General features: G+C 54.4%; 15 protein-coding genes and 1 long non-coding RNA gene across 19 annotated transcripts in view; 4 read left to right on the forward strand and 12 right to left on the reverse strand.

Annotated features, from left to right (window-relative positions):
* The first annotated feature begins 3,389 nt into the window (after positions 1-3,389).
* On the forward strand, positions 3,390-5,802 carry Clec11a (C-type lectin domain family 11, member A). Of its 2 annotated transcripts, none has more exons than XM_013027707.1 (4): positions 3,390-3,694; positions 3,843-4,032; positions 4,240-4,431; positions 4,874-5,802. In XM_013027707.1, the coding sequence occupies exons 1-4, from the start codon at positions 3,548-3,550 to the stop codon at positions 5,317-5,319; spliced, it is 975 nt and encodes a 324-aa protein (XP_012883161.1). In that variant the 5' UTR covers positions 3,390-3,547; the 3' UTR covers positions 5,320-5,802. The 2 variants fall into 2 exon arrangements, with proteins under 2 accessions (XP_012883161.1, XP_012883162.1); XM_013027708.1 differs by having other exon boundaries at positions 3,852-4,032.
* A 6,442-nt stretch (positions 5,803-12,244) lies between these two features.
* Positions 12,245-15,880, forward strand: LOC105994166 (formyl peptide receptor 2-like). Its single transcript, XM_013027595.1, has 2 exons — positions 12,245-13,052; positions 15,750-15,880. Exons 1-2 carry the CDS (start codon positions 12,245-12,247, stop codon positions 15,878-15,880), a joined length of 939 nt encoding a protein of 312 aa, XP_012883049.1.
* A 2,076-nt stretch (positions 15,881-17,956) lies between these two features.
* Acpt (acid phosphatase, testicular) lies at positions 17,957-21,405 on the forward strand. Its single transcript, XM_013027596.1, has 11 exons — positions 17,957-18,064; positions 18,132-18,236; positions 18,318-18,404; positions 18,979-19,125; positions 19,317-19,415; positions 19,490-19,585; positions 20,349-20,481; positions 20,558-20,640; positions 20,813-20,943; positions 21,033-21,211; positions 21,290-21,405. The coding sequence occupies exons 1-11, from the start codon at positions 17,957-17,959 to the stop codon at positions 21,403-21,405; spliced, it is 1,284 nt and encodes a 427-aa protein (XP_012883050.1).
* An 819-nt stretch (positions 21,406-22,224) lies between these two features.
* LOC105994304 lies at positions 22,225-25,525 on the reverse strand. 2 transcript variants are annotated; one of them, XR_001175494.1, is made up of 5 exons: positions 25,335-25,525; positions 24,740-24,821; positions 24,342-24,383; positions 23,181-23,513; positions 22,225-22,447 (listed from the first exon to the last, which is right to left on the reverse strand). It is a non-coding gene; the product is annotated as an uncharacterized LOC105994304 (long non-coding RNA). The 2 variants fall into 2 exon arrangements; XR_001175493.1 differs by having other exon boundaries at positions 23,181-23,216; positions 25,335-25,519.
* Positions 25,526-28,590: 3,065 nt separating this feature from the next.
* On the reverse strand, positions 28,591-30,340 carry LOC105994301 (transmembrane protein 202-like). Its single transcript, XM_013027749.1, has 4 exons — positions 30,311-30,340; positions 29,942-30,088; positions 29,068-29,199; positions 28,591-28,727 (listed from the first exon to the last, which is right to left on the reverse strand). The coding sequence occupies exons 1-4, from the start codon at positions 30,333-30,335 to the stop codon at positions 28,660-28,662; spliced, it is 372 nt and encodes a 123-aa protein (XP_012883203.1). The 5' UTR covers positions 30,336-30,340; the 3' UTR covers positions 28,591-28,659.
* Positions 30,341-36,240: 5,900 nt separating this feature from the next.
* Klk1 (kallikrein 1) lies at positions 36,241-40,177 on the reverse strand. Its single transcript, XM_013027722.1, has 5 exons — positions 40,074-40,177; positions 38,696-38,855; positions 37,368-37,654; positions 37,138-37,274; positions 36,241-36,441 (listed from the first exon to the last, which is right to left on the reverse strand). The coding sequence occupies exons 1-5, from the start codon at positions 40,117-40,119 to the stop codon at positions 36,286-36,288; spliced, it is 786 nt and encodes a 261-aa protein (XP_012883176.1). The 5' UTR covers positions 40,120-40,177; the 3' UTR covers positions 36,241-36,285.
* Positions 40,178-42,194: 2,017 nt separating this feature from the next.
* Positions 42,195-46,608, reverse strand: Klk15 (kallikrein-related peptidase 15). Its single transcript, XM_013027733.1, has 5 exons — positions 46,553-46,608; positions 43,669-43,819; positions 43,137-43,420; positions 42,742-42,878; positions 42,195-42,379 (listed from the first exon to the last, which is right to left on the reverse strand). Exons 1-5 carry the CDS (start codon positions 46,587-46,589, stop codon positions 42,227-42,229), a joined length of 762 nt encoding a protein of 253 aa, XP_012883187.1. The 5' UTR covers positions 46,590-46,608; the 3' UTR covers positions 42,195-42,226.
* A 5,477-nt stretch (positions 46,609-52,085) lies between these two features.
* On the reverse strand, positions 52,086-56,450 carry LOC105994292 (kallikrein-2-like). The gene is made up of 5 exons (XM_013027732.1): positions 56,405-56,450; positions 54,886-55,045; positions 53,293-53,579; positions 52,634-52,770; positions 52,086-52,241 (listed from the first exon to the last, which is right to left on the reverse strand). The coding sequence occupies exons 1-5, from the start codon at positions 56,448-56,450 to the stop codon at positions 52,086-52,088; spliced, it is 786 nt and encodes a 261-aa protein (XP_012883186.1).
* Positions 56,451-58,078: 1,628 nt separating this feature from the next.
* LOC105994168 (kallikrein-2-like) lies at positions 58,079-61,434 on the reverse strand. Its single transcript, XM_013027597.1, has 5 exons — positions 61,389-61,434; positions 60,613-60,772; positions 59,343-59,647; positions 59,102-59,241; positions 58,079-58,234 (listed from the first exon to the last, which is right to left on the reverse strand). The coding sequence occupies exons 1-5, from the start codon at positions 61,432-61,434 to the stop codon at positions 58,079-58,081; spliced, it is 807 nt and encodes a 268-aa protein (XP_012883051.1).
* A 6,779-nt stretch (positions 61,435-68,213) lies between these two features.
* LOC105994289 (kallikrein-1-like) lies at positions 68,214-71,793 on the forward strand. Of its 2 annotated transcripts, none has more exons than XM_013027727.1 (5): positions 68,214-68,259; positions 69,491-69,650; positions 70,639-70,946; positions 71,029-71,165; positions 71,593-71,793. In XM_013027727.1, exons 1-5 carry the CDS (start codon positions 68,214-68,216, stop codon positions 71,746-71,748), a joined length of 807 nt encoding a protein of 268 aa, XP_012883181.1. In that variant the 3' UTR covers positions 71,749-71,793. The 2 variants fall into 2 exon arrangements, with proteins under 2 accessions (XP_012883181.1, XP_012883182.1); XM_013027728.1 differs by having other exon boundaries at positions 70,639-70,925.
* Positions 71,794-80,186: 8,393 nt separating this feature from the next.
* Klk4 (kallikrein-related peptidase 4) lies at positions 80,187-82,603 on the reverse strand. The gene is made up of 5 exons (XM_013027734.1): positions 82,540-82,603; positions 81,602-81,770; positions 81,020-81,270; positions 80,781-80,917; positions 80,187-80,339 (listed from the first exon to the last, which is right to left on the reverse strand). The coding sequence occupies exons 1-5, from the start codon at positions 82,601-82,603 to the stop codon at positions 80,187-80,189; spliced, it is 774 nt and encodes a 257-aa protein (XP_012883188.1).
* A 6,696-nt stretch (positions 82,604-89,299) lies between these two features.
* Klk5 (kallikrein-related peptidase 5) lies at positions 89,300-93,424 on the reverse strand. The gene is made up of 5 exons (XM_013027720.1): positions 93,352-93,424; positions 92,136-92,394; positions 91,228-91,488; positions 91,019-91,148; positions 89,300-89,452 (listed from the first exon to the last, which is right to left on the reverse strand). Exons 1-5 carry the CDS (start codon positions 93,422-93,424, stop codon positions 89,300-89,302), a joined length of 876 nt encoding a protein of 291 aa, XP_012883174.1.
* Positions 93,425-96,711: 3,287 nt separating this feature from the next.
* On the reverse strand, positions 96,712-101,556 carry Klk6 (kallikrein-related peptidase 6). The gene is made up of 5 exons (XM_013027599.1): positions 101,517-101,556; positions 100,547-100,703; positions 99,494-99,774; positions 98,253-98,389; positions 96,712-96,876 (listed from the first exon to the last, which is right to left on the reverse strand). The coding sequence occupies exons 1-5, from the start codon at positions 101,554-101,556 to the stop codon at positions 96,712-96,714; spliced, it is 780 nt and encodes a 259-aa protein (XP_012883053.1).
* A 5,690-nt stretch (positions 101,557-107,246) lies between these two features.
* Klk7 (kallikrein-related peptidase 7) lies at positions 107,247-110,782 on the reverse strand. Its single transcript, XM_013027600.1, has 5 exons — positions 110,710-110,782; positions 110,233-110,392; positions 109,718-109,965; positions 109,240-109,376; positions 107,247-107,402 (listed from the first exon to the last, which is right to left on the reverse strand). Exons 1-5 carry the CDS (start codon positions 110,780-110,782, stop codon positions 107,247-107,249), a joined length of 774 nt encoding a protein of 257 aa, XP_012883054.1.
* Positions 110,783-116,514: 5,732 nt separating this feature from the next.
* On the reverse strand, positions 116,515-119,588 carry Klk8 (kallikrein-related peptidase 8). Its single transcript, XM_013027724.1, is given in 5 exon segments — positions 116,515-116,670; positions 117,882-118,015; positions 118,813-119,075; positions 119,313-119,506; positions 119,508-119,588. Coding segments are annotated over 5 exon segments (828 nt in total).
* Positions 119,589-121,625: 2,037 nt separating this feature from the next.
* Klk9 (kallikrein-related peptidase 9) overlaps positions 121,626-126,244 on the reverse strand; it is a 5,572-nt gene continuing 953 nt past the window's right edge. Inside the window, exons 3-5 of the mRNA XM_013027601.1 lie at positions 124,039-124,304; positions 122,083-122,219; positions 121,626-121,781 (exon numbers count right to left, since the gene is read on the reverse strand). Of these exons, the coding sequence (XP_012883055.1) occupies positions 121,626-121,781; positions 122,083-122,219; positions 124,039-124,304 (559 nt within the window). The remainder of the gene's footprint in view (positions 121,782-122,082; positions 122,220-124,038; positions 124,305-126,244) is intronic.

The following is a 126,244-nucleotide window of genomic DNA, read 5'->3' on the forward strand; positions in this document are numbered from 1 at the left end:
CTCGGCCCCACCCGCTCCGCCCCGCCCCGCCCCCGCCCCGCCCCCACCCCAGCACCGGGGGTCCTCACTCACCTCAGGACCGCCCCTTCCCGGGGGCTCCCCCATTGTGGGGGCCGGGGAGGGGGGCCCTCTCCTCCCCCCCTCTCTTCTCCTCCCCTCCCCTCGAAGGCCACCTCAGCCCAGGGCCCGGCGCACATGGACCCACCTGAGCCAGGCTCAGGGTCCCCCCAGACAGGAGCAGAGCCCGCAGATGTGCCTTGTCTCCGGGGCATGGCTGCCCTGCCTGCCAGTGCCCCCCAGGGTACACCGCCACAAACGCGCCCAGCTACACGTGCGCTCAGCCCTCCTGCACCAGCCAGCACACGCAGCAACGTGGCGCCAGGCTTGGCCACCACCCACCTGGGCTGTGCATGCCTGTGTGCCCGGCCCTCACAGAGCAGAAGGCTAGGCGCGTGTCAGGGAGATGGGGCTGCCACCACGCACACCTCACCCGGCACCCCACACCTGCCCAGCAGCCCAGCTCTCATCCTAGCTCCCCTCCTGGGTAGGAGCGAGTATGGCTTCTATGTGGTAGAATGTTGGCCATCTCTGTGTTCCCGAGGGAGAAACTGAGGCACAGAGAACTTGCCCCAAGTCACCCAGTTGTAGAAATCGCAGAGGCTTAGAGACAGCAGGCTCCCCTCTCTCTTCATTGTATGCCCCTGGCATGCACAGGCATCTGTGCCCAACCATCTCCACAGAGCTCACACAGCTGGGTGCCAGTGGCTACCGCCTGTAATCCCAGCTACTCAGGAAGCTGAGATTTGAGGATCATGGTTCTAAACCAGCCCAAGCAGTAAAATCCACAAGACTCTTGTATCCCATGAACTACCAAAAAGCCAGAAGTGCAGCTGTGGCTCAAGAGACAGAGAGGACAAAAACACTAAAGGTTGCACAGGCACCTTGAGAAGGCAGTTCTGGGTTTCTGGGCAACCTGTGGGGTTCCCAACCCCCCAGCTGCAGGCTCTCTGCAGCACCCTACAATGCCTGAGCAAAGGAGCAGGTGCCTGGGTTTGGGAGAGGCCCTTGTAGATGCACCCCCATCCACCCAGGTGGGGAGCAGCTGGGCTCTGGAAAACAGCTGTGTGTTGGCACCAGCTGTGAGGTTGCGCACCCCTCTACAGTTTGCAAGGATGTTGCAGCCTTGCACATGACCTAGGGAGGACCGCAGCCGGGAGTGAAAGCCCAGTGGGCCCAGGCAGGCACCTGAGAGGTCCAAGCTCTGAGGCAGAGCACACCCCGCCCAAGGTCACACAGGCCTCCACCGGGCACTGTGCTTTCTTGGAAGACAAGGTCGAATGCATTGATTTCCAAGGTCCATTTGGGGCTCCCAGACACCCCAGGGCAGATATCCCAGGACAGACCCCTTTCCCATGCTGGGAGCCAGAGCCTGGGCTGGCTACCTGCACACTGGTGACCTCCAAAAAGGGCTGTGCCCCCCAGTCTGAGGCTCAATTTCCTTCTTTCAAGAGCTGGCCCTTTGCAGCCTGGCTAATATGCTTGGTGCTGGCTGGCACAAGTGGCCAGGCCAAAGTTGGGAAAGCCCTGTGTGACTCACGGGCCTGGCATGGAGTGTGCCAAGTATGGCCTCCTGCTTCCCCAGCCCCAAGGGGCTTGCCCATCATCTCCATCCTCACTGCAGCCTCCAAATGGGGAATGCAGGTGCGAACAGACCTCCAGGCCTCTGACCAAGCCATTACCACACTTGGAAAGGCTATGGCCAGACTCACAGCTTGAGCGAGCACCTACTATGTGCAGGGAAGGGTCTGATCTCCTGCTTCATGGGTAGGGCACTGCGCAAATCTCTGCTTTCGTTGGCAAGAGATAGACATAAAGCCACAAGCAGATCTTGTCAGTCCCAATGATACCTGGAAGATAAAAGGGGGGCACTTCAAATAAAAACAGCTTGTATACCAGAAGCTTTTTTAGCTAAAGGTGATTAGGGAAGGCCTCTTAGAGATGAGCAGCTGGGGAGAGAGGCTTCTAGAAGGAAAGAGAATGCAAAAGCTCTGGGGTAGGGAGGAGCAGGGAGGCTGCAGCCTGAGCGGTACCATGGAAGTGGGGGGACATGGGGAGTAGGGGTGATGAGGTCACACAGCTACAAAGGGTTCCTCTTTTCCCCAGCCCCTAGGCAGCAGGCTGGGCTGAGGGCTGTGTCCGGGTTTGGCTCTCCTCCTGCTTCTGATGGGAAGGTAGGGGAGTGGGAATGATGTGATTTGATTTATGGTTTGGAAGGATTGCTCTGGCTGCGGCAAGCAGGCAGCCGGGATTGGAGGGGCTCCGAGGAAGGAGGAGGAGGAGGGCAGGGAGGAGGGGACTGCAGTGGTCCAGGCTGGGAGGAAGCAGCTCCTGGATGGTTTAGAGCTCTCTCTGTACCCAGCCCCATGTCTTTCTGCTCTATCTCCTACAGAAATTTTCTCTGACAGCTCACTGCACCCCCTGGTACCCCCCCATCCCCCCTCTGCACAGCCCTGCATCCTGGGAGCTTATCTGCTGCACTGTAGTGGAGCGTGTGTGTGTGTGTGTGTGTGTGTGTGTGTGTGTGTGTGTGTGTTGGTACTGGGGTTTGAACTCTGGGCCTAGGCACTGTCCCTTAGCTTTTTCACTCAAGGATGATGTTCTACCATTTGAACTACACCTCTACGTGCAGCGTTTTGGTGATTCATTGGAGATGTCTCATGGACTTTCCTGCCCGAGCTGGCTTGGAACCAGGATCCTCAGATCTCAACCTCCTGAGTAGCTAGGATTCTAGGCATGAGCCACTGACACACACACACACACACTCACACACACACACACATATATATATATATGTAAGTATATATATCTGTGTTCCCACAGATATGCACATATACTTTATTTTCTCACTGGATAAGGGCTGGGTGGGGATGGCCCATGTGGGTGGACAGGAGGCAGGGAGGGAGTACCCTGGAGCCTGTGAATGGTTTGTGGAAGATGGTGGCCACTGGGTAATAACAACCTTCGCAGCTCCTGAAGTCTGCCCCCTCCTCAGGAATGGCCAAGAGAGAGAGGAAGGAGGGTTGTGCGGGTGAAGGTCCCATCACCCCACCTCAACCCCTTTGTCCTGAGGGGTTCCTAAAAAGGTCTGAGGCCTGCTGTCCCCAGGATCCTTTGGAGAGCAAGGTTCTATTCCTGATTTGCTGAGCTCTTGGCCAGGCAGAAGGAAAGAACCCTGCAGAAGCCAGCTCTGGAAAGTTGAAGGGGGGTTGGGGGGGCAAGGCGGGATCTTGGCTTTGGAACGTTGGAGGTTTCCGGCCACAAAGGCAGGGCCTCAGGGGAGCCAAGAAGGGCGGGGAGACACACACACACCAAGAAGCCAAGAAGACAGGCCCTCTGGGATCAGAAGAGAGGAGAGGCACCAGAAAGCAACTGGGATAAGTGGGGATCTGGGGCTAGCAATTGGCACCCACGACAAGGGTGCAGTCTTCAGGGAACCCAGCCTCAGCCCTGACATCCAACACCTCTGACCTTGGGTGCCAAGGTCCTGATGCAGGCATACTGGTTCTTCGGGGCCTTGGTGGTCCTCCAGCTCTTGGGCTTTGGCCATGGGGCTCGAGGAGCTGCGAGGGAGTGGGAAGGAGGCTGGGGAGGAGCCTTGGAGGAGGAGCGGGAGCGGGAAGCCTTGATGCTGAAGGTGAGTGGTGGAAGGGAACCCCCTGGGCTTGGGGGTGAGGACATCCCAGAGTTTGGGAAATGAGGATTTGACAGAATGGGAAGCAGGCCATGGAGGGGGGTGGGGAGTGGGGAGGAGAGACGGGACTGATGGCTGCTGCTTGGCCCAGCATTTACAGGAGGCCCTGGGGTTGCCGGATAGGAGGAGGGAGGAGAATCCTGCCTCAACTGCGGAAGGCCAAGGTACTGAGGTGACAGAGGAGGATCAAGGGGATGAAGAAGAGGAGGAAGCAACACAGGCTCCCCCCACCCCCAGCTCCAGCCCCTCTCCTACCCCTGAGGACACCATCACTTATATCCGTGAGTAACCAAAAGCAGAAGCCGGGTGGTCTTTCAATTGCTTACAGACCAAGGGTGTGACCTCCCAAGAGGCCACTTTCGGAAGTTCCAGAACCCCTTTCCTTCCCTCACTCCTGACCTCCGGAGTCCTAGGGCCCCGTAGCACCCCATCCCCGGTGGCGCCCGCCAGAACCCCCTCCTGTGAGCACCCTGTCCGTCCGTCCTCAGTGGGCCGCCTGGCGGGCCTGGACGCAGGCCTGCATCAGCTGCACGTCCGTCTGCATGCGCTGGACACCCGCGTGGTCGAGTTGACCCAGGGGCTGCGGCAGCTGCGGGAGACGACTGGCAACACCCGGGACACCGTGGAAACCCTGCAAGAAGCGCAGGCCCGCGCCGAGCGCGAGCACGGCCGCTTGGAGGGTGAGTTCGCGCCCCGCGTGGTGACGAAGGTCGGGGGGTCCGGGCCAGGTGGGGGAGCCATGGGGACATGAGGAAGTCATGGAAGCAAAAGAGTCCCCAGAAAATTAGAATGTGTTGGCAGATCTGGGGCCAGAATGACTGGGTTGGGCAGAGGGAGAGACGCTTCTTCCAAGAAGCCAACCCGGCCCTACTTGAATTGCACCACGCCCCCACCGTCCTTGCCCTGAAGTCCCGCCCCCAACGGATGACCACGCCCACACTCTGACCACGCCCCGGAGCCCCTGGCTCCCCCTCATTGGTTGCTGTAGTTCTGACCCAGCCTCCTCGCTGCCCTCTAGCCCAGGCCCTCGCCCCTCCCACCACCACTATGAACACGCCCCCTTTCTCCGCCCGCCTATGAACACTCTGGTCACGCCCTCTTCCCTCCCCGCCCTGCCCGCAGGCTGCCTGAAGGGGCTGCGCCTGGGCCACAAGTGCTTCTTTCTCTCGCGTGACTTCGAGACGCAGCCGGCGGCGCAGGCGCGGTGCGCAGCTCGGGGCGGAAGCTTGGCGCAGCCGGCGGACCGCCAGCAGATGGACGCGTTGGCGCGGTACCTGCGCGCTGCGCTCGCGCCTTACAACTGGCCGGTGTGGCTGGGCGTGCACGACCGGCGCGCCGAAGGTCTCTACCTCTTCGAGAACGGCCAGCGCGTGTCCTTCTTCGCTTGGCACCGTGCACCCAGCCCCGAGCCGGGCGCCCGGCCCAGCGCCGCTCCGCACCCGCTCAGTCCCGACCAACCTAACGGCGGCGTGCTGGAGAACTGCGTGGCCCAGGCCTCGGACGACGGGTCCTGGTGGGATCACGACTGCGATCGGCGCCTCTACTTCGTCTGCGAGTTCCCCTTCTAGCGGGCCGGTTCCCGCCCTTGTGCTCCACCCCACTCCCCTCTCTCCCTGGGCCCCCAAGTGTCCCCCACCTCGGCTGGCCAGGCGCACGTGGAGGGCGGGGGGGGTCGGGGAGGGGGAGCAGGACTCCCCTGGAGTTCAGTAATGGAGATATAAAGTCTCTGCCCCTTCCCTCCCTCTGCCACACCCACACTCCATCTGATCTGGGAAGGAGGGAAGGAGACACCCTGCCATCCCCTAAAGGGGGAGTGCCTTTAATCTTACCCTTACCCTTACTCTCTCTGGAGTCATAGAACGGAGCCAGATGTGGAGGCTTAAACCTGTAATCTTAGCTACTTGGGAGGGAGTAATTGGGAAGGTCAAAGGCCAACCTGGGCAAACCGCTCTCAAGGCCGCATCTCAGTCAATAAAAACTGGAGACATGGTATACGTCTGTCATCCCAGCTACTCAGGAAGCATAACTAGGAGATTCACTGTCCCAGGCCAGAGCCTGAGCAAAACAACAGCAACAACAAACACCAAGCCTCTACTAAAAAAACAAAGCAAAAAAGGTTTGGGGACCTGGCTCAAGTGGTAGAGTGCCTGTCTACAGCAAGCACAAGGCCTTGAGCTTAAAATCTAGTACAGAGAGGGAGAGGGAGAGAGGGAAATACGACAGGACTGCACATGTGGGCAGGACTGCTTCTATCAGAGGGACTGTGACATTGCTCTAGGGGCCTCCTTTGGTGTTCAAAACCACTGGCACCTCTCAAACTGGTGCTGCTCTGCCAGCTGGGGAACACTCCTTGTCCTTATAGTAGGCAAGACTGGGTAGCACCAACTTGGTGTATTTAGGGTCACTGGGCACAAGGGAACTGATGGAATGGAGACAGCGTGTGGCATTTTGTTGTGGGGCCTGAGTAGGATCAGCTCTTTTCCTCCCTGGCCTTCCAGGCCTGGGTCAGGAACCGGCTTTGGACACCCCACAGGGTCTGGGGTTCTGAGATCCTTATATGTATAAGTCTCTGTCTTCTTGTTTGGGCCAGGACCACCCATACCAGCTAAGGGACAGAGTTGTGGGCACAAAAAGAAGGCAGAGGCAAGAAGCAGAGAACCCATTTACGAGAGCTGTTTATGCATCCAGCGAACCCGGGTATTTGTAGCATTAGGGGTTAATTTCTAACTGTGGTCACCTACTGAGAAACCCACCCCCTCCACCAGGCTGGCCCTCCTAATTCTCTGAAGGGTCTTTGGGGGGCGGAGGGGAAAGACCCATTTTCTGAACTACAAATCCCAGGAGGACCAGGAGGCAGATTGTCATTTCCCAGCAGCCAGGGAGAGTGTTTTGTAAGTCCCACCTCTCTCTTTCCTCGTGGTGTTCGCCTACATTTCCCAGCAATCTTAAGGGCCATGCCCCCGATAATGTCAGAACTATGCTGTCTCCAATCAGAGCTCATAGTTCTCTTCCCATCCCTTGGCCTCGCCCACGAGCATTTTGGGAAATGTAGTCCGGCTCCGAGCCCCAAGCGTAGGACCTCAGAAGCCACACAGGTTAATGCACCTGACTTCCCAGTAAGTTTTTCAGAACACAGTTATGATCTGTGTGCAGATTGTAACTATTTTTTTTTGTCTGTCCTGGGCCTGGGCGCTGTCCCTCAGCTCTTTAGCCCAAGGCTAGCACTGTACCACTTGAGCCACAGCGCCCTTCCAGTTTTCTGGTGGTTAATTGAAGATCAGAGTCCCAAGAACTTTCCTGCCCGGCCTGGCTTTGAACCATGATCCTCAGATCTCAGCCTCCTGAGTAGCTAGGATGACAGGTGTGAGCCACTGGTGCCCGGCTTCATAGTTTTGTTTTGTCTTTTGTTTTAATTTTTATTTATTTATTTTTTGTCTGAACTCTGCGCCTGGGCACTGTCCCTCAGCTCTTCAGTTCAAGGCGAGCGCTCTACCACTTGAGCCACAGCGCCACTTCCAGCTTTTTCTGAGGAGTCGAACCCAGGGCCTCATGCATGCAAGGCAAGCAACTGTACCACTGAACCACCTTCCCAGCCCTTTCATAGCTATTTTTTTTATTTTTTTTTTAATTAAAAAAATTGTTTGGGGTCCGGTCATGGGGCCTGAACTATGGGCCTGGGCGCTGTCCTTCAGCTCTTCAGCTTAAGGCTAACGCTCTACCACTTGAGCCACAGCGCCACTTCCGGCTTTTTTCTTTTTGTTTATGTGGTGCTGAGGAATCGAACCCAGGGCCTCATGCATGCAAGGCAAGCACTATACCACTGAGCCACCTTCCCAGCCCCCTTCATAGCTATTTTTAAATGAAATACATTCATATGAAATCTCAGTGGGCATAGAAATTGGTAAGAAATGCTTCTCAGCATTGGAGGCATGGCTCAGTTAACTAGAGCACCAGCCAATGAGTGAAAGCACCTAGTTCCAGGTTCCAGTCCCAGTCTGAGACTTAAGAAAAAAAAAGAAATGTTTCTCAAATTTTGAGTGACTGAATTATGTATTGAATTATAATATGAAATTTCTTCCTGTACTTGAAAAATGTGTGCTAGGCACTGGTCCGCCCAAACTTTAAAAAATACAAATCTGGGCTGGGAAGGTGGCTTAATGGTAGGGTGCTTGCCTAGCATGCATGAAGCCTTGTGTTCAATTCCTCAGCACCACACACACAGAAAAACCTGGAAGTGGTGCTGTAGCTCAAGTGGTAAAGCGCTATCCTTGAGCACGAGTAGCTCAGGGACAGTGCCCAGGCCGAGTTCAAGCCCCAGGACTGGCAAAAACAAAAGAAAATCTTTTTATTTGGAGATAATTTCAAATATACAGAATACCTGCACAAATACGAATCGTAGAGGCACACGAGAACTTTTTACTCAGGTTACTTAATGGTTCACGGCGTTGTTTGAGCCACTCTCCGTGCCTCAGTTCCCCTCCCGCAACCTCCCACAGAAGGATGTGTGATGTCTGTGAGGCTGGCTGTTGGTGTGGGCGAGGCTCCTCCGCCGGGTGCCTGCTCTGATGGCGGTGCCACCTGGCAGGCTGGCTTCCTGCCGGGCCACCGCGCGGGCCCAGGGCGGGCCGCGTGTCGCAGCGCATGGCTGCACACCTGCTCGCCCTCCTCCGGGCGGCTTCCCAGCGCTTCGCCAACGCGGACTGGATGGAGTGGGATCCCGGGAGGGGTTCATCCGCATTGATTTCTTAATGAATGCGGCTACGCCTTCTGACATCCTGCGGTTTTCCCAGCACTGCAAGCTTCTCCCGCGGGAGGCCGCGGTCTTTGGTTGGGTTCTAAGCCCAAAGCAAGGCGCTCCTCCATTGATCCTGTCTGGACCCCTGAGACCAGCGCTCAGCCCGGGAGGACGGCACTGCGATCCTGTCCCTTGCACAGACGAGGACACTCGAGGCCCAGAGAGGTGAAGTGACTTTTATGAGGTCACCCAGCAAGCAAGTGGTGGAGTCAAGATTTGACTGGTCTGACTCCATGAATCTATTCAATTACATAGAGCACCTTTCAAGGTAAACGGCAGTCACGCGAAGAATCGGGATTGGAAAGACCGACAAACCAGTGGGAGGTACACTCATTCTGGGGGAGTGGGGCAATTTAACATTCCAGAGGAGGGGCTGACACGCAGGGGAGGAACTGACATCTGGGGGCGCGGCTAATATCGCAGGGAGGGGCTAACGTTTAGGGGCAGGGCTAACAACGTGAGGGAGGAGCTAACATTTAGGGGCGGGTCTAATATCTTGGGGGGAAGGAGCTGAAGCCTCAGGGGAGGGACTAACAGAGGAAGGGCGAACATCTTGGGGTAGGAGATGATGTTTCAGTGGAAGGACTAACGCTTGGGGTCGGGGCTACCCCTTGGAGGAGGAGCTGAAGCCTCAGGGGAGGGACTAACACTTAGGGGTGGGGCTACCTCTTGGGGGAGGAGCTGAAGCCTCAGGGGAGGGACTAACACTTAGGGGTGGGGCTACTTCTTGGGGGAGGAGCTGAAGCCTCAGGGGAGGGACTAACACTTAGGGGTGGGGCTACCTCTTGGGGGAGGAGCTGAAGCCTCAGGGGAGGGACTAACACTTAGGGGTGGGGCTACTTCTTGGGGGAGGAGCTGAAGCCTCAGGGGAGGGACTAACAGTTAGGGGTGGGGCTACATCTTGGGGGAGGAGCTGAAAGCCTCAGGGGAGGGACTAACAGGGGTGGGGCTACTTCTTGGGGGAGGAGCTGAAGCCTCAGGGGAGGGACTAACACTTAGGGGTGGGGCTACATCTTGGGGGAGGAGCTGAAAGCCTCAGGGGAGGGACTAACACTTAAGGGCAGGGCAAACTGTAGAAGCTAAGGTTCCAGGGGGAGGAGCTAGATTGAGAGGCGGAGCCAACGCCCCAGGGCGGGTCCGACAGCGCAGGCTGTGGGGCGCGGAGCTCATAGTAAGAGGCGACCCTGCTGGCGCTGAGCGCTGGGAGTAGAGAGCGAGACAGCCAGGGGAGCAGCCCCACGGCAGGATTTGCCTCCCAGGCGGGCGGGCGGGAGGGAGGGAGGTAATTATGCCATCTTAATCACTACCTCTGTTTCTCCCAGGCGAAGAGGGAGGGGAGGCGGCGCCCCCGGCGTGGCCTGGTTTGAGATGTTCCCTGCCGCAGGAGACACTCTGTCATCAGATGTCGGGAAATAGCTGTCGGGAGACTTCACCTCCTGACACCTGCAGCCCCGCCCCGCAGGTTGTAGGCTCTGCTCCCCGGGATGGGAACTTCACTCATTGGAGCCAGGATGGGCTGCCGAGACCGGATTCGAACTTAGGACCCAGGAAGTCCCCAGCCACAACCCGGAGGTATGCAGGGGGGTGGGGGGGGGATGGGGTGCACAGGCGAAGGACAGGGCTGGGAAAAGCTGACAGAAACCCAAATCCAGGCCCGGCCTCCGGTCCCTCGCTTTCCCTCCTCCACTCCACGTCTGGGCTACTTGGAGGCCCACATTAGCCCCAGGACAAGGTCTAGCCGGGCCTGCACCCACTTCCTCTCCCTGTACCCTTTCTTTTCCACCGCCAGCCCTGCCCCTCACACCACAGCCTCCTCTTTGGCCAGCCTGGGTTGGGAGCGTCCCTCCTGCAGACTGTCCCTAACTCCCTGCCTCCTCCTCACCCCAGAGGCACAACCAACAATCAGCTGACTATGAGACACCCCCCCCAGACTCTATGTGCCAGTCCATAAAATGGGTGCACCCACTTCCTGTTGTTCTAACAAATCGCCAGGAATCTGGGGGCTTTACACCAGACAAATTCATTATCTTACAAGTTCTAGTTGAGGATAAGACTCACATGGACTTTCCTGCCTGGGCTGGCTTCGAGCCACAATCCTCAGACCTTAGTGCCCTGAGTGGCTGGGATTACACGCATGAGCCACTGGCACCCAGCTGGTGGATGAAGCTCTCATAGAGGGGCCCATGTAAAGCATTTGGGGTGATCAGGCAATGCAGAAATTAAGAACAATGCATCATCACCAGAACCGGGAAAAGGAGGAAGAGGACCACGGAGAGCCTTCTTGGAAGAGGTGGCCCTTGAGCAGAGCTCTGGATGGGCAGAGAACCCAGGATGCATGAGGCTTAGCATGAGTCCAACCCATGCTCCAGATCCTGCATATGAAGAAGGTAATTCTCAGCCCCCTTGATGGGGTGAATGGTGGACAGGTCAGGGATTCCAGAGGAGATGACACCTGATTGGAGTTTGAAGGATGAATAAGAGTTTGTTGTGTGCATCAATGGGACAAAACAATGGGTACCAGGGCGAAGAGACAGGACAAATGCTGGTGTATGCACATTTGGGTGCACTTGTGAAGGTGTGTGGTTTACTCCAGGAACTGAAAAGGAGGAGGAAGAGGAGGAGAAGGGGGGGGGGAAAGGAGGAAGGGAAGTGGGAGCTGGCAGGTTGGTGAGGTGGGTAGAGCTACAAGAAGAAACGCTGCAAATGCCAGGCTGAGGGGCTTCTTACCCTGGGGTGCCCTGGGGAGCAGGCCAGAGCCTCCATTCAAGAAGGAGGAAACTGAGGCCCAGGCCCAGACAGCACTTAACAGTCTCTGGTTTTCAGGCAGACCCCAGCTTCTACTTCCTCTTCTGTCTATTGGTGAGCTACTTCCAGTTCTTACTTCTGCTCAGACACCTGGAGGGCTTCTGACTCCCACTTCTGGTGAGGTGAGACATGAGGGGACTGGGGGAGGGTGAACTGAGGTTCACAGACAGCAGAGCCCCGTTGACAAGCCAGGCCTCTGAATATGATGAGTTCATCTGCCTTGCTATGGGATTTGATTTTTTCCTCTGGGCCTCAGTTTCCCCACATGAAGGGCAGGCTGTCTTGAAGGTCAGCTCCCTGGCAGCTCTCAGGCCTTGAACTTGAGGATACTGGGTTTCTCATATCAGGAGCTAACAGGCCCATGGGGCAGGAGCTGGTTCCTGGAGTGTGTGTGTGGTTGGGGTTTGGCGGGAGGCTGAGGGGCTGGGACTTTGTCCAAAGGCACTGGGGAGCAAAGAGGGTCAGAGGTCGGCTACAGGCTGGAAGCAGGGAGGCTGGGGAATGGGGGGAAGCCCTAGCTGTGCTGGCTGGATGGGGGTGAGGTTGTCAGGCAGGATAGGAAGGTTGCGTGTTGGTGCTCAGGCCTGTCATCCTAGCTACTCGGGAAGCTGAGATTGGAGGATTGTGGTTTGAAGCCAGCCTGCCTGGGCAGGAAAGGCCATGAGACGCTTATCTTCAAAAAGTCAGAAAGTGGGGTTATGGCTCAAGTGGTAGAGTACCAGCTTTGAGTAGAAAAATATATGAGACAGTGACCAGGAAGTGAATTTAAGGCCCAGGAGACCAGGAAGGCCAAGGGGTGAAGAGGGGGGGAAGTCAGCCGTGGCTGGGTGGCTGGTGGAGTTGCTCTTGGGGTATAGGATGGAGATTTGGGGGGAAGAACTGGGGTGACTAACATGGAGGCTCTGGGTCCCCACAGCCTCGTCTGGCCCATGGAGAACCCTTCGGAGCCTTGGCTGCCGGCACCCCCTGCAGTACTGGGCCCGCCCTGGGCCGCCCTGGTCCTTCTCTACTCCCTGGTGATGGTCACCTCCTATGTCCTGGAGGTGGCCAGCCATGGCCTGCTGGCCCGGGCCGCTGGGCCCCTCCTGCCGCGCCATTTGTCCACCGCCTGGTTTGGCCACCAAGTCACCGTTGACTTCACCTTCACGGCACTCCTGCCCCTGAGCCTCACCTGCACGCGCTCCTGCTGGCCGCTGGGTGGCGCCTTCTGCCGTGCGGACCCCAGCCTGTCCTTCTTCACCTGCTGGGCCAGCGGCCGCCTGCTGGCCCGGGGGGCTGCCGACAGCTATACCTCGCTGTGCCAGCCTGCCTGGGCCCTGGGCCACCACACAGCTCGGCAGATGGTTTTCTGGGCTGGCGGATTCTGGATCTTTCTGCTGGGTCTGGGGGGGCCGGCCCTGCAAGCCAGGAGGGACCAGGCCAGCCTGGCTGTCCCTTCTAACGGGACTCCGGCTGTAGAAGTCTCCAGCCATGGCCAGGGCTTCGGGGCCTGGAGCCCTGTGTTAGACCAGCTGGCATTCGGGTTTGGGGTGCCCCTGGGGGTCATGGCTTTCTCTCGCAGCCTCTTGGGGGCCCAGCTGCAGCTGGCCCGGCTGACTGGGCGCCCCCCACTGCTGGGGCTGCCTTGGGCCACCGCGGCCATGCTCTTCCTTTGCTGGCTCCCTTTCCACCTGTTGCTTTTGCTCAAGTTGTTGGGGGCACGTGAGGCTGGGCTGGACTTGGGGGAGGTCTGGGTGCTGCTCAGACCCCTGGGGTTCAGCCTCGCAGGGGCCAGCAGCTGGCTCCACCCTCTGCTCTGTGTGTGTGGGGGCCAGGCCTTCAGGAGAAGGCTGTGCCAGGTTCTGGGGTCCTGCCAAGGTGCCGGGTGTGGGGAGGAGGTAGAGAGTGCCCAGGCCTGGGCTTGGAGGCTGAGCCATCCAGTGGGAACCTGAGGACACAGTAGGGTGGGGGGGGTCCCCATCTCCTCGATCTCCAAAGCATGTAGGGCTGGGTTGAACACAGCCAGACAGGCTGAGTGGGGTCCAGAGAAGAGAGACAGAAAGGCCGACTGCAACAGATCCAGAGAGGAAGAGAGGAACAGAAGAGAGGGGACGGGGTCCCAGAGAGGGGGAAGAAGAGATCTAGAGAGAGGAAGCCGGGAGAGGTAACTCAGCGAGAACCCGTCCCTCAGGCTGCCTGTCTGTCTGTCGAGGAGTCACAGGGTCTTGGCTGCAGACGGAAGTTGAGGCAGGGCCCAGGTGTGAAGCAGGCTAGGCCAGGGTGCAGAAACAGAACTGGAGCTCTAGAGGAGAAGTAGTGGGGGGAGGGCGGGGGGAGCGACAGAGGTGGACAGACAGAAGAACATGGTGAGAGGTCTGGATCTGGATGGGAAGCTAGGAGGGCAGCCATGGCCCAGGACCGGGCCGATGGGACCAGGGTCCCCGTGATTCCTGCTTGTATTAGGCCATTCTGGAGCTACAGAGGAGAGGAGTCCTGCTGCTTGTCAATCAGAACTGATCCCCTCTTTCACCACGCCCCCCCCCCTCAACTCCCGGCCTCTGAGTAGCTGGGTTACAGTCATGCACCACAATTGGCTGTGTCTTGTCAAGGTTGGAAATCCACAGGTCCCTTCTGTCTGTCCCTGGCCCAAGAAACTACATTTGCCTTTCTTCATTTTAAAGCTGGCTAATTTTTATTTTATGTCCTGAATCTTTTATGTGATTGGGGAAAATCCATCTCCTTTTTCTTTTCCTTTTTGGTGGCGTGGGATTTCCAATGCAGAGCCTCACACTTGCTAGTTTGACACTTTTTTTTCTTTTGTCGGTCATGGGACTTGAACTCTGGGCCTGGGCGCTGTCCCTCAGCTCTTCAGCTCAAGGTGAGCACTCCACCAATTGAGCCACAGTGCCACTCCCGGTTTTCTGGTGGCTCCACCATGGACTTTCCTGCCAGGGCTGGCTTTGAATCATAATCCTCAGATCTCAGCCTCCTGATTAGTTAGGATTCCAGGTATGAGCCACCAGTGCCTGGCCTTACTTTTTTTCTATATGTTTTGGGGTTCTTGTCTGGCAGGACTGGCCTGGGCCGATCTATATTGTCTTATCTCTGCCTTACAGCTGGGATTCTAGGCAAGGGCCCTCCCTTGCTTGTTTATGGAGATGGTGGCCTCTGTAACTTTGTGCCCAGGTTGATCCTAGAGCCTCAGTCCTAATCTCTGCCTCCTGAGTAGCTGGAATTACAGGAGTGAGCCACTGTACTAAACCTCTCTTCGGAAAAGGCATTGGAGTGCTCTCTTAACCTTGGCTGTACATTAGGGTCTCTGAGGGTAGTTTTCAACCTCAATGTACTGTACAGTCATGTTACAGCATCCCCAAGTCCAGTTTACTCATTAAAAAAAGGGGGGGCTGGGAAGGTGGCTCAGTGGTAGAGCACTTGCCTTGCATGCATGAGGCCCTGGGTTCGATTCCTCAGCACCACATAAGCAAAAAGAAAAAAGCCGGAAGTGGCGCTGTGGCTCAAGTGGTAGAGCGCTAGCCTTGAGCTGAAGAGCTGAGGGACAGTGCCCAGGCCCAGAGTTCAGGTCCCATAACCGGACCCGAAAAAAAAGAAAAAAAAGGAAAAAAAAAAAAGGAAACCCTGACAGGCAAGCCCACGCTGGGAAGGTAAGAGGAAGCCGCTGGATCCCCCCAGGACTTAGAAGCTGCACTGTGGTTTTGTGGAAATCAAGTTCCTTGGGCTGAGGTCAACCACAGCTGGGACCGCATGGGCCTGGGAAAATGGTCCGACTCCGCCCTCGTGTGGTGACTTGTGGAACCACACCCAGGACTCTTCAATACAGGATCCAATCAAACCAGACTGCGCTAAGCTGAAGTTGTGCTAAGAATAACAGATCTGTTTGTAATTGGGGGTTTCTAGTCCTTTCTCTGTAAAACCAGCATGCAGTCCATTCAGGATCCATGTGATCACATAATTGGGTTAAGATGAAATTGCTCCTTTTCAGAGAAAGTAGGTGAACCTCAAGAAAAGGCTGGGGTGACTTCGTCAATGCATTCCCAGGATGAGCTCAGGGAGTGGAAAGGGGAAGTAATGAAAGGGACTGTTCACAGGAAATAAAACAAACTGTCAGCAGACTGTCTTTGGAGGTTCTGGATATTTCTCTGTCTAGAGGAATGTCAAAAGTTGAACAGGAGTTTGCTAAAATTCTTTTTAAAAACTGGGGGGGCGGGGAGTGGAAAAGTTGGGTGTGGTGGCATGCACCTGTAGTTCCAGTGGGAGGAGGCAGGAGGATCCAGGCCTTGTGTGAGAGACCCTCAGAAAAACTAAAGCACAAAGGGCCGGGGACAAGGCTCACATGGTAGAGCACTTGCCTAGCGAGCGATGCCCTGTGTTCAAACCCCAGTTTCTTCCCCTTCCCCCAAGTAAAAGAGGTGTTGACACCAGAAATAGTGACAGCTGTCACACAATCTGTGACTTTCCAGGGCTGCCAGGGAAAGATGTGCAGCTCTAACGGGAACAGGAAGGTTCAGACCCAGGTAGCGGGTGAAGAGTAAGGCAGGCGGCTGAGGCTCGGTGGACGCCTGGCTTCTCCCTTCCTCCTGGCCTGCATTCCTGCAAGACTCTACCCATCAGGCCTGAGGAGCTTCCCTAATTACCCTCCCCTTTCAGATCCAGGGGTCCAGGCCCCAGCCCTCCTCCCGCCCCCCTCATCCAAGGATGCAGCCCCTCCCTCAGAGAGACGGAGCCAGGCATGCTGTGGCGTTGCGTTTATTTGGTCTCAGAGGCCGAGGGCATGGTCAGACGGGTGGGGATCCTGCTCCAGGGCTGGGGAGCTGGGGTGTCTTCACTGCTGGGCCTGAGGAAGAAGAGCCACAGAAACAGAGAAAGGTGAGGGGGCAGAAGACGGAGGGGGGCAGACTGGGCCCAACTGCCCTCCCCTCCCTCACCTTGTTGAAGAAGTAGATGGAGGCGATGATGGTCAACACTGCCATGGCCAGAGTCACATTCTGGGGAGGAGTTGAGAGGTCAGCACCCTTCCCTGCCCTCCCCAGCCCTGCTCCCCCTCCCCTCCCTCCTCTCCCCTCCGCTCACTTCCTGGAAGTTCATGGCCATCTACTCCTTCAAGCCACACACTCCTTGACCTCTGTCTCCCTTCCCAGGCCTCTGAGCCAGAGAGGGAAGAAGCCACTGGAACCAAGAGGGGGTTGTCGGGGAAACCAGAATGGTGGCCATGGAGACCAGAGAAGAGCATTCTGGGTATGAGGCAGGATAGATGGGACTAGGTAACAGAATCAGAAAACACCTGGAAAGCCAGACACCTGCCACCCTAGTTACTCAGGAAGCTGAGCTCTGGAGGGTCATGGTTCAGAGTCAGTCTGGTCTCCCTAAAATAACCAGCAAAAAAGCAGGTCTAGAGATAGGGTTCAAATAGTAAAGCAGCAGCCATGAGTGAAAAAGTTGAACAAGAGACCCTCAGGGTGCCCGTAGCTCACACCTGTAATTCCAGCTACTCAGGAGGCTGAGAGCTGAGGATCATGGTTTGAAGTCAGATTGGGCAGGAAAGTCCATGAGACTCATTTCTAATTAATAGCCAAAAAGTCACAAATGGAGCTTTGGCTTAAGTGGTACAACACCAGCTGTACTGCACCAGCCTTGAGCAAGAAAACTCAGGGACAGCACCCAGTCCCCCCCCAAATTCAAGCCCCCACAAAAAGAGGGAGAGAACTTGAGTTCAAATTTTGGTAATTGGGGCTGGGAAGGTGGCTCAGTGGTATAGTGCTTGCCTTGCATGCATGAGGTCCTGCGTTCGATTCCTCAGTACCACATAAGCAAAAAAGAAAAAAATCAGAAGTGGCGCTGTGGCTCAAGTGGTAGAGCGCTAGCCTTGAGCTGAAGAGCTGAGGGACAGTGCCCAGGCCCAGAGTTTAGGCCCCATGACCGGACCCAAAAACAAACAAACAAAAAATGTTGGTAATTGTGCACGCACGCACATGCTCACACACACAAACAGTAAAACGCTGAGCTGGAGGTGTGGCTCAAGTGACAGCTGAAAGGGATCTAGGAGAGGGAGGATATGATCAGAGGATACTGCCAGTGACTTGTGATTGGGAGGCTGGGAATGGGAGAATTGTGGTTTGAGGCCAGCCTTGGCAGATGTAAGACTCGCCTTTCTACCTATAGCTGGGCCAAGTGGCATATTTACATCATTCCAGCTATACCTCTACGACAGGAAGCCTAGAACCGACAGATCGCAGTCTGGGTGTTTGACAGGCCCCGAGTGAGCTCCCATCTCAAAAAATAACCAAACTGAGAAGGGACAGAGGCAAGGCTCAAGTGGTAAAGCACCTGGCAAGCAAGTGCAAAGTCCTGAATTCAAACCCCAAAGCCCTAAAAAATAGAAAATCAAATAAAAGGAGAACAAGGCAGACGCCGGCGATGGTGGCAGGTGTCAACAGCTGCTCGGGCTTGGTGGAGATGAAATGGGTTAAGCTCGGTCTGCGGGGAGGCCCCGGGCGGTGCGGGGGGCATGCTGGGGCCTGCGCTGGCTCGAGGGGGGCCCAGGCAGAGGCTAATGAGCAGGTGAGGTGGTGGCAGACTGCGGCTGAGCTCAGCGTCTGAGCTGTGCGGACATGGCTGGGCCAGGGTTTCGGGGCCACACCGGTGGACCGCTCCTGGTTCTGCTGCTCCTGCTCCCATCCCAGGCCCTGCCCGAGGGACCCCTGGTGTTCGTGGCTCTGGTGAGCTGCCCCTGCCCTGCCTGGCCCCTGCCTCCCCCCAGCCAGCCCTGACTCTGTCTGTCTCCAGGTGTTCCGCCATGGCGACCGCGCCCCGCTGGCTTCCTACCCTACAGACCCGCACAAGGAAGCCGTCTCCAGCCTGTGGCCCCGAGGCCTGGGCCAGCTGACCCGGGTGAGGAGCCAGCCAAGGAGCAGGGGTGGGGCAGGGGCAGGGGAGGGGAGGAGGGTCCACTGAGGCCTGCTGTGTCCCCAGGAGGGGATCCGCCAGCAGCTGGAGCTGGGCCGGTTCCTGAGGCGGCGCTACAAGGCCTTTCTGAGTCCGGAGTACCGGCGGGAGGAGGTACTACCATGCCTCACCTTTGACCCCTGTGCCTGATGAGCATTTGCAGCTCTGGCCTTTGACCTCTGTCAACCCAACTGACCTCTGTTGAAACTGACCTCTGACCTCATCTTAACCTGAGCCACATTCCCCGAATTTTTCTCTGCTGATGCGTTCACTCTCCTCAGTGCCAGACTTCTTCCCTTACCTCCTCTTCTCGTGGTCGGGGGGTGGGGGGGTGGGGTACTGACTGCTAACATCTGTTCTTCATGGAAGCTACCCTCCCTCTTCTGGCATCCTCTAATTCACTTTGGGATCAATTCTTTCTCCTGACCTCAGGTGCTGATTCCTGAGGACAGTCTACCCAACCTCTGACCTCCAGTCCCCAACTCCTGTCCACCTGACCCCTGGTCTTGTCTCACCCAACACTGCTAACATTGACATCTGACCCTTGATCCCAACTTCCGACATTAAAGCCACCTTGAATTTTGACTTCCAATGACGCCTTCATGCCCTTCAGCCTATGGCAAGGTGAAACTGAGGCTTCTGATTGGCTGCCTCCGCTGACCTCTGACCTCTGCTCTGCCCGTCCCAGGTGTACATCCGCAGCACCGACTTTGACCGCACGTTGGAGAGCGCGCAGGCCAACCTGGCGGGGTTGTTCCCCGAGGCTGCCCCGGGGAACCCCGAGGCCGACTGGAAGCCCATCCCGGTGCACACGGTGCCCGTCAGTGAGGACAAGGTCAGCAGCCGGACTGGGCAAAAGGGCCAGAGAAAAGGACAGGGATGAGATGGGAGGGACAGGGCAGGTCACCTGGGAGCCTCTGGCAGTCAATATCACTGCTCAGAGACTTAAGGGAGAACCATGGCTGGATGATCTCTCCCCCTCCCCGCCCCATGCTGCTGGCCTCTCTGAGCCTCACTTTCCCCCAGCTGCTGAGGTTTCCCATGCGTAGCTGTCCCCGATACCATGAACTGCTGCGGGAGTCCACGGAGGCTGCAGAGTACCAGGAGGCTCTGGAGGGCTGGACGGTGAGTGGGGGCCTACTGGAGAGGGGTGTTGGGATGGACTATCTGTTGGGGCTCACCCAGCTCTGTGCCCCCAGGACTTCCTGACTCGCCTGAGCAACTTCACGGGGCTGACACTGGTCGGAGAGCCCCTCCGCAAGGCGTGGAAAATTCTGGATACACTCATCTGCCAGGTGAGCCCCTGCTTCTCCCCTGCCAAGGGTCACTTAGGTCTCCTCAGGCAAAGTGATTTAGCCTGCTGGGACTCAGTTTCCCGGCAGGGAAGGCCACAAGCCCCCCACATGTGGGTGTTTGCCACCCCGTATGCTGGCCACACCTCTGGGTTTGAGGTCAGGCCATGCAGTTCTTCCTGCAAGAAAAGCTCAGAAAGGCTGAGCAGCAGCTGACCTCAAAACCTAAAGAGGGGCTGGGAATGTGGTTCAGTGGTAGAGAGTTTGCTAGCATGCATGAAACCCTGGGTTCCATTTTTCAGTACCACATACACGGAAAAGGCTGGAAGCGGTGCTGTGGCTTAAGTGATAGAGTGCTAGCCTTGAGCAAAAGCAGCTCAGGGAACCCAGAGGCAGTGCCCAGGCCCCAAGTTCAAGGCCCAGGACTGGCAAAAACAAAAAACCTAAAGAGGATGCTTTCAGTTTGCTTATCTTTTTTTTTTTTTTTGGGGTACGGATACTGGCATTGAATTTGGGAGCCTGGGTGCTATCCCTTAGCCTTTCCAATCAAGGCTGGCGCATGCTTTTTTGGTAGTTCACTAGAGATATGTCCCATGGATTTCCCTACCCAGGCTTGTTTTGAATGGGGACCCTCAGGTCTCAGCCTACTGAGCAAGCAGGACAACAGCAGTGCCCAGCCTCCCTGCCCTGTTCTTAAATTGCACAGCTGCTCAGCTCATCTGGGTGCTGCAGACCTGCCTAAAAGCCTGCGCCCCTCTTCCTGCAGCGGGCACACGGACTCACCCTTCCGGCATGGGCCTCCCCAGATGTCCTGCGGACACTGACACAGATCTCAGCTCTGGATATCGGGGCCCATGTGGGCCCACCCCGGGCAGCAGAGAAGGCCCAGCTGACAGGGGGTGAGGTGTGGACTGGGAGGCTGCCACACCCTCCTGGGCACAGGGGCATGGTCTGAGCCCTCTGCTCTGCCCCCAGGGATCCTGCTCGATGCCATCCTCAGCAACTTCTCGCGGGCCCAGCGCCTGGGCCTGCCCCTCAAGATGGTGATGTATTCAGCTGTGAGTGTGCAGGGCAGAGGGAGGGGAAGCTAAGCCGAGGGTGGTGGCCCTGGAGGAAGCTCAGGGCCACAGCACTGCAGCAGTTTGGAGGGACAGGACAGCCCCTCACAGAGGGCCTAAGGAAGTTGGGAGCCCCTGGAAGAGCTGAGTTCAGCCCTCCGCATGCCTGCAGCATGACAGCACTATCCTGGCACTCCTGGGGGCCCTGGGACTTTATGATGGGAAGACCCCGCCACCGCCCTATGCCGCCTGCTTGGCCTTTGAGTTCCGGAGGTGCCTCAGGGACCCAGAAGATGATGGAGGGTGAGACGCGGGTGGGCGGGTGTCACAGCTTACCTCCTGATGGCAATCCATGGCAGGGGCAAATGCCACCATCTCCTCTCCCCTGGCAGGAACATCACGGTGTCCCTCTTCTACCGCAATGACACCACCCGCCCACCGCTGCCCCTCAGCCTCCCTGGGTGCCCAGCGCCCTGCCCCCTGGGGCGTTTCCATCGGCTGACTGCGCCTGCGCGGCCTCCAGTGCAGGGGGCCCGCTGCCAAGGCTCCTCTGACCCTGCCACCCCCCCAGGTGACAGCCCCTTGCGCTTGGGTGGGAGTGGGGAACCCCCAAGCCTTGACACCAACCCCCATGTTCTTCCGGCAGCAGCCGCGGCGGTACCCCTGCTGGCTGGAGCTGTGGCCGTGCTGGCAGTGCTCAGCCTGGGCCTTGGCCTCCTTGCTTGGAGGCCTAGCTGTCTGCGGGCTTTGGGGGGAGCAGTGTGAGTGGGGCAGTCCCTCCTCCCCAGCTGCCCCTGGACCCCAACAAGTGTGCTCATCTGCTGCTCTGGCTTGTCACTTACTGCGCGTGGGGAGGGAGGATAGGGTGGGGTCCCTGCGGATGAGGCCATACTTGTTTATGGGTTGGGACATGCACACATGCCTCCAGCGTGGATAGTATTTAGTGTCACTGACTATGGGGGCCATGTCCCATCCTGGCAGGAGCACCATTCCTCATGGGGGGGACAACTCTGGCCTGCATGTTAACACTAGCAGACCCAAAACCAAGGGGGGGAATCCATCCACCACTGCTGGCCACTTGGGGAGCCCCACCCTGCTGTCTTGTTATTAGTCACTTCCAAAGGGCCAGACACCAGTGCCTCCAATGTGGACCACTGTTGGTGTTTTCTGGCTCTAGGAGGCTGGGATTTATTCTGGCTCCCACAAATCCTTTGGTGGGCAAGCCCAGGCACACCCTGTCTGCCAGGCCCCGCTCAATACCCCAAGACCACAGCAGGACAAAGTCAAGACCCACAGCTCAAAGGGTGATGCACCTGCTATTTAATGGACACCTGTGCAGTATTGTTTTCCCAGAACCCCTAAACCCACACCCAACTCATGCTGGGGCTCCTCAGGCACCCCAGCCAAGCAAGCTTCCAAAGGGAAGGTACAAAGCAAAGCAGAGGGACAGTGGGCTGAGGACAAGGGAGGACTGGGATGGGGCCTCTCCTGATCCAAAGTCACACGGGCTTAACAGCAGCATCATGGCAGACCAGCAGGCTGACTCCTGAGGGTGCTGTTCTGAGTGGGCACTGCTGTGGGCAGCACGGCACACAGGAACGATTCCTTGCTGACACCCAAGTGCAGTGTCTTGGTGGTAAATGAAGACGGTGCCTTGGCATGGGCAGGCTCTGGGGGGGTTGGCCAGCTCCAAGGTCACTGGGGCTCTGCTGGAAGGGCTGCACGATGGCCAGCAGTTTGGTGCCCCTGTGGATGGACACCCATGGCCCCAGTTGCTTTAGGGCAGGATCAAGAGGTCCAGGAAGGGCTGTGTGAAGGGAGGTAGTGGGAAAGCAGGAAGAGACCTACCCCACTCCTCGCCTCTCCTAAGTGGGACCCCTCAGACCTCTGGGTGTCAAAGTTCCCAGGGGGCACCATGTCCTCAGGGTGGTCAGAGCCCAGTGCTGGACATCATGGGGGTCCCTAAGTGTAGCCCTGAAACCCCTACCCGCCCCACAGCCCATGGCACACTGAGCCCACAGCATTTTCACTCTTTTTGGTTGGCTTTAAGAGACAAGGTCTCACAAGACCAGCCTTGAACCCACCCCACCCCCTCCAGCCCAGCTTCAGGGATGTTACTGCAGGTAGGTGTCACCACACTGGGGTTTATACAAGCATCATTACTGACTCCCGTCCTTTTAAATTTTCTTCTATCTAGGTCGTCGTGAAACAAGGAAGTGGATTTTCCTGTCTAAACACTGAAACAGTCCCATTATTTCTATCATCACCTCTGTTTGAATGGAAAAATATTTAATATTCAGCTTCCAGAATACAGAAACATCTCAGAGAAACTGTGTGATGCTAGTTTATATATGTTTGAGGTAATACAGGAAACAATGCTTTTCTGGATGCAATACATTCAAAGGAACTGTAAAAACATTCCAATATGTAAGTTTCTGTAAATAGATGTAAGGTCTTTACTACCAGGTAAACTTGAAGCAGAATAAGTGTTACTAAAGCCAATGTGACTCTCATCTTTTAAGAGCCCCAGCAGCTCTTACCTGGCAGGTTGTGGGGCCTGGCCCTCTGGAGCACACCTGTAGGCAGGAAGAAGGGGAGTTAAGAGGTTGGTGGGAGGCAGGAAAGCTCAGCATCCTGACTTTTCCCTGCCTCAGAGCCTGGGTGTCAAAGGTCCCAGGAAGTATGTCCTCAGCCTTCCATCGGAGCCCAGTGCTGGACATCATAGGGGCCCCAGTGCTCTCCACAAATCTGAGCCACTTGTAGTCTTGAAGGACACAGGGCAGACAGGCACTCAAGAGATCTGGGAAGTAAATGGCAGCCATTTTCTTGACTCCTTGGGGTTAGCAAGGGACCAGCCCTCCAAGGTTGCTTTTCTGGAAGGTAGCAGTGAACTTTAGGAGAGGGAGAGCCATGAAGCAAGGTCTAGCCTCTGTAGCACTCAGCCCCAACTCTGTCCCTGTCTTTTAAAGGCTAATGAAAATATCCTTGATGGCTTTTGCCCACACCCCAGGCCTGGTCTCCCCACACCCAATGCTTCCAACCTTCCCTGGGTGCAAGGCTGGCATTGCCAGCCACTCCTCTAACTTGGTCAAGCAGCTAACTCTCCCAAGTGCAAGGCCTTCTGAGGATGGGATGCCTGCCTTCTGCCAGGACCCTGCTGGGTAGATCTGGGAGTTCATTTTCAGTCACTACCGTTTAGCAACTAGGAACAGTTAAGATCTTGTGCAGAAAAGTGCCATTGTGTGCTATGTCATACTAGCCAGCTGAGGTGCTCAAGAGCACCTGGCAGGCGATGAGGAGCAGGGCATTTCTGTTAGGATGGACTTGGGTGGGAGGGACACCTGTTTGAGGTTTCCCTGTCCTGCTTTCCTCTTCTTCTCTTACTTTCTCTGCCCAAGTGGAAAGTTTCCCAGAGCTTGAAGACATGCTCTAACAGGCACACGCCCACAGTATCATTTAGCTCTTTTCAACCATTTACTTAACAATCTCCAGGGAAATCCTGCCACTTTGGCCTTGCACAAAGGTGCAGCGTGACAGGAGGCAGTGCTGTTCTGTATATTGTTCAATGAGCATCTCCAAACCTATGCACAGCAGAGCTTAAGATCTGGACCCAGGCCCAACTGATTATGTCTCAGAAACACCTGCTGTGCAGTCACCCAAGTTTGACCTGATGGATGAGGGACTAGGGCAAGGATTCTCACCTTGAATATGCGGATGATCTCTTTAAGCAGCTAATGCCATACCTGTAACACAGGAAAGACTCAGTGAGGGTACTACACCACAACCCATTGGTCCAAGAGAACATGACTGGGGCCCCTCAGACCCCCAGGTGTCAAAGGTCCTGGGGGGGCACTATGTCCTCAGGGATGCTCAGAGCCCAGTGCTGGACATCATGGGAGCCCTAGTCCCTCTCTTTGCAGCCAGGTGAAGGCCAGCTGCCTTCAGGAAGGGGGAGCCAAACTAATAGAATGTAGGAATGGATAAATGCAAAATCCTCAGCTGCCCCAGCTTTCCCAGTGTCATGGGTCCACTGGGAGTTCTCCAGGTTTGGACAGCCAAACCCACCACATAAACAAAACCCTGGTGCACCCCACAGTACCTGCTAGTAACCGTCAACAGTTGAAGCTTTCATGATTAAGTTCCTTCCAATGAAACTCATGAGAATGGGTCAACAGAAGCTTCTGGGAAAAAAGGATATGGAAATCAGTCCTATCAAAGGCTACAAGGGCCCTGTCAGGGATAGAAATTCCAAGCACAACTACCGTAAAATGCTACAACTGTTAGGACCTCAGGAGGGCGATGGTATGGTAGCCCATGCCAGCAATCCTGGCTAGATCTCGGGATCAGGGTTGAAAGCCAGCGGAGGCAGGAAAGTCCTTGAGCCTCTTCTCGCCAATTATCCACCACAAAGCCGGAAGTGATGCTGTGGTAGAACGCTAGCCTTGAGCAAAATAGCTCAGCGAGTGCCCAGGCCTCCTAGTTCAAGCCTCATCGCTGACAAATAAAAAAGGAAACCGGCGTGATAGAAACCTATCGTTTTCTTTTTGGGTGCTTCTTGAAGTAAAGTCAGTTAGCTCTCTACCGGCCAGAGGATTTTTGTCCCTCAAAATCAGATATCCCAGAAGGGTGTAAACCCAGGCCTATTCTATAGGTGGAAATCATTCTCCTACTCCTTTTCCCAGGTCTTTTCCTACCTGACTCACGAGACTCATGTCTCCTTAGGCGCTTGGTCTTCTGACTCCGCCAGGGCGGGAACCTCAGAACCTTTTCTTCTTCCATCCGTTTCAGTCCTGGGTCTAGGTCGCACAGAAATACCTGCTTCTAGGACCGAAAGAGCGAAAAGGTTCGATCGTCTAGGGAGGCGGGCGGCGTGCACACAAGGCGCAGGGTTCTCCCGAGCTGGCAGTCACCACCTCCCTGCACAGGCCAAGATGGAGGAGCCGGGAGACTTGGGGGCGACACGCACAGCCCGCAGGGAAGCCTGGCTGGCCGAGAAGCGCCCCCCCCACCCCCGCACCACAAGGCAGGAGTCGCCAATCCTGCTTCTGCGTGGAGTACCCCCAGGCTCCACCCTGAGGGCCGCTCGCTGAGGCCCTGAAGGACCCCGACACCGTCCGTCCTGCATAGGGCTTTTCTGTGCAGCCACGGACGCGGGAACCTCTTGCCAAGTGAGTCTATCCCCAAGTTGCCCCTCAAAATACGAAGGCCCTAAGAAATCCTAAAAGGGAGACACTCACCAAGCTTTCCTCTTCGAAAAGGCGCAGAGAAGGCCCCCAGACCTCTTTATATAGTACCCGCCAACCATCAGGCTCCGCCCCTAGCTGTCCGACGTATTCGCCTGCATCAGAACCGCGCTTTGACGTTGGCAAAAGAAAGAATTCGCGTTTCTCTGGGATATTCTTGAGAAGGATAGACAAAACTTGTTTCTAAATGAGGCTACAAGTGAGTCATAACATATCTGGAACGCTTGTCTATCAGGTGTATCAGGCAATTTCCAGGCCGCGCTTAATGAGGACCGCGGAGAGTGAGTGAGGGCGGGACCAGAGTGAGAGCTTCCGCGCCGGAGGCGAGGCCAAAATAGAAAGACCCAAACAGAGATCCAGCCGCAGTGAGGGGGCGGGGCCATGAGAGATTGACAGAGACTGTCCCGGGTAGGCACCGCGTGGCGGAGTTACAGACTGAGCATGCGCTGTGAGATGCCGCTCGCCTTTGCGTCTGTGGGGCTGTGCAGGGAGAGCTGCCTGGTCTCAGAACCCTGGGTCTGGGAGGAGGCTGGAGCCTGGATCCCCTCGGGTCTGAGGAAGAAGGCTTGGGTCTGGATTCCTGGGTCTGAGGGAGGAAACTGGGGCCTGAGTGGGGAGACTGGGTCTTAGGGCTTTGTGTCCACCCTGGGTTTTGATGACTTAAAAGTCAGGGCTTCTGGCTTTTTGGTACTGTTGGAGATCTGAGAACTTTCTTTCAACGGTTAGGATTTCCAAATTAAACAGAAACTTTTCTACTGTAATTCACCTGCGGTCACCAAGCTGTGTCACACTTCTGATTGCTAAGGACACATTAGGGGAAATACAATTTTTTTGTTTGTCTCACTCTGTGTCAGTGTATAGGCAATCCATTTATTCATTAATCAAAGAGTGCCTACTTTGTTTAGCTCATGCCTGGGTCATTTGGGTTCTTTTCTTCCTGTTAGTGGGGATATTCCTTGCATGAACCCAGTAGTCTGAGGGGAAAGGAAAAAAAGGCCTAGATTTTTTTTTCTCATAAGGACAACAGACATTCCATCACTGGCTCCTATTGTACTTCCAAGGAAAGGCAATGCATGGTCTGACCAAGGCCCACCACGCCTCTACTGATGTCTGTTTTTCTCTGCCTTGGCTTTCTTTGTTTCTGGAACCCGCTAGTGTCTGTGTGCTTCAGCACCTTTGCACGTCCTGTGTTCTCCTCAGAACTCTTCTCCCAATCCATGTGGCTCTATTCTGTCCATCAGATCATCTGACTATAATAGAGTTACCCCACCCAGCCCTCTTATTTTTATTTCATTGTTTATGGACAGCATTTTCTGCCTCTGCTGAAACAATTGCTCCAGCATCTGGCACATAGTTGTGGCTCCACTTATATTTAAAAATGAACACAAGGGGCTGGGAAAGTGGCTTAGTGGTAGAGTGCTTGCCTAGCATGCATGAAATTCTGGGTTCGATTCCTCAGTACCACATAAATAGACGTCAGAAGTGGCTCAGTGGCTCCAGCGGTAGAGTGCTAGCTCTAGCAAAAGAAGCTTAGGGACAGTGCTCAGGCCCTGAGTTCAAGTCCCAGAACTGGCAAAAAAAAAAAAAAAAGAACAGCCTTTTGCTGGAGAGAAGAGCAAGGATTAGTATGAGCAACACTGCTAACTTCCATACTGTAGGACAGGCATTTGGGTTAAACTCAGTGTAGATTAAAACACCACCATCACTCACTTCACAGATGAGAGAACTGGGACGCTATGGGTCACAAGCCAGGAAGTGGCAGAGCTGAGACTCCAAGCGTGGCAGCTTTAACCACAGTGAGAAGGAGACGGAGAGGTGCCCTCAGCCAAGGCCCTTTGGGGGGACCTGGGCAATGATAGAATTTTGTAACTGAGTTTTAACACAACCCTGTTAACAAGGGGCTGTTAGCTTCAAACCGTATTCAAAAAGCTGCTGCACATGTTGGGAGTGGTGGCTCATGCCTACAATCTCAGCTACTTGGGAGGTAGAGATGTGAGGATCTTGGTTTGAGGCCAGCCTGGGCAAGAATATTATTTTGTAAAACAAAAAACTGGAAGTGGTGTGTATGGTGTTTTATCCCTGTAATTCTAGTTACTTGGGTGGCTGGGCCTTAATCTAAAGATGGGACCATTTGACAAAAAAAAAAAAAAATAGCTTTGACGCTGAAAATGAAAAAAGGCTAGAGTGTGGCTCATGTGGTAGAGTCCTTGCCTAGCAAGCTCAGAGCTCTGAGTTCAATACCTGTAATGTAAGGAAAAAGCTGTTTTTCACAGACCTGGGAGAAGAAAGATGAGGTGAGGATTGGGTGCTGGTGAGGGTGAAGGTAGCGGGAGGCGTGGGGAGAATCTTCCCAGAAGTGGTGAGTTATTGCGGACTCACAAAGCTAAGAGGTTGAAGACCAGGCATGGGAGAGAATGCGTGATTCATCAGACACTGTACCCTTTGTGTGCCAGGCACCAAGGCCCCTTTCTCTTGGCTGCTGTGTATCTTGGTCCTTCATGTCTGAGTCCCTTCCCTATCTCTACCCAAGGATGGCCACAAGAGGAAGGGCAGTTCCACAGAAGGCTTCAAGGCGCAGAGCTAAACTAAATACATTCTGAGCAGAAAATACTGGTTATTTAAAAATACAAGTTATTAATGTACGTTGGTTAAGGGATGGTAGGGGCTCCTGAAAAAAAAATAGGAGACTTGTCAAGGGTGGGGGATATGGAGCAGGCCTGTCAGGTGTTCAACGAGGAGCCACGAGAGCCGTCCAGCAGTGGGATCATCCCATGGCCTAAGTCCAGACTGCCTGAATTGCCAGGATGGACCAGAAATTGATGTAATTCAGATAGGAGAAGAAACCTGGGAGAGCAAAAGGGAAGAGAGACAGACAGACAGAGGACAGACGGTTCACTAGCCCAATCCCAAGGGCCCTACGCTGTGTCTTAACCCCATGACTTATCCCCTAACCTGTCCCCGATCATGCCCTTAAACCCCAACCTGACTCCACCCCCTGCCCTCTTCCTAACTCACTTCTGGTGTCAAACCCTGGCCCATCCTTACATCCAGCCTCACGTGTGTTCCCAACCCTGTCTCCCATGTCAGTCTCATTCTACCCGGCCCTGGATTTCTCTTCTTCCCCACACAACACCTATCTCTATTCCTGAACCATAACTCAGCCTGCCCCCAACCCAGCACAGACCGGTGATGAGGAAGAGGAAGACGCCTGTCCAAGCCAAGTAGAAGCTGATCCCCAGAGTGTAGGTCATGCCTTCCTGCATATACTTGTTGGCCTGTAGTAGGTAGAACAGGACAGCCAGTACGATGCTGGTCCCTGTGTGAGCACAGAGGTGAGAGTACAGAGGGTGGGAGGCCAGGGATGGGATGTGTGAGAACCCTTGCTCAGAGTAGTATGCCCCCCGGCTCTTGCTCATTGCTTTCTAGTTGTCTAACTTCCGGACCCCTTTTTTTTTCTTATTTTCTTTTTTTTGTCATTCGTGGGGCTTGAACTCTGGGCCTGGGCGCTGTCCCTCAGCTCTTCAGCTCAAGGCGAGTGCTCTACCACTTGAGCTACAGCACCACTTCCGGTTTTCTGGTGGTTTATTGGAGATAGGAGTCTCACGGTCTTTCCTGCCCGGGCTGGCTTTGAACTGAGATCCTCAGATCTCAGCCTCCTGAGTAGCTAGGATTACAGGCGTGAGCCACCAGCGCCCGGCCCCCCTTTTTTTCTTAAGGTACATCTCCACATGGTAGGAAGCTTTACCCCTCATCCTACTGAACAGAAAACTGGCTCAGAGAGATGGTGATTGCTGTGGGTGGATGGGATTGGGGATGAGGTTGGTGGCGGGGCAGAGGTTGGGAGCTGAAGCTGTGCTGGGGATGGCCTGGGGGAGCACGTAGATGTTTTATGGCTGGGAAAGAGCTCAGAGTTGGGAATAGATGGGGAGGAATTGGAGAGTGAGGTCTACAGGGTGATGGAGCTGGAGCTGGACTGGGGTTGACATTCTCAGATGGCCGGGTTGGAAACAAGTAAAGAAGAACAAGTTGGATTCCCAGGCAGGATCTTGGCACTGCACCTGACATGATGCTGCAGATGAAGAGGAAAAAATCCAGCATGGGCAGGTTGGAGCTGGTGAAGAAGATGGTGCTGATGAGGCCCACAAACAGACAGAAGCAGGTGATGCTGGATATAACTAGGAAGGCCCAGGCAAGGTCCAGCAGGTCTGAGGAAGGGAAGATATCAAGAACACCAAGGCTGTCTTTAAGGCTTTGGGCATGGGGGGGTGGGGGTGTCACCCCTCCTTCCCCCTATCCCATGAAAAGGATTCTCCTTTAAGAAAATGGAAATTGACATATGCAACCTGCCAGGTGAGGGTCACCCTAGAGCTGGGTTGGCCACCCCAGGGAAGGAGGGAGACACCAGTCCATGCCAGAGCAGGCCTTACATGCATTCTGGTCATATTCGTGCATGCAGGAGATGTCTGGACATCGCACAAAGAGGATGGTGTCGATGGCAATGGTTGGGGGTCTCGAGGGACCCCCAGGGGGCATCAGTGGCACCTGGAAGTGGACCCAGGGCTGGCCCAGTGAGATGATTCCGAGGATCAGCATGCCAGCCAGAGTCAGCACCAGGCTCAGCTGGCGGCTGATCTTCCTGGCCTCATGAAGCAGCCTCCAGCCTATGGGCAGCAGTGACTGGCGACTGTACATTCCCCGATACCTGCACAGATCACATGCCAGCCACCAGCATCAGTGCTGGCCCACCTGCCCTGCCCAGCCACCAGACCATCAGCATTGACCCACCTGCCCTGTCTGTCCGGTCCACCCTCTCTCAGAGTTACCTTACACCTGCAACAGCCAGCCATGATGTCTGGTTTCTAATCCAGCAGATTATGTCCTTCTAGTCCTTAACTCTGTGTGTGTGTGTGTGTGTGTGTGTGTGTGTGTGTGTGTGTGTGTCTCCTGGGGCTTTACTTTTTGCTCAAGGCTAGTATTCTACCACTTGAGCCACAGCTCACTTCTGGCTTTTTTTGGTGTTTCATTAGAGAGAAGAGTCTCACATAGCCAGGTGCCGGTAGCTCACACCTGTAATCCTAGCTACTCAGGAAGCTGAGATCCGAGGACCGAGGACCATGGTTCAAAGCCAGCCTAGCAGGAAAAGCCATGAGACTCTTATCTCCAATAAACCACTCAACAAACCAGAAGTGGTGCTGTGGCTCAATGGGTAGAGCACTTGCCTTGAGCTGAAGAGGGACAGTGCCCAGGTCCAGAGTTCAAGCCCCATGACCAACAAAAGAGTCTCAGAGACTTCCCCACCTGGGGCTGGCTTTGAACTGAGAACCTCAGTTTCCTGAGTAGCTAAGATGACAGGTGTGAGCCATAGGTACCCAGCAAGTCCCCAACCTTTGACTGCTGTTCCTCCCGTAGTACTGGAGCCCAGATCTTGGCAGCTCGGCTGGGCATGCCCTCTTACCCACTATACGCGATTCCTGTGGAACGCCTTGCCAAGTACTGTGTGGTGCTGTTCGGGGCGACTGTGTCACGTTGGTAGCTGTGATCTTCTCTTGAGGTCGCATCAGAGTCCCAGGCAAGTGACTCCATGCTTTGGATAGTCGCACGAGAGCTCTGGCTGATTGTTGAGGGGATGTTGTCCTGGGGCCAGGTCTGTTTGCCGGCGAGGCTGACCTTTTTGGTTTTTGGTGGCACTTGGCTGGGTGGTGCTTGGGTACTTGCTGGCCTGGAGGAGGACTTGAATTGGACATTGTTCAGGGTGTAAGTGCTTTGATGATCCTGTAACACCGAAGGTGGGTCTCGGGCACTGACCCAGCGGTTGTAGGTGACAGGTGGTGTGTCTTGGATGCTGGCTTGGTGACTGTGGAAAATGGGTGAGGTGTCTTGGATATTGGGCCGGGATGGGAGGAAGCTTACTGGTGGCTCCTGGATGCTGACCCGGCGGCGGCTGGGGGCTTGTGGGGAATCCTGGAAACTGAATTTGTAGTAGCTGGAGGCTGGCGAGGGCTCCTGGATGCTCACCCGGCGGCGGCTGGGGGCTTGTGGGGAATCCTGGAAACTGAATTTGTAGTAGCTGGAGGCTGGCGAGGGCTCCTGGATGCTCACCCGGCGACGGCCCAGGGCCGGTGGGGAATCCTGGAGACTCACTGGCCGGCTGAGAATGCTGGGCAGGGGCTCCTGGATGCTCACCCGGCGGTGGCTGTGGGCTGATGAATGCTCTTGGCTGCTCACTCGCCGGCTGAGGATACTTTGCAGGGGCTCCTGGGTGCTCACCTGCTGACTCTGGACAGAGGGTGAAGAGTCTTGGGTGCTGTTAGCACTGTCCCCCATCACCAGTCCTCAGCTCCAACCAGACCTGAGCTCCTCCCTGCTCTAGAGCTCCCATTCTCGGCCCAGACCTACCTGCGCACCGACCTCAGAGCTACCTACCTGGATAAGGGCAGATGCCATATTTGCTCCCTCTCCTGGGGGAGACATGGCCCCTCTCATAAACCTTATAATAATCTTCCTCCTGTGCCTGCCTGCCTCCACGTGGTCCCCTGGGATGGTCGCGATGGATCCTAACAGGTACTAACCTGGGGGTTATAAGTACTTGGCGGAAAGCCTGGGGTCTCAGCTTGGGTGGTGCTGGGAGGGGCTGTCTGAGGTCTCTGGGGGTCAGATGGGGCTTCCTGGGACATGGGGAAGGTCAGGGCAGGGGCAGGGCTCTGGTGGATTCAGCTAGCCAACGGCCTCAATTTCTCTTCCTGGGCACTGCCACGGCTACCCAGAAGCCTGTGGGTGTCTCTCCAGGGTTCAGGCTCCATCTGTTAGCATTCCCTTTCTCTGCCTTGGTATATGTTTCCAAGTTTCTCCTGCTGTCCACAGGCAGGGCTCAGGGATTCAATCCGGCCTGCAGCTGGGGGCAGGGTAGGTTCTATGACAGTTATAGGGGTTCCAGGGTGGTGGGACGTTGGTCATGGCCTCACGCTCCACGCTGGCCTTTTGTGAGTGACCTGAGGTCTGGGGCTGGGCTGGTGGTGTTGTGGGGGGGAGGAGAGGGGACTCAGTGTAAGGTCTGGGCCATGGGGGAGGGGTTGTGTTGGATGAGCGAGGAGCCAGGCCTGGGCAGCACATCTGAAATGAATTCTACCTGTTTCTAGAGAGCCCGAGATCTGAAACTAGACCTTGTTCTTCCCCCTGGCATCTCCCTTCACCTCCTCCTGCCTCTTCCGGATCCATTTACTCCTTTTAGTCCTTCAGTTCATTGTCTCTCCTGCTCCCCTGTTTTCCTTCCTCTGTTTTATCTTCTTTCACTTCTTTTGGGGTCTCAGAGAAGACATGGCCCTCAGTTTGGTGTGGCAGAAGACTGGCAGAGGCGTTAATCAGTTGTCTGTACTGGGCTGGTGTGTGTGTGAGAGGTGCAGCTGGCGTTTGCTCCAGGCTGCCTGCCTGGGAGCTGGGTGGGGGTCTGGGAGGAAGGCTGAGGCTTCTGGAGAAGGTGGAGAAACAATGATATTGGCCTGGAAACCTCCTGGATGGGTAGAGAGAAGCTGGGCCAAAGCAGGAGATGAGTGTTGGAGGCAGGGAGCAGCCACTGAGGGGGTGAGGCCCTGGGAGTGAGGGAACCCCTGGGAAGTTGGTGGGTTTGGAGGTGAGAGAGAGCGAATAGGAAGCAGCAGTGGCAAGGTGGATAGGGTCACAAGTGTGTGGCACTCTGGATCTCATGGTGTCATGGCTGCAGAGATGGGGAACATGGATGGGAGAAGAGGGGTAGAGGCACAAAACGAGTCCCTTTGAGCTTCGTGTGGGGCTTGGTTTGGAAGGAGGCAGGGAATGCGGTAGGAACAGTTGGGGGTGGGGAGGAGGTGATGGGAGTGAGGGTGTAGAAGATGATGGAGATGGAATAAAGCATGAAGAAAAGGAAGAATGATCCAGTCTTCCCTCCAACAACAACAAAACTCTGCAATTTCCCAGCGGAACAAGTGGAGTACCTGATTTCCTGGGAGGAGGACCGGAAGTTCATCCTTCGAGGCTGGTGCTTCATCTTCATCATCCTGGCCACCCTGTTGATGTTCAGTGTGGGGGATGGGCGGATGGCCTACCTGCAGGGCCCCTACACTGGCTACCTGGGCTTCTGGACCAACTGCAGGAGGCACAGGTGTGCCAACGTGGGCCAAGTCACAGGTCAGTGTCCCCTCGGGCCCTGCCAAGGATGGAGGGCTCCCAGCAGTCTCTCTGGGGGAGGGTCTGGGGTGACTTTCTGAGTGAGAGTAAAGTTATGTTGGAGTTTCTAGGGGGTGACTGGTTGATACGAGGCTAGGGGATGTTGAGCGTGACTGTGGCTAGACTTTGGGGGTGGGGACTGCTCGCAGTGGCAGTGGGCATGATGTGGGGGTATGGCATTGACTGACTGCTGGGGCTGACCACAGTATGTGTTGCCACTTCCCTAGTTCTCATTCACATGAGTAAGGGCTTCATGTTGCTGGCCCTGGGCCTGTGCTTCTTGCTCCTCCCCATCATCATCTTCTCCTTCCGCCCAGTCTTCCGCCGCCTGGTCAAGATTGACTTTGTCTTCAGCTCCCTGAGCATTAGCATTGGTAAGTTTGGCTTGGGGGGGGGCCGCCTCGGGGAAGGCCCTGCCCCCCACCCCTCCCAGATCCCCTTTCTGTGTTGAGGTGTGGCTGAACTTACTGCTCTGGAATCTGCCGGTCTTGCAAAGGACTCTCAGGTGCATTCTCTCTCTTTCTCTCTCTCTCTCTTTTTCTCTCGTCTCTGTCTCTCTCTGTGTCTCTGTCTCTGTCTCTCTCTTGCTCTCTTTCTCTCTCTCTCCTTCTGTGGGCATCTCCTTCTTGTTTAGGTTCTGTTGTGTGATGTCTTTCTCCTACTAGTTGTTTCTTTTTTCCCCCCTTCTTTTCTCTCCCAGTGTCTGTTGTGTGTGTGTGTGTATGTGGCTGTGTGTCTGTCTGTCTGCTTGTCACAGATGGTGGGAGGGGATGTCTCTGTCCCCCTCTTCCTCCTGGGAGAACTAGGGTCACTGTCCAGCCTCCTGTCTGTCTCTGGCCCCACCCCAGTGCAGGGCTCCTGATTCTCCTCAGTCTGACGCTCTTTGTGGTTGACTGCCAGAGCCTGCACCCCAGGCCACAGGTATCCTACCTGGTGACCTTCTACCTCTGCTTGTGCTCCAGTGGCTTGATGCTGTGGGCCGGTGAGGGCCAGGCCTGGGAAGGAAGGGTGGGGCCTTGGTCGGAGCAGGGGGCAGAGCCCAGGGAAAGAGGCAGGGATGGGTGGGCCTAAATTGGGGTTGGTAGTCCAGCTCCCACATGCACTCCTCCTGCAGGAGGCCTGTCTTACCTTAACCAAGTGGGCTTGTGGAGCCGGAGGATGCCCGCCATGGAGCGGAGAATTAGCTATCGTCGCTGGGCCTTTCAGCAGGGCGCCGTGGGGCGCCTGTCCCAGCAGCAAGATTCAGACCCTGAGCAGACTGAGGATAGTTCATTCTCCGACCAGGGTGACACTCAAGACCCTACCACGAAGAACTCCTCAGCAATTCAGAACACTGAGCTATAACCAGGCCAGGGGCTGGCCCGCCCCTTCACCATGGCCACTCATATCCCCAACCCCTCTCTGGAGGCCCTGAGAACAGGCCGCACCCTCTGAAGACCACCGTGGCCAACCTCACCACCAGCATTAGGGCCCAGACTTTGCCATCCTGTCTCCGCCCACTGGATCCTCACAGTGTCCCCACTCCAGAGGTCAGACACCTCTTGGGGTCTGCAGCCTGGACAGTGTGCATAGTTGTAGCCTGGTCCCTATGCTAGCTATGGCAGGACACACATGGCACCCCCCCCCCTTGCCGCCTTGTCCCCCCCCCCCCCAACTCATGTCCAGCTAGACCCGGCCCTTGGTGTCACTCCTGCAAGACCACGCCCACACACGTTACCAGGCAACGCCCACTACAGGGCACTCAGACCACTACTAGCCAGGCCCCTCCCACATTCAAGCACTCACACCATGCCCACACGCCTTGCCCTGTCCCTGTCCCAGCTCAGGCCACGCCCCAAGCTCCCATCCCTTCCTCTTTCCCTGGCATTCTGCAGGCTCCATCTAGGGAGCAGGCCCCTCCTTGGGGGCATGGCTTGCCATCAGCCCTCTGCCCCCTTCCCGACCTCCCCCACCGAGCTGGGTGCCCTGCGGCTCCTCGGTGCCCCTGCCCTCACAGGGGTCAGCCCAGCGCCCCACGGGCGTCCCCGACTTCGCCCCGAGGGTCCCAGCCTTGGTTGCCCCTTTGGTCGTCCGCATCGGCACAGCCCCGTGCCAGGGCAGACTGGGATCCGCTGGATGGGCCGGGGGCTGAAAGCCAGATAAAGACAAGAAACACTGGTGTGATGCGTATTTGGCTTTATTGGGAGTGGGGAGAAGGTGGCATTCAGGAGTTGTTGTCCATAGTTTCCTTTATCCATTGCTTGTATTTGGTAATTCTGGTGTACACACCAGGCTTGTCAGGGCTGCCACATGGGACATGGCCCCAGGAGGTGATGCCTTGCAGCACCCCATTGCAGATCAGTGGGCCCCCTGAGTCTCCCTGAGAACAGGAAACAGAGAGACAGTGAGAAAGGTCTGTGGACCAGGCTGGAAGACAGGGTTCCAACACAGCGGTGAGGGGGAGGCAACAGGGTCCAGCTGGAAAGGCCAGAGGAGCTAGGTGACCCTTCCCTCCTGGTTCATCTCCTAGCCCCATTCAGGAAGCTTTCTGGGACCAGGCAGAACACATGCCACAGGGGACACTGTGATACGGAGGTGTGCCACTACTTGCCATTATGGGGGTTCAGGAAGGGAGGAAACTGAGGCACTGGGGGCAGCCTTGGGGCAGATGGCGGGTAGACCTCAGTTCAGAATCTGAGTCTCCTCAGTTGGGGCCTGGTGGCTCAGGCCTATAATCCTAGCTGCTCTAGAGGCTGAGATCTGAGGTTTACATTTTGAAACCAGCCTGGGCAGGAAAGTCTCTGAGACTCTTTATCTCTCCAATTAACTACCCCCAAACCAGAAGGGGAGCTGTGGCTCAAAGTGGGTAGAGTGCTAGCCTTGAGCAGAAAAGCTTAGGGATAGGGCCAGGCCCTTTCCCACCCCATGACCAACAACCAAAAATCCCCCCAAAACTTGGAATCCGTGTCTCTTCTACCAGCCCCACTCCTGGGGCTGGAAGGCCAGATAAAGACAGACCATGATGAAGACTATAACCAGATGAAGACCGCCCCACATGGACGGAGGTGCTGCTTACCACACAGGTGTCTTTGCCACCCTCTAAGTGCCCTGCACACAGCATGAACTCCGTCACCTTCTGGGGATGTGCTTTCCTGCACACGTCATTATCCAGGAGTTCCAGCTCCACGCACTGGAGGTCATCCGGGAACTTGTCTGCGGGCCAGGGAGAAAAAGCAGCTGTTAGCTCACCCAGCTGGGGCATTTCCCCCTCCTTCCCTCAGACCTGGGGGGAGGGGGTAGGCTCACACTTTTGTGGTTCGATGCTGCCCCATCCAGAAGCAATGCAGGCTGTATTGATCTGTGCTTCCTCGGTGGGCAAGACCACAGGCTCCACAGCCTTTGTGATGTCCACGGGGGCTGTCAGGCGCAGGAGCATCAGGTCGTGGCTGTAGTCCTCTCCAGGGTGACGGGTGTTGTTCTTCAGGAGGCTCAGGTTGAAGTTTGGGTGCGGGAAGCTCTCACTGACCTGGGCGTACTGAGCTTCCTCTTCATCATCAAACAGGTTGTGGCGACCCAGCCAGAGCTGGTAATTGCTGGGAGGGAAATGGAGGGAGTGAGAAGGGAGGCGGAGCTGGGCAGAGACCCCTCCAAAGCAGGTATGGAAGGGTTGTAGAGGGACCAAAGTGGAGACAAGAGCAGGGAGTGGGAAACGGAGGAAGGGGGAGGGGAAAGGCACACCTGGGGAAATTGAGTGTGTGTGTGTGTGTGTGGGAAGACAGGAAGGGGAGAGTGTGAAAGGCAGAGATAGAGGATAGAGGTGCAGGGGTGGAGGGTGAGAGGCAGAGGGGGACAGTGGGAATCTAGGGGTCAGGAAGGAGGAGGTGAGAAGAAGACAAGGCAGAGGCCATGAGACAGAGGAGGAGAAGGGAGGGGAAGAATAGGACAGTGGAGGGAAGGGAAGGGTGAGGGGAGGAGGGCCAGGGCCCAAGCTGCTCAGCCACAGCTGGGACTGGGCTGAGGGCTTCCCAGCAGGCAGGGCCTGGCCTGAAGCCCAAGGCCTGTCCCCTCCTCCAGTGCTCTGCTCCTCCCTCTCCCTCTTCTTCCCTCTCGCTCCTCCTACTTCTTCCTCCTCCCTCTCCCTCCTCCCTCAGTTGCTCTCACCCAGCTCCGGCCTCTCCAGGCTCCCCTGAGGCTCTGCAGGGTGGACAGAAGGGATGGGGGGAACAGAGGGAAAACCTTCCCTCTCACACAGTTGAAGGACAGCCTTTCCTTTTCTCAGGGGTGCCCAGGGGTCCACGCTGGGAGTGTGGTCAGCAAAGAGGGAGGAGGAGGACAAGTGAGGCAGAGACCCAGAAACACAGAGGGGACAGAGGCAGGGACACCACACCCAAGAGAGATGGGGACAGAAAGGAAGACAGACGCCCAAGGATACCATGGAGAGACAGAGGCGGACATGGGGGTGGGGGGCATGGACAGGGGGCCCACCCAGCGCTCCCTCTCACTGTCCAGCACCCCTGCAGGCCCTCCCTAGCCCCTCAGCCCCCAGCCTGGCCTGAGGGGTTCTGGAAAGTCCCTGGTTGCTTTCTCCTGGATCGGGGCTGCCTTCCTCCCCCCGGCCACGGGCTCCTACTCACTCGCTGAAGCAGTGGGCAGCCGTCAGCACCCACTGGGGGTTCAACAGGACGCCCCCACACTGGAGGTTGCTATAATGATACACGGCCACCTGATACGGTTGGGAGTATTTTTCACACTCTGAGCCTCCGATGATCCGAGACTGGATGGGGGGCGCAGCACCTGCAAAGGGTCAGCGGAGACCTGCTCTCAAGATTTGAAGCAGGAGGAAGGTTCAGGGCCTGGGCTGGGCATGTGGGAATGCAGCCCAATGTCTCAGGAGAGATCTGAGGGTCGGGGGCGGCTGGTCCTGAGTGGGAGATGAGACTCAGGAGCCTGGGCAGACGATGCCACCACAGCATCTGGGATGTGGGTCTCCGGATTGGGCTAGACGTGGTCAGCTAGGCAGGGAAAGTTAGAATTCGGGGCAAGGGCAAGAGCAGGGCTAAGGCTGGGAGAGGGGTCCTGGAGGGTTTGGGGTCCTTCCTGTCCAGTAAGATTGTCATGTAGGGGTGATGGGGCCATGAGAACAAACAGTGGTTGGGATGGTGGCGCATGCGCAGGGGCCCTGTGGGGGAGGGCGAGGGGCGCTGCTCAGGGAGATGGGGTTCATGGCCTGAGCACTGGAGAAACTTGAGGGCATTCTCAGGACAAGCACAGAGAATGGGGTTGAGTCAGGCCCAACCACCAAGGAGACAGGAGAGGAGGGAGTTGGAATCACATGTTGGGGTGCCTAGGAGGGCAGCAGGAGGCCCTGGCTGGGTCCCAGAAAACCAGAGCTGTGCAGATGGGGGGCAGTATGCAGGTGGGGAGAGCCAGAGCTTGTGGAGGATGAGTTGAAGGAAGGAGGGTCTGGGGGGTGTTGGCTGGAGGGAGACTGGGGCGCTGCACAGAGCATGGGAACAGGGAGAAGGATATTTGCGGACTTCCCCATGTGAGATGGGGAGCCTTCTGGTGATCCCCGCCAGTTAGTGTGGGGAGCAGGATGGTCCGCTGGATTGTGGGATGTCAGAGATGAGGTGACATCAGCCTGCGGAAGACACTGACCGCTGGGGTGGGAAAGACACTGGGTGTGCTGAGATTTGGGGGAGCCACAGGCTCAAGGGTCACAGGAAAATCGGGGGTGGCGGTGGATGATCCAGGGCTAGGGGGTTCCTTGGAAGCATTGGTGAACTCCTAAGAGACAGACAGGTGGCCCAGGCCTTCCCTTCTGGCTAAGGAGGGGGGGAGGTTCTGGGGCAGAGGAGCCAGTGGGAGAAGGAGGAAGGAGGGTGGTGCCCTGGGGGACAGGGGTCTAGGGTGGGCTATGGGCTGAAGACAAGGCTGGAGGAGGTGGGAGGGAAGGATTTAGGGGTGTGGGCAAGGTGGATCCAGGGTTTCCTCCCCTTCCCCCAGTCTCACCAGTTCCCCCCAGTGACAGGGCGAGGCACAGAACCAAGAGCCACATGGTGCTAGAGGCGTCCAAGGCAGGCCAGTGGTGAAGTGGTGAGCTTGGAGCTGGAATACCTCCTCGTGGAGCCTTTAAAAGCCCTTATCCCCATCCCCCCCTGCCCTTAGCGCCCCACCCCTGCCTTGCTGGCACTCAATTTTGGGCCCCGCCCCTGCTGATGGAGGCCAGCTGCCCCCACCTGTCCCTGAGCTGGGGCAGAAGAGGGAGGACCTGCACCTGTTGTGGTGCTGGCTTGGTCACATTGGCTGAGTGCCCAGTGCCCAGGCCAGGTGGGGTGGGGCTGGGCAGCTCCTGGAGCCTTGCTCGGGGCCACAGAGCCAGCGAGGCATGGTGGGCAGGTGGAGAAGTATCCGTCCGACCCCTCACACAGAGCTCCAAGAAGCAATCAGGGCCCTAATTGCTGTCACCACAAGATAGCAGCTGGCCCGTTTCAACTGAACTGTGAATCCTAGCGTTCAGAATGTTCTAGACTCAGGATCTAGAGCCTCCAATATTTTGTTCTTTTTGTAACACAAAGATGGAGCATCACCACAATCAGAGAACACCTTCAGAGCCAAGAATAGGAAGTAAATTTCAGGCTAAGGTTTCAAGATTCACTAAGGTTTCAAAATCCAATGACTCCCCAAAGAATGCTGGGGTGACCGTGGCTCTTCTTGTTACTCAGCTATGGGTGTTTAAGGTCATGCCCTGCAAAGTGCAGGAGATCTGGTCTACTTCCCTTCCTTGGTGAAGACTTGACTCACAAATTCCTATTACCACCCGAGCCCTACCAAGAAAAGATCTCAGCCTCAAGGATGAAGTTTATGTGCTTCAAGATTGAGTGACCTTAAAAGTCCTATTTTGGGGGTGTCTGAGGACTATCAAGATTCCTGAACCCTCAATGGTGAAGCCATAGGCTTCCAGCCTGCTTTTTGGCTCATTGGTAAAAATCAAAGCAGCTCATAGGGTCCCACTTCTGTTACTTGTTAGGATGGTGGCTAATTTAAGAAGAGTATTCCCCTCCCCTTTGTTTTTTGGTTGTGGGGCTTGAACTCTGGGCCTGGACTCTGTCCCTCAGCTCTTCAGCTCAAGGCTAGCGCTCTACCACTTGAGCCACAGCGCCACTTCTGGTTTTCTGAGTGGTTTATTGGAGATAAGAGTCTCACGGCTTTTCCTGCCCAGGCTGGCTCTGAACCACGATCCTCAGATCTCAGCCTCCTGAGTGGCTAGGATGGCAGGCGTGAACCAGCCTGGCAGTATTTTCCTTCTTGCCAAGGCTATCAGCTGTCAAGATACTTGGAACTAAATATTGAAGAGAAAGAAGTCATTCACTCTTTGTGACCCAGTGCACGTAGGGTCCCCAAACCAGGATCCAGAGATCAAGAATATTTGGACAGTGCTGCTTTTCACTAGTTCATAAGAATGGCCTTGTTGAGCCTGGCGCTGGTGGCTCACACTTGGATGAGATTTGAGGATGAGATCTGGGTTTGAGACTAGCCCAGACAGGAAAGTCTGTGAGACCTCTATCTCCAAATAATCAGCAAAAAGCCAGAAGTGGAGGTGTGGCTCAGTGATAAGAACACCAGCTTTAAGAGAAAAAAAGCTAAGGGACAATACCTAGACCCTGAGTTGAAGCCCTGGTGGTACTGGCAGGCATGCACACACACACACACACATACACACACACATGCACACAAATGCCTTTATTGAATATGATGATGCACTTTACAGACGGAAAAACCAACAATGGGTGTGGCTGGGCCATTAATCGGTGTTTATGTGCGTGGTTGCACACTTCTGCTGGGTGAACAGTACCCTGCTCGGAGTCATTTCCCCTCAGCCAGGGACTGGGAACATGGGTGAAATGGAGCCGCTCCCCACCCAGCCTCTGCCACCCATTTCACATCCTCTCAGAAGAAAGTCACAGAAATTTGCACAGAGGAGGTATGGGCAGCTCTCTCTGCTGTCTTGGTGTTGAGTAGGCGAATTTGGAGGCCGGCTTTGGCTTGGAGAGGGCGGAGCCTCATTCCTGGCTACAATGGGGAGGGGCAGTGAGTGGCCAGATTTGTTCTGGGTCAGGGTGGGCACTTCTGTTCAGGCTGGGACTCGGGGCACAGGCCAGGGGTCAGTTCCTCCTCATGGTCTCTCTGATCCAGTCCAAGTAGCAGCAGACTTTGGAATAGACCCCAGGCTTGGTAGTAGTGTCACAAGGGACGTCTCCCCAGGATACCACACCCTGCAGGACTCCCCCACAGACCAGGGGTCCCCCCGAGTCACCCTGTGGGGACAATGGAGACTCAAGTAGGAGCTTCCTGAATCCAGTGTCCTCATCTTCATTCTAGTCACTGCTGGACTCCAATCTAACCACTGCCTGGCACCTAACCCAATGGAGCAGCAATTCACCCAAACTTGGCTGCACCCAAGACCTTTCCTGTGCACCCCAACTCAGCCTGGCTAGATCCCACTCATCCAGACCAGTCCCGGCTCCGACCTCACCACCATTCCAACCGCTCCTGCTGCACCAGCGCTGAATCCAACCCTCGAACCCTCTCTGGCCCCAAGCAAACAACCTAAGCCAACTCTGGCACCCCCAACATGTCCCCTCCTGGGCCTCCCTCCAGTAAGACACCCCTCCCTGACCTCACAGGAGTCTGTGCCGCCGCCCTCCACTCCTGCGCACACCATGGTGTCCCTCAGGCGGCCTGGGTAATCCTTGTTACAAGATGTGTCTGGGATGATGCTGATGTTGGCACAATGCAACGTGTCCGGCAGACTCACTGAAGAAGACAGTGGATGTGGAAGAGAGCTGTACTTCCTCTGGTATTTTGGAGTTACTTAGAGATAAGAGTTTCACAGACTATCTTGTCAGGCTGGCTTTGAGCTGTGATCCTCTGATCTGAGCCTCCCGAGTAACTGGGATCACAGGCATGAGCCACTGTGCGTGGCCTTAGATTCATACTTCTGTCCCTTCCCCCCTCAGGGAAGGAAGATAGATTTCCTTGAAGCCTGCCACCCAAGCCCACTCTTTCACTGACCTTGTGACGTGGGGCTTCCTGTAGTCCCAGACTCATTGTCTGACACCAGGCCCCAGCCCGATACCACGCAGGCCTCACCGGGGTGTGGGCAGCGCGTGGGCAGGGCCAGGGGTCGAACCTGTGGAGTGAGGTTCACGGGGCGGGCCAGCCGCAGCAGCATGATGTCGTGAAGGTGGCTGCGTGGCTCATAGCCGGGGTGCGGGATGGTGCGGAGTACGGCCCGCAGCTGCTCCGGGCCCTCGTGCTTCCGCAGATTGTGCTCACCCAGGTGCACACTCATGAAGCTGGGCAGGAAGGAGCAGTCGGAGAGGTCAAAGACTGGGAAAGCTCTCTCACCTCCTCCTGGGATTTAAGGGTTCAGAACCCACAAACCCCAGCCGAGACCTTGACCCCCAACCTTTTCCTCCTTCAGAACCCAAGAGGGAGAGTCCCTTTGCCATTCAAGCCCTGGAGTATGGGCATCGGGATGGGCATTGTGATTCCCCTGCCCACCCACCCAGCCATGCATCTCCCCCCTACCTGGCCTTCATACCGGGTTTGGCAGTGGGCAGCAGACAGCACCCAGCGTGGCGAGATGAGGGAGGCCCCGCAGTTGAAGCGCCCGCGCTCGTAGAGGGCGACTTGCCACGGCTGGGAGTGGGGTGGGCACTCTTCACCTTCTAGAACCTTGTCGCCATCCCGGGCTGTTAGGAGAGGGGACAGGGGTCTCCTCAGCAACCCTGACCCCCTAGCCTCACTGGTACTTCTCTACTGTAGCCCCCCTCCCCCAGCTTAGGAAGCACTTGCTATTTGCTCAGGGGCCCTGACCTCGGGCCTGGACAGCTGTAGCCATCTTCCTCTGGGTACAGGGGTGGGGGGGATCACCCACAGACAGGGTGATCCCTTGGGAAGTGACATTTGAGGTCACGCTATTGTCACAGACATGGCCACTCGGTGTGGCACGCAGACTTGGCTCACAGTGACCTATCAGCACAGTCATGCCTGCACACATGTGCAAGTCTCCAGGCCCAGGACAGACAGGGATGGCACCAAAATCCACGCACAGACACCTGAGCCACTATGTCAGGACTGACAGCAGAAAGACCCTTGTGTGTGTCTGGACACAGGCAGTTACTGCAGGTGCACGTGTGCGCACAGCAGCGTCTGCAGGCCCAAGGAGAACAGAGGCTGGGGCATTGGTATCATGGATGTGCATATTTGCACACAGAGAAGGCGAGGCTTTACTCCTGCGTTCAAATGTACTGGCTGTGAGACTGAGAGAGAGAGTTGACTTCTCTGTTCCTCCCTATTCTTGTCTGGAAAACGAGATGGGCTATAAAGATGAAATAAAAGACAAATGCCTTGCCCCCTGTGATTGCTTAATTAGCATAGCTTATTTAGTGGGTTTATTTATTTATGGGGGACTTTATGGGGATGGGCAGCCTGTAGACACACAGATGGCCAAAGGAAGGCAGATGTCCACACAGACCCAGACACAGGGTCAAGGTCAAAAATGTGATTCATCCACAAGCCATTTTGTCATCATTAAAGATCCAGAACCCAGTGCTGGTGGCTCACGCCTGGCATTCTAGCTATGCAGGTGGCCGAGATCTGAGCACCAAGGTTCAAAGCCAGCCTTGGGCAGGAAAGTCTGTGGGCTTTTCATCTCCAATGAAGGACCAAAAAGCTAGACGTGGAGCTGTGGCTCAAGAGGTAGAGCACCAACCTCGAGGAGGGAAACTTAGGGACAGCGCCCAGGTCCTGAGCTCAAGCCCCAGAACAACCCCCACCTCTCTCTCTCTCTCTCTCTCTCACATGCACACACACACCCTCCAGACATCAACTTAGAAGGCCCACACCTTCCCCTCCCCAGATCGGCCTCCATGCAGCAGACAGACACATAGCAGCAGACACAGCCTTGCAACAGGACGCTGTCACCCATCTCCAGATCATCTACCTCCACATGGGAGGGCATCGTGCCAAAGGACATAATCAGGTTTTGTTTGCTTGTTTTTTTTCCAGGTCTCCAGACCCACAGCCCCCCTGCATGGTGCAGTGTAGATGGGACCCCCCCTACCATCCCCTGGAGGTTCAAAGTGGTCCATGGGGCTATTCTGGTACCCAATACTCCTACTCTGCCCACCAAGGTCAGGAACTGGAGGCCGGGGGAATGCGGATGTGTGGCCAAGGGGCTTAAGAGAGGAAGGGCGAGGCGTCCTCTGGAGGAGGGCGCGGGCCAGCAGCTGGGACCGGTCTGCACCTGGCCAGTCCAAGCTGGAGAAAGGTAGAGGCCTCAGCTGGGTGCAGCAGGCAGGTGGGGGGCAAGGAGGAAAGGGTATGGGGATGGCCCCAGGGGTGCTGGTGGCAGAGGGGAGGTCTGAAGGCCCCAGGGGGAACCAGGGTCATGTGCAGGTTGGCCGTGGGGGGGCGGGTAGTGAATATCTTCCTCCTCCACTCAGGGCTCAGGCATCGGGTTACATGTAATTTCTCCCTGGGGGAGTGGCAGTGCATGGAGCTGCAGTCCAGCCATCTGGGTGACCTTGAATTTGTGGTCATCCCCCTGTGTGAACCACAGCAGCTAGGAAGTGGTGTGAATGAGTGATGCTTTTCTAGCACATTCTAAGTGCCCCATGGTGCTTACGCACTAAACTCACACTAATGGGTAAGAGAATTGCTGGCATCTCTGACATATAGTTTGGCAGAGAGATGTTAAGGAACTGGAAAGTGGCAGAAGCAGGATTTGAACCTAGAGTCTGCACTGTTGTTTCACCACCTTTGTGTGTGTGTGTGTGTGTGTGTGTGTGTGTGTGTGTGTATGTGTGTGCACGTGCGCACACACCAGTGCTGGGGTTGGAATTCAGGGACTTGGGCCCTATCCTTAGCTTTTTCACTCAAGGCTGGTGTTCTACCATTTGAACCACAGCTCCACTTCTGAGTTTTTGGTGATTAATTGGAAGTAAGAGTTCTCCTGCCCAGGCTGGCTTCAGGATGCGACCTTCAGATCTCCGCCTTCTGTGTGGCTGGGGTGACAGATGTGCATCGCATGCACCTGGAGGCTACCCTCGCTCAATGCTTGCGGTGACATTAATGGAATCTTGCTGTCGCTGTCTGGGTTAGGGGCTGTCTGACACACAGAAGGCCCAGAGAACTGAAGTGGTCTCCTTAAGGACACACAGTAAGAAAGGGGCAAACTCAGGATTCAATCTCAGGTTGGTGTTCACTGTCACAGGCAGGGAGAGGCCTCAGGTGTCACCTCTAGAGCCCAGGATGCTGGTCAGGTGGCTGGGGGTGGGGGGAGAGTATGGATGAGAGGTGGTGGTAGGTAGCTGGCGGGGGCTGATGGAGGTGGGACCATTAAGTGGTCTCTGTGTAAGATGAGGCCTGACAGGTCCCAGGACCCATTCTGAAGGGCACCAGCCTCCCACAGACCCCATCACCTGCAGATGCCAGCAGGAAGAAGGCGAGAAGCCACATTGTGGAGGAGGGGCCAGGCTCCGCTGAGATCTGGAGACAGAGTGAAAGCTGGGGTGAGTCTGGGACCCCTGTGTCCCATTATGGTCCTTCTAGATCCCAACTCACCCCCTGGGCTTCCTACTTAAGAAACTTCTTAGCCAGGCTGCTGGGGTTCCCAGCTGTCACCCTAGCTACTCAGGAAGCTGGGAGCTGAGGATCACCATTCAAAGCCAACCCTGGGCAGGACACTCCTTGAGACTCTTATCTTTAATTGACCACCGAATAGTCAGAAGTACAGCTGTGATTCGAGTGGTAGAGTGCCAGCCTTGAACATAAAAGCTCAGGAACAGTTGCACACAGGTCCTGGGTTCAAGTCTCAGGACTGATGTGCGCATACCCACAAAATTTCTTCTTACCACGCCTTCCTCCCTCTCCCACAGCCCCTGCTTACTGTTTCCCCAGGATCTCCATCTCAGGAAGACTCCACTGATCTCTAGGCACCTGGAAGACCCAGGGATCCCCCAGCCTGTCTCACCTCAGTCACTGGCAAAAGCCTCAGAGCCCTGGCTCAGACCCTGTCTCAGCCTCTTACCCAGTCTCCAGGTGTTCCCTACCCTGTTCTCCACTCCAGCCCTCCGAGGGGGTCTTTCTAACCCAGAGCTGCCCCCTACACCCAGCCTGCTCAGGATCCCTAATGGCCCTGGGATGGAGTTTCAGCCTTTGGTCCCCCCACCCACCCAATTCAGGGCCATGAGTCAATTGTCGACCTCCAGTTTTCAGGACCTTTTCCTTTTGGACTAGGCCACTGCTACTGTTTCCTCCTTGTGACCTCACGCCTGCAGCTAACCTACTAGGTTAGGCCACATCCTCCTTGAGAGGCCTTTCCTCACCCACAGTGCTGTCTGTGTCCCCTGCTACTCCCCGCACTCGCCCCCTTCTGTCAGACCAGGAGCCCGCTCTGGGCAGGCCTGCTCTGACTGGACTTGCATTTCCTAGTTCTACTGCCTCAGGACCTGGCAGGTGGGAGATCTGGGGAGTGAGTTAGTGTCCTCTCCATTCCCTGAATCTGTGTTTGTCCTGTGAGGCCTGGCCCCACTCTTACGAGCCTTCTGGATCTCCTCCAGGGCCTGTCTTGCCTCTGATGGACCACAGTTCCCCACACACGCCGAGGCTGGGCTTCTTCCTGCTCCCCCATCGAGGGCCCTGGAGTTCAGTCATGTCTTCTGTGTCCCCAGCACTGCCTGGCTTGAGGCCTGGCACGCAGGAAGCCTCAGGCTGCTTCTGAACCGACTCGAACCAGGATCGCTCATGACCATGTCCTTGGTTCTAGGACGTGTGTCTTCAGGGTCACCCTTCTGGTCCCTCCTCTCCCTCCTCCCCCTTTTAGGGCTCCTGGCAACTTCCAAGACATTTTCTTAGTTCTGATTCAACCTGTAGCCACAGCAAAGGACACCTGGGCCTACCATGTGCCCTTGACACTTTTTCCCCCTACCCTCTCCCCGCCCCGCTCCCTAGTTTCCCCTCACCACCCCCTTCCAAGTGCTTTCTCAAAGTTCTCACCCCCTCCAGATCCTCCAGCAGCTTCTCGGAGCACTCAGATGTCAGGAGAGGGCATGGTCACTGGAGAGCCTGCCTTTATAAGCTCTCAGCCCCTCCTGGGTCTGGGGATGGGGTGGGGTGGGGTGGGAGGTGGCTCAGAGCTGGCTTTATGGGCAGGACGCTGGGGTGGCTGGTGGGGCGGGGGACTTGGTCTAATGAGCGTTTATTAGAATGAAGCTATTGTGTGAGTCTGTCAGGAGCTCCTCCCCAGGGCCCAGTGCACCCAAGGCAGGGGTGGGGGAGCCCAGGGCAGAAAATTGGAGGATGGCAAAATACAGAGGTTGGGATTTGGGGTGTAAACCTATGGGAACTGCAGTCTTCCTGTTGCTTCTCTGATGAGGAGTTCTGGTACTTGTATTCTGCATCTGGATCATGGGTTCTGGATTTGTGTTTGGTATTGATGACCTGAAGTCTGTGTACTCTGGGTTTTTTGGAGGTCTGGAGTCTGGATCTTGGGGTGGGGCTTTTTTTTTTTTTGCCAGTCTTGGAGCTTGAACTCAGGGCCTGGGCACTGTCCCTGAGTTTCTTTTGCTCAAGGCTGGCACTCTACCAATTGAGCCACAGCTTTACTTCCAGCTTTTTCTGTGTATGTGGTACTGAGGAATTGAACCCAGGACTTCAGGCATGCTAGGTGAGCACTTTACCACTGAGTCATATCTCCAGTCCCAGGGGGATGAGGCCTTTGTATCGTCTTTGAGTCAGACTGGATTCTGGATCCCGGGCCTTCACATTTAAAAGCCAGACTTGGGCCAGGTGTGATGGTGAACACCTATAACCCCAGCTATTCCGAGGCAGAGAGAGGATTGTGTTCCAACATCAACACCAGGTAAAACTATGAGACTTTATCTTAAAAAAAAAGAAAAAACAGGGCTGGGAAGATGGCTCAGTGGTAGAGCGCTTGCCTTGCATGCCAGAGGCCCTGGGTTCAATTCCTCAGCACCACATAAGCAAAAAGAAAAAAGCCAGAAGTGGCGCTGTGGCTCAAGTGGTAGAGCGCTAGCCTTGAGCTGAAGAGCTGAGGGACAGAGCCCAGGCCCAGAGTTCAGGCCCACGACCGGACCCAAAAAAAAAAACAACCCACTACCACCACCACCACCACCACCACCAACAACAAAACCATCTGGGCCCTGGGTGGCTCATGCCTATAATCCTAGCTACTCAGGAGACTGATATCTGAGGACCACAGTTCAAAGCCAGCCCAGGCAGTCTGTGAGACTCTTATCTCCAGTTAACCATCAGAAAACTGTAATTGGTGCTGTAACTCAAAATGATAGAGTGCTAGCCTTGAGCAAAGAGCTAAGAACAGTGCCCAGGCCCTGAGTTCAAGCCACATGAGCAAAACAAAACAACACCCCAAAACCCCAAACCCTAAAAGCAGAAGGCTTGCTTTGCAAGCATGAGACTGAGTTCAAATTTGAAGTCCTGGCCACAAAAAAAAACAAAACAAAACACCAGGGCTGGTGTTTGGAATTTGGCATTTAAGGTCAGAACTTTTGTATTTCCTTAGGTCTGCAGTACAAACACTAGATTTTGGATTGTGTGTGTGAGGTGTGTGTGTGTGTGTGTGTGTGTATGTGTGTGTGAGTGTGGGTGTGTGTACTGAGGCTTAAACTTAGGTTATGGGTGCTGTCCCTTAGCTTTGTTGTTTAAGACTGGCTGAAGCTCTACCATTTGAGCCACAGCTCCACTTCTGACTTTTTAATTTTGCTGGTTAATTGGAATAAGAGTATCATGAGGGCTGCGAATGTGGTTTAGTGGTAGAGTGCTTGCCTAGCATGCACGAAGCCCTGGGTTCAATTCCTCAGGACCACATATATGGAAAAAGCCAGAAGTGGTGTTGTGGCTCAAGTGGTAGTGTGCTAGCCTTGAGAAAAAAAGAAGCTCAGGGACAATCCCCAGGCCCCAGGACTGGCAAAAGAAAAACAAAAGCCCCATGAACTTTTCTGGCCAGGCAGGAACCATGTCATCATCATGATGTCATCATGTCACCAGATCTCAGCCTTCTGAGAAGCTAGGATTACAGGTGTGAGCCACTGGCACCCAGCTGAATTTTGGGTTTTGGATTTTGGCATGTGGATTCTGGCATCTAGGTCTAGACTCACGTTCAGAGTGCCGGGTCTGGAATTTCAAATCTACATTGCACATCTAAAAGGCTGGACCAGGGCTGGGAATGTGGCTCAGTGGTAGAGTGCTTGCTTAGCATGCATGAAGCCCTGGGTTCAATTCCTCAGTACCACATACATAGAAAAAAACCAGAAAGGATGCTGTGGCTCAATTGGTAGAGTGCTAGCCTTGAGAAAAACAAGCTCAGGGACAGTGCCCAGGCCCTGAGTTCAAGCCCCAAGACTGACCAAAAAAAAAAGAGGCTGGACCAGAAAATAGGCCTGACTTCCAAGCTTCTGGGCTTCCAGGATCTTGCATGTAGAGTATAGATTTATGCTCAAGTCTTGTGGATCCTACAGCCTTGATTCTGGATTCTGAAGCTGGAATCTGGAGTTTGAATTCTGGAGCCTGCAGATCATCACAAAGATGATCCAAGGTCTCAGGTATTTAAGTTTGGCTTCTGGAGTCTCAGAACCCCAGAGACCTTGAAGCAATTGTCTAGATGTCTGACTAATGAGAGGGTCCAAGCATGGGAGGGACTGTTCTGGGGCCTTCTAGCAAAGGACGAAACGTGTCATAAGCCTGCCCCACCCTGGGTCTGCAAAGTCATCGTCATCTTCATGGAAAATACCTTCCTGACTGGGGTGAGAACAACAGGATCTCTGTATTTCTAGAATAACAGACTTTGGTATTTGTAGCCTCTAACACATTCTGGCAGACTAGGTCAATAGGGTTGTGTGTGTGTGTGTGTGTGTGTGTGTGTGTGTGCGCGCGAACGCACGTGGGTGCACCAGTACTGAGTCTAGCTATAGTGGCATTTTGAGGCAAAAGTTCCTGAGCGCTAGTTCTCAGCATTGAGCTGATTCTAGTCCTGGTTCCCCAGGTACAGAAATTGGGCAAGGAACATCGCCTTTCTCAGACAGAAGATGGAGCATCGGAAGACGCCTCATTTCCAGATTATTCAGATGTGGTGACTTTTCTGAATTTCCCAGAGTGCTTTATCAAGACTCCAGTTTTGCCAGGTGTTGTGATTCAAGTGGTAGAGCATCTGCCTAGCAAGAGCTGGGCCTTGATTTCAAACCCAAGTACCAACAAAGCAGAGTTAACAAAGCAAACCCCAGTTCACAGATGGGTAAATTGAGGCACAGGTAGAGAACATAGATAGGTGGCAGTGTACTGAGTCCAGACTTTAACCCTTAGGTTGTGCTAGGAGTCAAGAAGTAGAAAATCTCTTTCTGCTGTCCTGGAGGAATCCTACCACAAGATGGCACCAAAGTATGCTTGTTCGTCCATGTGAGGGAGGAAGGATGGGCCTAGAGCCTTGGGTCTGAGGGAGGAAGGCTAGGGTCTACAGTCCATGGTCCCTGAAGGAGGGATAGGGTCTACAGTCCATGGTCCCTGAAGGAGGGATAGGCCTTGGGCAGGGACAGCAGGTTTAGTGGGTCTTGGTAGGGGCATGATGTACTGACCCAATCCAAAGCAAAAAAGACCATAGGACTTCTCTACATGGCTGGACAGTGTGTTGAATCTACCTGATGACACAGTAGCTACCACTTGAGCCACACTTCCACTTGTGGCTTTTTGGTGGTTAATGGGAGATAAAACTTTGCTGCACAGGCTGGCTTCCAACCGTGATCCTCAAATCTCAGCCTCCCGAGTAGCTAGGATTATAGGTATGAACCAGCAGCGCCCAGTAGTCTCAGGTTTTGATGAGCTGAGCTCTGAGCCTTCCAGGGACCTGGAGTCTAGAAGGGTGGGAAGATGCCACAACTTGGTAGGGGCTCCATTTTCCTAGGGGGTGCCCGGCAAGGCCACTCAGGGGTTGGCTATCATGATGTCCTCGATCCACTTGCGGTAGGGCATCAGCTTGGTGTACAAGGCAGGCCGTCTAGGCAAGGCACAGGGGTCGCCACCCCACGATGTGAGACCTTGCAGCATGCCATTACAGATGAGTGGACCCCCTGAGTCACCCTGAGGGTCAAAGCGACAGAGACAGAGTGAGGAGGTGAGCCCCAGTATCTGCCCCGGGAACCCCCATCCATCAGACCTGACCGATCACCTGGGTATATGGGGACCACAGGAATGTCTCCCAAGCTCAGTTCCGGAAGGAGTGAGCCGTTACATGAGAGAGAGAGAGAGAGAGAGAGAGAGAGAGAGAGAGAGAGAGAGAGAGAGAGAGAGTAGCTGGAGGGAGGGAGGTGAGGGAGGGCGCAGTGGGAGGGGAACTTCGTGGGGAGGGGTACCCCCGGAGAGCATTTACTCCAAGACAGTGGGCTGGCCTCAGGTCCAGCAAAGAATTAGGGTGCCCTCACTCTGTTCCCCTCAAGATCATGGGCCGGGTGGGGGAGAGGGGCCTGGCTCACTATACAGGTGTCCTTGCCGCCTTTCAAGCGCCCAGCACACAGCATGAACTCCGTCACCTTCTCGGAATAGACTTCTTCACATATGCCGTTGGAGAAGAGTCTGAGGTCTACGCACTGCAAGGTCTTGGGGAACAAGGCTGAGGGCCAGGGAGAAAGACGGCTGCAGTGTGGACTCTTTGGACCACGGCCCCACACTGAGCCCGCCCCTCACGGCAGGCTCCGCCCTCTGCTGCAGGCCACACCCATCGGACCCTCCTCTCCCCATTGGTCCCGCCCTCACCCTTGGTCCCGCCCCTCACCATTGATCCCATCCTTCACCACTAGCCTCGCCCCTTATCATTAGTCCCACCCTCATCACTAGCCACGCCCCTCTCCTTGAGCTCTATCCTCTCCACCAGCCCTGCTTGCTCATCGGTCCCCGAACCTTATGTGACAAGGCCCCTCACCACTAGCCCCGCCCACTTGATGGCCTCGCCCTCGTCACCAGCCACGCCCATGCGGTGGCCCCACCCCTCGCCACCAGCCCCACCCTCGCAGTGACCCTGTCCCTCGTTACCAGTCCCACCTCCTGCTGTGGCCCCGCCCCTAGCCGCCAGTCCCGCCCCCCCGCAGTGTCTCCAGGTCTCAGATCTAGGTGGCCGGGTGGGGGGCAGGCGCACATATTTGGGGATGGATGCTGCCCCAGCCTGAGGCGAAGCAGGTGCTCCCTAGCGAGGGCTCCTCGGTGGGCAGGCCCAGGACCTGGACGGCGTCGGTGATGTTGGCAGGCGCCGACAGGCGGAGCAGCATCAGGTCGTGGCTGCCGTCGGAGTCTGAGCCCGGGTCTCTGCCCTCCAGGAGGCTCATGTCGTACAGCGGGTGTGGAAAACTGTGTCTGACTGCGACGCGCTGCGCCGAGTCTTCATCCTCCAACAGGTTGTGGCGACCCAGCCAGACCTGGCTAGTGCTGCGAGGAGGAGCAGGGGTAAGGGAAGGCGTGGGGAGATGGGGCAGGGGTGCCAGGAGGGTCCCAGGGAGAGTCGGTGAGAAACAGGGACGGGCTGGGAATGTGGCTTCGTGGTAGAGTGCCTGTTGAGCATGCATGAAGCCCTGGGTTTGATTCCTTAGTACCACATACACAAAGGCTGGAAATGGATCTGTGGTTCAGTTAGCCTGAACAAAAGAAGCTCAGGGACAGTGCCTGGGCCCTGAGTTCAAGCCCCAGGACTGGCAGAAAGAAGGAAAGAATAAAGGAAAGAACGAAAGACAGAAAGAAAGAAAGGAAGGTGGAAGGAAGGAAAGAAAGAAAAGAAAAAAGAAAAGAGGGGGAAGACACATCTGGGAAAATCGTGTAAGCCGGGCGTTGGTGTGAAAGACACATACATACAGAGATAAACATAGGAGAGAGGCTAGGGGAAGTGAGAGGCAGAGGGGGATAATGGGAACCTAGGGGGCAGGAAGGAGGGGGTGAAAAAGAGACAAGGCAGAGGCCATGAGAAAGATAGAGGAGAAGGGAGGGGAAAAGCAGGACAGCAGAGGGAGGGGAGAGGCGAGGGGAGGAGGGCCAGGGCCTGAGATGCCCAGTATGGACTGAGCTGAGGGCTTCCCAGCAGGCAGGGCCTGGCCTGAAGCCTGAGGCTGGTCCCCTTTTCCAGCGCCCTGCTCCTCTCCTCCTGCACCCCTACTCCACTCTCCTCCCTCTTCTTCCTCCCCCTTCAGTTGCGCCCACCCAGCTCCAGCCTCTCCAGGATCCCCTGGGGCTCTACAGGGTGGACAGAAGGGATGGTGGGGGTGGGTGGGGGTGGCAGAGGAAAACCTTCCCTCTCACGCAGTTGGGGTTTCCTTTTCTCAGGGGTGCCCTGGGGTCCACGCTGGGAGTGTAGTCAGCAGAGAGGGAAAAAGGAATGAGGAGAAGGGAGACAGAGAGAGACAAGAGAGGACACAGTGATAGAAGACCACAGAAATGCCAAGACATATACAGAGATAGAGACCAGAGTCATCCAGAGATAGAAGGATACAGACCAAAAAAGGAGGATGTCAACCAAAAGCACAGCGCTGAAGACACACCCAGAGACCCAGGGACCTGGAGATCCAGCTCAGCCTGTCCCTGACCCACCTGGCTTAGCACCCCCTTTCCCTCTCACCCCAGCTTCACATGAGCTCACCCAGGGAACTGCCAACTTATTCCTCTAGGTCCCTTGGTCCTGGTCATTTTTGGGAGGCTTCTGAGGCTGTGCTGTGCTCCTGAGCCATGCCCCCAGCCTTCTACTCACTCTTTGATGCAGTGGGCAGCCGTGAGCACCCACTGGGGGTGCACCAGGACTCCCCCACACACTGCCAGGCCATGGTGAGACACAGCCACTTGCCAGGGCTGGGAATGCCGCTCACACTCCCAGCCTCCTATGACCCGGGACTGGATGAAGGGCGCGGCACCTGCAGAAGGGGACCCAGAGTTGGCAGGGCTGGGGGGACTGGACTGGGAGAAGAGCTGTGGGTTTGGAAGGATATGGGAGTGAGGGACCAGGGCGGCAATTACTGGCTGTGGACAGGATGATGGAAAGGACCCAGAATTTGGATAGTTGCTGTGTTTGTGGGTTCCTGGCTGTTCCAATGAGGGAGACTTTATAGTTTTGGTTTTTGTTGTTGTTGTTGTTGGTCATGGGGCTTGAACTCTGGGCCTGGGCACTGTCCCTCAGCTCTTTAGCTCAAGGCGAGTACTCTACTGCTTGAACCACATGCCACTTCTGGTTTTCTGGTGGTTAATTGGTCTCATGGACTTTCCGGCCTGGGCTGGCTTTGAACCACTATCCTCAGATCTTGGCCTCCTGGGTAGCTAGGATTACAGGTGTGAGCTACCAGCACCCGGTGAGAAAGAGTTTTTGTGGGGGAAGATGTGGGCACCCAGAACACAGGCAGGGGAGGCTGTGTAGGAGTTTTGTTTTTAGTTTTTGTTTCAGAGATGGGTCATGCTATATGGTCCAGTTTGGCCTTGATTCTCCTGCCTCAGTTTCTCAGGTGCTGGGATCACAGGCTGGCAGTTTGTGAAGGATCTGGGGCAAAGAGTCTCATGGCCAGCTGAGAGGGGCTGTGATTTTGGCAGATCCCATGACTCTTGGAAGATGAAAGGGTTTGGCAGGATCTGGGTTTTCCAAGGGGTAGACTGGAAGCTGGATAGTACGTTCCAAGCCAGTGTTAATTAAGAATCTCACACGCATGGGAAAGATCAGCAGAACTTGGCAGGATTAAGGGCAGTCCTGGCATGATTTTATTTTATTTTATTTTGGTGCCAGTACTGGGGCTTGAACTCAGCTTGGGCACTATCCTGTAGATATTTTGCTCAAGGCTGGTGCTGTACCCACTTGAGCCCCTGCTCTGTTTTCAACTTTTTTTCTAGTTAATTGGAGATGAGAGTCTCATGGACTTTCCTGCTCAGGCTGACTTGGAACCCCGATCCTTAGATCTCAGCCCCTTGAATAGCTCGGATGACAGGTGTGAGCCACCTGCACCTAGTCTGGGAAGATTTGAGCCCCACAAGGACAAAGATGACTTCCAACTTGGTCCCTTTTAATGAAGTGACTGGTAGCCCAAAGGAAAGAAAGTTCTGGAGTTCCTGGGAGGGCTGGGGAAGGTTTGGCAGTATAGACTGTTGGGAGATACATGCACAAGCCTGGCACCTGATCTAAGATGGGCAGTGGGTGGGAGGGGCGAGGCTAGGGTAGATAGAGGGAAGGACTTCGGGGTGAGGGCAGAGTGAGTGCCAGGGCCCCCCCTCCTGTGTTCCCATTGTCTCACCAGTCTTCCCCAGGGACAGAATGACACACAGAGTCGAGAACCACATGGTGATTAGAGGTGTCCGGGCAGGAGGCGAGCTCTGAGCTGAGTAGCTTCCCAGAGGAGACTTATAAGCCCTTCCCTGCCCCAGGACCCTGCCCCTGCTTGGCTGGCACCCCGAGGCTGGCCAGCGTCCTGCCAGAGCTGCTTCGGCCTGGCCATCTTCCGCCAAGAGCTGTGCCAAGGGAGGAGGAGAACCTAGCACTCCTTGTTCTGTGGATACAGCTGGACGAATCCCAGGGGCAGGGCCCGTGGCTCAGGGCTCCTCCGTTTAAGTTTAGAGCTAGACAAGAGAGCGTGACCCTGAAGACAAAGTCTCATGTGCCTAAATCTCAAGCAAATTCTTCACCTCTCAAGACCCAGTGTCCTCTGAGCTGTCAGCACCATGGGCTTGGTTCATGTGTGTGTGTGTGTGTGTGTGTGTGTGTATGTGTGTGTGTGTGTTGGTTGTGGGGCTTGAACTGTGGGCCTAGGCGCTGTCCCTCAGCTCTTCAGCTCAAGGCAAGCACTCTACCACTTGAGCCACAGTGCCACTTCTGGTTTTCTGAGTGGTTTTTTGGAGATGAGTCTCATGCCCTTTCCTGCCCGGGCTGGCTTTGAACCACTATCCTCAGATCTCAGTCTCCTGAGTAGCTAGGTTTATGGGCGTGAGCCATCGGCACCCTGCTCATGTGTTCTTTTCAAACATTCAGAGCACTCTGATTCTCGTACTCTCACACCCAGAATCTAGTCCCACAAATCTGTTTGTTTTCTCACAATAAAATTGTAGGGTTCCACATATAATAAAATCTCAGGGTTCCACGCAGTCCCCTGCCTAGTGTTCTTTGGTCCTGACACAGAGCAGTGGAGACCATGTGTGCTGAATGCCAGGGGAGAGGGAAAAGAGGGAGTGAGGGGGAGAGAGGGAGAGGGGGAGAAGGGAGAGGGGGACGTAGAGGCAGCAGTGAGTGGTGCAGAGGAAGGGATATAAGAGGCGGCGGCTGAGGGGCCTGAGGGTAAGGCTATGGCACACAGGGCTGTGAGTTAGATTGGTGGGGTCCTGGGTGAGGCTGTGTCCTGCCTTATCCTGGAGGACTCAGCTCATCTCAGTGTGGGGACAGCAAACTTGCACTCAGATGCCTCACAGAGAAATGACCACTGTCTCTGCCTATGGTGTCCTGTGGGGGAAATGCACACCAAGAATCCCACGGGCAGACCGCTGGCTCCAGATGTGGGACCACAGCTCTTCCCAGCTCACAGCTGCTTGTGCCCTTCTGTGGTCCCTATCTCTTCAGTCTCCTTTTCTCGTTGTTCCCAGGTCAGCATGAGCTGAGATGTCCTCCTTCCCTCCCTCCCTCCCTTCCTCCTTCCCTCCTTCCCCCTCTCCCTTCCTCCTTCCCTCCCTCCATCCCCCCTCTCTCTTTTCTCTCACTATCTCTTTCTCCTCCCTTTCTGAGACACCACGTAAGCATTGGTGGGCACATTCTTTAGTTTTAGGGTTCATCCAGCTGCTACTCAGCCCTTCTGCAGCAAAAATAGCTCAGGAACAACACCCAGGCCTTGAGTTCTAGCCCCAGGACCAGGACATAGCCACACACCAGAGGATATCAGAGCTTGCTAACATTCTGTTTTAATGGTGGATGGGCAAGGTGGGACTTAAGGATTGGCCTCCATGGTGTCTACGATCCACTTCACATATGATTGCACTCGGGTGAAGATGCCCGGGTAGCCAAAGACGCCACACTTGGAAAGGCCCCACGATGCTACCCCTTGGATCACGCCATTGCAGACCAACGGTCCTCCAGAGTCACCCTGGGAGGTGGGGGAAGGGAGAGAGAGAGAGAGAGAGAGAGAGAGAGAGAGCGAGTACACATTCAGACATTGCCCCTCCAGAGCAAGAAGATGGGGTTCTGGCAGAGGGTCCTCCTCATTGGGAGGAGACATCAAAACCCAGCTCCTAGCCAGGCGCTGGTGGCTCATGCCTGTAATCCTAGCTACTGAGGAAGCTAAGATCTGAAGATCATGGTTGAAAGCCAGCCTGGGCAGGAAAGTCAGTGAGACTCTTATTGCCAATGAACCACCAGAAAACCAGAAGTGGGGCTGTAACTCAAAGTGGTAGAGGGCTATCTTTGAGCAAAAAAAAGAGGTCAGGGACAGGGCCTGAGTTCAAGCCTCACAACTGGCTAAAAACAAACAAAAAACCCCAACGGGGCTTCATCAGGGATGGGGGAGCCAGGGCAGCACTGTTGCCCTCCCTCCAGCCCTTGCTTCCTGCAGCCTGGTCCCCACACCACCACCAGAGGGCACAGGCGAGCCCAGACCTGGGCCTTGCCCTGCCTCGGCCCCTACTCACTTTCTCTGCCCCTTCTGCCCCCTGACCCAGTTGTGCGGGCCCCCAGCTGCCCCTTGCCCTCTGGCCCTCTCCCTGGGTACCCAGGCCTGCGGTGCCTCCTTTCCACTGCTTTGGTTCTTCCCTGCCCCTTAACTGTCACCCCCTGAACTGCTCCATGTCTGTGGTGAGCTCCCTGTTTCTCTCTGTGTTCCCATCAGAATGGATCAGGACCTGGGACAGCACCGTGAGTGTGATCAGTAATGGTGACGTGCTGGATGGAGGGGTGGGGCAGTGAGGTGTGCCAGGGATGGGGTAGGTGGGTGCTGAGGACATGAGGGGCGGCTTACCACGCAGGGGCCTCCGCCCTCTTTCTGGAAGCCTCCGGCGCAGATCATGGTGTCTGTCACCTTGCTGCTGTAGATGTGTGTGCACCACTGGTTATTGAGAAGCTGCAGCTCTACGCACTGCAGTTTGTATGTTTGCACGTCTGCAGGGTGGGGAGGAAAAAGGCTGTGGGCACCTCGAAGGCTATTTTATACGTCTATCCCACCCCCTCCACCAGTGAGTGAGGGTCTGGGAGGCGCTTACATGTGTCCGGGCCCTGCTGGATGCTGCCCCAGCCCGGCATGGTGCACACGGTCCCCTCGGCTGGCCTGAAGAGCGGCAGCTCCAGGAACTGCACCCCGCTGGTCATCCTGGCTGGGTGCAGCAGGCGCAGCAGCATCAGGTCGTGGCTGGGGTCCTGGCTGGGGTCCTGGCTGTGGTCTAGGGTGTAGTTGTTTACCAGACTCATGTTGTACTGCGGGTGAGGGAAGCTGGCATTGACGGGGATGTGCTGACCCTCTTCTGCAATGTCCAGCAGGTTGGTGCCACCCAGCCAGGCAGTGTAATTGCTATGGGAAATGGATGGAGGGGGTGAGGGTGGAGGAGGAGCTGGGGTAGGGGCCTCACCGGGGTGTAGAGGGGTCCCAAGGAGAGACCGAGAGGAAGTGAGGGAGAAACAGAGGGAGGGGGGAGGGAAGGACACAGCTGAGGAAATCAAGTCAGCGTGAGGGTGGTGGGGAGGGGTGGGGGGCTAACAGGAAGGGGAGAGGAGGGTGTGAAAGGCACAAAGAGATAAACAGAGCTACAGAGGTGGAGGGTGAGGGAGCAGGAAGGGGGGTGAGGAGACAAAGCGCATGTGAGAGACACAGCAGGAGAAGGGAGGGGAAGAGCAGGGCAAAGGTAGGGAGGGGAGGGGTGAGGGAGGAGGAGCAGGGCCTGAGCTGCTCAGCTGCAGCCAGACTGGACTGAGGGCTTCCTAGCATGTGGGGCTTGGCTTGAAGTCCTAGGTGGGGTCCCCACCTCGGGCGCCCTTCTTCCCTCTCCTTCCTCCTCCCTCTTCTTCCTCTCCCAGGCTTCCCTGGGGACGTTTATTCTTTTCTCTGGGGTCCCTCTTGGGCCCATCCTGGGAATCTGGCAAGTAGAGATGGAGAGTAACTGAAACAGACCTAGAGGGAGATAGATGGGCATGGACCCGTTGGGGGGCTGGATGCAGGGAAGGCCACATGTAGCGACACAGGTAGGAGACACGGACACAGACAGACAGATGGGTGATGTTGAGATGGGGAAAGGAGAGAAAGAAATGGAAGCACAGTGGTAGAAAGACCCAGGCAGAGCCAGACCCCAAGGGACCCGGAGAGGCAGCGAGGAGGAGAGACGTGTGAGCCCCAGGCATGGTCCTGGAGATGGTCCTGGACTGTAGCTGCCTCTCCCAGGCCACGGGGCTTGGCCTGTCCCCTCCCTCAGGTGCTGGGCCCCCATGAGGCTATCCAGGCAAAGCCAGCCCTCCACTCCCCCTTTCCCAGGCCCCACTCACTCTTGGATGCAGTGGGCGGCTGTGAGCACCCACTGGGGGTTCACCAGGACGCCCCCACACTTGATCTTCCCTGAGTGGACTAGAACCACCTGCCACGGCTGGGAGTGTTTCAGGCATTCCCAGCCTCTGACGATCCTGGACTGGATGTGGGGCGTGGCACCTGTGGGCCCAGAATGAATCAGGGGAGTGGGAGAGCCACACTGTGACCGGAGGTCAGGGGTTGGAGCGAGGGCTGCTGGGAAGAGGGGACGGTTGGGGGGCACTTGGTTTTGCAGATCTCAGTGGGGAGGGCTTGCGACGGGGAGGGCAGGGATTTGCCTGGGCTTGTAGGGTGGGATTCTGAATGGACTCCAAGTTCAGGATAGAGTTGAGGGCTGAGCAGGACCCCAGACGTCACCATGGCAACGTGGGAATTCCTCAGTTCCTGTGACTCTCCTCAGGAGCCCAGGTCCACATGGGGATACTCTGGGTTCCAGAATATTCCTCTGAACAGAGGGAGTTGTTAAAAGAGTTGGGGGACTCCAACTGTTAGCACAGGGAGAGGAGAAAGTTCCATGGCAAGTGGGAAGAGAGCCGGGGCCTGGTGATGGGATGAGGACCGCCAAGGTTCCAGCATGTGGAGAGACTAGGGAAGGACTTCTGGGGGAGCCTGAGAGTGGGGGAAGTGGCTGGAGACCAGTCTGGGGAGGTGGGCAGGAGAGGGCTAGACTTCTAGAAGGTAGGGGCCCTGGGACCACAGGGAGCCTTCCCTCCCTCCCTCCCTCCCTCTGGCTTACCTGACCTCCCCAGGGACAGAGCCCAGCACAGGACCAGCACCCACATGGCCGTGGTGGTGTCCGTGGACAGTCAGGTGCTGAGCTGAGAGCTGGGGAGACTTTTTAAAAGCTTTTATCCTTTGTGGGCCCCTCCTCTGCTGCGCTGGCTGCGTAGAAGCTGGCTGAGGCTCTGCCCAGGTTCTGGGTGTGGACACCCCCCTTGGGCATTAATGTCATGAAGGGCACAAAGAAACGAGGCACACCTGGTGTCTCCAGGGCACTCCTCACACTGGAGGCTTTCCCAGAGGCGAAGCCCCAGGGGGACAGAGACTGTGATCGCTGCCAGCCAGGGAACATATCTCTGAGAGCTGCCTGAGACATAGCACCTTGGTACCCCCTCCAATACTTGCACTGAAGCTGTGAGATGCCCGCATCCCTGCACCTCACAGAGTCAAAGCACAAGACCTTTATCTTTTCACCCCATTCTTGAAATACAGTGTCATAGATTCTCAATAAGTGGCTAATTCCAGTTGTTTCTTCAAAACTAGATCATGTGCTCCAGCTGCATGAGAACTCCATAGCGTCTTCTTTGAAATTACCTAGAATGATGGACTGGGAAGGTGGCTCAGTGGTCGAGTGCTTGCCTTGCATGCATGAGACCTTGGGTTCGATTCCTCAGCACCACATAAGCAGAAAAAAGTCAGAAGTGGTGCTGTGGCTCAAGTGGTAGAGTGCTCACCTTGAGCTGAAGAGCTGAGGCACAGTGCCCAGGCCTAGAATTCAGGTTCCACAAATTACAAAAAAAAAAGGAAAAATTACCTAGGATGAGGAACAAGACCAGAGTGCATGCAGATACTAACAAGTGGAGGCCAGGAAGACGGGGGTAAAACTGTGGGATATTTCTGCCTGGGAATCTGAGCTGTATCTTCCTATAGGTGATTGATGGTGTGTGGAGTGACGAGTCTCAGCCTGAGGCCCTGGGTCCCATCTCCACAACTGTCCATATCCACAACTCAGCCCCAGCCCAGTTCAACCCAACCCAACTCAACTCACCAAAGCCAGCTCACACCAATCTACCCAACTCAATTCACCAAAGCATCCCCACACCCATCAACCCAACTCAACTCACCAAAGTATCCCCACACCCATCAACCCAACTCAACTCACCAAAGCTAACCCCACACCAATCAACCCAACTCAACTCATTCATCACAATGCACCCCACTCAATTGTATAAAACTCAATTCACCTCAACTGAACACCATCTAATCCAATGCCATCAGGACAACTCCAGCTCAAGCTAAAAGCTCAACCTAACCCAACCCAATTTAACCTAACCCAACCCAACCCAATTAACCCTAACTGAACTTAATCTACACTAGCCCAACCCAGCCCAAACCCAACTTAACCTAACGCATCCCAACCCAACTAACACAATTGAATCCAACTCAACCTAACTTAACCCAGCTTAACCTAACACAACCAACCAGCCCAATACAACTTAACCCAATGTTACTAAACTCAGCCTAACTTAACCCAACCAACTTAACCCAATCCAACCTAACTTAATCCAATCCAACCTAATCTAACCTAACCTATCCTAACCTAACCCAATACTAACTCACGTCTTACACATACAAACATCAAACTGTAAACATCCATAAGTGAAGTGATAGAAATTAGAGTCAAAAGAAGGGCCTCATGGAAGGCTGAGATCCAGAAGATAGTGGTTCAAGTCCGGGCCTGAAAGAAAGTGTGTAACTTTTGGACTTTTGGCCCATTACTTCTTGAGTCCACGATATCCACACAAAATCTGCACCTTCTTCTGCCATCATAAGGAACTGGGTAGGCTAGAGGACACAGATCAGATAGATGATGAGTGTTGGGGTAGGAACTGTGAATTGTCTGTAGGAAAGGCGGAACACGCACACTGCGTGGCTCTGGGAGGAAGGTCTTCACCAGCCTCTCATGTTTTTTTATGACTTCAGAGCAGCAGCAGGAGCAGCAACAGCAACCATCTAACGTATTTGTTGTTGTCTATCAAGAAGGCGTGGCAGCAAGTGTCTTACAAATGGTGTGCCTACTAGAACAGCTGTGTTTAAAGTTCGGCATGGTAAACACAATGTGTCCCTTATAACAGACGTAATGTTTAACGTCCAGTATGATGGTATAATATGTTCCTACAGGCACAACTTGTTTGTGCTCAGGAAACAAAGATACTATCTTCTACTTGGAGAGATAGGAGGCAGGGATGTGCAGCCTCCTCTCCTTGTAAGATGGAGGATTTTCCATCCGAGGTGCCTCCTCCCGTAGAACTCACCACTGTGTGGACAGAATCCTCCCCCATTGTTCTGATCTCCCCATAAGATTCAGAGGTAAGGGGGAATTAATTAAGGAAGATGTTGCAGGATATGAAATAACTGTTAAAATATGAAATAACTGTTAAATAATGAGGTAGAGATTCTAAAAAAGAACCACACAGAAATCTTAGAAATAGGAGAATGGAAGATGCCCTTTTCCCCACATCTCTATGAGTCTTAGATAAAGCATCCGGCTTCCTCCTTCTACTGACTGAGCAGAAAAACACTTGAGAATTGTGGATTCTCCAGAATTGTGAATTGTCCAGAAAAAAAACCCCAAGAAACTTCACCATCAAACTGTACCTTAAGGGACTTAACAACATCTATAGAATATTTTACCCAACAACTGTAGGGTGCATCTTTTTTGTTTTTCTCAACAGCCCATAGACTTCCTCTGAACCAAATCACATTTTAAGACATAAAGCAAAGTTTGAAATAATTTCCTGTATCTTTTGACAGGTCAGAATGGAAGTAGAAATCAATAACAAAAAGTCACAGAAACTACATATGTAGGTGAGACTGAACAGCGTCTTTTAGAAAATTATCACTGGGGCAAGAATGCAAATGCAATCATGCTATTCAGTAGACACTATGGGAAAAATGACCTATGTGACTTATGGGCAGGGATGGGAGGGGAAAAACTGGGGGAAAGCAAAGGAAGGGGTGACATTGTTAGAAAAACGGTACTCATTACCCACTTATGAAATGGTAACTCCTCTGTACAACACCTCTATAACAACAATAAAATTGTATATAAGAAGGATTAAGATTGAAACACTTCTTTTGATTAAAATAGAAGGTAGTTACAAAAACCGTCAGTGGGTTATTTTAGAAATAAAGGAAGAGATGTAAAAAATTTCCACAGAATCAAACATGAATGAATACACAGCTTAGCAGAATGTAAGTTCTAAGTTTGTGCAGTTTAGAGTTTGTACAGTACTAAGAGCACAATTTTGAGCTACAAGTGCCTACATTAAAAAAAAAATCGGGTGGCTCAGTGGTAGAGTGCTTGCCTCGCATGCATGAGGCCCTGGGTTCAATTCCTCAGCACCACATAAGCAGAAAAAGCCAGAGGTGGTGTTGTGGCTCAAGTGGTAAAGAGCTAAAGAGCTGAGGGACAGCGCCCAGGCCCAGAGTTCAGGCCCCACAACTGACCCTAAAAAAAAAAAAAATCAGAGTGGTTCACAAATAACCTATTGATGAACTTTAAGGTCTTACAGAAAGAACAAACACAATGTTAGTAGCTGGGAAAAATCATAAAGAGAAGGATAAAAATTAACCAAATGAGAAAAGAACAACATAAGAAGTCAATGAGATTTGATTCTTTGAAAACATAATCAATATTGGAAAAAAATGTAACCAGATGAACCAAGGAAAGAGACTGAAGATATGTCAGAAAAACAATTCACATAAGTACCTTGCCCTCCATGTCTGAGGAACTCAACCAATCAGATATGGCCTTATAAACAAAAAAAGGATAGTTTTCTGGGAGAAGAAAGAATTCTTCCTCAAGCAGGGAGCTGGTGGTTCACACCTGTCATCCTAGCTACTCAGGAGGCTGAGATCTGAGGATTGTAATTCAAAGCCAGCCCAGGCAGAAAACTCCATGAGATTCTTTTTTTTTTGGGTCCGGTTGTGGGGCCTGAACTCTGGGCCTGGGCGCTGTCCCTCAGCTCTTCAGCTCAAGGCTAGCACTCTACCACTTGAGACACAGTGCCACAGTGCCATTCCGGCTTTTTTCTTTTTGCTTATGTGGTGCTGAGGAATGGAACCCAGGGCCTCGAGCATGCAAGGCAAGCGCTCTCCCACTGAGCCACCTTCCCAGCCCTGTCCATGAGACTCTTATCTCCAATAAACCACTCAGAAAACTGGAAGTGGTGCTGTGGCTCCAGTGTGAGAGTGCTTGCCTTGAGCTGAAGAACTGAGGGACAGCACCCAGGCCCAGAATTCAAGCCCCACATCCAACCAAAAAAAAAATCTTCTTCCTCATGTCTGAAACACACATCACTTATCTATATTTTGCAACTTAGATTGATGCTACAGGGGTGGAATTTTGGGGGGTAAGCACTCTACCACTTGAGCCACAGTGCCATTCCGGCTTTTTTCTTTTTGCTTATGTGGTGCTGAGGAATCGAACCCAGGGTCTCATGCATGCAAGGCAAGCACTCTACCACTGAGCCACCTTCCCAGCCCATGACTCAGTTTTCTGTAACAATATCAGCACTGAAAACCCATGACAAACATGGAGACATACACAATATTACCACGGGGAGGGTCCTAATGAACAAGAGGCAAAATCCAGAAAGTCACATGTAGAAGACCGTGAAATCGATATTTTTAACATTAATAACTACAATGAGATAAGACAGTAGCTCCTAATTGTTCTGGCCAACATGGAGAGAAGGAAGACAGATGAGTTCAGAGCTTCAGAATCCAGCTCAATGGCATAAAGAGTTAAAGTTTCTGTGTCTGTCCTGAAGAAAACATTCCAGTTTCATAGACATGGGGCTGAGGTTGCTGGAAATCAAACCCAGAATCTTATATTTCAGTGTCTGGATGGCAATGGATAAATCAGAGTTTGCTGCTAAGGTGAAGGCACTGTAGGGAACTGGACTGAAGGCATATGGAAGACTCAGATGGTAAGAAGCGGATGGAGGAGGTCTGGGATAGAAGATGGAGAGTTGTCCTACCAAAGATCTTGAGGCAGGTGCATGTAGCCTGTATCTGACAGGCTATGGGACACACTTGGCCTTTATCTTGGGCCCTCCAGGAAGCTGGGCTGTCTTGATTTATGTAATTCCAACCGTGGCAGCAGGATGAGGGTGTGGGGGGGAAAACCGGTGATGGGAAATTTTCTTTAACAGTAAGTAGGAAGAGTTTCTGTCTGGAATAATCCAGAAGGAGCCAGCAAGATCCAGCTTTTCTTGAGTACCCAGCTTTGTTTTCTGCCTCTCATCTCCATTTCCAGCTGGCAGTGCCCAACTGTTTGCGAAGAACTCTTGAAGAGTTTGAGATTTTATTGACTTGCAAACAAATCAGGTAACATCCCATGGTCTGAGAGACACAGGTGGAGCACAACAGATACTGGGTCCAGAGGCTTTCCCGCTCCTGGCACAGTGGGCACTGTGGCATTGCTGACTACGTGTTGCCCCTCTCAGCCCCAGGTCAAATAGAGACCAGGAGCTTCCAGGAAGATTTCGCACGTACAACAACTTGCCCCAGTGGTAAGGCATCAGAGATGAAGAGTCGTTCATCTTACAAGGGAAGGAGGCAGCGAGCAGCCCTGTCCAGGATTTCTCCTGCTGAGAGATAGTATCTTGCTGTCTGGAGCACAAACAAATTAGATCTGAAGGAATACCTCATGCCATTATACTGGACATTAAACATTGTGTCTGTTATAAGGGACACATTGTGTTTATCGTCATGAACTTTAAACATAGCTGTTCTCCTAGGCACACCATTTCTAAGACCACTTGCTAAGTCTCTTTGGTAGCCCACAACAAATACATCATCATCATCATCATTTGTTATTGTTGTTGTTGTGATTGCTCTAGAGAAGCAGGAGAGGCTGCTGGAGACCTCTCTCCATGCAACATGCATGTTCCACCTTTCCCTACAGGATAACTCCCTCGTCCTTCCTTAATGACCCTTGCCCATCTGATCTGTGTCCTCGGCTCCACCAGGTTCCAGGTCCACTTCTCTATGACTGCAGGAGGAAGATGGGGGCTTGATATGGACATGCAAAATGTGCCCTTGTGTTGAGGCATATGTGTGTGTGTGTGTGTGTGTGTGTGTGTTGCTGGGCTTCAAGGAGACAGAGTGCCATGAACCACAGTGTAGAGAGTGGGGACCCATAGGAGGAAGCCACCAGGGTCCCATGTTCTGTGGTGTTGCATAGCGCCCTGTGTTGGGCAGGCTGGGCTCTGTGTGGCCAGCTGTAGCTGATAGCATGGTGCTGGGTCTACAGGCATGAGCCATCATTCCCTGCGTTCAAGACAGGGGAGTGGAGGGGTTCATCATGGTGGTTCCCACGTGGGCCCCACCAGGGGAAGCTTGGATCCATCTCAACTCCACAGGATAAAGGAAATGAGAGCCCTGGCTGCCTGTTTGAGGGGACTTGGGGCGGGGGTGGAGCCTTACTTGGAGCTTTGTGTGTGTATGTGAGTGTGTGTGTGTGTGTGTGTGTGTGTGTGTGTGTTTGTGTGTATGTGTTGGTTAATCCTCCACCCTCTGTGTCCTCCCCTGCCTGGCCTTTATTGCTCTACAGACCAGAGCAAGGCCTGGCCTGGGCGGACCCTGGACAGGGCCTGCAGACAACTGGTCCTTCCTCCATGGTGGGGAGGGAATGGGGGCGACATTGGCCTCCAGAGTAGGGGTGGGGCCTGGCCAGCACCAGGTAGGGGTGGGACTCTGAGGGACAATGAGGGCCTTTAAAGGTTCCACAAGGTTCCCAGTTCCTAGCCTGCCCCTGGACGCCTCTGCCATCATGTGGCTCCTGGTTCTGTGCCTCATCCTGTTTTTGGGGGGGACTGGTGAGAGCGTGGGGGGCCTGTGGGAGGGGGCTGAGGTCCTGGATCCCGCATCTTCACTCCTGTAAGTCTTTCTCATCTACTTGAGACTTCAGCCCACAGACCACCCTAGACCATCGACCCCCCCCCCGCCCCCCCAGGGCTCCTCTGCCCTGGAACCTTCTCCTCTCTCCAGCCAGAAGCAAAAGGGAGGGCTTGGGCCATCTGTCTGTCTCTTAGGAGTTTGCCAATGCTTCCAAGGAACCCCTAACCCTGGATCCACTGCCACCCCTGATTTTCCTGTGACCCTTGAGCCTGTGGCTCCCCCAAATCTCAGCACACCCAGTGTCTTTCCCACCCCAGCGGTCAGTGTCTTCCGCAGGCTGATGTCACCTCATCTCTGACATCCCACAATCCAGCGGACCATCCTGCTCCCCACACTAACTGGTGGGGATCACCAGAAGGCTCCCCGTCTCACATGGGGAAGTCCGCAAATATCCTCCTTGTCCCACGCTCTGCTCCATGCAGAGCCCCAGTCTCCCCCCAGCCAACACCCCCAGACCCTCCTTCCTTCTACAACTCATCCTCCACAAGCTCTGGCTCTCCCCACCTGCATACTGCCCCCCATCTGCACAGCTCTGGTTTTCTGGGACCCAGCCAGGGCCTCCTGCTGCCCTCCTAGGCACCCCAACATGTGATTCCAACTCCCTCCTCTCCTGTCTCCTTGGTGGTTGGGCCTGACTCAACCCCATTCTCTGTGCTTGTCTGAGAATGCCCTCAAGTTTCTCTAGTGCTCAGGCCATGAACCCCATCTCCCTGAGCAGCGCCCCTCGCCCTCCCCCTTCAGGACCTCTGCGCATGCGCCACCCATCCCGACCACAGCGCCCCTGCGCATGCGCCGCCATCCCAACCACTGTCTGTTCTCATAGCCCCATCACCCTGACATGACCCCTCCAGGACCCGTCTTCCAGCCTTGGCCCTGCTCTTGCCCTTGCCGTTTGACCTGGGAGCCCCGAATTCTAACTATCCTTGCCTAGCTGACCACGTCTAGCCCAATCCAGAGACCCACATCCCAGATGCTGTGGTGGCATCGTCTGCCCAGGCTCCTGGGTCTCATCTCCCACTCAGGACCAGCCGCCCCCGACCCTCAGGTCCTTCCTGAGACCTGGGGCTGCATCCCCATGTACCCAGCCCAGGCCCTGCACCTTCTTCCCGCATCAAATCCTGAACCCAGGTCTCCGCTGACCCTTTGCAGGTGCTGCGCCCCATGTCCAGTCACGGATCATCGGAGGCTCAGAGTGTGAAAAACATTCCCAGCCCTGGCAGGTGGCTGTGTACAATTTTAACAGAATCCAGTGTGGGGGTGTCCTGTTGAACTCCCAGTGGGTGCTGACAGCTGCCCACTGCTTCAGCGAGTGAGTAGGAGCCCGCGGCCGGGGGAGGAAGGCAGCTCCGTTCCAGGAGAAAGCAGCTAGGGACTTTCCAGAACCCTTCAAGCCAGGCTGGGGGCTGAGGGGCTAGGGAGGGCCTGCAGGGGTGCTGGACAGTGAGAGGGAGCGCTGGGTGGGCCCCCTGTCCATGCCCCCCACCCCCGTGTCTGCCTCTGTCTCTCCATGGTATCCTTGGGCGTCTGTCTTTCTTCCATCTCTCTTGGGTGTGGTGTCCCTGCCTCTGTCCCCTCTGTGTCTCTGGGTCTCTGCCTCACTTGTCCTCCTCTTCCCTCTTTGCTGACCACACTCCCAGCGTGGACCCCTGGGCACCCCTGAGAAAAGGAAAGGCTGTTCTTCAACTGTGTGAGAAGGAAGGTTTTCCCTCTGTTCCCCCCATCCCTTCTGTCCACCCTGCAGAGCCTCAGGGGAGCCTGGAGAGGCTGGAGCTGGGTGAGAGCAACTGAGGGAGGAAGGAGAGGGAGGAGAGTGGAGTAGGGGTGCAGGAGCAGGGCTCTGGAGGAGGGGACAGACCTTGGGCTTCAGGCCAGGCCCTGCTTGCTGGGAAGCCCTCAGCCCAGTCCCAGCTGTGGTTGGGCAACTTGGGCCCTGGCCCTCCTCCCCTCACCCCTCCCCTCCCTCTGCTGTCCTCTTCCCCTCCCTTCTCCTCCTCTGTCTCTTTCATGGCCTCTGTCTTGTCTCCTTCTCATCCCCTCCTTCCTGTCCCCTAGATTCCCACTGTCCCCCTCTGCCTCTCACCCTCCACCACTGTACCTCTATCTTCTATCTCTGCCTTTCCCACCCTTCCTCCCCTTCTGTTTTTCCCCTAGCTGACTCAACTTCCCTAGTGATGTCCATGTCCTTCTCCTCCGTTTCTCTGCCTCTGTCTCTCGTTGGGACCTCTGTACCCCCTGCCCCAGGGTCCCTGCCCCAGCTCCCCCTCCATCTTTACTCCCTCCATTACCCCCTCCCCCAGCAATTACCAGGTCTGGCTGGGTCGTCACAACCTGTTTTCAGATGAGGCCACGGCTCAATTCGTCCACGTCAGCGGCAGCTTCCCGCACCCAGGCTTCAACATGAGCTATACTGAAATACACCACCGTGTTCCAGGACTGGACTACAGCCACGACTTGATGCTCCTCCGCCTGAAGGAGCAGGTCCAGTTCACTGACGCTGTGAAGCCCGCCGTCATGCCCACCCAGGAAGCAGAGACAGGCATGAGCTGCATTACCTCCGGATGGGGCAGCATCACCACTGGAGCGAGCATTCTGGATATAAATAATTGTAAGCCAGCCTTGGGGTATGAGGGAGAGTGGAAACGCCCTGGTGGGGGAACTAACAGCCATTTTTTGCACCCTGGCCACAGTCAAGTTCCCAGATGACCTCCAGTGCCTGGAGGTACAGCTTCTGCCGAGAGAAGATTGTGAAAAAGCGCACCCCCAGGAAGTGACAGAGTTCATGCTGTGTGCAGGGAGCTTGAAAAATGCTGTAGACACCTGTGTGGTAAGCGGCACCGCCGTGGGGTCTCTGTGACTTCTCCATCATGGTTTGACCTTTCAGCCCCCTGGGGTGGGCTGGGATAGGAGATTCAGATTCCGAACTGGGGTCCAGGCATAGCTCCCACCCCCCAATGCCTCTCTTCCTGAACGCCCATCCTGGCAAACACTGCAACCTCTTCCACACCACAGTGTCCCCTGTGGCTTGTGTGTTCTGCCTGGTCCCAGAAAGCTTCCTGGGGGTGGGGGTGGGGAGAAGGGGGCTGGGAGATGAGTTGGGAGGGGAGGGCCACCCAGCTGCTCTGGCCTCTCCAGCTGGACCCTGTGGCCTTCCCCTGGGGATCCCCATCCCCACACCTCCCGCCCTGTGTTGGAACCCTGTCTTCAGGCCTGGTCCACAGACCTTTCTCACTGTCTTTGATTCCTGTTCCCAGGGAGACTCGGGGGGCCCCCTGGTCTGCAATGGGGTGCTGCAAGGCATCATGTCCTGGGGCATGATCCCCTGTGGTGTCCCGGAGAGCCCGCCCTTGTTCACCAACATTTTCAAGTACAAGCAATGGATAGAGGACACTATGACCAACAACCCCTGAACGCCACCTTCTCCCCACTCCTAGTAAAGCCAAATACGCATCACACCAGTGTCTCCTGTCTTTGTCTGGCTTTCAGACCCTTGCCCATCCAGCGGATCGCAGTCTGCCCTGGCCAGGGGCAGGCAGGTGGGGAAGGGCACAGGGCTGTGCCGATGTGGACTACCAAAGGGGAAACCGAGCCTGGGACCCTTGGGGCTAGCCGAGGACGCCCTTGGGGTCTGGAGGTGCTGGGCAGGTGGCGGGAGGGGAAGTGAAAGGGGGCGGAGGGTTGACAGCAAGCCACACCCCCGGGGCGGGGCCTGCTCCCTGGACCAGGCTGTGGACAGGAACAGATGGTAGCTTGGGGGCGTGGCCTGAGCTGGCACAGGGCAGGGCTAGGCAGGTGGGCGTGGCTGGAGTGCCTGCACAGGGCGTGTCCGGGCCAGGCATGTGGGAGTGGCTTGGGAGCCGGACACCTGGGGGCTTGGCTAGGAGTGTGGGCGTGGCCTGGGAGGACTGACAGCTGGAGCGAGGGCTGGCTAAGCTGGGGGCGTGGTGGAGCAAGGCGCGCATGTGGGGCGGGATGAGTTGTGTTGGGGCGGGCCGTAGCTAGGCGTGGGGGCGGGGCCTCACAAACTAGCCAATGTCCAGGCTCAGTGAGACCTCCGGGGGGCGGACACTGTGAGGACCCAGTGGGTGGTGGCAGGATGACGCAGGCAGATCCTGGTGAGGAAAGGTTAATCTGGGGGAGGTGGGAGGTCAAAGGGGACTTAGAAACCGTCCTGTCTGCAGATTCTTCCTGCTCAGTGAAGGGGGACACAAGGACCACGAGGTAAAAGTGGAGGAAGTCAAACCATACCATTGTCCGCAGTCAGGGACTCTCCCCAAACCACCTTCCTCGCCCTCCTGACTTTCTGCTCAGTGTCTTTGGTGAGTTCAGTGAGCAGCTGAGTCCTCCATGGAAAGGCCCATCCTGGGCTTGCTCTTGCTGTCCTGGCTGGAATGGGGGGAGTCGATGGGGGTGGAGCTGGGCCATGGAAGGCTGGAGGTAAGGGTGAGGGTTGGGGAGAGCAGCTAGGGCCTGCTGGCCTGAGTAGAACCCAGGTGTATTCTCACAGCCCACTGCTCTGTCCTTCCAGACTGCATCTCTTGCCAGGCATCAATGGCTCATGCCTGTAATTGCAGCTACTCAGGAAACTGAGATCTGAGGATAAAAGAAAAAAACTGAGACAAGAGCCCAGTCCATGAGTTCAAGCTCCAATAACAACCAGAACGCGTGCGTGCGTGCGCGCATGCGCACACACACACACACACACACACACACACACGTTGTGACAGTATGGTGATGTACCCCAGGAATCAGACCTGGTCTCTGCCATGAGCCTCTCCTCCTACCCCACCATTAATGGGAGGATGATTCTGGGATTCTGGGGCCTTAAGCATTTCCTTCCCTGACCCTCCAGGGAGTAGAGTCTGGGTAGGGTGTTCACCCTGGCTCTGAACTCCTGTCTCTGAATTCTAGGTGGTTTCTTAGTCTTGAGGACCTTTCTGGAGGAAAAAATTCTTTTCCTGGGACACTGCCCAGTGGATGGGAGGCTGTGTAGCAGCAGTTCTTACCTCTGACCGCTAGGTGGCAGGTGCCACCAAGTTGTGAAACCAAGAGTGTTCCTTTGGTCTACGGTTGTGAGAGTAGCCGAGGATGCACTTCCTCTGACTGCCCTGAATCTAACCAGATCCTGGTCCCTGGAGGGGTTAAGACGGAGAAATCCACAAGTCCTTCCTCCACAACTACCCCTAGTAGCTCTCTCTACCTCCCCAGGGCCTCTTCTCTCCATGCTCCACTTCCTCATGTCTAATTCTCTCTGCTACCTTCCTTCTATCACTGATTTCCTAGTTTTGCCATTTTGCTTTTGAAACTATTTCCAGTCTCTCTGCCTCTGTCTCTGTCTCTTTCTCCTCCTTCTCCTTCTCTGTCTCTGTCTCTCTCTTGTGCCAGTCCTGGGGCTTGAGCTTTGGGCCTGGACGCTGTCCCTTAGCTCTTCAGTTCAAGGCGAGTGCTCTACCACTTGAGCCACAGCACCACTTCTGGTTTTCTGGTAGTTTGTTGGAGATAAGAGTCACAGACTTTCCTGCCTAGGCTGGCTTTGAACTGCTATCCACAGATCTCAGCCTCCTGAGTAGTTGGGATTACAGGTGTGAGCCATTATGCCTGGCTTATTTCTCCTTCTCCTCCTCCTCCTCCTCCTCCTCTTCCTCCTCCTCCTCCTCCTTCTTTTTCTCCCTCCCTCCTCTCCTCTCTCTCTCTCTCTGTCACTGAGTAGCTAGGATTGCAGGTATGAGCCATTGGTGCCTCATTTATTTGGTCTTTTTGACAGCATCATATGATTTTCTCTTTCTCTCCCCATCTCCTCTCAGTCTCTCTCTCCTCTCTCTTATGTCTCTGTCCCCACCCTCTCCCCTCCCCTCTCCTCCCCTCTCTTCTCTTTTCCTCCCTTCTGCCTAACTCTGCCCCATCTCTGTATATGTCTGCCATCCCTGTAGTGTGGTTGTGTGGTGGGGTCCTGCCCCAGTCAGGACCTGTGGAGGAGACTGGAGAGCCTGGTCTGAGGTCTGTGGCCAGCCATGAGGCTCAGCAGTCTGGTGTCTTCACTCCAGGGCCTGAGGTTGGGGTCTTCACTGGGCTCTAGACCAGATGTCAGCAGCCTTTGCCATCAAAATATAGAGAGTAATTCTGTTTGGTTTTGCGGGCCAGACAGTTTCTGCTGTAATTCCCTCCTCTCTGCTGTCCTGGTGTGAACACAACCGCAGCTGCCACCCAAATGAGCACCTGGACCCCGACAGCGCTGTTTATCCTGAAGGCAGCAGCAGGGGTCAGGCAGTGGGGATGGCCTGTTCCTGGGGTCAGCCTGTGGATCTGCTTGAGGTACCCTGCTTTTGGCCTCAGGGCCGGGCTCTGATCTCAGGCACAGGGAATGAGAATCTAGGGCTGGGCAGGGTGGGTGGGGGGAGAAGGGGAAGGGGTAACTGAGTCTTGAGTCTGGAGATAAGATCCTTTGTGGGGGTGTTGTGGGGGACTGACAGGACCACCTTATCGACTGGCACTTTGTGAACCACTGAATGGTTCTAGAAGGTCACTTGGGGTGACTGGGTCCCCTGAGGGCTCCAGTGTAGGCAGCATGTTTCCATGTGGGGAGAATGGTTTAGAGACCAATGGGGGCGGGAGGAGGGGCAGCAGTGTAGGGGTGAGGGTCACCAGCTTCATCTCACCCACCCGATCCATCCCAAGACAAATAGGTGGGAATTAAATGATAATGATACTAAGTAGTGTAAAGATAAAATGTGATGACATGCACACAACAAAAGACTAAATTATAAAAGTAATAATTTAAAAAAAGTGTAGAGTGCTTGCCTAGCATACATGAAGCCCTGGGTTTGATTCCTCAATATAGCCAGAAGTGGTGCTATGGCTTAAGTGGTAGAGTACTAGCCTTGAGCCAAAGAAGCTCAAGAAGAGTGCCCAGGCCCTGAGTTCAAACCTAAGACTGGGAAGAAATCAGTAATAAGAAAATCTTAAATTGTCTTACAATTGTATGGCAGACTTTAATCTAAATTTATTTTAATTGTATATGTGTGTCTTTTACATGTTACTGTGATTCAACTTTTTCTTTTTGGTGCCAGTCTTGGGGCTTGAACTCAGGGATTGAGCATTGTCCCCGAGCTTTTATGCTCAGAGCTGGTGCTCTGCCACTTGAGCCACATCTCCACTTCAGCTTTTTGCTGGTTCATCAGAGGTAAATGTTGCACTGACTTTCCTGTTCAGGCTGGCTTTGAATTGTGATCCTTGGGTCTCAGCCTCCTGAGTAGCTAGGATGTCAGCCACCAGATCTCAGCAGTATCATGCTTTGAGGACATTGATGGTGCGTCATTCAGGCATGGTAGCAGATCCGTTCCATTTCCAGCCCTGTCCCCTTACTCCGCTCTTGATCTCCTTGTATCTCATTCTCCTCTTGGAGCCCCAGGATTTCCTCTCCTGCCACCTGCATCCCAAGGGGCTCGGGCACTTTGAGTCAGGGACCAGAAGGCAGAGACAAAACACAAGTCCACAGAGATGGGGACATGGCGCTCACAGCCTCCCTCCTGCTTCAAGCTCTGGGTTAGAGACAGGGAATCTGGAGACCCAGATGGGAGCAGAGCCAGCAACAAATGCAGGGGGGCAGCCCCTAAAAGATGGAATGGAGGTAGGAAAAACAGAGGTAGAGAAAGGAAGAAGAGAGAAGGAAGGGAGAAAGAGGAAGAGAGAGAAAGAGATCTAAACTCTTAGAGATGGAAGTACCTTCTTCCAGCTTATTAAAGCTGCAGCCTGCTGTCATTATCTGCGGCGGCCTGGCCGTGACGCACCTGGCTCCTCACTCATAATTATAACTCAGCTCTGGTGGCCCACCCACCCCATCTCCACCCTCCCCAGCCTCGGTAACAACCCGTTCACCCCAGCGTCTGTGGGCCGACATGTTTCCGAGGTCCACATGGGTGAGGTCATGCAGGACTTGTCCATCCACGCCTGGCCACGTGCGTGGATGGACAGTCTTCCACACCACTAGCTGTCAAAGATGTGCATTTCCCACGCTTTTTCCTGGTTATTTGAGTTGATGGGGGTTTCCCAAACGTCATATCCCCCTTTCTGCTCATTTGGAATTTAGTAGCTGTTTTAATTTTTCAGTGGTCACCCTAGATTTTTCTTATCAGACATAGCCATGCATTTTTTTATTTTATTTTTTGGTGCCTCGCTGTTCTCCCAAACAATGGACTTTAGAACAAATTAATTCTGATCCGTTTTTCAAACTATTGTTCTCCAGTATTAAATTTTTTTTGATATTGCCTTTTTGTTATTGTTGTTGTTGTTGGTCATCGGGCCTGAACTTTGGGCCTGGGTGCTGTCTCTGAGCTCCAGCTCAAGGTGAGCGCTTTACCACTTGAGCCACAGTGCCACTGCCGGTTTTCTGGTGGTTCATTGGAGACAAGTCTCAGGGACTTTACTGCCTGGGCTGGCTTTGAATGGTGATCCTCAGACCTCAACCTCCTGAGTAGCTTGGATGACAGCACCAGGTGCCATTTTCTTTTAAACTGAAGGTAGCCAAGCATGGTGGCTCATGACTATAATTCCAGCCCTAAGGAGGCTGAAAAAGGAGGATCTCAAGCCTGAGGCCAACCTGGGTTATAGAGTGAAAGCAAAACAAAACAGAAATTGAAGTGAAATTCACATGGCATAAAATTAATCATTGTGAAATGCACATGTGCCGGCACTTGATGCATTAACGTGGTTGTGTAGCCATTACCTCTCTTCTGGCTTTCTTAATTACTGCTGGGAGTCTGGCTGCTTTCCTAATTGCTTTCTTGTAGGTGTTTAGGCCTTTAGCTCTTTATTTCTTTCAGCACCTTCTCTTTGTTTTGGGAACTCCGTGCCTTCTTGTGTCTAGACAAGGATTCTCATTAGCATCTTGCTCAGAACACTGTCTTGAGCCATATTTTCTAGCAGATCATTATTATTTTTAGGATTGTTTTCCTCTCTTCTGTGTTCTCCCTTCTGGGAGGAATTTCCCTCTGTGGTCTCATCTGCCTCCCAAAGGTCCTCTCACATTATCTCTCACACACTATCCCTCTCACATGATCTATCTTCTTTTCTCCCTGTGTGTTTTGAGTAATTTCTTCTAACATCTCTCTCATTTCACTAGTATTGTATTCAGCACTGTCTAACATGTTCTTTGACATTTCAATAGATTTTATAGGAAAACTGTAAGCATATAGTAAAATTCTGATTTTGCTTGTTGACTAGAGGTCAAATTTGTTCAAACTTCTCTGATGTTTCCGGCTGCTGCTGCTTTTCTTCTTTCTTCTTCTTCTTCTTCTTCTTCTTCTTCTTCTTCTTCTTCTTCTTCTTCTTCTTCTTCTTCTTCTTCTTCTTCTTCTTCTTCTTCTTGTTCTCTCCTCCTCCTCTTCTTCCTCTTCCTCTTCCTCTTCCCCTTCCCCCCTCCTTCTTCTTCTTCTTCTTCTTCTTCTTCTTCTTCTTCTTCTTCTTCTTCTTCTTCTTCTTCTTCTTCTTCTTCTTCTTCTTCTTCTTGTTCTTCTTGTTCTTGTTCTTCTTGTTCTTGTTCTTGTTCTTCTTCTTCTTCTTTCTTCTTCCTCTTCTTTCTCTTCCTCCTCTTTCTCCTCCTCCTCTTCTTCCTCTTCCTCTTCCTCTTCCCCTTCCCCTCCTCCTCCTCCTCCTCCTCCTCCTCTTCTTCTTCTTCTTCTTCTTCTTCGTCTGCTCCTCCTCCTCCTCCTCCTCCTCCTCCTTCTCCTTTTCCTCCTTCTCCTTCTTTTTCCTCTACCTCCTCCCCTTTTCCTTCTCCCCCTGCTTTCCTTCTCCTTGTCCTCCTCCTTCTTGCAATCTAATCACGCTTGGCTTGTCTTGTTGAGATGGGATCTCAAAAGATTTTTGTCAGGATGAATCTCAAATGGTGATCCTTCCAGTCTGCCTTCTCAGTCTCTAGGGCTATAGGCATGAGCCATCATACCAGTGTGCTTGTCCTTTACTATTTTTGTTGCTCTGAGATGCAAATGTTACCATTGGCAATATTTGATATGTTTATTTTCTTGTGCAATGATAGTTGTCACTTTTCCTCCTTGTGATGGAATATTCAGGAGTTGTTCAGGGAGGAATGATTTATTTTGACTCATGGTGTTAGAGGGTTCGGTTCATGGCTCCTTTAGGTGCAAGGCCAGGCTGGGCTTTATTGTGGGGAGGGTGGGGCAAAACTGAGCTGCTCACCTCGTGGAGCCAGGAAACAGAGAGGGAGGGGCGGGGCTTGGGGTATAACATTCAAACAACCGATTTCCTCCATCTAGGCCCCACTTCCTGGTTTCCACCAATTTCCAATAATACCTCCGATTTATGAACTCATCTGTGAATGAGTACCAGCGTCATAGCTGGTACATAGTTAAGTCATAGCTCAATATCATATTAGGAACCAAGATTTCATCCTCTGAGCCTTTTTGGTGGGACCTTCCTGATTGAAACCACCACAACCACCCCCATCATGATCAATTTCAGAACATCGTCGTCTTCCCTCCCAAAGGAAGCCTGGGCCATTAGAGCAGTCATTCCACCCTCTCCATCCCCCTTTGTTCTCAGAAATCACCAGCCTGTCAGACTCTATGGGTTTTTCTATTGAGGGAATTATGTACAATACATAGTTTTTCTTGGTGTCTGAGTTCTTGCAATTAGCATAGATATATGGCCAACATTTCATTTCTTTGTTGATTTATTATTTCGGAGATACTGGAGTTTGAACTCAGGACTTTGCACTTGCTAGGCAAGCACACTACCACTTGAGGCCTGGCCTCCAGCCCCTTTTGGTTTGGTCATTTTTGAGATAGGGTCTTGCTTTTTGCCCAGCCTGTGCTTGGACTTTGATCATCCTGTCTATGCTTCTTGCCATTACTGTGATGACAAGCATGCACAAGTTTCATTTGCCTTTTGTGACTGAATATTTCATCATATGGGCCTGGCATGATTCATTTGTGCACTTTACTTATTTAGGCTGTTGGGCTAGTTCTGTTATAAAAATACTCCCACAAACATAGGTATGTATGTATATATATATATATATATATGTATATATGTATTTTTTCTATGTAGTCTAAATCCCTAGGCACAAATGTTATAGATGTTAAGCTATTTATTTCCTTATTTTGTGCTTGTACTGGGGCTAGAATATAGGGCCTGGGTGTTGTTCCTGAACTTTTCTACTCAAGGCTAGAGCTCTACCACTTGAGCTACAACTTCCCTTCTGGCTTTTTAGTGGTTCACTGGAGATAAGAGTCTTGTAGACTTTTCTGCTTGGGCTGGCTTTGAAACTCGATCCTGAGACCTCAGCCTCCTGAGTAGCTGGGATGACAGGTGTGAGCAACAGTGCCCAGTAGCATGAGTTTGTTCATGTGTGTACACAGGAGTGGAAATTTTGCGGGTTAGATGGGTGTATTGTCCCTACTGCTAACTGAAGTTGGGACAGTACATTTCATTCTACGTCTGGATATCTGTTCTTCCATATTTCCGCATTTTCTCTCTGGACTTGGGAGTAGGAATCTGAGAGTGGGAATGGAAGCAGGAAAGATGCCGTGCGCGCACACACACACACCCTGTGCTCACACTTTTATTTCTGTTATTGATGGGAAGGGATCAAAAAAAAATTAGTGAAAAACCAACTTTGCAGTGGCAAGTTCAGGTCAACATGGGGACGCTAGGGGGCAGTATGTACAGGAAAGGACTCCTGAGTCTGAGGGAAGAGGCCTAAAGCTGAGGGGAGAGGTCCGGGCTCCCCTTGAGGAAGTGGGTAAAAGTGTGGGTTCTTGGATGAGGGCAGAGGGGGTGGGGTTTCTTCAGCAGGACCATCATGGGGTGGCTTGGGCTGGGGTGTGTTGGACTAACTGGTCAGGATGGTTTTCATTATCCAGTTGGTGAACTTGCACAGATTGGTGTAGACGCTTGGTACACTGGGCTGGCCGCACTTGTCCAGTCCCAAAGACACGAGACCCTGAAGGTGTTGGTTGCAGACGATGGGGCCCCCAGAGTCACCCTGTGGTGAAAGAAAGAGGGAAGAGAGAAAGAGAAAAAAGAAAGTCTCAGAACTCAAGACACAGAGAACAGGCGCTACAGGTGGAATCAAAGGGGAACCAATGACATTGGGAGGCAAAGACAGAGCACCAAGCAGCACAACAAAACACCAGCGCCACACACCTGCCCCTCGGAAGTCTCAGGTGTTGCTCCTGTCCCCTCACAGCTAGCAGATCCCCTGAGGGTGGTCTCTCTCTGTCTCTCCTTTGTCTGTCTGTCTGGGTCCCATCTCTCTCTGCATATAACCTCAGGCCTTCTCCTCTCTCCCTGGGTTTGCCTCTTTTCCTTCCCCTCTCTGCATTCCTCTTCCTCCTCCCCCACCCATGTCTCCTGGTGTCTTCTACCCATGTTTCTTCCACCCCGTTATCCACCCCCTTATCCACCCTCCTCGCTCGGCTCTCACGTTACAGGAGTCCTTGCCATCTGGTCCTCCGCCGGCACAGAACATGCTGTAGTGGTACACAGGCGAGAAGACCTCCTTACACTGCTCCTCTGACACCACTGAGATGTTCACGCACTGGAGCCGGCTGGGCAGTCTGCCTGGGACCCAGAGCTTGGGGGGTCAGGCCCTTCCTGGCTGGATAGGGGGGATTTGTCCCCCATCCCCAGAGGGGCAGATCACCCACCCCCCAGCTCACCCACCGTTCCTCAGCAGACCCCAGCCGGAGACCAGGCATGATTCTCCAGGGATGGGGCACTGGGTCGCCACGGCTATACTCCGGATGGTGTGGGACTCAACCACGGATTCATTCAGCTTGATGAGCATCAGGTCGTTGGCCAGAAAGGGGTGGTTGTAGTCAGGGTGCTGGATGGAGAGCGAGGCCTGAAGCTTCCTGCTGCCTGGCTCCTGTTCGGCCTCCAGATTGTGCAGGCCCAGCCCGATGGTGTAGGAGCTGAGGGCCAAGCGGTGGGTGAGAGCTTCTGCAGCTGCGTTGGCACCCCCACCCTGTCCTTCACCCCAAGTCCCCTTCCCAGCTGGATGCTGTGCTTAGAGCTCCCCAACCACCACCCGAAGCCCTCAGATGGTGGCCCCTGGGACCTGACCCAGCCCCTAAACTGGGATTTTGTCTTGCTTAGGGCTTGTTTCCTAAGCAACAGCATCTGTCTGCCGGCGCCTCCCTCTGGGTTCTGTTGGTCCAGGCTCAGTTCCCACCCACTGGGGGCTGGGCGGAGCCTGATCGTAGGCCCCACCTGAGGACACCTGCAGGCCTCTCCCTGCCCCACCTCTGTATGCAGTGAGCAGCCGACAGCACCCACTGCGGATGCACCAGGACGCCCGAGCAGAAGAATTCGTCGTCGGCGAACAGAGCTGCCTGCCAGGGCTGTGAGTAGGGGCTGCAGTCCTCCCCGTTGATGATCTGGCCGTGGCTGTGGCTGTGGGAGGCGAGGGACCCTGGGGGCGGAGTCAGGGCTGGGGGCGTGGCTGTGATCTGGGGGCGGGGTCAGGGCTGGGCTGGGGGACCGCCCAGAAGGCAGGCTCAGCGCTCCAAGGGCGGGGTCAAGATTTCAGGGTGGAGCCAAGGCTGAGTCCCGCCCAGAAGGCGGGCCCAGGGCTCCAGGGGCGGAGTCTCAGTGGTCAGGGCTGCAGGGGCTGGGCCCCATCTGGGGAGGTTGAGGCAGGACCAGGGCTTTCAGAGCCCTGTGTGAGTGCAGTGGGATGACCAGAGCCTTGTGGGGCCGAGCCAGGGGTCTGGGAGGAGTGTGTGTGGGGTGGAGATGACAGTTTAGGGCCCCTCTGAGTAGGGGAGCGGGCTTGGGGGATGTGACCAACCCAGACAGAGTTCAGAGGTGGGGGCAGGTTTGGGGGTCAGGCCAGGTCCCTCGGGGAGAGTTAAAACCCAACGGGGAGGGGCTTAGGTCTGGGAGCCAGGATGAGCTCACCGCAGGAGGAGGGGCTGGGCTTGGAGGGAGCCCGCCCTCAGGACCCCCACCCTCCCTGCCCTGCTCACCGGGCTGGCAGGGTGTCCCTCCTCTCTTCTCCAGAGAGTAGGCACAGATTCTGCAAGGTGCGGTCCCTGGAACCCCGACCCCCATCTGGTGGTGCCTTCAGCTGGCCCTGTCCCCAGATCGCTGAGATGCAACCCGTGTCACCCAGAAACACCACACAGCCGTCACCTCATCACACGTGTGGCCACCCTCGGCAGACACCCACACACGCATACCTGTGACCCCAAAGACGAGGTACCCCACAAGCCAGCCCCAGGGAGCTCTTGCTGTGACCATCATATCAGAACCTGGAAATAAGAACGGGGTCCTGGGGTGAACCTGGAGACCTTTACCCCCCTTCTCTGTCCCCTTGTGACCCTTGGGGTGTTGGTTGGGAGCCTACATTGCCCCCACCCCTACAGATGGGAGGGGGGAAGAGAAGAAGGGAGAGAGAGGGAGGGAGAGAGGGAGGGACTTAGGGAGAGAGGAGGAAAGAGAGGAGGGAGAGAGGGGAGGGAGAGAGGGAAAGACAATGAAAGAGGGAGAAGGAGAGAGAAAGGGAGGGAGAGAGAAAATAAGAGAGAGAATGGCAGGGAGAGAGAATGAGAGAGGGAGAGAAGGCAGAGGGAGAGAGGGAGAGAGGGGAGAGACAAGGAAGAGGAGGGAGAGGAGAGGAGAGGGGAGGAAGGCGGTACAGCATCTCTCCCTCTCCCCATCTGTTCCCAGAGTAAGAGATAGAGGCAAGATCGAGCCCCAGTCAGGGCACTGGAGGCTGCCAGGGGGAGGTGGAGATGTAGACGCCCCAGGTCCAGACAAGAGCTGGGGACAGTCCTCTAGAACGAGCCCCAAGGGTGAGGGCAAGGGCAGGGGCGAGGGGTGGCAGACTCACCTTCCCCGTGAGGTGGGGACCTGCGCGTCTCACGGCTGCCTCTGGCTCTGAACCCGCTGCTGTGTCTGCTGCGGATGGATTTATAAACCCCGTCGCTGGGCTGGCCTGACGCAGCCGGCCGCCAGGGGGCCCAGGGGGCTTCGAGCAGGGGCCAGAGCCTTGGCCCACGCCCAGCCTCGGCTCAGCAGACCTCCTCCCCCTCCTCCTTTTCCCACCAACTCCTCCTCCCCCTCCTCCTCCTCTCCCCTCCTCTTCCTCTCCTCCCTCCTCTTCTTCCAACTCTTCTCCTTTTTTCTCTTCCCCACCTTCTACTCTTGCCCTCCTCCTCCCTTAGTCCTCCTCCATCTCCTCTTTCTCCTCTCTTCCCTCTCCTCGTCCCTCTCCTCCTCCTCCTGCTCCTCCTCCTCCTTTCTTCTTTCCCCTCATTCATTCTCATTCATTCTCAGATTATTTCTCATTCTCCCCCCTCCCTCCTCTCTTCTCCATCCATCTCTTCCTGGGTCTCTCTGTCACTCTGCAGTTTCTGGCCTGAATCTCTCTCCCCCCTCCCTCTCTCTCCTTCCCTCTCTCCTCTTTCTCTCTCCCTCTCCCCCTCTCTTCCTTTCTCTCTCTCTGCCTCTCTCTCTCTCTCTCCTCCTCCTCTCCCTGTTCATCTTTATTTCTGCTTTCTTTTCTCCCCCTCTCTCTCTCTGTCTCTGCCCTTGTCTGTCTCCTCTGCCCCCTGTCCGAGTTTGGGCCCTGTCTGTCCCTGGCTCTTAGTGTCTCTGTTTCCCTGGGGCGATAGACCCTGCCAAGGAGGGTGGGTGGGGGTGATGGATGCCCACTGTGATCTGGTTGGGGTGCAGAGCTCATGAGTGGGGGCCAGTGCTGCAGAGGAGACTGGGCAGCTGAAGGCTGGGGAGAGGTGTGGGTGCTGCCCCAGGCCTGGGCTTGTGTCCTGTGTGGAATTTGAGGTCAAGGTAGGTGAGCAGCGTTATCAGTGCAGATGCAGCCAGAGGCAGGGGTGGAAGGGGCCCAGCGGCGCCGGCCATGCTGACCTGGAGGAGCAGGTCCTCCTCCAGCTCCCATGGTGGCCAGGCCAGCGGCCAGCAAGCCCTTGCCATCCTGGCCGCCTCTTGCCGGGGCCCAGTGAAGACTTTAGGGGAGGCATGGGTGGGGAGGACTTAGTGTAGATAACTCACAAAGCTGGGGACAACAATGCCCTCCCGGGGTGTGCCCAGGTTGGGGTGCTCAATCTGGGGTCCCCTCCAGAAGGGAGAAAGAAAGGGAATTGGAGAGAGAATCTGAGGTTCCTCTAGCCCTGGGAGAGGGGGCAGCATAGGGAATCCTGACTTTATCGACAGAGAGGAAGGACAAGGATTCATGGCCATTAAGTAGTCCTGGTGGATGGTGATTTCAGTCCTTGTTTCTAGAAGGTTCTAGAAATGCTGTTATGGCCATCATCACTGTTTAGTAGGAGTCATCACTACCCCAAGGGAGGTCTGACCCAAAGACACTCTGCTGTCCCTCAGGAGCCCCTGGCTCATAAAGACGATATGCATCTGCCTGGATTCCAGAGTGGTTCCAAAGTGTCTGCAGAGAATGGCTCAGAGTAAAGGCATGTGTGTGTATAACATATAATACTATATATATTATATAGTAGAGAGTTGTGAATATGTGTGTGTATGTATAACTTGTGTCTGTGTGTGTTGGTGTGTATACTCATGGGCCAACAGTGCCACCTGCTGGACCACAGCGGGCTAGCAGGGGAGAACCAGAGGCTTCAGTCCAACAGTGCCACCATGTGGACACCAGGGGGGAACTTGCAGGGGGAGCCAGAGGCTGCAGTCCAACAGCGCCATCATGTGGACACTAGGGGACTTGCATGGGGAGCCAGAGGCTGCAGTATGACAGTGCCACTTCGTGTGGACCAGGGCCAGGAGAGAACCAGAAGCTGTGATCTGACTCTGCCACTTCATGGGGACTGGGGGACTCACATGGGAGGATCAAAAGTTGCAGTCTGACGGCCACCTCATGAACCTCAGAGGACTCTCAGGGAGAGAACCAGAGGCTGCAGTCTGGCAGTACCACCTCATGGACACTAGGGGGACTCGTAGGGAGAACCAGAGGCTGTAGTCCAACACTTACACCTTGTGGACACTGAGGGATTTACAGGGGGAACCAGAGACAGTAGTCTGGCAGCCCTACCTTGTCAAGGACACTGGGGGACTCCCAAGAGAGAACCCCAGGCCGCTGTCCTACAGTCACCTCGTGGGGACCAGAGGCCGTGGTCCCACAGCACCACCTTGTGGGCTCAAGCGTGGCTCAGATGCTGTCTAGCACACGGGAGAAATGTCCACACTCATTTCCTTGCAATGGTGGCCACGAGGAGGTTTCATGTCCTGTGTTTACTGTACTTTGGTGTTACTTAGAGTGAGTTAAAGCTGAGGACAGCCAAGGCTGTGTAGCAGCACCTGGGCAATAAACGCAGGAGATAAAACTCACCACTTGCTGCACATCTTGTGCTCCATCTCCCTGCTCGCCTGTCCTCCATCTCACTGCTCACCTGCGCTCCATCTCCCTGCTCTCCTGCGCTCCATCACCCTGCTAACCTGTGCTCCATCTCCCTGGTCACCTGTCTTCCATCATCCTGCTCCCCTGTGCTCCATCTCCCTGCTCCCCTGTGCTCCATCTCCCTGCTCCCCTGTGCTCCATGACCCTGATATCCTGTGCTCCATCTCCATGCTTACCTGCACTCCATCTCCCTGTTCACCTGGGCTGCATCTTCTTGCTCCCCTGTGCTCCATCACCCTGTTCACCTGTCCTCCATCTCCCTGCTCATCTGTACTCTATCTCCCTGCACACCTGTCCTCTTCTCCCTGCAGACCCGTCCTGTGTTTCAGTGGTCGCCACAGCTCTAAGCTTGTGCCAGCTGTGTTTGCATCACTGTCTGGTCTCTGGGCTTTGTCCACCTCAGCGTGCCTCATGAGTCACAGGGTCGTGGTGTGTGTCCCCTCATGGGTGTGTCAGACTCTTTTGGTTCCTGGCCTGGGAAGGAATCACTGAGTCACCAGGAGTGTGTTTGCTGCTTTAATTCAATCCCTGAGCCCTCCTTCCACCCAGTGAAATGTGAATTCACAGTTTGTCCTGACCCCCTTACCCTCTCTGCTTCCAGGCTCACTGGCTTTTCCAGGCCGTAACTGAGCCCCATCAGTGGCCAGCTAGTGTTTGGTGTTCTGTTTGCAAATTGCCTGTTCTTACACTCACCTCAGTTCTGATAAAGGCACTGCTCTCTTTTTCTTTACTTATTAATTCACAGTGGTTTTATTTGTTGTTTCTTTGTTTATTTTAGTATTACAGATCACTTTCTCAATTACATTTGCCTTTGAGCCTTCCACCACCCACCCTCTTGCCATTTTATTTGTGTTTTGTGTTTGGAACAAAGTCTCATTAATTTTTTTTTTTTTGCCAGTCTTCGGGTTTGAACTCAGGGCCTGGGCACTGTCCCTAAGATCTTTGGCTCAAGGCTAGCATTCTACCACTTGAGCCACGGCACCACTTCTGGGTTTTTCTGTTGATGTGGTACTGAGGAATGGAACCCAGGGCTTTATTCATGCTAGGCAAGCACTCTACCACTGAGCCACATTCCCAGCCCAAGTTTCACTAATTTTTAACTTTACCTAAGCTGTTTTTCAACTCATAATCTTTCTGTGACTACTTCCTAAGTAACTGGGATTACAGGCTGGAGCCACCACGCCCAGCCTGATTAGTGTTGCTGACATTGCAAGAAGGCTTTCCTATTTCACAGATCCTCCCCCAGATCTGAACGTTTATCTTTTACTTCAAGGTCACTCATTCAGCCTTGGTCCAGTGTCACCTGCCTGATAATCTGAGGGCACTGAGCCAGGCATCCCCTGTCCCTCCACTGGCAGGACTGCTCTTCCATCCCAGGTGAGCAGGGAGTAATGACACCGTTCCGGCAGGGTCTTCTGAGATCTCCCTTCTCTCTGGAAATCTGGTTGTCGTAAGATGTGGGTTTTGTTTTGCAGCCTCAGTGAGTGTCTAGGAGGGTGGGGAGCTTTTTTCTTGTACTGCCATGGGGTGTGTCTTCCATGCTTGTGTTAGTGTACAGGCCCAGTGCGTCTCCTCCACACACGTGTCAGGGTGCAGGCTGATCACCATTCTACCTGCCCTCCATAGCAGACCCTATTTTCCAACTCCTGGAGCTATCTCTAGCTCCAGAAAAGACACATCTTCATCTGGAAAACGGAACTCTACTCAAGATCTCAGCTCAGTGTTTGGTTTCTAGAAACTTCCCTTCCCATACCAGCTTCTTTCAGTCAGCCTTAGGGTCAGCCAACTACTCTGTCCAGACACTCAATTTTATTTTTCTCCTTGAATCAAAGGAAGCTGTGTTCTGGCAACCTCAGCTCAACCTTGTCTTCTAGACTCACCATAAGGTGCCTGGTCCACCCCCGACCATCAATTTTCCATGTAACAAGAGGCAGAGGTGCCAGCACTGACCTTTCCCTTCTCTTAGCCACCCAGAAAACTATAAGGAAAGTGCACACAGATTTCACCCTACAGTGATTGTTTTGCTACTGGGGAGGTGGAGACTGAAAGTATCAAAGTTTGAGTCCAGCCGGGGAAAGAAATTCAAGAGACCCCCCCCCACCCCATCTCAACAGAAAAATCTGGGCATGGTGGGGTTTTCCTGTCATCCTGGCTGTGATGGACCAGTTTTACAAATGGCAACAGATGCCACAGGTCCTGTTTTGTGCGCAGACCCAGTGTGCCTCTTCCACATGCAGGGATTCTGTCTTTCTTGGTAGGCAGTCTATCTCTTGAGCCATTCCTCCATTGTTTTTGCTTTAGTTATTTTTCAAATAAGATCCCCCCCCATATTTTTTTTTTTTGGATCCGGTCGTGGGGGTTGAACTCTGGGCCTGGGCGCTGTCCCTCAGCTCTTCAGCTCAAGGCTAGCGCTTTACCACTTGAGCCACAGTGCCACTTCCGTTTTTTTCTGCTTATGTGGTGCTGAGGAATCGAACCCAGGGCCTCATGCATGCGAGGCAAGCACTCTACCACTGAGCCAACTTCCCAGCCCAATCCCCCCCATTTTTATGCAGAAATCATCCTGACTCCTTGTGTTTACCTTAGCATTCCATTTTCCATGAAGAATCATAGGTCTTTGTGAGAGAATCATAGGACTTTTGTGAAAGCCACTAAAGAGGAGCTTTTTTTGGGGGGGAGGGGAGGTTGCCTCACCAAAAGGAAGGTCTTACAAGATGAACGTTTTAGCAAGGATTTATTTTTAGTAAAACATGGTTGCTGTAGGGAGAAATAGAAAAAAGAGAGAGAAGGAAACATTTCCTGTTCCTTGTGCAGAAAATAGGAGTCAAACACGCCTAAGAATATTCCTTTTTAGGCCAGGCACTGGTGGCTCATGCTTGTCATTCTAGCTTCTCAGGAGGCTGAGATCTGAGGATTGCAGTTTGAAACTGTGAAACTCTCATCTCCAATTAAAAACTCAAAAACTAGAAGTGGAGCTGTAGCTCAAACTGGTAGAGTGCTGGCTTTCAGCAAAAGAGCCCAGGGACAGCACTCATGTCCTGAGTTCAAGCCCCATGACTGACAAAAGAAAAAAATATATTTTTTTGGTCTATTTTACTCATTCCAATGTTTTCACTTTCTGGAGTTATTCTTAGAGGAAAGCAGCTGTGAGGCCAGCCATCTATGGAGGGAGCGGGGAGCCGGGCTGGCTGTTCTTGGTTTCTTGGGGGCTGAATGACCCAGCATGGGAGGCAGAATCAAGGAGGACACACACACAGAGAAGCTGCTTCTTTTCAGGCCTTTTATTTTAAGGACAGAAATGTGAGTCGTGGCTGCAGAGAAGACTGGACTTCGATCGTGAGGGAAGACACACTGGGAGACTGAGTCACAACCAGATCAAGAGACAGGGTCTGGCCCCTGTGTGTGTGTGTGTGTGTCCGTGTGTCTGTGTGTGTGTATGCATGTGGGGGGCGGTGAGGGCCCTGAGTCAGGGGCCCCAGAGAAGCCTGGGAAGGAGGGGGGGTGGTCTCTGCTTCTGAAAGATGCTCCAGCGTGCCAGGTTCTGGGGTGACGCGTCAGTTTGACTTAATGGTTTCCTCTATCCATTTGCTGAATCGGCAGAGATTGGTGTAAACGCCAGGCTTGTTGGGCTTGGCACAGGGGAAGTCACCCCAGGACACAAGGCCGTGGAGATCGCCATTGCAAACCACGGGTCCTCCAGAGTCACCCTGTGGGGAATGAGGGAGGGAGAGGAAGGGGGAGGGTAAGAGGAGAGGGAAAGGGAGGGAGAAGGCAGGGCAAGACAGAGGCCCAGATGCAGTGAGAGTGAGGGGAGGCACACCCCAGAGACCCCATAGATAGAGAAGGGCCAAGGGCAGCAGACAAGAGGACAGAAGGCGCATTAGGGCCAGGATGAAGCCATGGATAAAGAGAGACAGAGAGGGGGACAGTCATTAACCTTCCACCCCAGATGCTTTGTCTCCTGCGTGGGGAGGTTCGGGGGTTGAAACTCAGAAAACTTGAGCCCCCACACTTGCTATGCAGGTGCCAGGCTGGCCTCTGGGGCCGAGCCCCGCCTACCAAGGCCCTGCCCACCACAGTCCCACCCAATCCATGCCCACACCACCAACCTGACCACTCCCACCAAAACCACCATCACAGACCTGGCCATGCCCACAAAGCCCCTCCCACTACATCATCCTGACCACACCCACCCAAACCAGCACCTAGTCATGCCCTTACTCAGTGCTACCTCCTGGCCATACCCACCACAGCCTCTGCCCACTGCATCACCCTGACCACACCCACCAACGCCATCACTGGTCATGCCCCACTACAGCCCCTCCCCTGGTCAAATCCACCATGATCACACCCACCATGGCCACGCCCCCTTGCCTCATGCCAAACCCTTTTTGGTTTAATTAGATAGGGTCTCCCACTTTTGGCCTTAGATCTTGACCCTTCTATTTCTGCCTTTTTCAAAATACACAGGTAAGGGCTGGGAATGCGGCTTAGTGGTAGAGTGCTTGCCTAGCATGCATGAAGCCCTGGGTCCAATTCCTCAGCTGGAAGTGGTGTTGTGACTCAAGTGGTAGAGTGCTAGCCTTGCGCAAAAGAAGCTCAGGGACAGCGCCCAGGCCCTAAGTTCAAGCTCCAGGACTGGCAAAAACAAACGAAACACCAAAAAACCATGACAAAACTGTAGTGAGTGCTTTGTGAAGGTAAATACCCCTTAGACAATGGGGTCTCCTCCTCTCCCCTTCTCTTCTTTCCTCTTCTCCCCTGCTCTGTCCTCTCCTCTCCCTTCTCCCTGGTGCTGGGAATCAAGGTCTTGTATATGCTATGCAGATGCTCTGCCACTGAACTATTTACACCCTCACCACGGAACTATATATACCCTCACCCTGAGTTTGAACTCTACAGGCCTGGCATTTGCTTGGCTGGATCTCTACCACTTGAGCCTAGCCTTCATGGCTTTGGCTATTTTTCTGATAGGGTCTTGGATTTTGTGAGGGCTGGCCGGGATTCCTACCTATGCTCTCCCCCATCGCTGGAATGGTAGGTATGAACCACCACACCCAGTTACTTTGTTAACATGAAGTCTTACACATTTTTTTTTTCTTTTTGGCCTGGGGCTGGCTTTGAACCACAATCCTTGTGATCTCTACCTCCCGAGTAACTGAGATTACAGGCCTAAGCCACTACACCCAGCCCCTCACATTCTGTTTCTATGGGATGGTGCCACTCGGGAATATGAAGTCAGTGAGATAAACGGAGCCCACTTGCAGCCTCACCTGGCACGAGTCCCTGCCCGCTTCATCGCCGGCACAGAACATGGTTTTGTCGATCTGTCCTGGGTAGGCATCCTTACACTTGTCCTCACTGAGCACAGTTATGTTCAAGCACTGCAGGACCTTCGGGAAGCTATCTGTGAGACAGAAGTGCATAAGAGGCCCTGGTGGAGGGTGAGGTCGGGTGGGTGGCAGCAGGGGGAGCTGAGGACTCACTCTGGGGACTGGTGATCGTCCCCCAGCCGGACACCAAGCACGTGGTCCCGGCGGACGGACAGTGGGAGGAGATGCGGATGGGCTTCACGGAATGTGAGCACTTGATTTTCTTGTTCAGTTTGATGAGCATGAGGTCGTTGGAGTGGCCAGGGTGTGAGTAACCGGGGTGGGGGATGGCTTTGGCCCCCTGAAACAGCTGCTGCCCGGCTTCATAGACGGGGGACATGGAATGGTGGCCAAGGCGGACGCGGTAAACCCTGGGCGAAGGGGGTATGGGGCACGATCAGCCTGGCTCCCTGTCCTCAGGGGCCCCAACCGGGCCCCAACCCCAGCTGTGACAGAGCCTGGTCTGTTTCTGTCTCAACCCTCTACCAATTCCTCCACCCCAACCCTGAGTTTCCACCCAGAAGCTATCAACCCCCTCATCGACCCACCTCGAGCCTCTACCCTAGCACCCTTCCCCCCAACCCTAACCCAACCCCAACCCCGCCCTGCCCCCAGCTCTGCAGCTGCTCCCCACCCCCATCCTCATCCCTGCCTAGCCTCCATCCCAGAGAGACCCGTAATTCCCAACTCACCCCAATCCTCCTGCTACCCCAAACCATCCATATTTATCTCCCCAAACCCAAACCCAGCCACTGCCAACTCCATACCGGGCCAGCTCCAGTCCTTTCCCACCTTCTACTCCCACCATCTGCCTGCTCCATCCTCACCCCACCCCATCCCTGTCCTCACCCCACCCCATGTAAGGCCCGTCCCAACCCCATCTCCATCCCAAACCCTTCCATAAATGCATCCTTCCCCCCCCTCCCCGCAGCCACCTCACCTCCATCAACCTGGGTCTCCCTCCCCCTGCCCCCCATTTCCCTGTGCCTGCCACTGCCCCGTGGGCCCGGTCACTCACGGCTTCCGGCAGTGGGCAGCCGTGAGCACCCACTGGGAGTCCACCAGCACCCCTCCGCAGTACAGCTTGTTGGGCCCCAGCAGCAGTGCGGCCTGCCATGGCTGGGTGTCCTTCTCGCAGTCCGAGCCATTCACGATGCGGGAGCTGCCGTCTGATCTGGAGTTGTCCCTGGCCCTGCTGTCCGAGTCGCGGCTGTCCCCAGAGGTCTCCTTGTCAGAGGGGTTGTTGCAGGTGACAGCCTCGTTTGTAAGAACAGGCTCTGGGGGTGGGGAGGAGGGGAGAAAGTGGGCGGGGCTCACACTTGGGGCGGAGCCTAAGCACCGGGAAGTGGGACTGATCACACGTGTTTGGCCAGACTTCCTGCCACTGATGATGAGGGGCGGGACCAGGCTGCAAGGGAAGGGGGGGTCCTGGGCCTTGGCTGGATCTTAAGGGTTCCTGGGCTGGGTTAGAGCTCAGGGCGGGGGGACAGGGGAGCCCGGGAAGGGTAAAGCTGGGTACAGAGGCCCTGGGACACCTTGAGGTCCAGGATGCAGGGGTCAGGGCTGCAGGGGTTGTGCAGATGGGACTTGGTTTTGAAAGTGGGTGGAGAGAGCAGAGCCTGCTGTGATCAGCTGGGCAGGGACAAGGCCTTGATCTTGTGGGGTCGAGGGGGTAGGAATCCTGCATACAGACACCCTGACTTGAGGGTCCAGAGCTGGGCGTTCACTTGGCAGCAGCCCCCACGGCCACCACCCTGGGCACAGACACATGGTCAGCCCTCCACGAAGCTTGGTCCAGCCACAGCCACGCACAGACAGCATCTTCCTGGCACCAGCACCCATCTCCACGTACCACGCCCAGGCAGGGTGCACAGAGATGCCTCAGAGAAGGCTGGAGCCCCAGACACCCCAGACAGCGGCAGCCACGCGTGAGGCCACGTGGCCAGCCTGGCTACAGACTGTGCCACACTAGCACCACAGATGCTGAGCCACAGAGTGGCCGAGATACACACTCTGAAACACACACCCTGTGTCACACAGTCACACACATGGACGCCAAGGGTTGGTGCCCCTCAAGGTGGGAAAAAACACCCATACGTGTGTGCCTTACACATGCACACACACACACACACACACATGCCCGCATCACAGCCCACCCAGACTTGCACGCACTCACCCCCTGCTGGGGTGAGACCCCCCCCATGTACACTCACAGGGTGGGAGGGGGCGGTTACCTGTGACCCCCAGAACCAGTGCCGTGATCACCACGCCCAGCACCCACATCCGAGAGGACCCCGCCGTAGCCATGACCTCTGCACCTGGTGTGGGAACGAGAGGGCTGAGTGATTCCCAGTACCCTTGCCCCCCACCCTTCCCCTCCCTTCCCTGCCCCATTTCCCACACAGACAGGATCCCAAATTTCCACCACCAGTACTGAGCTGACACCCTGGGGGCTGATGGCGGAAGGCAGCCCCGCCGGCCCCCTGCTCCCTGCGCATCCCATCTGGGACCACAGCCCCCTTCCGCAGGCCTCACCCGCCAGCCCAGCGTCCCCGGGCAGGGCAGCGGTCGGTCAGGCTCCCTGCTCAGCTGCCGACATCACACCTTCCTGCAGCCTTCTCTCCCAGGCTGCAGCTCCTGCCAGGTTATAACCACCCACAGGCCCCCGGGGGCCCTCCCGGGCAGGGAGGGCCTCCCATCTGGCCTTAGCAATCACTCCTCCTGCCTCCCCTCTCCTCCACCCCAGAGTACCCCCACCCTCTCCGGAGCAGGTGCCACGCCCTTCCTCCTTCACTTCCTCCCTGGGTTGTGGAGGAGGGAGCCCCAGGTCAGCCCAGGCCAGGGCCTCCCCCGCTTCAATCTCTGTCTCTCTCTGTCTCTGTCTCTCTCTGTCTCTCTCTCTGTCTCTGTCTCTGAATGTTCTTCCCTCTGACTTCGTGTCTGCTTTCAAAACTCTTCTTTCTCTCATCTGAGGGTTGTCTTTCCCTATGGAATCTTCCCAAGCCTATCTCTGCCCAGCTCAGTCTTGTCTCTGGGGGTTCAGGTCTCTCTGTCTCTGTACACTCCCCCCTTCCCCCCCCCCGTCAGTCTTTCTGGGTCTCAGTGTCTTGCTGTCTGTCTGTCTTTGTGAACTTTTTGTGGCAGTTCAGTCAGATCCACCTCCCCTGATTTCTCAAGCATTTTGTCACTCTATCTGCCTTGTGAGCCGTATAACCATGTGAGTTTACACACACATGCACACTCACTCACACACACACACATACACACACCCCAAACCATCACTGCAACCCAGACGGCAAACAAATCCATCATCCTTGAGACTGCCCTTGATCCCTTTTGTGAGTGTGCAACCCACTGTCAAGACCCTTTCCATCTGTTGCTTCCTCCTCCTCCTCCTCCTCCTCTTTCTCCTCCTCCTCCTCCTCCTTGTCTTCCCCCACCCCACCCTGTCTCTGCATCTTCCTGTCTCCCTGGCCATTTACAGAGAAACCCTTCACCAACACCTCCTCCACCCCTGCCCCTCACCTGAGCCCAGACCACCGGGCAGAAGGCAGCAGAGACTCAGGCCAGGCCCCGGCACGTCCTTTGGCTGGGCAGGCATAGCCGAGCGTGGGTGCCGGAGCTGGGCAGGGCTACCTGTTGATAAAAGAAGAGGCTGAAAGCCAGAACAGGGGGCGGCAGCTCCTGGCCCCTTGGGAAATGGGACACTGGGTGGGGATCCTGAAGGGTGGCTGGGCCCTCCCAGAGGTGGCTGTCTGGGCCGCCTCACCTGACCTCTGCTCTTCTCCCTCCCATCCTAACTCTTTGTCCTGATCTCTGTCCTTGCTAGCAAGTAGAGGCAAACATTTGTGTGTTGTGTGCTGGACACAGCTCTGGCATGGGTAAGGTGACAGATGTGAAGCTTATGTCCAAGTTGGGTCCCTTTTCCCCCGAGGGCAGGAACGGGGTGCCAGGTGGGGGCTCAGAACCCCAAGACTGGTTTGAATCCCCAAGGGGAGGAAATATTCCAAATGCCCAAAACCAGTTTGGGCCTGTTTGGGCCACACCCTATCCCTTCTGTGGTGTTTTGTTTGTATGACAGGGTCTTTCTGACTTGGCTGGCTTTGAACTCGAGATTTTCCCTGTCTCTGCCTCCCAGGTAGTTGAGACTGCCGTAGATGCACCATACCTGGCTTCTTTGGTTCCTCACCCAGAGGTCTTTAGGCTTGTCCAGTACCTAGGTATCCTTCTTTCCCTCTGAGCCCTAGGGTCATAATCTTTTCCTCCAGCCACATCACCTGTGCCTTGGGATCCAGGATGTCCCCTGGGGTTCCATCACCCTGCCTGCCCTCTATAGGAATGCCTCCAGCTCTGTGCGGAGGTCTTCTACCCCATTATCTTTCTCCAGCCCCGGCTCAGCCCCATCTTCTCTCCCTGCACCATAACTCCACACGTTGACCCTCAGCTCCATTCTCTCCCCTCTTGTCCATTCTGCTGCCCACACTCCCAACCCTTCTACAGCTGTCTGAGGCCTTCAGGACAAAGTCCAGCCTTCCAGAGTCAGCCTCCTGCTGTCTCCTCCCATCCTGTCTCTCTTCACCATCACCCCTATGCAAACGTCTCTAGACCCACTCTCTTCCCTGCTTTTCCTGCTACAAAGACAGCCAATGGGAAAGCCATCCCCGGGGACTAGCATGAGATAGAGTGGTCCAGGTGCCTTCCTGGGGCAGGTGGCAATCCAATGTGGCGGTAAGGGGCAGAAGAGAAATGGAAAACTACCAGGTGTTTGGTGGCTCACAACCTTCACCCTCACTACTCAGAGTGCTGAGATCTGAGGATCATGGTTCCAAGCCAGCTTGGACAGACTCGAACCTACAATTAACCACTAAGAAGCTCGAAGTGGAGCTGTGGCTCAAGTGATAGAGAGCCAGCCTTGAGTGAAAAATCTGAGGGACAGCACCCAGGCCCTAAGTTCAAGTCTCAGAACAGACACAACCTGCTCCCCCTTTTGTCCCCCTGACCTGGGGCTTGAATTCAGGGCCTAAGTGGTGGTCCCTGAGCAATTTTGCTCAAGGCAAGCACTCTAAGCACTTTAAGCCATAGCTCTATTTCTAGTTTTCTGGTGGTTCACTGGAGATAAGAGTCTCATAGACGTTCCTGCCTGGGGTGGCTTTGAACCACAATCCTCAGATCTCAACCTCCTGAGGAGCTAGGGTGACAGGCGTAAGCCACAGGCACAAGCCACCAGCACCCAGCACAAAGAGCTTCTATTAGTGACAAATCCACATGGTACAGTGGTGTCTGTAAGCACATGGGGTGCACTGGCCCATGTATTTCTTGCCTCAATTGCCCTAATGTCTCAGACAGGAGCTGTTGACCGAGGGAGTTCATCCCCAAGGGATCAGGCAGAGTCTGCGGTCTTGCGTCTTTATTAAACATGCGGGGCCAGATCTCAGCAGGGGCTGGGGATGGGAATATTGAGGATCTAGACAGTGCGGTTGGGAGTCAAGAGTGGGGCCAGCTGGTGGAGTTGGAGGTCAAGCATGGGGCCAGCAGGTGGGGTCAGAGGTCAAGCGTGGGGCCAGCCGGTGGGGTTGGAAGTCAAGCCTGGGTTGTCACAGGCCAGAGCCATCCTGGCGAATGACGTTCTTCACCCATTGGAGATGCATGCAGATGTCGGTGTAGACTCCTAGTTTGTTCTTGGATCCACTGGGGGAATCACCCCAAGCCATAATGCCCCGGAGATGGTTGTCACATATCAGGGGGCCCTCGGAATCACCCTGTCAGAAAGAGGGAGAGAGTGTGATTTAGAAGCCGGAGGGAGGGGGAGAGTGGCTGAAAAACGGGGGTGGGGTGGGGGGAGAACGATGGAAGGGTGACCGCAGTGTGCTGTACTCATAGCCTGACTCCTGGAAGAGAAACCCTGGCTACGCCACACACGCAGGAGGCAGGACTGTGGAGGGGATCGAGGTTCTAGGCCAGCCAGGGTGGAGAGGGGGGATTGAGCAAGACTTCCCATCTCCACAGAGCAAGCTGGATGTGACTGTGAAAGCCAGCCATACAGGGGAGGCACAGAGAGGAGACTGTTGACCCGAGGTTGACCTCAGGGAGAAAGGGAGAGACCTTATCTGCAAGGAAGGAAAGAAGGGAGGGAGGGAAGGAGGCAGAGAGGGAGGGAGGGGTGTTATAGCTCAAGTAGAAAAGTGCCTGTCAAGCAAGTTCAAGGCCTTGAGTTTAAATCCCAGTATCACAAATGAAAGAAAGAAGGAAGGAAGAAAGAAAGAAAAGAAGGAATGAAGAAAAAAAGAAGGAAAGAAAGAAGTAAAGGAAGGAAGAAAGGAAGATGGAAAGAAAGAAATAAAGGAAGGAAGGAAAAAGGAAGGAAGAAAGAAAGAAAGAAGGAAAGGGCTGGGAAGGTGGCTCAGTGGTAGAGCGCTTGCCTTGCATGCATGAGGCCCTGGGTTCGATTCCTGAGCACCACATAAGCAGAAAAAGCTGGAAGTGGAGCTGTGGCTCAAGTGGTAGAGCTCTAGCCTTGAGCTGAAGAGCTGAGGGGCAGCGCCCAGGCCCAGAGTTCAGGGCCCATGACCAACAAAAAAGAAAAAAAAAAGAAAGAAGGAAGGGAGGGAGGGAGGGGGGAAGGAAGGAGGAAAGAAAAAAGAGAGAAGGAAGAAAGAAAGGAAGGAAGAAGGAAAGAAAGAAGAAGAAAGGAAGGAAGGAGGAAAAAAGAGAAGGAAGAAAGAAAGAAGTAAAGGAAGGAAGAAGGAAAGAAAGAAGAAGAAAGGAAGGAAGGAGGAAAAAAGAGAAGGAAGAAAGAAAGAAGTAAAGGAAGGAAGAAGGAAAGAAAGGAAGGAAGAAAGCAGAGGAGAAGGAAAAAGGGGAAGAGGAGGAGGAGGAGGGGAATAGTTGGCTGGCACAGCCCCTGCCACCATTCTGGATCTCTCTGGCTCTTGGTCTCTGCCTTCTGTCTCTCTTGGCGGTCTATCTCTGCCTATCCCTTGCTGTGTCTCTTCCTGTGGCGTGGATTCTTCTCCCCCTTTCCTGCCTCTGCCGTGGTGTTCCCATCTCTGTGCAGCTGTTTTGGTCTGCGTCTCTCCCTGCCTGTCTCTAGCAGGGTGTCCTTGGCTGCCTGGCCAGCAGGTCTGGGTTGGTTCACCTGGCAGGAATCTGCTCCTTCCTGGTCACTGCTGGCACACACCATGGTCCGGGTGAAATGGCCGGGGTAGGCTCCCTCACAGTCTGTCTTCGGCACCAGGTGGACTTCAGCACAGTTAATGGTGTCAGGAAAAACACCTGCTGGGAAAGAGGTGGGTCAGACTCAGCAGGCCCCGCCCTTCCCAGACCTCCCCAACCATTCTGCTCCCACCCTCCAATTGTCCTTATTTCCCATTGGTCCCCTCTGCCTCTCATGCTTAGACCCCCCCCCCCCCCCCCACCCCACCCCATTTCTATGGTCACAGCCTCCTGACTGGTCCCTTTTGCTATCAATCTTTCCTCTCATGGGCCGGACTTCCTTCTTCATCATCTCCTCCCTAATCCTCATTTCCTATTGATTCTCACGTTCTGTACTATTTGTCCCGTCTTCTTCTGGAAATTCCTGTTGACCTTCAGGACTTTCTTCCATTGCATGCACCCTGGCAGGGTGACTCCTCATGACTATTGGCTCTTTCCCATTAATTTATGTTTTGTTTGTTTTTGAGGTAGAGCTGGCCAATCACCTTTGCCCTCCCCCCCCACCCCCACCCCGAGTGCTGGCCTTGTCCCCTGCACACCTTCTGTACCATTTTCTCTCTCAGTTGATGTGCTTCCTTTGGTTGCTTTGTACACTGATGTCCTCCAGTTACTTCTTCTTTCCTTCAATTTTTTTCTCATCAGGGCATCCTTTTTTTTTTTTCCCTTTTAATTTTATTTTTGTGTCAGTGCTGAGGCTTGAACTCAGGACCTGGGCACTGTCCCTGAGGTTAGTTAGTGTCCTACCACTTTGAACCACAACTTCACTTTTGGCTTTTTCTGATTACTAGGAGATACGAATCTCATGGGACTTTTCTGTTTGGACTGGCTTCAAACTACCATCCTCAGAACTCAGCCTCCCGAGTAGCTGGGATTACAGGTGTGAACCACAGCACCAGGCTCTGGGCCCAGCATTTTATGGCACATCCTTCTCTGCTCTTCATTGCCCTGTTTGCTTTCTCCATTGGCTGAACACTCATCGCCCCCAAATTCTCAACCTTCTCTCTCCTGTGGACCTTCTGCCCATGAATACATGGGTCCCTGGGTCCTGCCATTCATTGTTAACGTTCCCTCCCATAGCCCACTACCTGCTGTTCCGTGTTCCTTTTGGCCCTTTCCTTGGGCCTTCCCCCCGTACCTCTCCCCACCCCCAATCCCCTTACTGACTCTCTTCTGTCTTGTCCCAGCCCAGGGTTTGGCAGTGGGACTTATGGGCCGAGCAGTTGGGCTCCTTTGGCAGTGGCTGTATCCGATGAGAGGTCTTCACGGGCCGAGCCAGATGCAGCAGCATGAGGTCGTTGTCACGGGTCTGGGGGTGGTAGTTGGGGTGGACGACCTTGCGGACCACAGTGAACTCCTCCTCGGAGCTCTCCCGGACCACAGTGAACTCCTCCTCGGAGCTCTCCCGGTGATGGAGGTTGTGCTTCCCCAGGTAGACCTGCAGTTGCCTGCAAAGGGGTCTGCGTCTCACCTGGAGCCCTGGGGCTGTGGCTGAGGTTCGACAGGGCCCGGAATCCTCTGCCTGCTTCCCCAGGCCTAGTGCAGGGTGGTTCCATCCTCCAGACTTCTCCAGAATTGTCCTCCCTCCTCCCCCCTGCCTGGGGTGTCCAGTCAGCACCCCTGCCCCCCGGGTTTGCTTCCACAGACCCCACCAGCTGCAGAGTGGAAATGCTGATCTGTGGCTCTAATGATAGAGTATTTGCCCATCTAGAATGAGGGGGGGAGAGACACAGAGAAAGAGAGGGGGGGGAAGGAAGGAAGGAAGGAGGGAAAGAGGGAGAGGGAGAAAGAGAGAGCATTGGGTAAGAAAGAAGGAAAGGGTTGGGAAGGAAGGGAAAGAAGGAGGGAGGAAAAGAGAAGAGAAGAGATGAGGAGAGGTCAGAAGGAGGGAGAAGGAGGTGGGGGGGCGGTGCATTGGGTCAGAAAGGAAGGACTGAGCTCAGTGGGACAAGTAAACTGAAATCCCAGCACTCAGGAGGGAGAGGCAGGAGGATTGTGAGTTTCAGGCCAGAATGGGCCACACAGAGAGACTCTGTTTCAGAACAAAGAAAAAGGAAAAGAGAACAGGTAGTGCACCCCTGGTGGCTCACATCTGTAATCCCAGCTACTCCAGGGGCTGAGAGAGCTGGGGATCAAGGTTTGAAGCCAGCTGGGGGCTTCTCTCTGCCTGAACCCCCTTCAGGGCCTCCTTGTCCCCCCCCATCTGAGGCAGCTACTCACGGTTTTTTGCAGTGGGCGGCTGTGAGCACCCACTGACGGTCCACCAGGACCCCACCACAGAACAAGTGGCCAGAGGTGAAGAGTGCAGCCTGGAAGGGGTGGGCGTCCAGGTGGTAGGGACTGCCGTGCACCACTTTGTCCTGCTCCTCTGCCCAGGCTGAGGAACAGGGGCACTGGGTCACAGAGGGCCCGGAGATCCAGGCCCGTCCACTGGGACAGTCCCCGACAAGGCTCCTTTCCCAGGCCTGTCACACACTGAACCAGGCTCATCATCCTGGTCATCCAGTCATCCCCCAGCCTCCCTCCCGCCTTCCACTTCCTCACCTCTGTTCCTCCCACCCTGACAGCTAAACTCATCCGATACTCATTTTTACTTTTTGTCGGTTGTGGGGCTTGAACTCTGGGCCTGGGCGCTGTCCCTCAGCTCTTCAGCTCCAGGCTAGCACTCTACCACTTGAGCCACCGTGCCACATCTGGCTTTTTCTGCTTATGTGGTGCTGAGGAATTGAACCCAGGGCCTCATGCATGCAAGGCAAGCACTTGACCACTGAGTCACCTTCCCGGCCCTCATCTGATACTCTTTCAAAACAACAAAAAAAGAGGTTTTTATTTATTTTTGTGCCAGGACTGGGGCTTGAACTCAGGGCCTGGGTGCTGTCCCTTAGCTTTGGTGATCAAGGGTAGTGCTCTACCAGTTGAGCCACATCTCTACCTCCAGCTTTTTGGTGGTTAATTGGAGCTAAGAGTCTCACAGACGTTCCAGCCTGGGCTGGCTTTGAACTAAGATCCCCAGATCCTCCCCAGTAGCAAGGATGACAGGGGTGAGTCAACGGTGGCTAAACTCTTATCTCCAAGCTCAGATTCGCTTCCTGCCTAAGCCCTGCCCCCCATCTTCAACTCCCTCTCCAAGCACATTATCCTCCACCCCCATCACAAGATCATGCCTGGCCCCCTCTACTTTCACCCTCACCTGAAGCAAGGAGAAGCAACCACAGGCTCAGTGTCCTCATGGTGAATACTAGGGGGGAGAGGGAGGCAAATGTGCTATTAGTCAGAGACACAGCCTCCACGGGAGGCTCCACCCTGCCCTGTCCTTCCTCACCCTCCCTGTCCTCCCAGACTGGCCCTGCTCTACTGCCCTTGACCTCTGCCCTTTCCTGATTTCTTGTGCCCCTCACCTTCTTCCCTTGTCCTCCAGCTGAGAAATCTGTGAAGGAAAGAGCCCAGAGAACCCCTGGGACCCACTCACTGACTCCCAGTAAGACTTAGTGACTTCTCCTTTCTGCTTCCTCAAATCTTGCTTCTCTTCCTTTCCCAGCAACTAGGAATCAGCCTAGGGATCTCCTATCTTCCTATCTGTGGAATGTGTGCACACCTGTCCTAGGGCTGAACACAGGGCCTGGGTGTTGTCCCTTAGCTTTTTCACTCAAAGTGAGCGTTCAACCACTTGAGCCACAGCTCTACTTTGGTTTTCTAGTGGTTCATTGGAGATTAGAGTCTCACAGACTTTCCTGCCCCGGCTGGCTTTGAACCACAGTCCTCAGATCTCAGCCTCCTGAGTAGCTAGGATGACAGGTGTGAACACCATCACCCAGCCTTCGGTGGGACACTTTTCTCCATGCCTTGGCTCTGCACCTACCCTTGCAGGCTGTGTGTGTGTGTGTGTGTGTGTGTGTGTGTGTATGAGTGCTCCTTGTCTTACCTGAAGACTGTGTGTGTATGTGTGTGTGTGTATGTCTGCATGCTCCTTTTCTTAACTACAAGCTCTGTGTGTGTGTGTGTGTGTGTGTGTGCATGTACCTTGTCTTACCTGCAGGCTGTGAGTGAGTGCGTGCACGTGTGCGTGTTTCTTGTCTTATACTGCAGGCTGTGTGTGTGTGTGTGTGTGTGTATGCACGTGTTCTTTGTCTTACCTTCTGGAGTTCTTGGGCTGGAGGAGAAGAACAGCATCTCCTGACCTGCATACAGGGGACAGAGAGTAAGGCGGGAGTGGAGGGACTGCGAGTGGGAGAGGGACAGCACAGAGCTGTAGGTCACAGGTTACAGGTTACTGCCTGGCGCCCGGCCTCCCAGACTCTTGTCCCTGGGCCTCCACTTCCCTGCTCTTCCTTTATACCCCAGTAGTCCCTAGGTCAGCCTCTCCCTTTTCTTTCTGAGAAGACTGCCCACATTCCTTCTGCCCCCACAGCAGCTACCCGTGACCCCGAATTCAGTTCCAGGAAGGAGGCAGCCAGCCTTGCTATACCTGACCCCTAATTCAGTTCCAGAAAGGAGGCAGCCAGCCTTGTTACACCTGGGTCTGAGGGAGGAGGCTGGGCCTGAACCCTTGGGTCTGAGGGAGGAAGCTGGGTCTGGACCCTGGGTCTGAGGGAGGAGGCTTGGCCCTGGACCCCTGTGTCTGAGGGAGGAGGCTGGGGCCTGAACCCTTGGGTCTAAGGGAGGAGGCTGGGCATGAACCCCTGTGTCTGAGGGAAGAGGTTGGAGTCTGACCCTCTGGGTCCTGAGGAAGAGGCTGGGATCTGGTTCCCTCAGTCTGAGAGAGGAGGCTTGGGTCTAGATCCCTGTGTCTGAGGGAGAAGGCTGAGGCCTGGACCTTGGTGTCTGAGGGAAGAGGCTGAGGTCTGGACCGCTCAGACTGAAGGAAGGGAGCTGGAGCTAGATCTTCATGTTAGGTTTTTAAGTGGTAGAGACAGATGCTTCCTTGAGGATCAAATGCAAATTGTGAGGCAGAGACTAGCTCCCTGGCTCCCATCTCTGCTCCAAGCCTCCATGACTTCCATCTCCCATCCAGGAGTGCTCAGGAGCAGCAGCCCTCCGGCTGCCCGGGGTGATGGGGCACTGGAACCAACCACTCAGGTTCAGGGCCATCAGGGTGACTCACCTGCCTGTCCCTCTGTGGGTGCGATGACCTCCCTGTCCCCAGGAGGGTGTGAGCTGTGCCCTGCCCCAGGCTGGGTGGGCAACGGGGAAATGGTGGCACAATGGAGCTCTGTTCACAGGGTTGGTCCTGTGCTGTCCTTGTCTCTGTTTCTCAACTCCTCTTCCAGGAAGGGCGGTGGGAGGCTAGGCCCATGGCTTCCCTTTGTCCTGTCCTGAACGGCAGTCTTTCAGAACTTTAAGCTCCTCTGATCCCTCTCCCACCCTCCTGTGGGGTCTCTGGTCCCACCTGTACCCCCCATTTGGTTGGAGCGCGTCTCTCTTTGTCCCAGTCTCTGCCTGTGTATCTTGCTTCCCTCTGCCTCCATCTCCATCTTTCTTTTTTTTTTTTTTTGTCGGCCGTGGGGCTTGAACTTTGGGCCTGGGCGCTGTCCCTCAGCTCTTCAGCTCAAGGCGAGCGCTCTACCACTTGAGCTACTGCGTCACTTCCGGTTTTCTGGTGGTTTATTGGAAATAGGAGTCTCACGGTCTTTCCTGCCTGGGCTGGCTTTGAACCGCGATCCTCAGATCTCAGCCTCCTGAGTAGCTAGGATTACAGGCGTGAGCCACCAGCACCCGGCTTCGATTTCCATCTTTCTGTCCCTCTCTGCTTCGTCTCTGCATTTTCCTCTTTGTCTTGGATCTGTGCCTGGCTCCCTTTCTCCTAGATTCTCTGATTATTTCTGCTCACCATTTTCTGGGTCTCCTCTCGTCTCTGGAGGAAATGCGTGTGTGCTCAATGTCCCTACATTCTTGGAGCCATTCTAACTTTTTTTTTTCTTTTTGCTTATGTGGTGCTGAGGAATTGAACCCAGGGCCTCAGGCATGCAAGGCAAGCACTCTACCACTGAGCCACCTTCCCAGCCCCATTGGAGCCATTCTAAAAGGCATTATACAATGCTGGGCACTGGTGGCTTGTGCCTGTCATCCTAGTACTCCAGAGGCTGAGATCTGAGGATCTTTTTCCAGCCTGGGTGGGAAAGCCTGTGAGGCTCTGAGCCTTTTCCCTGAACGTGCTGTTCCCACCTTTTCCTGCCAGTCACCACTTGCCCTTCCAGTCTAGGCGAGCGTCACTTCTTCCACGCAGCCTTCCTGGATCACCACCCAGTGTGCACCTGCTGTGGAAGGTTAGTCAGTCTCTCACGTGAGTGCCCACAGCAGCTGCCTTCTTCCAGTCACCCTGGACTGGGGCCATCTGGATAGGAGGCCTTGTGTCCCCCACTGGACCTCCAGCTCCTGGAGGGCAGGCCGTGGGGCTGCCTCCCTGCTGAGCCTGCACAGGACCTGGCTCAGAGGAAGCTTGGGAAATGTTGACCAACTGGTGACACACAGCCTTCTCCTGCCCACCTCTGCGTTCCGCAGAAGGGAACTTAATTGCTCAAGGTCAAGCACATAGGAAGTGGAGGAACCTGAATTGGAACTCCACTTCCAATGAGGGCGGTCATGCCAGCCCAACCCCAAGGCCAGGAGTTCAAACCCCATAATGTACATTGACCCCCCCCAACCCCCCCCACAAGATTTCTTAGTGAGAGTAGAAGCAGGAAAAAAAAATCAGAAATCACAATAAAAACCAATACTCATCAAATGCTTCTGTCGTGGACGAGTTTCCAGCACTTTCTATACACAGGCTTAATGTTTCTCGTAACTGGAAGCGTAGGTGCTCAGCATTTCATTTTAAAGATGAATGGAGATAGGGAAGGAATGTAGCGGGAGTGGCCAATCATCGGGGCGCAGTGGCATACGCCTGCAATCCCAGCACTCTGGAGGCTGAGAAAGAAGGATCTGGAGTTTTGAGATCAGACTAGGCTATGTAGCAAGAGCCGGTATCAAGATGCAAAACCAAAAAAATAAAACCAAATGAGAGCTGCCTGATGGGTGATGGCACAGTGGTTAAGCTGGTGCTTATCATGTATGCGACTCCAGGTTCCATCCCTAGCAACAGAGAGACAGACCTACAGATAGAATGACAGACAGACACACACAGAGAGAAGGACACATAGAAATAGATGCAAACAGACAGATACAGAGTCAGAGGGTGACAGACACAGAGAGACAGACAGATAGAGACAGAGACAGAAAGAGACAGATATAGAGTCAGAGGGAGACAGACAGGCAGACAGGCAGACAGACAGAGACAGAGAGAGGGGGACACATAGAAACAGATGCAAACAGACAGATATAGAGTCAGAGGGTGACAGACAGACAGACAAGAGACAGAGTCAGAGGGAGACAGAGAGACAGAAAGACAGACAGAAACAGAGAGAGGGACACACAGACAGATGCAAACAGACAGATACAGAGTCAGAAGGAGACAGAGAGACAGACAAGAGACAGAAACAGAGAGGGACACACAAACACAGATGCAAAAAGAGATATAGAGTCAGAGGGAGACAGAGACACACAGAGAGAAACAGAAACAGTCAGAGGGAGACAGACAGACACAGACACAGAGTCAGAGAGGGAGGGAGAATAGTTTGGAGGTGTGAGGAGTGTGTCTTGGATTCATGAAGCTGGGTTCCTGCGGCTACTGCCTCCAACGATTACAAGTTGCCTCCCCAAAGATTGCTGAAGTTCGTTTCCGGTGAATTCAGCTGGGGTGTCAAGTCACACCCTGCCTGCGGGCCTCCCGGGCACACAGGGGCAGGGAGACAGGGACACGCAGGCTCCATCTGCCTGTGGTGTCATTATTTATATGTAGTTTGGCGGGTGGTGGTGGTGGTGGTGGTGGTGGTGGTGTGGGGTGCTTGTAGGAAAGGAAATGTTGATGGACCTCCAAGAGGGGAGATGGCCAAAGCTGTTAATGCCCCTGACATGTGACACAAGCCAGTGTAAAAAGGGATGGGACCTGGACTCCCATGTCTGAGGGAGGAGGGCTGGGGTCTGGACTCTTGGGTCTAAGGGAAGAGGTTGGCTCAGTCTTGTGAGTCTGAGGGAGGAGGCCTGCAGTCTGCGGAGGGACTAGGCATGGACTCCTGGGTTTGAGGAAAGAGGATGAAGCCTTGTCTCCTGGGTCTGAGAAAGGAGGATAGGGCCTGGATCCCTGGGTCAGAGGGAGGAGGCTAGGGTCTGGACCCCTGAGTGGCAGAGAGGAGGCTAGGCCTAGACCCCTGCGTTTGAGGGAGGAGGCTGGGGCCTGGAATCTTGGGTCGGAGGGAGAAGGATTGGTCCTGGACCCTTGGGTCTGAGGGAGGAGGCTGGGGTCTGGACTCCTGAGTCTGAGGGAGGAGGACTGGGGCCTGACCTCCTGGGTCTGAGTTGGGGGCTGGGACCATTTTGCATGGCTAAGATTGCATGTATTTTTTTTTCTGGGTTTCACATTTCCACGATACTAACAATTCTTTCTGACAACCCTGCAGACACCGAGCAAGCGAGCGACTACTTAAGCTATCTCCAGCCTTTCTCCTCTTTGTTACAGCCCAGTGGTGATTAATTGAAACCTCACTCAACTTTTGAAAAAGAGTTTTTTTTTTTTTATTACTCTGTGGAATTAAAATTACTTGGCTGAAGCCATCTGTGTGTTTGTCCGTTCCAGTGACAACTGTCCGCATTGACAGCCATCTTCTCCCTACAATGTCCACCATCGCAGTGATGCTTTTTTCCATCTGGATTTCCATCCTTGACCATTTTTTATTTTTGGACTGGTTTATAGACATGGTGTGTTTGAGGTTTGAAAGTATCTTTGAAGAAAGGTGAGGCTGCATGTGACTTGTTCATCAACTTCAACACCTTGATTTCCGTGGATTTTTCTCTTGGTGGTACACGGTTGCTTGGCTTTGCTTGACTGTCAGCGACGTCTTGATATTACTTGGTTTATCCACTTGGAGTACTTGCAAACTTGGGTGTAGACCCCCGGGTCGTTGGGCTGTCCGCAGGGAAAGGTTCCCCAGGACACTATACCTTGCACGGTGTCATTGCACACCAGCGGTCCCCCCGAGTCACCCTGCGGGAAACAGAGCGTAAGATTAGCTTTGGCCTCAGAGCCAAGTCCTTTGTCTTAACCTCCCCGCTCCACCTTAATCAGTTTCATACATTCCCCAATTCAGTCTTGGGTCTACCAGAACACCTTGGCCAATGAGAAAGACCCATTGTTTCTGGGAACCAGTAAGAAAGCAGAAAGGGGCTACTGTCATGAAATGGACACACTGGGGTCATTGAAGACATTGGCTTGAGCCTTGACCAGTGGAACCAGTTGGAGGGGGTCGGGGTGGGACTTCTGGGGAGCCAAGTATCAGTTATGTTCAGACAAAGCCCATTGGCTGTCCTCTGTGCTGTGGGAGAAGGGGCTCCTTTTTCTTCCCTGCTCCTTTGGGTGGGAAGGGGGAGCAGGCATCCTTGGAAACCCGGGGCATGAGCTCTTACATCATCTGCAGGACTCAGAGCAGAATGGCAATGCTTGGCTTCCTGTCCAAATATCACTGAGGATTCCAGAACATAACAGGAGAGCATTCATTCAAGCACAAGACCTGGTCAACACAAGACTCACTCACTGAGACCTTGTACATGCATGAAGCTGGCCCTCACCGGGCGAGGGGGGAAGGCTGCTTCTCTAGGCCAGACTTCTCTCTCCTATTCCTCCATCCCTAACACACCTTCCCTCAGATCTGAGAGTAGGGAGACATGGGAGGATTGATGGGGAGAGAGAGGACAGCTGGCCAAACAGGGATCAGCAACAAAGAAGAGGAATGGAATGGGATTTGGCAGAGAGGTGTGGGGGAAGAGTGAGAGAGAGACATTGTCCAAACATGGATGGGTAATTATGATAGAAGGGTTAAGGGGGGGGAGGCGGAAGAGGGTAGTTGTAGCCTCAAAACCAAGACTAGTGTCAGGCAAGTGAGGCCTATACATTAAACAAACAAACAAAATCTTACTAATCACAATTTTGTTGTTGTTAGCAGTACTCGAGTTTGAACTTAGGACTTTGCACTTGTTAGGCAGGTGCTCTACCACTTGAACCAAGCCTCCAGCCCTGTTTGCTTTGATATTTATGTTCTCACTTTTCGCCCAAGTGGACCTGCACCATGATCCTCCTATATATGTTTTCTGTGTTATAGGGATGATGGTCATGTGCTACTGTGTCCAGCTTTTTTATTGCTTGAATAGGTGTTTGTGAGCTTTTTTTCTGGGACTGGATTCCATCTGTGATCCTACAGACCTCAGCCTCCGGAGTTGTCAGGATTACAGGCATGAGCCATTATGCCCAGCTCCAAATCCTATAGTAAAACAGCTTCATATCGATGCCAGGGGCAGAAAGGAAAATTCAGTAAGACGGACTCATGTTTTATTTAAAGCTGATAACTCACTGTGCATTTGTGTGTGTGTGTGTGTGTGTGCATTTAAAAGAAATCTGTGTCTAGAAATGGTGGTACATGTTCTAATCCCTGCACTTGGGAGGCAGAAGCAGGAGGATGGAGAGTTCAAGACCAGCCTGGGGCTTCACAGTAAATCCAAGCCAATCTGGGCTAAATACAGAGTTGGTCTCAAAAAAAATGACACAAAACAAAACAAAAATAATTGCTTAGATGATCAGTTATCTCAAACATGGAGTTCTTGAACCACCTGCCCAGTCTGTCTCAGCCCCACGAAGCCCTCCAGCCACCTCTAGGTCTCTCCAACCCCTGAATAGGCTACCGCTCCTGACAAGCAGAAAAAAAGAAGTAGGAAAAACTCAAGAGGCTGAGCCCAGTGGAAGGCCAGAGTAGATTGAGTGCCTGATACTATACTGGATGCTAAGAAGAGACATTCAGGGGCTGGGGGGCTGGGGAGGGAGGGGTGCTCACGTTGCAGGTGTTGGTCTTGGAGTCTGGGATGCCAGCACACAGCATGGTTTTGCCGAGGAGGTCCTTATAAACCTTCTTGCAGTCCTGAGCCGAGATGAGCTTGACATCAGAGCACATGAGGTTCTTGGGGAAGGTGGCTGGGGTGGGGTAGAGGGGGAGAGCTGTCAGTTAGAGGCCTGGTGCTGGGGTCAAGAAGGGGGCTGAGTGCTAGAGGGAATGGAGGCCAGTGTTCTAGGACTGAGGTAGGAGGCTGGGCCTGGACCCCTGTGTCTGAGGGAGGAGGCTGGGCCTGGACCCCTGTGTCTGAGGGAGGAGGCTGGGCCTGGACCTCTGGGTTTGAGGGAAGAGGCTGGGGCCTGGACCCCTGAATCTAAAGGAGAAGGCTGGGCCTGGACCCCTGGGTCTGAAGGAGGAGGCTGGGCCTGGACCCCCAGGTCTGATGGAGGAGCAGCCCCTGGCTCCCCGCCGCAGGCCTCACCGTCGGGGCTGGTGGTGGTGCCCCACCCAGAGACAGTACAGGAGGTCCCAGGAGGCTCGCAGCCGGTGGGCAGGTTGGCTTTCTTCACTTTGCCTGACATCCTGACGCGCTTATTCAGCAGGATTAGCATGAGGTCGTTAGCATGCGTCTTCGTGGAGTAGCCAGGGTGACGCACTGACTTGGTGGCCTTGATCTTCTGAGCGTTGTTGTCACCGATCTGGTCACTGCCAAGCTGCACAGTGTACTGACTGGGAGCAGGAGAGATACTCACAGAGACTCTGCTGCCAGAGTGGGGGTGGGGTGGGGGGAGTAGGGGGGGTGGCGGCAGAGACACGGACAGAGAGAGACAGAAATCCAGAGAGAGAAAGACACAGAGACAGAGAGTGGTGGACACAGAGAGAGACTGAACAGAAATCCAGAGACAGAAGACAGACACCCAGAGAGGAAAGACTCAGAAACAGACCCAGGAAGCCGGGAAACAAGTGGGCGCAAGGGGCCAGCTCTGCCCTGCCTACCTCATCTTGCAGTGGGCAGCGGTGAGCACCCAGCGCTCATGGACCAGCACTCCCCCGCAGTGGAGCTGGTCCCCTCGGAGCAGGGCCACCTGCCAGGGATGCGAGCCTTTCTCGCATGGGTAGCCGTCGATGATCCGATCTCCGCTCTTGTTGCCCTGATCTGTGTGGACACACAGAGGCACTGTGGGTAACCAGCATGGAGGTAGAGAGAGGCAGAGATGGGGGGAGAGGAGCAGGCTGCGCTGGAGACAGGTGGAGAGGCGGGAGGGGTGCTCGGCGACCACCAGAGGACAGATCTCCCACAGATGGCCACCAAGAGCGACGGACAGACGCTGAGTACGGACAGCCAATAGGGACCTGGGGTATCACGGGGACACCCCGTCCAGCCTGGCAGGGAAGGGAGCTGGTCTGGAGGAAGGTGCTCAGATGCGAGGACTCCAAGGGGGCTATCCATGGTTACCCGGGGAGAGCCCTCACCTTCTTTTCCAGTGGTTCCCAGGGCTAAGGATAATGACAGAGCCAGCAGGAAAAGGAGAGAGGACCTAGCCATGGTGCCCTCCGCCTCTCTGTCCACCTCAAGAGGACCAGCTGCTGCTTCTGGAGCTGAGGATGGAGAAGAAGAAAGCAAGAGTTCTATGGGGATGTCCTCTGTACCTGGGGAAGCCCAGACCCAGCCTCTTCCCTCAGACCCAGGGGTCTAGGCCCAGGCTCTTCCCTAAAACACAGAGGTACAGATCCCAGCCTCCTCCCTCAGACCCAGAGGTCCAGATCCCAGCCCATATCCTTCACACCCAGGGGTCCAGACCCAGTCTCTACCCTCAGATCCTGGGGTCTAAGCCCCTGTCTCCCCGGCTCCCCCTTTGCCCTGCCTGAGTATTTACATATCTGGAGCCTCAGTTTCTTTCCTGTGAGACTTCCTCCAGCCTTCATGCCTGGGGTCCAGAGATTTTAGGCCCCACCCACCCACCCTGCGCATAGCCAGTAGTTGAGGTCCCTTCATACCTAGCTGTGTCTGATCTGATGTCGGCCAGGGCCTGAGCTGGGAGCCCAGCATGCTGGCCCTTGGCAGAGCGCTGTCTTATACCAGCCCGCCCCCGTCCCAGTGCCCTAGGGCGTGGGTGGGGCCCACTCTAGCTCCTTCCTCCCGTGCTGGGCTTTGGGTTATCTCGCGTCCCTGAGGCTGCCCCAGCCACAGATACTGTGCAGCTCTCTCCGCCCTCCTCCCAGGCCAGGCAGGCCATGCCCAGGTGTTCACCCCCGCACATTCTAGGCCCACGTTATCTCCTCCCTGTGACCCACTCAGACAAAGGACTACGTTTCTGGGCTTTGAGGGGCTGGAGCAAAATCCTAGGAGGGTCAGAGGCTCAGGCCTGGATCCTACTATGGGAGGGGGGTGGTCTATGCCTCCCCCCCCCCCCACAGGGGATGGGCCTCCTGAGCAGCCAATGGAGGCTTATACAGGCTAGATCCTGCTGATCTTTGAGCCTTGATTTTATTCAAACGTGGCACTTGTGTGGCTACTATACCTGCTTACTATTATTTGGTGTGTGTTCTCACCTTTCTAAATCCTACTACCCTTAGGTTTATCTCTGAAATATCACCACCTCATGTTTCTGGCAGGGTTCTGGGCAAGGTGGTCAGAAGTTCAGGCCTCGGGCATCCCTTGCTGGATGGATGGCAGTGCCGTAGGTTGTTGGGCTTGAACTCAGGGCCTGGGTGCTATCCTGAGCTTTTTTCACTCAATGTTAGTGCTCTACCATTTGGAGCTATAGTACCGCTTCTGGTTTTCTGGTGGTTAATTGGAATAAGAGAATCACGGACTTCTCCTGCCAAGGCTGGCTTTGAACTGTGATCAAACAGATCTCAGCCTCCTGGGTATCTAGGCATGAACCACCAGAGCCTGGCTTTCAAGTGTAATCTTGACACAACCAAACCATATCAGCCTTAACCCCCAATCCTGCTTCTCTCTCTCTCTCTCTCTTTTTTTTTGGGGGGGGTCGGTTGTGGGGCCTGAACTCAGGACCTAGGCACTGTCCCTCAGCTCTTCAGTTCCAGGCTAGTGCTCTACCACTTGAGCCACAGCACACTTCCGGCTTTTTCTGCTTATGTGGTGCTGAGGAATCGAACTCAGGGCCTCATGCATGCAAGGCAAGCACTCTACCACTAAGCCACCTTCCCAGCCCCCTGCTTCATTTTTAACACCCTGATTCATATGTAAACTCAGAACCTGCACCTTGACAGAGTTCATGACTCCAAATATCAACACACACTAAAACCTGGACCTCAACTAAAGGTTATCACCATAGACTATCCCAAACCTGCTTGACGTGCAACTCAGATTTTAGTGTTTGCCATATTCCAGGATGCCTGTGTTGACATCTTCCCTGCCCCCACCAGCGATCTAATGTCAGCCTAAGGCTGACTCCAGACTCACCTGTCTCCTTCCAGTTCCTGCCTCAAGTTCCATCCTCACCTTCACCCCAGCCCTCGCCCCCAAGTCCTTATTCCTTTCCTCAGCTCTACACACAATTAGGCGCCTTTGTGTCAACCTAATCTAACATCAAACCTGCTAGCTCACCCCACATAAGCATGGACACCCTGCTGACTTCACTCCAGCCAATCTCTAGACTTGAGACCTTTACTGCCATTCCATCCAAAATCAGATCCTGGAACTTGGATCCCTGATGATGCTAGATCCTGAGCAGGATACTGGCCTTGAGGAATGTTCACCTTCCTGGTTTGGGTTACCAGATCATGCAGAGGGAGAGTGGGGAGAGAGGGGGGGCGGAGCATGGTCAGGCCATGGGATCTCACAGCTCCAGGACCCAGTCATCTGTGTTTCCTTCCTGACAAAGATAAATTTCCGCAAGACTTGTTTACTCCATCTCTGATCATCAGCATCGGGTTCCCTCACCCCTCAGTCCTCTGCCTTGTCAGGGATCTCTTAGAAAAGAAAGGGCTGTGTCATTGAGAGCCCTGTTTATCCATTCCAAAATTGCTAGATGTGTGTTACATATCTGTCATTCTGAAAGCCATAGCCCTAATTATTTAATCTGGCTTTGTTGCTAGATCTTGGTCTTCATGAGCAGAGGATATGTATCTAGTACCCAGCCCAGACCAGAAACACAGGAGGCACTTAAATAAATACTAGTGTACAGCAGCTGGCACCCACAGACCCACCACTTTATGACTGAATCTTGCCTCGCGTCGCCTGAGCCATTCCGTCTTGGGGTGTGACAGAAAGAACGTGGCCTCTCAAGTACTCTGTGAGACAGTCTTATCACATTTCTCTAAAGTGAGGAGAAAAGCCTACTTCTCCAGGGCACGGAGGGGGAAACTATGTGAAAGATGGATGGAAAAAAAATTGACGGGCAAGTGCCAGATGCTGATTTAGCATCAGCTCCCTGACTCCACCATCCAGGGCAGGAAGCAGCTTCTATCTTTATCTACCCACAGGATGGGACAGCAGGAGCTTCCCAGACTTACTTCCCTGTTCTTCCTCAGGTTCAGCCCAAGTGAGGATGCTCGGTTACGTTTTATGAATTAAAGTTTAAGGGAAGTTAGATCATCCTGGGGTGTGGATGGTGTACACCTGTACACCCAGATTTTTTGGATGGAGGAGGATTAAGTCCAATGTTTGCCTGGGCAAAAGCACGAGACCCTATCTGAGAGATAACCTAAAGCAAAAGAAATGGACGTGTGGTTCAAGTTGCATGCCAGCAAGTATAAGCCCTGGGTTCAAACACCAGTAGTACCAGAAAGGGAGAGAGAAAGAAGAGAGAAAAAAAAGAAAGAATAAGAAGGAGGAAGAGAAGGAGAAGGGGAAGAAGAAGAAGAGGAGGGGGAGAGGGAGAGGAAAGGGGTATAGGTTTGATGATTTGAGCAAAGTCACAGAACTAAGGAGAACCAGTCCATTCAAATTTGAATGCTGGGGACTCAAAAGCCTGTAGTTTGGGGGATGGGAAGGTGGCTCAGTGGCAGAATGCTTGCCTTGTATGCATGAAGCCCCGAGTTCAATTCCTCAGCACCACATAAGCAGAAAAAGCCAGAAGTGACGCTGTGGCTCAAGTGGTAGAGAGCTGGAAGAGCTAAGGGACAGTGCCCAGGCCCTGAGTTCAAGCCCCACAACCAGAAAAAAAAAAGCCTGTAGTTTCACCAGGCTTTGGCACATACCTGAGAAGGAAATTTGTCTGTTCCCTCCCCACCCACCTCTTTCTAAATACACTCGGTCCCATTCATGTTTCATACCTCCACATCGCCCCAAATCACAGCTCTCTGGGGGTGAATGCCAGCCCCTGTTGCCAAGTCTCACCTGCAATCCTCACCCTCAGACCTACGACCTACCTACTGAACCTTGGTTGGGTGAGTCATGCAAGCAGCTCACATTCACATGTGAGGATTGGCACCTGATGATCCCGCCAGCTGTGCCCTGCCCAGAGGGATCCCGGACACGGTGACTCCAACCCCGCCTGACTCAGCCTGTGCGTTCTGAAACCCATTGTTTCAGAGTGCCTGGGTTCCCTTCCCTCTTCCTTCAAGAACAGTATCCCACTTCTTTCTGGGAGATGCTCTATCATCTGCTGTGGGTCTGGTGAAACTGTCAGTCATAGTTCTCCCAGTTCACCCACCCACGGTGATGGAGGGATGACCCAGGCCAAGCTTTCTCTGGACCAACAATGGTGAATCCAAAGGGGCGGGCTCAGTTCAAGCTGGACCAATAGAATTGGAGAGTGATGTGTGCAAGGCATCTTGCTTACCCACAAGCCTTATGCAAGATTTATAGACAGCCTGTTTCCTATGACAGGATGGCAAATAGCTGTGGATTGGATGGGTCCAGTTACATGACAGGATATCAGTGAAATAATTAACCAATTAGAGACCCACAGACCAAATAGCCACTGATTGGGTGAGATCGGTCACATAACAAGGCTTCAGCCAATTAGTGATTCATGATGTGCTGAAGGAGGACAGATGAGCCCAGATAAATCAGATTCTCTTTTATTAAAAAAATAAAATGAAACAAGTACATTCGCTTTTCTAAGAATGTAACCTGGGAAATTCTGAGAGTGAATATTCGTATCTTTATAATAACTACTGAATACAACATAAAATGTGTTAAGTTCGACCTTTTCTGGGGTGAGAACCCATTTGCTCCCCACTTCAGTTTGGAGCCAGTAATTCTCCCCGCCTTGTCCCCCAACCTTGGCAGACCCATCCAGATAGCTCTAAACTGGGAAAAAAGATTTCTGGACACATGGGGGGCTCTCAAAGTATTTAGTCTTTTTAACCCATCGGTAGATTCACGGGTATCCATTTGTGGTTGCTTAAACTCTTCATGGTATTTCCCTATTCCTAGGTACACATGCCACTGAAAACAGGGGAGTAGTGGGGCATGGTGCTGTTAGTTATAATCCCAGCATTCAGGAGATGGAGGTGGGAGGAGGGCAAGTTTCAAGCCGGCCTGGGCTACACAGTGAGATTCTGTCTCACGGTAGGAAAAGGGGAAGGATAAGTTGGGGCAGGATCTTCCCCATTCCACACTTCAGCTGCTCAGAAAACAATCATTTCAAGACTATCTTTTCCAAGCTGGATGTCAGTGGCTCATGCCTGTGACCCTACTTATTCAAGATCCTGAGATCTGGGGATTCCAATTCAAATACAGCTCAGGTAGGTAAATCTGAGAGATTCTTATCTTCAATTAGCCAGCAAAAAGCTAGAAGTGGAGCTTTGGCTCAAGTGGTAGAGCACCAGCATTAAGAGAAAAAAAACAATCAAGAATGCAAAGCCTGCCAGGTGCTGGTGGTTCATGCATGTAATCCTAGCTACTCAGGAGGCTGAGATCTGAGTATCATGGTTCTAAGCCAGCCTAGGCAGAAAAGTCTGTGAGACTTTTATTTCCAATTAACCATCAGAAAACAAGAAGTGGCACTGTCAAGTGGTAGAGCACTTGCCTTGAGCTAAAGAGCTGAGGCACAGTGCTCAGGCCGAGAGTTCAAGCCCCAGGACTGAAAAAAACAGAAAAGAATGCAAGGTCTTAAGTTCATGGTCCAGAGTTCAAGCTCCAGGGTTGGCATCTTTCCCAGATTGACTTCTGGGTACTCAAAAAACTCCCCCCACCCCACTCCCTCAAACCCTTCCTGAACAAAGGGGAGTGGCTCTTAGTGTGCTCAGATCTACTCAAACCTACCAGCCTCCTCACCTCCCAGCCCCCCCGCAGGGTCCAAACACAGATAGGCAAGGAGTGAGCCAGGGCTGAGACTTTATTGGGGGCATCCCCTAAGATCAGTCTCTGTTACCCATGGTTTTCTTCATCCAATCATGGTAGCGGCAGAGGTTGGTGTAGACGCCAGGTCTCTCGGGGCGCCCGCAGGGGTCTGAGCCCCAGGATGTGATACCCTGGAGCACACCACCACACACCAGAGGGCCCCCAGAATCGCCCTGGGTGGAGACAGAGAGGAATTTCCCTTACAAAGCAGCAGCAGGCATTTAATGTGAGCCTATTTAATGTGATTGGTCTCCTGTAGCCAATGAGGACAAGAGCATTGTTTCTGGAGACCAATCAGGATAGAGAAGGCAGGGCTTCCAGTGTACTTGATGTCTGGATGCACACATGATGTCTAAGAGCAGTGGAGAAAATCCTGACCAATGAGGGAAGAGAGTGTATTTGTCAGGATCCAATCCGAAGAGGGAGCAGTGGAGATTGATGGAGGGGACTGAGCCGATGTTTCCTTTATTGATCTGGGTTACCATACAGGAGAAAGAGCAGTGTGGAGGAGAGAGGAAGGGAGGACAAGGAGGGGAGAGGAGGAGAGAAGAGAGAAGGGAAAGGAGAGAAAAGAGAAGAGAGAAGAAAGACAGAGAGAGAGAGGAGGGAAAGAGGAAGGAAGGAAGAAATAAAGGGAGGGGGGAAGGGAGAGAGCCAGTCTCCATGGAATAACTTGTCTCTATGGAAGAAATCAAGATATTGGTTTCCAGGATGTTGTCAGTGATGGGAATGACCCCATTCTTGACCAATGGAAGAAGAAAGCATAGTCTTCATGGACCAACAATGAGGGTAGAGCTTCTGTGAAAGAGACCAGGGGTAGAGGGAGCCTGGAGGACACCTGACGGGGTCACAGCCAACAGGAAGGAGAATGTCTACCAGTGACAACCCCAGGGGTGGGGGTGGGGTAGGAGGAGACTTCCTGAAGCTTGGCATCAAAGTCAACAGTGGCACCATTTTTCTGGCCAGTAGGCAAAGCAGTGTTGTCCCCAGGGAGCCAATGGCAGAAGAAGGGACCCATCTTTGGGACCCCAGCCAGAGAGAAATGATGATGACTCCCTTTCTGGCTACTGCTTGGGTCTACCAAAAAAAATCTCAGGAACTAATGCTGTGGAACTTGTGGCCTCAGATCCTTTCCTAGTCTCCCTCTGCACATCTTAGGTTGCATTCTGAGAAAATGATGGCAGCCATTCAATGCTTTGTAACCTCCAGGGAGAGAGAGTTTGCTTTTCTTGGAACCTGGTCCTCACTCTGCAGGGACAAAGATAACCTCTCCAATTACACACACACACACACACACACACACACACACACACACACACACACACACACACACACGGCCCAGAGCCTGGATGTGCAGGGCAGGAGCCCCAAAGGTTCTCCTTACCTGGCACGTGTCAGCACCGTTGCTGTTGCCCGCACAAACCATACCATCATTGATCTTCCCCGGGTAGGCTTCCTCGCACTTCTTCTGGGAAAAGATTTCTACGTTGGCACAGTTGAGGGTGTCAGGAAAATTCTCTGTGTGGGGGAGAAGCAAGACAACAGATCTCTTTTCTTCCAGTCTCACCTGGGTCTACCTTCCCTCCTGAACTGTTCGCCTCCAGTGTCGTCTGGGTCTACCCCTCTCTCGGGAACATCCACAGCTGCATGGGAGCTGTTGGCTGGCTCAGATTTGTGGTTTGATCGCCTCACCCATGAGCAGATTGTTTCTATAGCAATACCCTGTCTCATTGGCCCATAGGAGTCTGACAGGTAGGGGCACGGAGAGTCCTCATTGCCTTTCTGAGCTGAGTCCCCAGACTGCTTTTACTGTGAGGCCAGAGTAAAGGGCTAGATTCTGAGTTTTCAATGGATCTTCAAGCTCTAGAGTCCAGGTGGAAAGGACCTGGGGAGCTGGGTCCCTGGAGTCGGGAGTGAGGAAAGGATTGGAGCCCTGGGTGACAGGGAAGAGGGGATCAGGCTAGGTTTCTGGGGTTTAAGAGAAAGAAAAAAAATGATACACAAGATCCTATTTTTCCTGAGTCCCTAAAAAGTCCATCTATCTTCATTCCGTTAAGATTCCATGAGACCCTATTCAAGAAAGTGCTTGGGGTGCTGAGTTTTTTGGGTCCTTCTTAACAGTCTGTTCCTTTATGTTTTCCTTTTCTGTCCTGGGAGCTTTTAAGATTTCCAACATGCCCCCTGCCTCATCGCTTTTCCATCTTGGCTTTCTCCTAAGGAAACGGGGCAGGAAGGAGATTTGCCTATGGTGTTGGGTCCAATGGACCAACTAGCTCCTTTGCTCTCTTCTAGCCACAGCCAAGCCCATACATTACCTTGGGGGCTGGTGACTGTACCCCAGCCTGAGATAGTGCACTTCTGGCCCTGGTGGGTGCAGTGATACGCCAGGTCGATAGGCTTCACTGTAGGCCCCAGGTCGGCCTGCTTGCGAAGGCGGATCAGCATCAGGTCATGGCTGTGGTCCTCGGGATTGCTGTTGTTGTAGCACGGGTGCTGGATGGAGCGGGCCACGTACATTTCCTGCTCTCCTTCGTTTCTACTCTGTAAGCTGTGGTCTCCCAGGCGCACTGTGTATTTCCTGGGAATGAAGGAGAAGGGGAGCTCGGGATGGAGCAGGTGACTCGGTCAACCGTTCCTCTCCTTCAGACCCAGGAGTCCATACCCAGCCTCCTCCCTCAGACCCAAGAGTCCAGGCCCAGCCTTCCTCCCTCAGACCCAGAGGTCTTGCCTTCTCTTCTGAGGACTCCTCCAGTCTTCTTTTCTCAGCATCCCCCATTTCCCTCCCCCCCCAAATCTGGGCCTGGTCATCACTCACATTTTTTTGCAGTGGGCGGCTGTGAGGACCCAGTTGGTGCCAACCAGGACCCCTCCGCAAATGAGTCGTTGGCCCTGGAACAAACCGGCCTGCCACGGCTGGGAGTGGGGCTTGCACTCCTGACCCTCCAGTATCTTGGAGCCCTGGGCCCTGGAGCGTCCTGCAGCACGAGGGAGGGGGATGGGGCGCCACCCTCACGCATGCGCAGTGCCAGGACCAGGAAAACCACTGTGGGTTCAAATGGACACACAGCCGGGTCTCTGCATGCTTTGTCATGCCAGGATCACACCTGAGGTTCCGGCAGCCACACACACACACACACACACACACACACACACACACACAGGAGTGCAGCGCACGAGTCATCATACATGTTTCCACATACATCTTGGGACCAGGTCCGGTGGACAGCACCCCACCACCACCCCAGTACCACCCAACCCACCTGAGTCACATGTTCCATGTTCCTACCCACATCCCCGGGCAAATCCTCCTCTTGTTCCCTGCTCCAGACCCCTGCATTCACACCTCACCAGGTAAGTCAGCCAGTGGGGGGCAGGGAGGCTCTCCAGCTGCCTGCTGCCCCCCCAGCCTGCCTGCCGCCCCCTCCCCCGCTCCCCTGGAGGTCCCCCAGTCCCCCTCACCTGCCTGGCCTCCCAGCAGCAAGAGCAGAGTGGTCCACACCAGAGCTTGGCTGGGCATGGTGGCTTCTCAGAGGGGCTGAGAAGAGGAAGGGATCCCAGGGTTTTGGGTTTTTTTTTGTGTGTGTTGTTTGTTTTAAAATCTAAGTGTGGGGCAGAGGAGTCCAGTCCTGCATCCCAAGGGGGAGGGGGCGCCTGGGATCCCTCCGTCTTGGGGAGGAGGGAGCTGGGGACCCCCTGGCTGGGTCTGGGCCCTGTGGAAGAGGGGATCTGGGGCCCGGGCTAGTGTCTGAGCACCTCTGCACCTCACCTTCCAGAATCCGGGGGGGCGGGGTCACCTACTGATTCGTATTCAGTGGCAGAGGCCTCGTACTTCCGTTCTGTCCACCTGGTACTAAGATTCCCAGCCTTTTAACCGGGAGTCCCCGCCCCACCCCGCCTCCTCCCCAGCCAGTGCCCCGCTCGGGAGCACCCTGCGTGAGGAAGGGCAGGGCGGAGGGGCTGGACCCAAACCTTGAGGGAGGAGGGACTGAGATCTCCGGACACCTGAGGTGAGGGAGAGGAGGGGCTCAGGGCTGGGACCCCAGGCCTGAGGGAGGAGAGCTGGGGTCGGGACTCCTGGGTCTGAAGGAGGAGGATTAGAGTTTGGACCCCTAGGTCTGATGGAGGAAGCTGAGGTCTGGACTCTGGGTCTGAGGGAGGAGGCTGGAATCTGGACTCCTGGATATGGAGGAGGACTGGGGTCTGGATTCCCGGGTCTGAGGGAGGAGGACTGAAGCTGAATTGGTTTTGTCTTCCCTCCAGGAGGGACTGGGAGCGCGATCGAGGAGGAGGAGGGGCGGGGGCGCCGCAGTAACCGACCCGCATCGGAAGAAGGCCGGTGATTCTGCAGGGCCTGGTGAGGACAGCCTGGCCCACCCTCGGTCGGAGGGGTGCGGGATGTGGGAAGGCAGGTTTGGGAGGCGCCGTGACCTGGTTTCCCCTTCCCCTGGGGGCGGCGGGAGGGCCCGGCTGCCCTCGGCTGGTGGAGCGACGTCAGGCCCGGCTTAGGAGGGGCTGGGATGGGGACGGGCTTCCCTCGTTCGCCCTGCACCTCCCACCTCTGCATCCCACACCGACAGCACCAGGAAGCAGGTCTCCGCGTTTATTGTTGGTCATGCACAGGTCCGCAGAGGATCGATACCCTCCCCGACTCCCCCAGTCCTCCCCGCCAGGATTCAAACCCCAGACCCGCCCAGCGCAGGACTGCGAGGGGCGGAACCCAACGTTGTAGGCGTGGCTGCCGTGCCGCTGGGCACCACAGTGGTCAGGCCTCTGTGGAGAAGGTGTGGCCGGATGGGCGGAGTCTAGAGGAGAAGTCGTCCCATTGGGCAACGTTATTCCTTGGAGGGAGGAGCCTCGTGATGGGGGCCTGCTCTAGGTGATATCAGGAAGCCAGGGACAAAAGGGGGCGGAGTCTCATCTGCTGGGCACCGAGGGGCGTGGCCTTGTCCACCGCTTGCCGGAGGCGTGGCCGGGGCGTGGCCTTCACTGGAGGGGCGGTGCCTGAGGGGCGGAGTCCGCGTCCAGAGCTTGGTTGTAGGTCCAGGGTGTTCACCTTTGAAGCTTGGGGCTGCGGTGACCCCCGACCCCGCGCCCACCTTGCTCTCCAGGTGGTCCTGGGTGGGAGGGCTCACTGGTTTTCCTCTATGGTTTTCTGAATCCAATCACTGAAGTGGCACACGCTGGTGTAGACAGCGGGGCGCCTCGGTCTGGAGCAGGGCTCTGAGCCCCCGGACACCACACCTGCCAGGGTCCCATTGCACACCAGGGGCCCCCCGGAGTCACCCTGTGGGGCGGTGAGGGGGGGAGCAGGTGGAGAAATCGTTAAGACAAACTATTCGTGAGAATGACAGGGTCGCCAAGGTTCCAGGCCTCCCTCCCCCCTCAGGCCCAGGAGCAGAAGATTGGGGACCCCCCTTCTCCCCCCAGCATTCTGACCTCCTAGCCCTGTCTTGTCTCAAAACTCTCTGGGGCTCCCCCCTCTGGCCCCCCCAAGACCCAGACAAATGGCGGAGCTTCCCCCCTCTGCCTCCCTCCCCCTCCTCTCCCCCCCCCCCCCCCCCCCCCCCCCCCCATTGAAGTCTCACCTGGCAGGAGCCTCTGCCCCCCTCCCACAAGCCGGCGCAGAGCATGCTCTCAGAAATGTGGCCCGGATACGCCCAGTGGCACAGCATGGTGTTCAGGATGCTGATGTTGGCACACTGCAGCGTGAGCGGGTACTGCACTGTTCGGGAAGAAGCCGGCCGGGGAGAGCGGGGTCAGCAGCTGCCCAGCTCTCCCCATGCCCACGCGGCCCCAGCCCCCTTGCAGGCCTTCCACAGGGAGAAGGCCTTAAGACTCAGAGATGGAGAGCAGAGACAGGCCCAGGTCTGGGGGTGCCTAAGCAAGTTGGAGGCCCAGGGTTCAAATCCTGGGACCTCCAAAGAGAAGAGGGTGGGGGCTGGGGAGACAGAATAGATGGCTAGAGGAGGGGGAGCTGGCAGAAGGAGAGAGAAGAGAAACCACAAGGTGCAGAAACCAGAAGACAAATGTCTTAACTCACACAGGCCAACAGAGAAATCTAGGATTACAGATGTACCCCATTTGGATCGATATAACTATAACACCAGGGCACAAACTCAGTTGCATGGGGAAGGGGGGAGTTGGTAGGCCCTGAGCGAGGGGGCTTGTCAGGTTGCAGCCAGTGGGGTGAATTGCTTTGAGCCAGAGAACCCTTGTCCCAGGGACAGCCTCTGTGGACTTTCCCAGGAGGGTTAGGTATGAGGGTGTACAGTCTTGAGGCCTTTGCTTTTTTTGTTGTTTTGTTTCTTGTTTTTGCAGTGGTGAGTCTGGACTGCAGAGCACTGGCGTGCTGAAACATGTTCTGCTACTATGAGGTGCGTCTCCTGCCAGGGGCTTTGAGCTTCTCAAATCAGCCCAGAGAGCTGGCTTTCAATATATTGGGCTGGGAAGGTGGCTCAGTGGTAGAGTGCTTGCCTTGCATGCCTGAGGCCCTGGGTTCGATTCCTCAGCACCACATAAGCAAAAAGAAAAAAGCCGGAAGTGGCGCTGTGGCTCAAGTGGTAGAGCATTCGCCTTGAGCTGAAGAGCTGAGGGACAGCACCCAAGCCCAGAGTTTAGGCCCCACGACCGGACCCCAAAAAATAATAAAAAATAAAAAAAATTAAAAAATTTTGTTATCAATATAAAGTCTCCCAAGTTTGACCTACCCCCAGCCACAAATGCAGACTGATTCTTTTTGTCCAAGACAGTTTGTAAACTAATACTGGAAATATTTGTTATTAATAGCAATTAATACTGTTATTTGGAATGCCTAATGTAAAGGCAGAGAAGGAGATGCACACTTTATTTCAGTTCTAAGTTGTGTGTATGTTTACCTTGCAACATCTTGGGAATCAGGATGTGTCTTCCAGTCAAACATGTCTTACCATCGTTATCACTTTTTTTTTTTTGTCAGCCTTGGGGCTTGAACTCAGGGCTTGGGCGCTGTCCCTGAGCTTTTTCACTCAAGGCTAGCGCTCTACCACTTTGAGCCACAGCGCCACTTCTGGTTTTCTGGTGGTTCATTGGAGATAAGAGTCTCACAGGCTTTCCTGCATGGGCTGGCTTTGAACCACGATCCTCAGATCTCAGCCTCCTGAGTATCTAAGATGACAGGCTTGAGCCACTGGTACCCAGCTTAGTGTCACCTTTTGGTTCCCCATATTCTCTCGCTTCCCCTCTCCCTTTCTCCCCCCAACCCCCACCTCTTTCTTTCCCTGGAACTTAGGATCCTCCTGTTTCAGCCTCCTGAATGCTGGGATTACAGGCATGTGCCATCACCCCTGGCAAATTTTTTTCCTGCATCCTTAATAATGCATTAGGATAGTGATGCACACGAAAATCTAGAGCATTGTGGACTTGAGGAAAGACACTAATGTGTGATGAAGTTGATTAACCGAGAGGGAGGGAGAGTGGGAGAGAGAGGAGAAAAAGAAGAGCGGGAGGATCAGTGCAGCGGCCCTGTACGGTGAGGGGGGGAAGTACCCCAGGCAGAGCCGTACCCTTGGGGCTGGACACGGCACCCCAGCCTGAGATGAGGCACTGGTTGCCAGGGTCCACGCAGGTCTCGCTGACATTCAGGGGCTGCACGGCAGGGCCCAGCCGTGCTGGCCGGGGCAGGTGGATCAGCATGATGTCATTGTTGTGGTCGTTGGCTCTGAGGTCGCTGTTGAACCCGGGATGTGGGAAGAACTCGGTGGCTCTGAAGAGCTGCTCGGAGCCCTCCCACTTCCACAGGTGGTGCTCCCCGAGGCGGACCCACAGGAACCTGTGGGAGAGACAGCAGAAGCCAAGCTGGAAGCCAGTGTGGGGAGGGGAGGGGGAGGTCTGCTCAGCTCTGGGCCTTTTCTGTCTTTTGGGGTACTGTGTGACCTTCCATAAACCACACACCCCCTCTCTGGGTCTCTGGCCCTCCAAACTGGCTTTTTGGCTGCCCGTATCCCCTTCTCGTCTAGCCACCTTTCTCCCTGCCCACCTGGTGCCTCAGTGGTGACCCGAGAAGGTCCCTTGTGGGCACCTGGGGGCCCCACCTTGCACATCATAACAACCCCACCTCCTGCCACCACAGGTCTGGTGGCTTCCACGGGAGTGGTTGTCAGTGTTTTGGGGTGTGTGCATACAGGGGGACAGGATATGGAAAATCCCCACATTGGGGTGCGTCTGTGGCCTCAGGCTTTTCCTATTTGTCACGTCCTTCAATCCCTTCGGCACTTCTTCCTGATACCCAACCTGAGGCTCACTTGCTGAAGTCCCAGCGTGTGCGCTCTGCTCTAGGTCTGTGCTCTGGAGAGGTGAGTGTCTTGTGGAAGTCTACTCGATCCCCAGCCTCTGACCTCTGACATTAGGCACTAGGCTAATAGCAGAGGACTCCGGGCGTGAGGGGTCTGAGATGTGACTCCGAGCTCTGCTCCTCTCTGATGCCCTGGTGGCTATTCGCTCTGGGCAGGGAATTGAGCCCCTCCTCCTCCATCTTGCCTCTGAATCTCTCTCCCACGTCCACATCTCTACTTTTCCCATCTTGTCTTTGGGGCTAAGTTGAAAGCAAAGTTCTCTCAGACTGAGACCAAAGCTTGAGTTCATCACAGAGCAGTGCATGATGGGAAACTCCCATCCCGCATCCGGAAGCATCATGCATGCTTTATTCCTGAAGGAAAGATGGCTCATCCAGAGGTGATGCTGGGGGTTCCCAAGTCACATGTGGTGATTCCTGCACCCATAGTCTCCACACTTGAGAAGTAGAGGCAGGAAGGTTGCAAGTTTGAGGCCAGCTTGGGGGGTACAGAGTATCACCCTGTCTCAAAATAAACCAAACCAAAAACAAAAAAAGAAGAGGGATTCTGGCACCATTTTGAATCTAGAATCCTATTAGAACACCCAAAATCTTAATGTTCTAGAATCCTATAATCCTAACCTACCCATGCATCTAGAATTCTGAGAGGCTCGAGTTTTGGCATCTTAGGGCTCGAAGGTTCTAACCTTCTGTACTTCCTCTGGATGGCATCTCCTGCATTAAAGCTACGCCTTTCAACAACCTAGCCTTCTATGCTCTTCCAGAAGCAGAAGAGTAGAACTTTCTCACTCTAGAATATGGTTTTAGAAATGTATGAGTCTAGGATTCAAATAGTTTAGGACTCCCAAAAAACTGTCAAGACTTAAAGCTTTGGGGGTTAGAAAACCCTGTAATGATAGAATTCTGGGACACCGAGTTCCCCAGATTTGACACGTTTGTAAATATAGGCTTCTAGAATTTTCTAGGCTCCAGGTTCTAGAATTCTAGGAATCCTGTCTTCTAGGCTAGGGTGAGTGAGTGAAAGCCTCCAGGACTGTAATGTCTCTATTCTGTGGGCCTAGAACACTCACAAGGCAAGGCATTCTAGAATGGCAGTCATTACAACTGCCACCTGCTGCGTGAAACACCTTTGGCCACATGGAGGGAAGAACTAGGTGAGGCTTACGACAAACCACATGGCAGGCACAATGCTGCCACACTCAACCAGGCAGGGGCTGGGATAGAGAGTCCAAGATTCTAGAATTCTGTGGGTCCAACACTGGAGGATTCTGGATTTCTAAAGCTAGAGTGTGCGTGCGTGTGTGTGTGCGTGTGTGTGTGTGTGTGCGCGTGCGTGTGTGTGTGTGTGTGTGTGTGTGTGTGTGTGTGTGTGTGTATGTGTTTGTGGGGAGGGGGTCTTAGGGCTTGAACTCAGGGCC

Source organism: Dipodomys ordii, unplaced genomic scaffold (genome assembly GCF_000151885.1).
Source record: "Dipodomys ordii isolate 6190 unplaced genomic scaffold, Dord_2.0 Scaffold105, whole genome shotgun sequence".
Taxonomy (NCBI): Eukaryota; Metazoa; Chordata; class Mammalia; order Rodentia; family Heteromyidae; genus Dipodomys; species Dipodomys ordii.

Bases quoted from the DNA above. Each gene is read 5' to 3' on its own strand.
- Klk1 (XM_013027722.1), bottom strand. From the start codon at position 40,119: ATGTGGCTCTTGGTTCTGTGCCTCGCCCTGTCACTGGGGGGAACTG. The intron at 38,856-40,073 runs GTGAGACTGGGG...GACCCTTTGCAG, and splicing joins CCTGTCACTGGGGGGAACTG to GTGCTGCGCCCCCCATCCAG. The intron at 37,655-38,695 runs GTGAGTAGGAGC...TTTCCCTCCCAG, and splicing joins GCTGCCCACTGCTTCAGCGA to CAATTACCAGCTCTGGCTGG.
- Acpt (XM_013027596.1), top strand. From the start codon at position 17,957: ATGGCTGGGCCAGGGTTTCGGGGCCACACCGGTGGACCGCTCCTGGTT. The intron at 18,405-18,978 runs GTACTACCATGC...TGCCCGTCCCAG, and splicing joins CGGAGTACCGGCGGGAGGAG to GTGTACATCCGCAGCACCGA. The intron at 20,482-20,557 runs GTGAGGTGTGGA...CTCTGCCCCCAG, and splicing joins GAAGGCCCAGCTGACAGGGG to GGATCCTGCTCGATGCCATC.
- LOC105994301 (XM_013027749.1), bottom strand. From the start codon at position 30,335: ATGCACGAATATGACCAGAATGCAT. The intron at 30,089-30,310 runs GTAAGGCCTGCT...TCCCTTCCTCAG, and splicing joins CGAATATGACCAGAATGCAT to ACCTGCTGGACCTTGCCTGG. The intron at 28,728-29,067 runs GTCTGTGCTGGG...TTGCTCTCCCAG, and splicing joins CTTCCTCTTCCTCATCACCG to GTTTCTTCTCCTATCTGAAT.
- Klk5 (XM_013027720.1), bottom strand. From the start codon at position 93,424: ATGGCTACGGCGGGGTCCTCTCGGATGTGGGTGCTGGGCGTGGTGATC. The intron at 91,489-92,135 runs GTGAGTGACCGG...CCCTTCGCCCAG, and splicing joins GCTGCCCACTGCCGGAAGCC to GGTTTACCGCGTCCGCCTTG. The intron at 89,453-91,018 runs GTGAGGCTGCAA...CATTCCCCACAG, and splicing joins CGGGCAGGGACTCGTGCCAG to GGTGACTCTGGAGGACCCGT.
- Klk7 (XM_013027600.1), bottom strand. From the start codon at position 110,782: ATGGCTAGGTCCTCTCTCCTTTTCCTGCTGGCTCTGTCATTATCCTTA. The intron at 110,393-110,709 runs GTGAGGGCTCTC...GTGTCCACACAG, and splicing joins GGGAACCACTGGAAAAGAAG to ATCAGGGCAACAAGAGCGGA. The intron at 109,966-110,232 runs GTAGGCAGGGCA...TCCTGCTCCCAG, and splicing joins GCTGCCCACTGCAAGATGAG to TCAGTACACTGTGCAGCTTG.
- LOC105994289 (XM_013027727.1), top strand. From the start codon at position 68,214: ATGTGGCTCCTGGTTCTGTGCCTCATCCTGTTTTTGGGGGGGACTG. The intron at 69,651-70,638 runs GTGAGTAGGAGC...CCCCTCCCCCAG, and splicing joins GCTGCCCACTGCTTCAGCGA to CAATTACCAGGTCTGGCTGG. The intron at 70,947-71,028 runs GTAAGCCAGCCT...CCCTGGCCACAG, and splicing joins CATTCTGGATATAAATAATT to TCAAGTTCCCAGATGACCTC.
- LOC105994168 (XM_013027597.1), bottom strand. From the start codon at position 61,434: ATGTGGGTGCTGGTCCTGTGCTGGGCTCTGTCCCTGGGGAGGTCAG. The intron at 59,648-60,612 runs GTGAGTGGGGCC...CATTTCCCATAG, and splicing joins GCCGCCCACTGCATCCAAGA to CAATTACACTGCCTGGCTGG. The intron at 59,242-59,342 runs GTAAGCGCCTCC...CCCACCCTGCAG, and splicing joins CCAGCAGGGCCCGGACACAT to ACGTGCAAACATACAAACTG.
- Klk6 (XM_013027599.1), bottom strand. From the start codon at position 101,556: ATGAGGACACTGAGCCTGTGGTTGCTTCTCCTTGCTTCAG. The intron at 99,775-100,546 runs GTGAGTAGCTGC...ACCCCTTTGCAG, and splicing joins GCCGCCCACTGCAAAAAACC to GCAACTGCAGGTCTACCTGG. The intron at 98,390-99,493 runs GTCAGTAAGGGG...CTTTCCCAGCAG, and splicing joins CTGGGACAAGACAGAAGAGA to GTGTTTTTCCTGACACCATT.
- LOC105994166 (XM_013027595.1), top strand. From the start codon at position 12,245: ATGGAGGCTCTGGGTCCCCACAGCCTCGTCTGGCCCATGGAGAACCCT. The intron at 13,053-15,749 runs GTGAGGCTGGGC...CCTTCCCCCAAG, and splicing joins GCTCAAGTTGTTGGGGGCAC to TAAAAGAGGTGTTGACACCA.
- Klk4 (XM_013027734.1), bottom strand. From the start codon at position 82,603: ATGATGGTCACAGCAAGAGCTCCCTGGGGCTGGCTTGTGGGGTACCTC. The intron at 81,271-81,601 runs GTGGGGCAGGGA...CTTGGCCCTCAG, and splicing joins GCTGCTCACTGCATACAGAG to CTCCTACACCATCGGGCTGG. The intron at 80,340-80,780 runs GTGAGAGCCGAG...CTTTCACCACAG, and splicing joins ATGGCAAGGACTCCTGTAAC to GGTGACTCTGGGGGCCCCAT.
- Klk15 (XM_013027733.1), bottom strand. From the start codon at position 46,589: ATGTGGCTTCTCGCCTTCTTCCTGCTGGCATCTGCAG. The intron at 43,820-46,552 runs GTGATGGGGTCT...CTCTCCTAACAG, and splicing joins CTTCCTGCTGGCATCTGCAG to CCCGGGATGGCGACAAGGTT. The intron at 42,380-42,741 runs GTCAGGGAGGGG...TTGTCCCCACAG, and splicing joins GCGGCACAGACTCCTGTGAG to GGTGACTCGGGGGGACCCCT.
- LOC105994292 (XM_013027732.1), bottom strand. From the start codon at position 56,450: ATGTGGTTCTCGACTCTGTGTGTCATTCTGTCCCTGGGGAAGACTG. The intron at 55,046-56,404 runs GTGAGACAATGG...CCCCTTCTGCAG, and splicing joins TCTGTCCCTGGGGAAGACTG to GTGCCGCGCCCTTCATCCAG. The intron at 52,242-52,633 runs GTGAGCCAGGCC...TTTGACCCTCAG, and splicing joins GCGGCAAGGACACCTGTATA to GGTGACTCAGGGGGTCCACT.
- Clec11a (XM_013027707.1), top strand. From the start codon at position 3,548: ATGCAGGCATACTGGTTCTTCGGGGCCTTGGTGGTCCTCCAGCTCTTG. The intron at 3,695-3,842 runs GTGAGTGGTGGA...TGCTTGGCCCAG, and splicing joins GGGAAGCCTTGATGCTGAAG to CATTTACAGGAGGCCCTGGG. The intron at 4,033-4,239 runs GTGAGTAACCAA...GTCCGTCCTCAG, and splicing joins GGACACCATCACTTATATCC to TGGGCCGCCTGGCGGGCCTG.